The sequence below is a fragment of the Hyaena hyaena genome, unplaced genomic scaffold, assembly GCF_003009895.1.
Source record: "Hyaena hyaena isolate Hyena2069 unplaced genomic scaffold, ASM300989v1 scaffold_369, whole genome shotgun sequence".
Lineage (NCBI taxonomy): Eukaryota > Metazoa > Chordata > Mammalia > Carnivora > Hyaenidae > Hyaena > Hyaena hyaena.
In genome coordinates this window covers 279199-423377 of record NW_024081000.1, presented here as the reverse complement: position 1 = coordinate 423377, position 144179 = coordinate 279199, and the positions used below count along the sequence as shown (strand labels likewise).

Here is a 144179-nt window from a genome sequence, read left to right as displayed (position 1 = left end):
AGTCAGTACAGAGCCCAATGTGGGGCTCGTACCCATGAACTGTGAGATCATGACCTGAGCTAATGTCAACACTTAACCCACTGAGCCACCCAGCCACCCAAGTGAACTTCATTTAAATGAGATTATATAGCAGTGTGTATTTTTCGTGTGTGTGACTTCTTTCTCTAAACATAACATTTGCTTTTGAGGTTCACCTGTGTTTTTGAACACACACATTTTTAATATAGATCCTGGTTCTTTATATTTTTGTTACTGAAGACCCTAGTCGCTTAACTAGCAGGAATTTCCTGGTCCTTTTGGTGTTTATGGTGCTATACCAGGGGCCACAAAGAGATGCAGAGTTGCTGTCTTTACCCTCCCACCACTTGGGAGCTAAATCACAGATGCAGAAATTGCAATTCAGGAACTTTTAGTTACAAATAACATCAACAAATTGAAGCATGAACTGAGTACTTTTTCCTCATTGAAGAATTTAAAGGTTTAAATATATTCTAAAAACAAATTTTAATGTTTGTTTTTGAGACAGAGAGAGAGAAAGACAGAATGAGTAGGGGAGAAGCAGAGAGAGAGAGAGAGAGAGGGACACAGAATCCAAAGCAGGCAGCTCCAGGCTCTGAGCTGTCAGCACAGAACTTGACTGGGGGCTCGAACCCATGAACCATGAAATCATGACCTGAGCTGAAGTCAGATACTTAACAGACTAAGTCACCCAGGTGTCCCTAAGTGTATTCTTAACAAGCAAGGGCTCATGTTTAGATTATGTAGAAACCAAATTGGTGTCATACTACCATTGGCTCATAAAATTTCAAGGAAGTTTGTAATGTCTTCTGGTTCAGTGTTTCTCAGAGTTTTATGTGCATATGAATTACCTGGAAGTCTTGTTAAAATGCAGGTTGTAATGCAGGTGGTCAGAGGTGTGGCTTGGGAATCTGCTTATCTGGCAAGTTCCCGCATAGTGCTGATGCCGCCTGCATGAGAAACACGTTTGAGCAGCCGGGCTTGCCTCTAGTAATTATCGTTGGTGGGGTTTAGACCAGAGGCAACAGTATCCAAGGGCAGTGGCAGTGAAAACTCAGAGAGAAGTAGGATATTGATAAGTGAAAACAGAGAGAAGTTGCTGAGGAACTAGAATAGTACACGAGGAACAGAAGCTACCATGGGGGAGTCCCAGGGGTCTACTTTATGAAATTAGATAAACAGCGCTAGCTCTGGGTCACTCGCCAGATTGTAATCCATCTCTGGATGGCTTCCGGCCCGAGTCTTTTGCAGCCATAGGAACTCAGGGATTTGGGTTCCTGCTGGAGCAATAACTATTTTCCATTATTTCTATGTTTAAACTTTAAAGGTCTGAATGTGGCTTTGTCTTCTTCTATTGGTTTTTTTGTGGACTTTTTTATCAAGTCCTGCATTCTCCATATCATAGGATTTGCCTTTTTGTTCTCATGATGCTACCCAACCATCTCTGCTTTTATGTATTAAATATTGACACAACACATGCTTGTAGATTGTTAACACATGTAGGGTTTATAATCGTCAAATGGACTCATGTTTGTCACATCTTCCACTGCTGTCTTTGTTAAGTAAGTCTTTATTACAGGCACATTTTAATTTTTTAATGTTTATTTTATTTTTTATTTTTGAGAGAGAGAGAGAGAATCAGAGCACAAATGGGGGAGGGACAGAGAAAGAGGGAGACACAGAATCCGAAGCAGGCTCCAGGCCCTAAGCTGTCAGCACAGAGCCCAAGGTGGGGCTCGAACCCACGAACGGCAAGATCATAACCCGAGCCAAAATCAGATGCTCAACTGACTGACCCACCCAGGAGCCCCTACAGGCACATTTTTAGACCCTCCTACAACAGGCAGATATTTTCTGATTTTTTTTTTTTTTTTTTTTTTAGTCTCTTGCTTCAGCTGACTCATGATGATCTCCAGGAACTACTGTTCATATCAGCTCAGGTTTGTGCATATGTTACCTCTCCACTGAGCCCCCAAACGCATATTGTTCATTTGACGACTTCATTTACATAATGATTCTGATTGTTCCATATTTTATAACAGGCACAGCCTATATTAGAAGCAGCAAGTTGTACTGTGCATTTGCCGATGATACCCTTCCTACCATTCTCCATAATTCCAGAACTCTGTTCTTAGATGCTCACGTAAATAGCCTTTCCATTACAAAATCTTTCTTACTTTTATCTTTAATTTATTTATTTATTAAAATTTTTTTAAATATTTGTTTATTTTTGAGAGACAAAGAGCGACAGAAAATGAGTAGGGGAGGGGCAGAGAGAGAGGGAGACATAGAATCTGAAGCAGCCTCCAGGCTCTGTCAGCACAGAGTCTGACACGGGGCTAGAACTCACAAACCATCAGATCATGACCTGAGCCGAAGTCAGATGCTTAACTCACTGAGCCACTCAGCTGCCCCTACTTTTATCTTTTTTTTAAAAAAATGTGTGTGTTTGAAAAATCCCTTGCATCTAGACAGTTATTTGGAGGCCCTGATGAGGTGGAAGAATGACCATGGTAGCTTGAAGAGTAGTTGTTAGCTGGAAAGAAAAGAAGTCAAGATCTAAATAAGGGATGCCCTAACAGTAGTAATTAGTTAGTAATTTCACAGTATGATGAAGTCCAAGGCCATACTAACGGAATGGGTGACTGATGGGGTGCACAGGAGGAGACTGTAAGAGATCAGGAGGTCAAGAACCTAAGGTCAGTGTGTGAGATAGGTAATCCACTTGACTACTAAAGTTGCCCAGGATACTGGCAAGACTTGGATGGGAAGGAAGAGTGGTACCCATGTTAAGTCTTTCGTAAATGGTAGTGATTGAGGATTAGGGAAATTGATGTGTGAATGCAAATGTGGTAAATGACAGCTAAGAGGAAGAGGAGACGTGGTCAGTTGGTCACACATGATGTGAGAGGAGGTGATAATTGCTGGCAAGTGATGGTAGGGAACACAGAGGACAAAAACTCTCCATTCAGATTTTGAGCTACATAACAGTGAGAAAATGAACAGCACCCATTTGTGAGAGATGCGGGAAAGTAATTGCATGGAGGGGGAGGGGTCTCCCTTAAGAAAAGGTAGTGGGATTAAGCAAAGAGACTGGTAACTTCATATAATATTTTAGTGTATGGAACAGTAGTTCCACAGAGCTGAGCTCAACGGTTTAGATGGGGTAGTGGAGGGATGGGCTGGGTCAAGGGCCCAGAAGTATGACAGAGGGGATGAGGGTGGAGGAGAGAATGGATGGCCTCACACTTCTGGTATTCCTGGTAAAAATGCACAGTGGGTTATCAGTTAATCTTTTTTTTTTTAATTTTTTAAATGTTTTATTTATTTCTAGGAGAGAGAGAGAGAGAGACAGCGTGAGCAGGGGAGGGTCAGAGAGAGAGGGAGTGACAGACTCTGAAACAGGCTCCAGGCTCTGAGCTGGCAGTCAGCACAGAGCCGGATGCGGGGCTCGAACCCACAAACCGCAAGATCATGACCTAAGCGAAAGTCGGACACTTAACTGACTAAGCCACCCAGGCACCCCTCAGTTAATCTTTTTGAGGAGAGTGGGCAATGGGCCCATGTCCAGATGATTTCTCTTAGATTGTAATGGTCCCAGCAGCTGCAATTTCTGCAGTCACTTGACCTTGGGTGGTGATATTCTAGTCTGCAACCTCTCAGCTAAGGCATGAGATGATGTAAAACCTTTATTCAGCCTTATGATAAAAATTTCTGGCTATGATGAGGTTCAGATTTTACATCCTGGCATCACACCTGTTTGCCATAAATTGGCTGGGATCTACAATAATGCAATCATATACTTTCCTAGTGTTTCCAGGCTTTGGAACAGTTTTCAAGGTACTTTCAAGCACATGATCCCAAATAATGCCTTGCATTCGTTTTATAAACACAAAGCTTTTCTCTTACGGTTTATTCATAATTATGAGAAAACTCAGTCTGAGAAATGAGAACCTTATATTGTGTTAATAATTTCAGTTAAATGAATTGTTGTTTTATCAAGTGGAAATGAAAAAACACACTGGAGGGGATTAAGATTTGAAAAATAAGCTTGCGGTGTGAAAGACAAGGTGTATCGCTTGTCAGTTTTCAGAGATCCTGAATGGGTCAAGGTGAAGCTAGCGAGTCCCAGACTTGATGATGGCTTCTACTTTTTCACTTTTTAAGTAATGGTCCTTAGGGCAGGAGTCTATATTCTCTCATTTAGCTTTGTGACTCTTCACAACTTGGAGGGAAACGGCAGATACTGTGAATATTTGGCTGGTAATGTAAAGCTCAGTTTGGCCTCAGAAGTAGCAAAAAAAAAAAAAAATAGCATGAAGTGTAGAAACTTACCCTTTTACAGATGCTCAAGCGTGAGTAAGCTACATAATTCCTCCTGAAACCCATTTTCCTCCCTATTAACAATGAAAGTTATGATACTCATTTACCTGGAACAAGGTAGATTTTTCCCTAAATGTGAGGCTTTCATTTCTTTCTCTTAGCTGAACTAGTGTCTACGCTTGGTGTTAACATGAAGTTTGAAAGTTCTTGTCTTCTGTCTAAGGCAAGCCAGCCTTGGAAGTGAGCACGTGCTAAATAATGGCACCTGTTTTGTTTTATACTATCTGGGCATCCTGTTACTAATTTGAATAGCTAAATGTTTTTAGAGGGCAGATAACATTTTAATATCATTGTAGGCTATATTAAAGTACACACTGTTAAATGAAGGGTTTGAAAGCTGATGCCATCTACCAAGAATGGAATTGTTTCGGAAGCAGAATTGCCTGGTCAGATGAAGCAAAAAAAATTTTTCAGGATTTGTCACTGAGCTTTTCTTTTTATGGGAATAAAAGGAAGTAATCCCTTGTAGGTAGAATGGACTGATACCACCAAGTATATTTGTATAGATTCATCCTCTCCCCTTGTTTTCAGCTGACATTGATTACCAAGTACTTTATCAACGCATATAACGTTTTGTTAAAGGGTCTCTTATGTTATTCTTCTTTTATTGCACAGACTGACTCAGTGATTCTTGTAATCTCTTTCAGTGGCCTTATAGATATCATGAAAAGAAGACTCTGAGAATTGCCTCTTTTTTAATTTCCTCTGTTGATTGGGTTAGAGTTATTGTTTATGGTTTTCTGGCTTTGAGGGCTTGTTGTTATTTTAAAGATTTTTTTTTTAAAACAATAGTACATTTGGGGAAAGAGTTTTCTCAAGCCAAAAAGTTGGTCACTTTATGGAAAGTTTAAGGAAATGCTTATATAAATTCATTACCTAGAATGTGCTTAGAGAAAAGTCCACTGATACTATTAATATCAATATATTTTACGTTTTCTTCTCTTGGTAAGTCTTCTAGGAATTTTCGCATCAAGATTTCTGAGTGCTGTCTTTGGAGGATTCTTTCATCAACTTGGCACAGATAGAAATGTCATCCTGACCTTGTTTCTGAAGGATGTTTTAACCTTACTAATTAAGCAACCTCCACTGCTATTCAGTGAAGCTCTCTTGAGAGTGAAGAGCCTTTGATTAGGGAAATTTTCTAATTGGATAGGACCTCTCATCATAAACCAGTCATAACATGTTGATTATAGTTTTACCATTAGGAATTCCATTGCTTAACACAAATGGATTATAACAAGAATTTGATTAACCTCAGTCAATTTTAGCCTAGAGTTACTTGGAACCATTGATACGAGCCAGTTGCCTTAGCCATACAGAAGTCCAAGAAAAGATGACGGACCTCTGATTCATGCTGGCAAAAATAAATATTGTACATAGAGTTTGAGCTTTTATAGAATAGCAATCTTCCAGTGATTGCTAAAGTCTAATGCTTTTTTTCTCTATGTCTCTCAACTTGTATTTAAAACTTTTGTTATGAGGGGTGCCTGGGTGGCTTGGTTGGTTGGGCATCTGACTTTGGCTCAGGTCATGATCTCTCCTTACAGAGTTCGAGCCCCATGTGAGGCTCTGTGCTGACAGCTTGGAGCCTGGAGCCTGCTTTAGATTCTGTGTCTCCCCACCTCTCTTTGCCCCTCCCCCACTCATGTTCTGTCTCTCAAAAATAAACAAACATTAGAAGAAGGGCGGAAATGGTGGGGGAAAGGGAGAGAGGCAAACCATGAGAGGCTCTTGAATGCTGACAAAAACTGAGGACTGATGGATGTGGGGGGGAGGGGGGATGGGCATGGAGGAGGACACTTGTGGGGATGAGCACTGAGTGTTATGTGGAAACTAATTTGACAATAAACTATTTGTAAAAAAAATTAAAAAAATAAAAAAATAAACATTAAGAAAATTAAAAATCTTGGTTGTGAAAAGATTCAGAAATACACAAAATTGTATAAAGAATTCCCATGTACCCATCATTCAGGCTCAGTAAGTACCAATACTTTGTCAATCTTGTGCCATCAATCCCCTCCACTTTTTTGGTTTTTTTTGGGGGGGGGAGGAGGCATTTATTTATTTTTAATGTTTTTATTTATTTTTGAGGGAGAGAGAGACAGAGCATGAACTGAGGAGGTGCAGAAAGAGAGGGAGACACAGAATCCAAAGCAGGCTCCAGGCTCTGAGCTGTCAGCACAGAGCCCACGGGGCTTGAACCCACAAACCATGAGATCATGACCTGAGCCGAAGTCAGACACTCAACCGACTGAGCCACCCAGGCGCCCCCTTTTTTAATTTTAATTTAAAAAAATGTTTTATTATTATTATGTTTTTAATGTTTTTAATTAGGGAGGAGGTGTTTAAAGCAAATCCCAGATATATTATTTTACCCATAAACACTTAAGTGTTTGCCTCTGTCAATCTATTTTATGTTGTTAAAATAATTCTAAGTGCTAAAACTTACATAGTACTTTACAGTTTTAAGGTGCCTTATCTCATGAAGTTACCACAATCATTTGTTATATACTACTCTATTACTATTCAGCATGTTAAAAAAACAAACCCAGAGGTTTTGATTGTTAGTGACATTTTCAGCAGCTACTGAATAGTGACAATAGGTTTTGATCTTGGATCTTCTACAAATACTTAGCTCAGTTTTGCACTTGCCGTATATATGACCATATGAAATAAAAGGCTATTCTTTGAGTATCTGTCTTTACCTGTTTTGTGCAGAGGCTCCCTTTTGTTCTTCTGATACCTGAGAACGAACTAAAGGATGCTGAGGGTAGCCAGAGGAAAGTTGCCATTGGAGATGTGTAGTAAGCTTTTTTATTCTGATGTTTTGACATCTGGGGCCTTGCTGACTCTGGAGACACTACTGTTCCCAGGGCTCCAGTTCCTCGAGAGAGTAAAGGACACACTAGCAACTGTGGTTTTCATATGCAAGCCAACCAATCCAAAGCCCATATTCCCTAACTACCTTCTTTACCTAGCTCTTACACTCCAGGCCACTATCTGTCAGTCCTAATCACCATAGGGCCAGGTACCAGAGAGCCAGCGACAGCCTCTGTGCCTAAAGCCCACCAAAATTATTCAAATGAACTAATCCCAAACCTGCTTACCCTGCCTCACTTATTCCTTCCCATGGAAAGCACAATAAAGGCTCTCCTCCATATTTCCCCTTCCCTTCCTTCTGTTGCTTCCCCATGTGATATGCTGTCCTGTTGCATGCCCCTTCTCTTAGGAACTGTTGATCTGTTTGTTGGTCTCACTGTACTTGGATAATAATAAAACCTACATTTGATGGTGGGGTGCCTGGGTGGCTTGGTCGGTTGAGCGTCCGACTTCTGCTGGGTCATGATCTCACAGTTTGTGAGTTTGAGCCTTGCGTCAGGCTCTGTGCTGAGGGCTCAAAGCTTGGAGCCTGTTTCCGATTCTGTGTCTCCCTCTCTCTCTGACCCTCTCCCACCCTCATGCTCTGTCTCTCTCTCAAAAATGAATAAACATTAAAAACATTTAAAAAAATAAATAAAACAAGATGGTAAAAGCTGAGTAAAATCTGTTGAGACTAATATCAAGGCCTTTCGAAGGCCAGACACGCTTAGCTGGAAGCTGGTGAGGGTCCAAGATCAGCTAATCAGGTCGGAGATCAAACTCTATAAAAGAAGAGTGATAGGGACACAGCCAATGAGGTAAATAGCACAAGACCAACATCATAATTGAATGCCAACAGGCCATCATTACCTTGCTGGCTTCCTGAGGTGGGTTGAATTCCAGGGGCAATTATATTTTTTCTTAGGTATCAATGTCATCTCAGATACACTCTCTGAGGACTAGGAAGGCAGCATTCCCTTGCCCTCTGATGTTGATGCCTCCCCAGTGTTTCTTTTCTCAGGCTACCATTCCTGTTGGTGCTGCATATCCCATTCAATCTTAAAATAGTCGACAGAGAAGGGTTATATCTGAGGCTTTCAGTACCTGACTCTACCTCAAGCGTCTCCTCTTCTCTGAGACTCTAGTTCTCAAGCTAATGCTTGCATATCCAGCTCAGTGTCCACCTTAGGTAGAATTTCAGATCAGGCACCATAGACTTCTCTAAATCCAATATCCTCATTTTACAGAGGAAACCGAGCCTCAGAGAGGTAAAGAACTGGTCAGTCCTAGGAACACAGGCTGCAAAAAAGGCAGAGATCTTTGACACTAAAGTACATATTCCCTTACTACACTGATACTTTTCACTAAAATCTTTCTTTTATTCAGTATAGACCCTGTCTTACAATAACAAGTTCTAGTGGATTATTATAGTTGGCTGTAGCACAATCAGTATAATAAATATTTATTTAGATAACTGGGAAGTGACCTTCTTTTTTTTTTTTAAGTTTGTTATGGATAAAGTACACGAACGTGTGGGCATGCATGCACAATTGAGTGGGGGAAGGAGAGAGAGAGAGGGAGAGAGATAATCCCAAGCAGCCTCCTCCCTGTAAGTGGGGCTCGATCCCATAAACCGTGAGACCATGACCTGAGCTGAAACCAAGGGTTGGAAACCCAACTGACTGAGCCACCCAGGTGCCCCAGGAAATGACTGTCTTATGAAAAAACATTGTTTTTTCATTGTTATTTTTCTAATAACAATTTACGTATTTGGTTATAATTGTTACTGTAATATGCTAGATTTTTCTTTCTGACTTTTGCTTATCTATACACAAATACTCACAAACATCCACTACACACAATATAAACGCACCCCACACCTGAATACTCACTCTCCTTTTGCTCTTTTAAAGAAATTCCTTGATTCAAATTAACCTATCTAGATGGATAGGGCAATAAACGAATAGGCTATCTGTTAAAATATTTCACAATAGCTCATTAACTATCCTATGAATTTATTTTGAAAGCACGTCCTAAAAGCATGCTATCACTTAAGGTAGTTTACTATTTTGTACCCGTTCTGGGAAATAGATAATTAAAGCTTCATTATTCACTGATGAACTCACTTATTCGAGATGTAATCACAGATCCAGGACCTATGTGCCTGTGCTATGTACTAAAGTGACCTGGACAGTATGAGGAATATTCCTGAGGCCAGCTCAGCCACAGATTGCTGGGCTCCACCCCCAGACCTTCCAATACAATCGATCTGGGGAAACCCCAGCCATCTGCATTTCTAACAAGGTACTGATGGTTCAGGAAGTGCCTTTTGCTGCCTGGAGGAGCTGGTGGGAACTTTCTGATTCCTGAAGAGCTGACGCTCAGCTTGTAGCCTTTTTTTTTTTTTTTTAATTTTTTAATGTTTTATTTATTTCTAGGAGAGAGAGAGAAAGAGAGAGAGAGAGAGAGACAGCGTGAGCAGGGGAGGGTCAGAGAGAGAGGGAGTCACAGACTGAAACAGGCTCCAGGCTCTGAGCTGGCAGTCAGCACAGCCCGACGCGGGGCTTGAACCCACGAACCGCGAGATCATGACCTAAGCGAAAGTCGGACCCTTAACCGACTAAGCCACCCAGGCGCCCCTCAGCTTGTAGCCTTATACCACGTAGATAGCATTCAGATTGCTCTGAATGCAAATTCTCTACGAGGAGGCTCCTAAAACACAGCAAGAAGTAACCTGGATCAGGCAAATTGTGTGAAAAATACACCACAGCACCAGCTATGAGAATAGGTACTTTGGGGCACCTGGGTGGCTCAGTCGTTGAGCATCCATCTCTTGATTTCAGCTCAGGTCATGATCCCAGGGTTGTGGGACCAAGCCCGGTGTCTGGCTCCATGCTGAGAGTAGAGTCTGGTTGGGATTCTCTCTCTCTCTCTTCCTCTGCCCCTCCCCTGCTCTCTGTCTCTCAAAAGAAATAAAAATAGTTAAAAAAAAAAAAAAAGAGAATAGATTCTTCAGATTTGCAAGACTTACTGCTTAAAGGAGATAGGCTTTACAAGTCCTGTAAGTAGTTTGAGGGTGAGGGATGGTTTCATGTTCCTATGTAATATCAATTTGTGAGAAATGTGAAAATATTTTTGATAAACCTGCACCACTAGTGAGTACAACTACCTTGTAATTTAGGTGTCGCTAACATAAGCTAAGATCGTTCTTTCTCTCCCGGAAGCTGCCTTTAACCGTATATAATACTGCTGAATTTAGTGTATTGATATTGAAGATGCTCATTATTTTTAGATTCCATATTTGTGAATCTGCTACTTACTAAAATTTATTTGTAACCCCCAAATCAAGACTCGAGGCACTTTCCCGGTCATTTGCGGACACGCATGGAGTTGCAACAAAATTTGAGTTGCCCAAGGTGCGTGTTCTCAGCTGAGATCCAACAGGGCGAGGTGCTGTCTTCTTGTTTCAGTTCTCATAGTATAAAAGTGCTTCTTATGCAGTCTATTTCATGCTATGTTTTCACATTTTTGTGCTTTTTTGTTGGTGACTTTGCTGCTTAAAATGGCCCCCAAGCATTGTACTGAAGTGCTGTGTAGTATTCCTAAAGGCAGGAAGGCTGTAAAGTGTATACATGTGTCAGCTTAATTTATTTAGGCAGAAGTTACAGTGTTGGCCATGTTTAATGCTAATGAATCAATAATATATATTAAAATAAGTGTCTTTAAACAAGAACACACATAAAACAGGGTTATGTATCGATCAGTTGACAAAAACGTTAAGACCAGAGGCTTGTGGGAACTTAACCTTGTATTTCCCTTAGAAACAAAGATTAAGTATTCGCTCATCCAGGATTTGCAGCAGCTTTATAAAACATAGCCATCAGGAATAAGGAGAATCAATAGGACTTGCCTTTCCTGAGAATACTGCACTTGTGAATTTTATTCATCTGTTGATAAAATTTACTAACTCATTTCATGTTATCAGCAATATATATTTACCTCTCAAGTATGACATTAAAATGCAGGTTTTCCACCATGAAAAAGCAAATAAGTCATGCAGGGACCTTCTCATGTGCAGTGGATCAGGAAGCCCAGTATATTTTGCTAATTCTTTTTTTCCTTTCTTGGTCTCCACAAAATAGAAGTATTTGGCTGCCTTGCTCTCACTGCCAAGGGTGTAGGTGTCCACACCTGTGGACCCTGAACATCGGGAGAGTCCGCAAGTTTTCTGAGGCCTGCCTGGTCAGGAGCCTGTAGAACTTATGAGAAGTAACTGCACTTCTGTTGCTGGCCTCAAAATGGTGAGACTTCTGGGTCCCCAGGCTTTTAAGGAGGTCTCCACATTCCTACATTTCCAGAACATAAAACTAATAATGTTTCTGTGGCTTTCCAGCCTCATTATGAAGCAATGTGCATTTAAGAAAGGGAAAGAACCCCATAGTACCTGGATAGAAAGGGTTTGGACATTGGATTATTTTTTCTACTCAAAAGAAAATACCTTAAACTGGAGGGGCAAATATGATCTCCCTAAGGAGACAATGCTATGAGTTATGGATCAGGTGATAGATTAAAAGTCAACCCATTAACTGGATCTTTTACCACTTTTGCAACTGAACTAATATTTACCGTAATTCAATAAAACTATTGAACAAATAAGGGATAATGATAATAGCTATCATTTATTGAGCCCCTCCCATATTCCAGGAACTGTACAAGGCATTTGTTTCACACATTATTTCATTAGCTTCCCATCCTCTCTGTGGGAGAAGCAACATTATCCCCAGTTATCAGGTGGAGTCATTGAAGTTCTGAGGGTTGAAAGAGATATGGTACAGGTCACAAAGCTAGTAAGCCTGGACCCAGGTGTTCTGTTTGCCTCCCCTTCCCCTCCCGCACCCCATATCCCCCAGTTTCCACTGGTATGTGGAAGGGCAAGTCAGGCTGACTTTTCCCTCCGCATATGATGAGCCAAAAGGTGACATGACCGTGGGGCAGGCTGATCTTCACGAATTGAATATGAACTGCAATTCTGTGAACTTTGAGTGGACGGTACTTCTGGCTGAGAACATCATCATGTTTTTTGATACTGGTTGATTGGAAGCCAGTGAAAGGGTGATCTGCTGTAAGCAGCTGAATTAAAATTTTTTTGTGCTCAGTTTTTTCTTTTATAGTCTCATCTTGAGCTCTGAAGTGTTCTTGCCTTGAACACTACTCTGAATAAAGTAATGAGAGAAGAACAATACTGAATTTCTTTTTCTTTTAATCAAAATGTCATGCCCTTGAAAAGAATTCTCCACTGAAAGTTGACAGTCTGCTCTTAGCTTGCTTGATGATGTATTTAGAAATGTTTGGGGAAGTCTTTCACAAACTCAAGATTCTTCATTTCTTTTTACTCAAAACAGCAAACTCACACAGTAACAATAGCTTAATCTTAGTTCATGTCTAGACATTGACTTCTAATATATGAAGAGCTCCAAATCAGCAGTATGTATGCCATGTTGGATTACTTGATATCTTGAATGAGATAGGCAGAGCCCATTACTTAAATTGTGTGAGTCTAGTTTAAGAAATGCTGTATTACTATAGTATCTGAGGTTCCTTAGTTAATCTAAGTACAATATGGGACAAAGCACCTCCATGACATTCTGGTTTATATACCCAAATGGGAATTCTATAGATTCTGACACTAAAACAGCCATATAAGATCACAGAATTGGAGCCCAGCCCCAAAAGGTCTTGGGACTCTGAGTGTCGATCATGAACAAGGCAGAGTTGCTTTAATACAGTCAGTGCTACGTAAATTTGTGTTAACTTAATGACTGGGCTGAGACCAGACTGTGAAGGCTATATCACAGTAAATTGTGTGTTTACTGAAATTTTGTGAGTTAGGCCTCACTTTAAATGCATAGGGAAGGCTTATTATATTTAAGAAGTTTGTCTGGAATTATTGTAAAATGAATAGGTACTGCCTAATTTGCCTACTGTTTAAGTTTGACGTTCTCTTACCTAAGGTTTCCTTAAAGAGTGGGTCACCTGAGTGTATGAAAAAGTCATTTAGCATAACATGATATCCTGAATAGGATCTCTCTTGTGATTTTCTGTCTTCTTATGTCTCGGAAAGTCAAAGACCCTTTACTATCTCTAAGTGCCAAGGTTTTTAGTAAGTACTTGAGAGTCAGCATGGAAGAAGGGCAGGTCTCCTTGCTCTTGAAACTGTAGACTTTGTGATCCAGACAGAGCTCGAGGTTTGAAAAGCGGGCTTGGACTCACACATATAAGAGCATAAATGTAAATGCGCGCTTAAACCAGACTATATGGGGTAAAGGCAATAATTCTTACAGCATAATTATAAAACATCATAAATAAATGGATAGATGATACACATGGATAGATACAGATCTATATAAAAACATAGAGATGGATAGATATAGATGTAAGGGCGGATGAGGGTTTTAGGAGTTGATTTCCCCTTCTCTATGGGTGCCTACATCTATATGTATATAAAGGGACAGGGCTCTTAAGATCCTGTCCTATTATAAACTATGAGAAGGAAAATAAATCTGAGTCTGTATTCAGTCAGTGCTTAGTACCATCCTAGTTGCAATTAGGTGATTTTAGTTATGTTTTATGATAATAATTTTAGGTAGATGAATAAAATCTTCCTACTAAGATAGTGCTCAGTAGTTATTAACATGGTGAAAAAAACATAATGAACAGTGAGTGAAATAAGCAGAAAAATTAGAAAATAATGTGGTTAATCACAGCTAGACCTGATGTTCTTGTCTGGCTCCAGTTCGGTGCATTCTGATCCTTCATAACACCTCAATTTCTTAGTGTTTCATGACTCATTTTATTCTAATAACAACCTAAAAGTGAACCTACTAAGCCTAAATTTGACATCCATTTTAGAATCTTACAACTAATTCCATTTTATATCATTAATTTATCAAGGTCTTTCTTAGTTCCCAATGTTATTAACAAGGAGCCTCAGGGCTTGTATCAGATGACTGACTCTTACTAGTTTAGTTCTTCACCGAAAGTGCTTTGGAAAAAATACTGGCTTTGGGACCATCAGCTCTAGATTTGACGGTATGCTTTGCCATTTACTGAGTGGCAGCCTCAGCAATTTAACTCCCAGGCACACAATTTCCTTCTTGTAAAGTGGGGGTATTATGTCTATTTTGAAGGACCACTGCAAGGGTTACAGCTGGTGCATATGAAGTGACTAGCTTAGCATCCAACACACCTTGGGCACTGCTCAAATGAGAATTACTAATATGATGATGATGGTAATGCATCTGGAAAAAATTTGCACATTTTTACTGCTAACACACACGATTCATTGTCCTGTCTTTTCTTTTCTGAGAGCCCTGTGCTTGAGAATAATTCTGGTTTGTTTCCTCCTGTAGGTGAGGGATCAGATTGTCCATTGCATTGTGACACAGTGTCCTAAACTGGACGGTCTGATCCTCAGCCCTTACTCTCAGGTAATGTGAGCTTGGTGGAAATCAGCACCCATCTGCGAACCCTCAGAGGTAATCTCTCCTCTGTGAGCATCATAACCAGATGCCAGCAAAGTGGTCACATTGTTCTTTAGAAATCTGGCTTTGATCTGTGTATTTTTCTTTCTTTCTTTCTTTCTTTTTCTTTCTTTCTTTCTTTCTTTCTTTCTTTCCTTCTTTTTGGTTTTTAAATGTTTTATTTATTTCTAGGAGAGAGAGAGAGAGAGACAGTGTGAGCAGGGGAGGGTCAGAGAGAGAGGGAGTCACAGACTGAAACAGGCTCCAGGCTCTGAGCTGGCTGTCAGCACAGAGCCCGACGCGGGGCTCGAACACACGAACTGCGAGATCATGACCTAAGCAAAAGTCAGACTCTCAACTGACTAAGTCACCCAGGTGCCCCTCTTTCTTTCTTTTTTTTAAAAAATCAGTGAAATAACCACTACTCTCTTATGGAAGGATGGATGAATTAGAAGCCTGGGTTCTGCCTGATACATTTTTGTGTCTTGGTAGATGAGCCAACATCATTCTGTGAAGCGACTTGACCCATCAATGTTGACTGAAATAGGATGAAATAGAAAGAAACGGGTGCAAGGTTTGGAGATGTGTGAGATTTTGTCTGACCAAAGATTTTTTTGAAGGGCAAATTTAGGATATGATTTCAGCACAGCAACAATTCTATATTCCTAACGGGCCTGTCTTTACAATATCAGTAAATGGCTCTAATGTCTTCATCCTTCCCCATCAAATGTAAGCAAGAATGGGGGTGGTGAGAAGAGGTAAGGGGGAGGCAGAGCAGTCAGAGAGACAATGTCTTCCATGACAGAAGCCCACTTACCCACACGTATTCACCAGAGAAGGGCATGGCCTTAAGGGTGATATTCTAAAGGGTCTGAGCCACAGTACTATTTACTTAATTTGCTCCTATCATCTGACCATTTCCTCTACTTTCTTTGAACTCAAAATTTCAGAGCTGCAAAAGACATGGAGGGCAAGTTCCTATCTTTATATACTGTGGTATTATTAGGCTTTGTTCCAGTTACCATTACTGTATAACAAACCACCCTGGAATTGAGTCATGTAAAATGACCACATTCAGTGGTTTGTGAATTTGGACAGTGCACAGGAATGATAGCTCATCTCTGTTCTGCAGTGCCTCAGCTGGGAAGACTGAAAGGGTCTAGAATCATCTGGAGGCTCTCTTACTCACATGTTTGGCATCTGGGCAGGGATGACTTGAACTCTGGACTCAGCTGATAGTGTCACTGAAGAACTTATACATGGCCTTTCCCTATGGTTTGGGCTTCCCCACAGAATGGCAGCCACAGGACAGTGAAACTTCATCCACAGTAGCTCAGGGCTCTAGTGTGAGTATTCCAGGAAACAGGAGGAAGCTGCATCACTTTGTATGAACTGGCCTTGGAATTCATGTCATATCATGTCCTCTGTACTCCATTGACTGAAGCAGTTAACAAGTGTGCTCAGTTCTATAGGGGAGAGCACACAGATCTCACCTCTCAGTGGACAAATGTCAAAAAAACCTTTTATGGCCATTTAAAAAATGGCCACTGCCCATTCTATAGTTGAGGAGCCTAAAGAAATACCAATACCTTGTCATATAACTTCTAAATTAATTGTATGTAGACTCTGAATTTTTGAACTGAAGAAAACCTTAAAGATCCCCTAATCTGAACACCTGTTAATAGATTGAGGCTATTATCAAGGCCCAGAGAGCTGCTGTGACTTGCCCAAGCTTACACAGCTGGGCAATGGCAGGGCTGGGATCAGATCCCAAGTGATCTGCCCAATATGTGCTCTGTCCATCAGACTGAATGAGTATTAGCAGCTGAGCAACACTCACTACAAACAACTCTCTCTGATGGAAGAGAACTTTGGAATGGCAAATGACACCACTAGCAGCATCAAAGGTTCCACAAAGTAGTGACTGCCACCACTAGTGAAAACATGGGGGACAGAGTAACAGTTGGGAAGTTCATCAATATGCCACCTCTTTAATAATATTGCCTTCTAGGGGCGCCTGGGTGGCTCAGTTGGTTAAGCATCTGACTTTGGCTTCGGTCATGATCTGGCGGTTCATGAGTTTGAGCCCTGCACTGGGCTTTGTGCTGACAGCTCAGAGCCTGCTTCAAAACTTTTATCTCCCTCTCTCTGCCCCTCCTGGCTTACACACACTGCCTCTCTCAAAAATAAAAGAACATTAAAAAAAATAAGATTGCCTTCTATTTGATTAGCACTTTCATAGACACATATATTTAACCACCATAATAACCCTAAATGATAAAGTTATTTCCATTTTTTCCCCAAGGGAAACTGGGGCTCAAAGGAATTGAGTAACTTGTCTACATTTGCCTAATCAGTAAGCAGCAATGTCAGCCTCCACACCAAGTCATCTGGATGTACATCCTGTGCTATATTTTCCCCAGCAGAAGAACTGTTTTCATCTTTAACATGCAACATAAATAGAGAGGGGTACCCTAATTTGATGGAAGTTTGCATTGTAAGGACAAAGGAATGCATCAGAGGACAAGGGCATGAAACCAGCATTTTTTTACTCCAGCACCTTAATCTGTCTAGTGAGTTTTCTAGTGAGTGTCCACTTTCCTTTAGAAAAGGGAAAAGGGAATAAAAGGCAAGCAATGCCGTTTCTGCTGCCAGAAACACATCCCTTGTTATCGGCTCTTACTGACGGCTCCCAGGCAAGCCAAGCAGAGGCGTTCAGAAATGCGTATTTGCTACCCTGGAGAAGTAAGGCACGTAAGGTACGGTGGTTTCTAGAAATAAGACTCTAGAAAAGAAGACCCTGGGGGCGATTTTTGTCTCATAAGCTTGAGGTTATAAACTGACTCTCCAAGGTAACTTAGAGATTAAATTAAGAGATTGATAACATAGAATACGAGTAACATAAATAAGAAGTTAAAATATAGTTGTTATTATAATATCTGTGTAGCCGTTTCTATTACAAGCCCTTCTCTATTATGAAAGCTGTTTTTCCTCTTGCCAAAATGTGACAATGATTTCTCAAGTAGTTTTTCATTTAGAAAATTCTATTCTTTTTCTTGATTTTGATAGTTAAAAACACTTAAATGAAAATGGCAAAGACATCTGATCTTTATTTGAACTCTGGTTGTGGAAACTTCGTTTAGTTATCTTTAATACCTTTTAAAACGACTCTGATGATCAGAACAGTCTATGAAATTCTAGGTAAGACTTGTTTAGATACTTAGAGCTTATGGTACTTAACCAAGTAGATGTGGGGGGCATAGTAGACAGAGTTCCATCTCCAGGAAAGTAAGACTTGGGTAAAGCACAATGTGATTTGAGTTGCCTTGTTACGTGTTTTCTTTGCAAAACAATAATTTCCATTGAAGTGTCTTCTCCTCTTGGCTACATAACTATGAACCTAATGTTTCCCCATATAGAAACACCAATTCTTGACCTGCTACCTAGGCGAGGGGAAACTGAGTGTACAGATTTATGAAAAGCCCCTACTAAATCCTTTTTATTTAAACTTTTAAGGTGCCTTGATGTGAGTGGATGCCAGCAGGTAACCAATGCAGGAATCCATGCATTGGCCAGAAGCTGCCACCAGCTCAAATATTTAGACCTAAGCTCTACAGGAATAAACAAAAGAGGGTAGGGAATTTGCAGATTATTCTTTTTTTTTTCCAGTTGGTTTAAGAAAATGAATCATGAGTTAATTATCCATTTCAGTTCATCATTTTAAGGGTATTCGTGAGTCTATAATGTAGACTATGATATGCTAGGCCGAAAGGAATCTCTATAGATTCTTGTAAGAGAAAATCCATGATAAATGAAAATATAAATAGATTTATCCAATCAACTGACAGAAGAGTTGTTTCCCAAGACAGATACATACAAATAAGATGTATAGTCTGATATGAACTACTTCACAAACTGAATTAAAATATGGTCACAATTATTTACATTTTGTTTTTTTAAGTTTTTTTTTAAACGTTAATTTATTTTTGAGAGACAGAGCATGAGCAGGGGAGGGGCAGAGAGAGGAGACACAGAAACTAAAGCAGGCTCCAGGCTCTGAGCTGTCAGTGCAGAGCCAGATGCGGGGCTCCAACCCACAAACCGGGAGATCATGTCCTGAGCCAAAGTCAGACACTCAACCCACTGAGCTACCCAGGTGCCCCTATTTATGTTTCTTTAAACAATTTTTAAAGTGTATTTATTTCAAAAGAGAGACAGCGTGTGAGTAAGAGAGGGGCAGAGAGAGAATGCTAAGCAGACTCCACACTCAGCGCAGAGCCCCATGTGCGGCTCTATCTCACAACTGTGAGATCATGACCTAAGCCAAGATCAAGTGTAGGTCGCTTAACCAACTGAGCCACCCAGGTGCTCCCATAACTGTATTTCTCATTAATTTCTTGTTTAAGCAATCCCTGCCTCATTGATAAGGTATCTATTGGCTTCTTCTTTGGTTGGCCTCCTCACTAATTATCCTGGAACCCTGAAGGCTTATATAATCAAAAGAGGAGGGAGTCTATCCAGCTTCACGCAGGTGAAGAGACTGGAAGGTCATGAGTCCACTATGGCCATTGCTTCCTGCTGCTGCAAGGGATGATGCTGAAGATAGTTCAGTAGATTCCAGCGTCCCCTACTGCAGTGATGCTTTTGAATCCAGATTCCACTGCTGAAGCCCACTGAGCAATCTCTGAGGGAGAATAATCTCAATACACAACTCTAAGCAGTGTGTCCCGAGGCTGAGATCTCAAGATTTTCCTGTTGGTGTTTAGCTCCTTCAATTCTCTTGCACAGCTACCTCCCAGGGAATTATTTCACTGATTACAACTGGTCCTGACACCTGTCACCTCATGGTTCCTGAATTGCCACCTTTCTTTCTCCCCAGTCAGCATTTCCTCTTAAATTCTCAAATCATAATTGCCCTTCCCCAGAATATTGGAACTCATAGGCCAGTCCTCCAATGGAGGCTATATTCCAAGGGGACCAACATTTACCAACCTGAGGGACAGTCTCACTTATGCCATAGTGTGGGGCTACCTTCACTAATGTTGAATAAAGTCAAATGTACAATATATGTAACATATATGTATATATACATATATATACATACATACGTGTATATATACATACCTGTGTGTGTGTGTGTCTATAAATGGTATACTCAGAACCGCTGCTCCCTTATGACTCTCTGGCCTTATAGTATAGTTTAGCATAGGCTAACCTACTTCTAACTTAGGTTCTAACTTAGGGTGTGCATAGTTTGCTTGGGCTACCATATAGATTGGGTGGCTTGAACAACCTAATTTTATTTCTCACAGTCTTGGAGGCTGGAAAGTTTGAGATCAGCCCAACAGATAGGGTTCTGTTGAGAACTCTCTCTTCCTGGCATGCAGATGGCTGCCTTTGTGCTGTATTCTCATATGATGGGGGCAGTGGGAGAGCAAGCAAGCTCTCTGGTGTCTCTTCTTATAAGAACACTAATCCTATCATGAAGGTCTCATCCTCATGACCTAATCTGAACCTATTTACCTCCCAAAGGCCCCATCTCCAAATCACATCTTATTGGGAGTTAGTGATTCAATATATGAATTGGAGGCGAGGGGGTGGTTATGATTCAGTCCATAGCAGGGCGGCCTTTTAAAAATTTTTGTCTTCGATGTTCTTGCTGTTCCTCCCTGTAATTTTGCTTCTACTGCAATACCCACCCTTTACTGGTCAGATATATCTATTTTTTCTTATTGCATTCCTGGGCCCCAAGCAAGTCAAGGGGTATAACAAAATAGCTGCTTTAGTGACACTTACTAGTCAATCACAGTTAGCATTATTAAATCCTATTCTACCATTGTGGTAGCCAGCTCCCAAGAGAGCTCCCAACGATTCCCAGCTCCTGGAATTCATGCCCTAAATAGTCCCTTCCAACACTATATTAGCATTAGTCTGTGAGACCAGTAGAACATAGTAGAAGTAGAAGTGATACCATCTCACATGTGAGAGTAGGTGATAAAAGACTGAGACTTCCATCTAGGACAGCTTTCTCTCTGCCTCTCTCTCTCTCTCTCTCTCTCTCTCTCTCTCTCTCCCTATTATTTCTTGTGGGGAAAGCCAGCTGTCACATCATAAGGACACTCAGGCAATCTAGGGAGAAGTCCACATGGTGAAGAACTAAATTTTGTGGCCAACAGACAGTAAGGAAAAACAACAATGTGCCAACAACCAATGTGAATGAGCTTGGAAGCAAATGTTCCCTCAGCCAAGCCTTTAGATGAGACTATAGCCCTCTCAGCAGCTTGACTATAATCTCATGAGGCACCTTGAGCCAGAACCACTCAGCTAAGCTGTACTTGGATTCCTGACCCAGAGAAACAGAGATAATACATGGTTATTATTTTAAGCTGCTAAGTTTGAGGGTAATTTTTTACACATCGTGTAACTAACACACATGGAGAAGTGTTCAGGGCTGGTATTATTATTTCCACTTACTGAGTAGGACACTGATTACCTCTGGGCAGTTGCTGCCTAAGCCCTTTCATTACATCTGGTCAGTTTTATGGATGTATATTTTAACAAAGATGTTCTTGAGCTCTGAATGGCTGTCTTGTAAAAATATGATTTTAAGAGATTAATTCTATTTCTTTTCATTCCTCATAGCACCTAGCACATTTAGTATGCCACAAGGTCATTAGTCGGTAAGCTCTACCCACTTGGTTGCTTAAAGCATCTTCTTTGCCGGAAAATACCTGAAAGTATTTTAAAAAATAAAAATAATGAAATAAACATGGAGGGGATATTGGTTTGGAATGTATGCAGTGTGAAGGGTCACATGCATATAATTACTTACTGTTGGAAGTTTTGCAACATTTTAAACAATGCTGAAATTATTTCATCTCATGAAAACTGACATTTTGTTATCTATAAAATAATAACAGTTTACAATAAGGAAATTTACAGAGAATCTAACTTCCTAATAATTATAAGAAGTCAATGGATTCTCCAGCTTCTAGATACTACTACTATTACTATTTTTAGTTTGTAGTGAAGCAAGAGGGCCTGGTGATGGCCGTGCCTTTACTGAAAGCAGTTTTGCTTTCCTGGAAACATTAAATAATGTTCTTGTACCTATGTGCCATTATTGGTATATATCTTTAAATTTTTTCAAATAAAAGATTGCTTTGTGGTTAAGTCTTCATTCCCTAGAATCACAAAGCTGAATATTCCTGGAATAGATGCAACAATGCATGTTGTTGTCCTTTAGTTTAACTGGAACATTTTAAATATACAATAAATTCAAAATAATTAGGTGAGCTGTGAGGGATAATTATTGTTTGCAGTGAGGGATAGCAAACAATACCCAAGACAAGTATTTCCATCAAGGTACTTCTCACCTAATTTGAGAACAAATATCACACAAACGTGCAAAAGCTAAGTGGCATTGGGGCATCTGGGTGCCTCAGTTTGGCTCAGGTCATGACCTCGTGGTTTGCGAGTTCGAGCCCCACTTTGGGCTCTGTGTTGACAGCTCAGAGCCTTCAGCTTGCTTCGGATTCTGAGTCTCCCTCTCTTTCTGTCCCTCTTCCACTTGTGCTCTGTTTCTCTCTCAAAAATAAATAAACATTAAAAAATAAAAAAAAAGCTATATGGCATACACATCTTTTGAAGAAGATATAGCTTTAAGAGTGGGGTGGCTTTCTGGAAAATTTTTCAGATAATCCTTGAGGGACCCGGAGGATTTAGGTGGGCAGAAGGGAGGAAAAGGAAGTCCAGGAAAGGACAAATTCTTCCACATTGTGAATTTTAAAAAACAGACTACATTGCCAAAAGCTTCTTACAAGTCAGATGCCACAATGCAGCAATGTGCTTATGACAGGTGTTATTAGTTTCATGTGCTGAATAAGACACAGTAAACCAGAAAGCTACTTAAGAACTTTCCAAGTTTGTTAACGTATGAGGGGGCTTGAAAAATTGTATCCAGCTGCCTGTTTTTTTAATGTCCTGCAAGCTAAAAATGGTTTTTTCATAACTTTAAATAGTCATATTGTAAATGCTTATATAAAAAGCCTACATGATATCTTTGATTTTACTTGTTAGCCTGTGATTAAATACAAATTAAATCCTGCAGAGCCTCAAATATTTCCTATCTGGCCCTCTAAGAAAAAGTGTTCTAACCACTGCCTTAGGATCTTCAAAATAAACCATTTTTAGTTTATTATAATAAAATCAAGATGTGACACTATTACAATATACTTAAATATGAATCATCTTATAAATAGTTTCGTGTCTGTTGCTTTTCCATCTAAAGTTATGCCGTCTTCTCCTAATTAACGATCGCCTTTCTGAAAACATTATTCTGATGTTTGCTTGGTATCCTCTTACATAACTGTGATATCATTCATTTAAATATTATCTTATTGTTGGACATAGCAATTGCTTCTAATTTTACTTATGAAAAATAACACAGTAAAAAAAATCTTTGTACACAAATATTTGCATCTTTGATTATTTCATTGGTAGAAGCCCTAAACATAGAATTACTAGTTCAAAAAGTTGTGAAATTAACATTTTTAAGGCTTTCTAGGAAATACTGCTGAATTTCTCCTCAAAAGGCTATCCAGTGTATTCTTCAAATAGCAGCGTATGAAGTGCCTATTTTGAGGCACCTCTGGAAATGCAGTGCTCTCTTACACATACAGCCAAATTAGGGAGAGCATATCTTATTGTAATTTGTTTTACTGCTGATTCTTGAGATTAGCTTTTTAAAAAATATTCTTAATAGCATTTTGCATTTCTTGATTAATTTTTTTTGTGTGTCAGTGCATGTGTGGGGTTTCTTTTTGCCCCTCTTTACTATTGAAACATACATCTTGCTTCATAGATGTGTAACAATTCTTTATAGATATTATGGTATTAATGCTAGGTTTTTAAAAATTTTGGGGGTTATCTGTCCAAGTATACCATTTTACAAAGAGCTTTCCAGTTGATTCTCTTAGGTTCTCTTGATATATTGCATACGTTTTAAAGTAGACTATCTGAATATGTAGAAAATATGCATGCTTTACAATGTGTTATAATAATAAACATACACAGTTCCTTTTTTCTAGAGCAAACTGCTTGAGTTATTTATTATTAATTTTTTAAAAAATGGTTATTTATTTTTGAAGGAGAGAGAGAGACACACAGAGCATGAGCAGGAGAGGGGCAGAGAGAGGGGGAGAATCAGCATCCGAAGCAGGCTCCAGGCTCTGAGCTGTCAGTCCAGAGCCCAACATAGGGCTGGAACCTATGAACCATGAGATCATGACCTGAGCCGAAGTTGGATGCTCAACTGACTGAGCCACCCAGGCGCTCGTATTATTAATTTTTTAAAATTTAGATATCATTGATAAATAACAGTATATTAGTTTCAGGCATAAAGCATAATGATTCAATATTTGTATATATTGCAAAATTATCACCACAATACATCTGGTCAAAATCTGTTTTTCCAATTTAATTTTTATTTATTTTTACTTTTAATGTTTATTTATTTTTGAGAGGAGAGAGACAGGACGTGAGGGAGGGAGGAGCAGGGAGAGAGGGACACACAGAATCTGAAGCAGCTCCAGGCTCTGAGCTGTCAGTACAGAGCCAATGTGGGGCTTGAACTCACGAACTGCAAGATCATGACCTGAGCCGAAAGTCGGACACTTAAACCACTGAGCCACCCAGGTGCCCCCAACATCTGTTAAGCTTGAAAATCTCTGATTAATGGTAATAATATGAGACAATCATTTATCAATCTGGGAAAGTCACACACAAAGCCCTTTCTATAGAACTCACTTGTTCTAAGGTGGTGTTTTAGGGTGTGACCCATTGATGTTCTAGAAGAAATATAAAGATTATACTTGGTTTCCTCCCATGAAACTGTGTGTGTGTGTGTGTGTCTGTGTGTGTATTAGATACAGGGTCTGGAAATGGGTCTGAATGGAAAAAATAGGGCCATATGGAATAGACAGAATTCAAACTACCCAGTAATTTTTCATTCATTTACTACAGATGTACTATCTGTAGTATATACAGATATATGCCCGTTTACTTGCAGATCACTGGGCCCACGCACTTCTGTTAGATTTACAGAACTGCTAAGTGATCTAGTCAGGCAGAGAAAGACAAATTCCATATTATTTCACTCTTACGTGGAATTTAAGAAACAAAATAGATGAACATAGGGGAAAGAAAGAGAGAGGGAAGCAAACCATAAGAGACTCTTAATAATAGAGAACAAAGTGAGGGTTGATGGAGAGAAGTGGGTGGGGTATGGGCTAGATGGGTGATGGATACTAAGGAGGGCACTTGTGATAAGCACTGGGTGCTGTATGTAAGTGATAAATCACTAAATTCTACTCCTGAAAACAATTCCACTCCTGCACTGTAGGTTAACTAACTAAAATTTAAATAAACACTTAAAAAAAAAAAAGATTTACATCACTGACATGCTTCCTCTCCTCTTTGTAACTTCACAAATATTATCTCTCTTTCTAATTACACTCTATCCATGATCTCCTTCATATTTTATGCAGCAGTTGGTTGACAGAGGATACTTGTCAGAGCCTCAAGATTTTTCTATGATAAAAATTAGTCACGGCAACTAGAAAGGAAGACATCATAAATTTACTTCATTATAGCCCTGAAGCCTACTTTTCCTTTAGGCTCCATTTGTTATTTATGATTAAGTCATGTTACAGATGGAAACTGCCTCTCTCTCTGCCTTTCTTTCATTTTGTCTTTCATCTGGAAATACCTGGATAAAGATTAGGCTCACCATCCCATGAATCAGCTTACTATACTTGTTTGAATTTCACTTGTAAATGTCTGACTGAGACATAATGAAGAAAAAAGTGAGTATATGTTATGGTGGGACTAATAATAAGCCACTGTTAGACTTTACTGATTTTTGTCTATGAGACAAAAGTAGCTCCTTTGTGATGTAGAACTAACGAAAGTGTGATTCAGCTAGAACCATAGTCTCTCCAGTGTTACTGCGGGTGGCGGGCTTCCCGGAACAGGACAGCTCAGGTCAATTCCCTAATTAGGAGACTTTATTCATTTTAGAAGGATACTATGTCTCTAATCACACTGATATGCAACAGAGGCTTCAGAGAGAGTTTCATAAGGATGAAACTTACTAACAGGCAGAATTGAAGACATTTTTTTTCATTCTGGCATGTATTCTAAGGCCAAGATCGTACTAATTAAAGTACAGAGGAGAGAATGACCCCAGACCTAAGGGCTTATTTTCAATATCTTACTGACATGGAGATTGTAGGCTGTGTGTGTATATGTGTATTTGTGTGTTTCTTGGTAACTATGGCAACATCCCCATTTTTGTTGGCTCTCCTGGCAATCTTACAGGATTATCTGTTTCATGCCTCCTCAGTACCTTCCTTTAATATTTTACTTCCACATCTTAAATGAAATAGTCAATTAATTCAAATGTGAATTCAAAACCAGTTACACTGCATTGTTTACTGCACCCTAGCCAGTACTTCAGTAGCTTAATTTATTTTTTTAATATTTTTTATAATATTAAAAAAAATATTTCTGAGAGAGAGACAGAGCATGAGTGGGGAAGGACAGAGAGAGAGGGAGACACAGAGTCCAAAGCAGGCTCCAGGCTCTGAGCTGTCAGCACAGAGCCTGAGTGTGGGGCTTGAACTCACGAACCATGAGATCATGCCCTGAGCCGATGTTGGATGCTTAACTGACTGAGTCACCCAGGCGCCCCTCAGTAGCTTAAGTGATAGAGAAGTGATCAAGTAGGTAAATATATGACAGCCACCTGGGCACTCTGGTGCCTCATTGGTTTACTCCAACTCTTGGAGCAAGGTTACCTCTACAGTGGAGCCTATTTTAGCAGGATTTATTCAATTATAAGAGAAAAGAAGGCTTTATTCTAAAACTGATGGGTACTTCCGATGGTGGTTGAAGATTTTGAGAGAAACATTTCCAGCTACATGAAACCCGTCCATTCATTGCCTTCCTCATGTAAGTGAATTTGTTTTCTTAGAAGAAGATGGAACACCATTCTTGTGCTCATGAAAACACTCAACAGAAGCCTGTATCTGCATCCTGGGGTGCAATCATGGGGTTTTTATATTATCATCAAGGTTTGGGCCAGAAATGATCAGGAACAACTATCAAACAAAGTCTTGCCCACTCATTCACTAACAGACTATCAAGAATGAGAGGAAGATTACTTTTTTCCTGTGAAGCAATAAGATTTCTCACCAAAGTGTTCAGGAAGACACCCATTTAATTCTTGTGCAAGTAGTCTGAGTCTTTTCTTTTATTGAAGATGCAGGATTGATTTAGCATTGACTTTGGAGCTCAATTCCCTGGCCTAAACCCCAGCTCTTTTATTGGCAAGGTAAGACATTTAAACCTCTTTGTGCCTCAGTTTCCTCCTCAGTAACATGAAGATGAAAATAATGGTTCCTGCATCGGAAGCCTTGTGGGGATTAAGTGAGTGAACACAGGAAAAGATTTAGGGGCCTGGCACATGAGAAGCACTCTGTGTTAGGCATTATTTGCTTATAAATACTGTTAAAATTTTCTTTATTCAAATACTAAGTATTATTCACTGGACATAAACACGTGCTCCTTATTTAGGGTGCTTATTTTTTCTTTCAACAGTGTATTATTAAAAAGAAAGCAAAATTTATCATTACTCAATTTGAGTAAACCCACCGTGAAGAATTTTGAATTTTCATAATTATCATAGGGAAGACTTAGTTCTTAAATAGTACTGGCCTAATCATTCCGTGGAATCCAAAGAGATAGCAGACTTTCAGTATTGATGGATATTATCATGACATTTAAAGTCCTCCAATCTTTCTGTTATTAACTGGAAACTAGAGAAAATGTCTGTTTTAAGTGCAAGGACAGAAATTAGAGTTTTTTGTATATATATTGCTCTCACCAATATGAAACCTGGAGAAATATTTCAGGGACAGAATACAAAAGCTTTTCCTTGCCCTTGTTAACAGCAGGAGCACTGTCCACGGGATGCTATGTGAAACACTCAAAACCTCCAACCCATGTCATCTTTGCTAGTGAGAACAGGCCACACATACCATCCGGGTCTGTATCTGGAGAGCAAAGATGAGAATAGTTAGGATTTAAGTTCGAAATTTACTTTGCCTTTAATGTTGACATGGCCATATCTATATGGGACCATCTTATGTTTCTGACATCGATGACTGTCACATTTGTGCAACAGTTCTGGGTAAGTGGAAATATGTTTGCTACAAACCTCCTTGTCCTAACTTGCCTTCCTTGTTATTCTCCACTCTTACTTGCCTTCCCATAGCTGCCCACCCTTCCCCCGCCACAACCCAAGTTTTCTATGGAAACCTGATAACTGGCCTAACAGAAAAGGCTGAAATGGACAGAAGAATTAATGCTTTCGGAGGCTGTAAATACTGAACATGGATTCTGTTACATCAGAATTACTATTTTTAGGAAATCCGACTATAAGGTCAATTAAAAGTGCTGCTGACCAGAGATTTTTGACTTTACGGTCTATAGACTTATTTTCAATAACTTGTTTCTTAGACATATAATTTGTTTAGGTTGGTAGAATCATTGAGAATGATTCCCTGGCAATAGTATTTGCTAATCATGTCACTGACATCCATCACTGACAAATGATATGTGGCCAAGGCTGTGAACCGTTGTTCAAGGAAGGTCAGTGATTCTCAGTTTTTATGTGTATCAGGACCAGGAAGACTTGTTAAAACACAGACTGGGAGCCCCACCCCTGTAGTTTCTGATTCAGTGGGTCAGGAGTGAAGCCCTTGTGCAACTCCCCACCCCAATGTTTTTTTAATGTTTATTTATTTTTTGAGAGAGAGAAAGACAGAGTGCGAGCAGGGGAGGGGCAGAGAGGGAGGGAGACACAGAATCCAAAGCAGGCTCCAGGCTCTGAGCTGTCAGCACAGAGCCTGATGTAGGGTTCAATCTCACAAACTGTGAGATCATGACCTAGGTCGAAGTCAGACGCTCAACCGACTGAGCCACCCAGGCGCCCCTCCCAACCCGAATTTCTAACAATTTCCTTGGTGTTGCTGCTGCTGCTGGTGTAGGAGCCATCCTTTGAGAGCTAGTGATTTATGGTATACAGGGGTCCCTTGTCCTGGAAGAAGCCCTTTTACTCCCAAGATCTAGGTAAACATCTTGAGGTTGTCACAACTCTATGCCAAAGATTTTTACAAATTCTTGCCTTTTGGAGTCCTGCTCCCTTTCACACTGATAACGGTAACTCAGCCTCTTTCTTGAGCTCATCTATGAGCAAAATAAACGTCAGGAGAAATGTGTCAGGGAACCCGAAGAAGGGACCACATCACAGCAAAAAGAACACTCACTAATCCTCAAGGGCCTCTGCAATAGCCTTCACCTTGCTGGCTTCAGCCTCTCTCCATTTTTCTGCCTTCTGTCTCTCTCCCCTCCACAGTCTTCTTTACCCACATGTCAGGAGGAAGAAAAGCCCTTTCCTGTCCGTGAAAAGTGGCAGAACGATCACGTGTTGTCCTGCAGATTCTTTCCTCGTACAAGAGTCCAGCATTATCGCAAACAAAGATGGTTCCCTTCTGGGAGTAATCTGGTGTCAGATGTTAATATAATGATTACTTTTACTTTGTTATTATTAAATACGCATCAAAATGGTAACACTGGAATAACTCTCTGGATTTATCTAGTATTACCATTTCTCTAAGAATCTCAATATAGAATCTACATCTTTAGATCTTTGCCTCTGTCATCTTTACTTTTTTGGTTTATTTTTGGTCTGGAAGATTATTAGGTGTGTTCATTGCATGAATTTTTTTCAGGGAGCTCTATTTGGAGTCTCAGTCTGGTTGAGAGGCAGGACCAGGAGGTGAGGAGGGATAGGGCGCCAAGGTAAATTTGAGGGCTGAATTTTTGAAAACTCTGTAAAGAGTGCATTTCACTATCTATTCTAATAACTTTTTGTTCTCCTTCTCCTTTCCAGAGTTTCTTCATCGGCTAATTATTGTCACATTAGTTTGGAATGTGTGAAACTCAGTTCCTGCAAGAATGTCACCCTGGATGTGGTTAAAAAACTTTGCAAGGAGTGTAGATGGTAAGAGAATGTTGATTTTTGCCCACTGTGTCTCTTTCAGTCTTAAATGTCATCACAAAATAAAGACGAAACTTGATATGAGCTGTGTACTGGTTTATGGTTATTTATAAATCCTCAGAGCTGTTTACATTTTATGAACATAGAGTTCTTGCAATCATTAAATATCTCCCAGAAAATAAGCTTCCGGTAACTTCATTTAAGACAAAACCAAGTTTTCACGACCTCTCATATAGCAAAAATTATATTAGTTCGTTTGTACTTTAGAATTCATTAAAAAGCTCAGGAAAAAATACTTGGAAAAACTTAGATACCTTTCAGTTTCATTGGCCCCTGTCCTTGGAAGACCATTTACTGGGATGATGTACAAGTCAGGGAAAGAAAAATATTCAAGAAGTTATCAGAGTTGAACTTACCATTTCATATGCTCCACATTTCAAGAATTATTTGGTTAATCCTAGTCTACTCTGGGAAACCTGAGCTTTTTGAATGAAATCTAAGATTTTTTTGAAGGAATTAATCTTTCAGGAAATGGAGGAATCCATAGAACAAATGGGGGAATCCACAGAACAAATATTTCTGCACGGAGCTCTGGAACCTTTCAGGTTTTGAAACAAACAAAATAATGGAAGAGTCTGAGGAAATTTGGTTTGCTGATTGTAAATAACTTATAAAAAATTAACTGATTTATTACTAGAAAATGAGAGTTGAGACCTTAAAAGATATGGAATTTACATTATTTTAAAAAACTCATCTCTAAAGAAATGACATTCTCAACACATGTGTTGGTTGGCAAAAAAATTATGTTTTTTTCCACCATCTCATTGCAAATGTGACCTCTTACTTTATACTTTATTCACCCATCTTTTTAACATTAAAGATTTGCAAATTAAAGAATACATGTAACAACATTAGAAATCCTGATTCTGTATTTCCAATTACTACATTAGTAAAAAATTAGTGTCCTAGTTCAATGCTAAGCTGAGACTCTAGAGTATTGGTGAAAAGAGCCTTATTTGAATATCTCATCCTTTGAATACTGAACTACATAATCTTTCCAGAGGAATAGGAATGGTTTTAGAATTTTATAGATCTCTGTCTGACTGATCTAGTTTGTCTCACTTTGTAGTTCTGGGAACAAGAGCTTTAATCTTTCTTAGTCTAAAAAAAGATTAATATTTTAACATCTCATAGAATTGGGAACTACTTTCATGTCATGTAGAAATGTACATTTCTCCATTATTTTGGATGAATGTAAATGTATTTCTGATCTAACAATGTACACATTGCATTCCCTGGAGCTGAAAGTAATTTTTGAGCATTTAAGATCAAATTTATAGGCTTTCTTAGTAAGAAATCCATTGTGGTCTCAGAACATGATCTGTCTTTTGTTAGAATACAAGTTTGGGAAAAAGTTGAGCATGTTCCAAGCAGCTCTAAAACAAGTGGTAAATGAATACAGAAATATTGACATGATTATCATTCCGATTTGCCAACACTAAAATGCACACAACTGCCTAATAGGTGTTTATAATTATTCCTAATTTTACATCCTGCCTACTTTCCAAAAGACTTTGGGACTTTTTTAAAGCTAAGTGCACACACGCCCATGCGCACGCGTGCATATGCGCACACACACACACACACACACACCCCTCAACAATTCAAAATTTTATTTAAAAATGTTTGATCAGAAACCAGGTGGAGAAAAAGGAGGAATGGAACTGAGGTCAAGGTGAGTACCACAGTTTAACACTAAATGTTAAGTTGGAATTTCTGGCAGGGAAAGAAAAATGGAAAGAACCATAAAATCATGGCCCTTTCTGCCTTCTAAAACAATGCCTGGCAATTCTTCATTAAAGGGAAAATTAATACATTCTAAGAAGGATTTGTCATAGGATTCTTCTAAAATACTGAGAAACTGGGGTGCCTGGGTGGCTCAGTTGGTTAAGCGTCTGACTTCGGCTCAGGTCATGATCTCACGGCTCTTGAGTTCAAGCCCTACGTCAGGCTCTGTGCTGACAGCTCAGAGCCCAGAGCCTCCTTCCAATTCTGTGTCTCCCTCTCTCTCTGCTTGAGTCTGTCCCTCCCTGCTTGAGCTCTGTCTCTGTCTCTCAAAAATAAATATAAAAAAAAATTAAAAAAAATAAAATACGGAGAAACTGAAATCCTTAACACTTAGAAAAACCAGAAAATTGCACAAGATTCTGGTCAGTCAGTATTCCCTTATTTTTAAAAATGTGTGGCTCAGTCAATTGTGCTTCTGACTTGATTTTGGCTCAGGTCATGATTCTATGGTCATGGATTGAGCCCTGTGTTGGGCTCTGTGCTGAGCAGGAGCCTGCTTGGGATTCTCTGTCTCTCTCTCTCTCTCTCTCTCCTTTGCTCTTCTCTCTTGTTCATGTTCTCTCTCTCATTCTTTCTAATAAAAAGAAAATGTAGGGGCATCTGGGTGGCTCAGTCAGTTAAGCGTATGACTTCGCGTCAGGTCATGATTTCACGGTTCGTGAATTTGAGCCCTGCATCTGGCTCTGTGCTGACAGCTCAGAGCCTAGAGCCTGCTTTGGATTCTGTGTCTCCCTCTCTCTCTACCCCTCTCTGCTTGCACTCTATCTCTCTCTCTATCTCAAAAATTAACATTAAAAAGTTTAATAAAAAATGTTAAATAAGGCATCATTGATAGAATTTCTATTTTTCCTTCATGCTACCACTATTCCCTTGTGATGACTACACTTCTTTTCCTGTCTGTTGAAATACAATATTTTTATTGGATCTGATAAATTTTTAGAGGCATAAAGGAAGAGGACTAGTTTGATAAGAAGGAGGTTCTTTGCCAGTGCATTATGTTAACTTGTGCTATGAGAATAAATGAAATGTGTCCTTCTATCACTTCTTCATGTAGAGCAAAGTTGGAAAAATTTTTCTGCAAAGGGCCAGAGAATAAATATTTTAGGCTTTGCAGGTCACATGTGTTTGTTGTAATTCCTCAGCTGTGTCCTTGAAGCATGAAAGTGAATAAGCATGACTGCGTTCCAATAAAACTTTATTTATGGACATTAAGTGACACAGTAGAACTGAACACGCCCTTTCCTTCAGAATGCAGCTGGTCTTCAACTTCAGATATTCTTACTATTCCTCACTAATGTGACAGATTTTTAAAATGTACTTGTTATTCTCAAATTTCATGCTATGTTTCTTCTTGAGAAACATAAAGTACCAGTCAGGGTTATTTTAAAGACTTTTCACGTGCTTACCTTGTGTAGGGTCTAGGCTCCACTTATCCACTCCACATAATCTGGGGTCTTGTCTTTCCTTTTTTTTAGGTTGAAGATTCCCCATCTTTATGGCTGCACCATCACTTCTGACCTGTGTAAAATAAAAAAGCTTACAAAAGAGTCAAAGTATTTCATGACACTTCTGCCCTTACATGCTAATGTTTTCAGAAAATAGTGTGTCTAGTAATTGTCAATGAAAACATTCAAAGTGAAATATGCCCAGAAATTTTTCCCACTTTGAGTGAGATATAAATTATTTTTGAGTTAAGATGGAGATAGATAATCAAGGAAAAATTGCATGTGAAGTGCTGGTATCTCATACAAAAATAACACATTTTTGTATGCCACACACCTATACCCCCCTTAATAATAAAGTAAAAAAGTACAAATTTTTAAATATTGGTAGTTTTCTTGCTTGTTTGTATTATTCACTTATAATGTGTTTATAACATATAATTATAATTTATAATATATTGAATTAATTGAAATCCCAACCCTCTGGGAGGGCTGTTTCCTTTTTTACACCCCATATGTATTTAGGTGTATGCACCATGTTTTATATGTAATATGGCAATGCCAAATGTGTTGATTTCTTTAAAGACTTGTGTCAGGGCACTGTGGTGGCCTCTGGGGAGCCCATGTACCCCACAGGATCCTTTCACAAGGTCCAGACAGGCCATGCCCTTTGACTTGAGTCTATAGAGAGTATTTCACACTAGGGGAGTAGCTGTGTATGGGGTACCTGGACACTGGGATGAGGATTCACGTGGATGTGGAAGGTGAGGGAAGTGGGGTGGGTAAAACTGTGAAGGGAAGGAGGATGGGCAACGGGCAACGGTGCAACACCGACACCAAGCAGCGTCACCCAGTGGGTGACTTTGCCTCTGTCTCAATGCTAAAGGTTGTGCAGGTCAACTCAGAGCTGTTTTACATAGAGAGCGAGGGGGCTTGAACACCACTACTTTCAGAGGGGATACAAATTGCCTAGGCACCTACAGCTCTCAAGACACACAAGCCAAGCAAATTCTAGTATCCTGAGGGCAGTCCTCCAACATGTGACACAGGGACTGGCTGATGGGTGGACATGCCCAGGGGAATCTAAGGGGATGGGGCAGAGCAAGACAGCATTTGCTACTTGCACTGTGGGGGGAAACATGCAGCAAACTTGAATCAGATGATCTGGGTTTGAATGCTCGTTTTAGTAGTTGTGTGATTTTAGTCCTCTCACTCCGTCTGAGAGTTAGTTTTCTTGTCTCTAAAATTTGGAAGTCTAACTTCATGAAGGATATGTAAAGGATGAAATATGATTGCATGGTGGCAAGGTAGGGAAAGGATCCTGGGTGTAGGGAATATTGTAGTGGAAGTACAGAGTCTTAAAAGGAATGTTTAATGTTTGGGAAACAGTATGGCTGGAGGGCAGACTACATGTGCAGTAGGTATGGGGGTAAAAATGAGGTCCTATGGAGATACTGTAAGAGGGAAGCATAATCTCTTTTTGGAAGGTCAGGAAAATGATACCTAATTTGAGGTCTAAAGCAGGGGAGGAGGATATCTGGTCAATATGGTAGACTGAGCTGAAGTGAGAAATATCTCATTCCACTACAAACATAGAAATGTAGAAAACAATACAACAAAAAGGGTGTAATATAAAGCCACACTCAAAGAAAAAATGTGCGGTAGATTAAAAAAGGCCAAGATTTCTTTATTACTCCTCTCATTGTGAGATGGTGACTATTTACCCTTCCTTTGAGTATGGGTTGGCCTTAGTGATTAGCTTGACCAATAGAAGGTGGCTGAACTAAAATTCTAAGCCTTCTAAGGCTTAGACTACAAACATAGAAATGTAGAAAACAATACAACAAAAAGGGTTTACAATTACAATAAGTAAGAAGGCTTGCAGCTGGGGTCCAAGACTCTTTGAACACTCATTCTTAGAGTCCTGAGGTGCTGCGTAAGAAGTCCAACTATCTTGAGGGAGAGACCATGTGAAGAATCCCTGAGACCCTATGAAAGTAAGAGTTGGATTCGAATTGGAAAATTCATTAGTATAATATACCACAGTAACAAGATAAGGGAGGAAAAAAAAAACAACCTATGATCATCTAAACAGATGTTGGATGCATCTAACAAAATGTAAAATCCACCCATGCTAAATATTCTCAGCCATGTAGGAACAGAGGAGAAATTCCTAAACCCTGTAAAAAACATCTACAAAAAACTCCTACAGTTAACATTATAATTAATAGCAGAAGAATGATTCTCCCCCAGGATTAGGTACAAAGCAAATGAGATCTGTTTTTACTACTGTAATTCTACATTGTACTAGAAGTCCAAACCAGTGCAATAAAGTAAGGGAAAAAATAAACCAAATACAGATTGGAAATGAAGAAGTAAACCTATCCTCTTCTTCCCATAGAAGAAGCATAGCATATGGAGAAAATGCTAAGAACTCTACCAAACAGTGAGTAGAACTAATAAGTGAATTTAGCAAGGTCTCAGAATATGAGTTTGTCATAATTCCAAAATCAGTTGAATTTTATATGCTGTCAACAAATAAACAAGACATATATCATATTCGTTGATTGGCAATATTCAGATATCAGTTCTCCTAAAATTGACCTGCAAGTTTCAAACACAATCACAATGCCAGATACATATGTATAAATTGAAAAACTGATCTTAAAATTTATATAGAAATTCTTAACACCAGGAATATCCAAAACAATTTTGAAAAAGAATAACAAAGCCAGAGGACTTATACTACTTAATTTTGAGACTTATTATCAAGCAATGTGATCAAGACCATATGGCATTGGTGAAAGTGTAAATATACAAACCAATAGGAGAGGATAAAAAGTCCAGAAATAGACTAATACATGTAAGGTCATTTGATTTCTAACTAAGGTGATTCAATGGCGAGAGGATAATTTTTTGAAAAAGTAGTGCTGGAAGACCTGGATATCCAATAAAGAAAAAAATTAACTTCAACTTTAAACTCACCCAATACACAAAATTAACTCGAAATGGATCATAGATACAACAGTAAATGAGAAATCTATATTTCTAGAAGGAAACATAAGAAATGTCTTTGCAACTATAGATAGAGGTTTGTTGGATGAGTCACAAAAATATAAAAGCAAAATACAATACTGATACATTGGATTTTATCAAAACTAAAACCATCTGCTCTTCAAAAGATGGCATTAAGAAAATGAAAAGGCAAAGCACAGAATGGGAGACGATTTTCAAAGTATATTTAAATGACAGAAGACTTGTTACCAGAATAGAGAAAGAACATGTACAACGTATAAGATGGCAACCTAATAAAAAATGGGCACATGATCTGAATAGAAATTTCATTAAAGAAGAAACAAAAATGGGTGATAAGCATATGAAAAGTTATGTAATATCACAGTCATCAGAGAAATGCAAATTAAAAAAATTTTTTTCAACTTTTTTTGAGAGAGAGAGAGAGACAGAGCACAAGTCAGGGAGGGGTAGAGAGAGAGGGAGACACAGAATCTGAAGCAGGTTCCAGGCTCTCAGCTGTCAACACAGAGTCTGATGTGGGGCTCGGGAACCCACCAACCGTGAGATGGAGACCCTGACCTGAGCCAAAGTCAGACAACGAACTGAGCCCCCCAGATGCCCTGAGAAATGCAAATTAAAAGCACAAAGGGATACCAATACACATCCCATAGAACTGCTAAAATGAAAAAGACTGGTAGCACTAAGGGTTGGCAAGAATGTGGAGCAACTAGAACTCTCTTACACTGCTGGTGGGAATGTAAAATTCCAATCACTTTGGAAAACAGTTGCTTGTAAAGTTAAACAGAAACCTACCATCTGATTCAGAAATCTCACTCCTAGGAATTTACCCGAGAGAAATGGACACATCCTTCTCACCAAGTCTTGTACGGGAATAATTACAGCATCTTTATTCATAACAGTCAAAATCTTGAACTATCCCAAATGTCAATCAACAAAATAATGGATAAAACACAATGTGGTGTATATGTATAATTCAATCTTACATATTACCAGAAAGGAATGAATTATTGAAATATGAAACAATATGAATCAACCTAAAATAATTATGCTGAGCAAAAGAAGCCAGGCATATTAGAGTACATGCTGAATGATTCTATTTACATGAAACTCTAGAAGAGACTATTTGCATTAAATCTAACCTCTGAGGTCCTAGCCATGGAGTCCTCTCACAACATGGTGGCTACTTTTTCAAGACCAGCAGGAGAATCTCACTCCAGACCGCCCAGTCTGAAATAACATAATGTAATCACAAGAGTGATCATCCTATCATTCGTAAGATCTGCTCACTGTGAAAAAGAAGGGATTATACAGAGCATATATACCAGCGAATGGGGAATTTGGGGGCTTTTGGACAGTTCTGTTTATCACAGTTGGCCTTTTTTTTCCTAACTGTCCAAAAGTTGAACTGAGATGGTTGTATTTTCACTGCACTGAATTTCTTTTTATATTACCTGCATATATAATACGAAATGCAAACTTTTGTTTCGACTGAGTGAAACAAGATGTACGTAGGAGACTTTTTTTTAATATGGGAAAATGACATATGAGCTTTGCTTAGTCATCAAAAAATGGGATCAGAAGTTTGAAACTCAACTCTTCTCACCCAGTTCTAGTGCTGAATGGTCTATCTTGCTCTGGTTTGTGTTTCTACAGTTTAGAACATTATAGAGATATTTAATTTTTTATAATGAAAGATTTACCAAAGTCTGTTAACTGCCAACACATACACACACACACCAATGCTGTTTACTGATTACAGAAAGAATATATAATCAAAGAAGAAGTTCAACTGGATCTGTATGCTCTATTTCCAAAAAAAATATATCTGATAAAATGTTCACACTTGCAATTTCTGGGTATATGGGTGTTACATCATCCTTTTCTCTTTTTTCAAATTTACATAAAGAGTAAGTAAATCACTATGATGTAAATTCGCTGACACATTCTTTTTTGTAAAATCTTTAGAATTTTCCTGTAACTTCCTTTGGAACAGCCAGCCATGGCAGGTATTCATGAGAGAGTGAAGACTCAAGGTCTTGAAGGGCGCATAGGTTTGAACCTACTAATTGGTCCCTCAGTGGTATGCCATTACTTGGATATCTAGTTGCATCTTAACAGGCTTACTGGAGCTTTCTGAGAGTAACTGCAGTGTTAAGTGACTTTGAGGAAGGCTCTTGCACCTGAAGGAAATCCTACAGGATAGATTACAAAGGCTTCCATTAAAAGCCTCTCCCGTTTACTGGGTGAAGAAGAGGTTAAGTGGTGGGGCTTATTCCTCGCTCTAGGAAATTGGGCCAATTGTGGCAAGGGATAATTTCTCCTGACTTATCACCCTGGTCATTGTCTGTCAAGAGGTTTCCCAAAGTATGTTCTCAAGATCATTAACTTGATGGAAAGCCCTCAGAAATGGAAACAGCCAAAATGAAACCAAAACTCTTACTTCCATAGTTAATACATTTAGGGAATTTTAGATTTAACAAATATCAACAGCTTTCTTTATCTCATCCAAGAAGGGATACAGTAGAATTCTTTTCCAGTTTTTTTCGGTGTGTGTCTTAGAAATGTGCTTGTTCACAATAATATTTTTTCACTGTTTTGAGAAACACACTCTATCAAGATTTTCTCTGATTTTTAAAATCCTTGAGCAGACACAGAGCAAGCTGATCTATCTCAAAGTCATGCTGATAAATACAGGCAAGCTCTCTTTACCTACTGATTCACTGGCTCTCAAAGGTTGCTCTGTTATCTCCAATTTCTCGCTAGCTGTTTCTGGATGCTAAAATAGAAAAGAAATGCTTCCTATTTCTTTCTTCCCCCTCTTTCTTAAAAAAAATCAGAGACAGATTATATAACCCAGACCTTCCCCTGAGTATATTGCTGGTATATTCAAAAGCATTCCTCAGTAACTTGTGAGTGGCTTTGCAGAGGTACCTCACGTTTTAGATACACAGAAGGATCCTTACTCTTTCTGTAAATTAGCTGATTTACATGACAATTTCAGATGTATTATCAATTTGTGCTTGTGCCTCACAAATTAGTTCTAAGCTTCACTGCCTCCTCCGCTCTTCTCCCTGACCTTCTCTGACCCGTACTTACTGATGTCTAAGCAAACACTTAAAAATACAAAAGACGATTCCTAAAAGAACTTTAGGAATCTTTTTGTAAGTTGAAGCGCCCTTTCAGAATGTGAGTGATTCTTGACAGAACAGACTAGAAAGTCCAGAAAGAAACCCAAATACAGGGAGGAATTAAGTATATGCTAAAAGTGACATGCAAATCCATGGGGAAGAGACAGTTGAATAAACAGTTGAGACAACTAGGTAGAAATCCAGAAAAATAGTGACGTTAAATCTACAACTCACACCTGACCCAAACTGAATTCCAGATGGATTACCATTTTAACTTGAAAAACAAAACCATAAAAAAAAGCATTCCTGTGGCCTGTTTATTTGAGGTGACATAATACAAACCAAGCAATGCCCTTATAAGTGACAGGTCACAATGAAATTGTGGAAACTTTGGTAGGAAAAGCAGAATCCAACTCTTCCACTGAGGCTGGGAAATGGTTTGGTAGACCAAAGAGGGGAAAGTTAAAGGGTGTTTGATATTTACATTTTGTAATGACAATAAGACACTATTAACATTAATTATATAATCAAGGGTGGCTTCTTTGGGGATTGTAGGAGCCCTGATGGGAGATTAAAGGAAGATAGAAGACTATGAATGACCAGATGAAGAGTTCACCCTTGGTTCTCTTTTTACTGGGGAACCTCTGGGAGTTTATGAGCTAGGGTTTCTTTTTTTTGGGGGGGGGTTGTGTGTGCAGGCTTTCTTAATCTTTATTGATATTTTTGGCCAGATAATTCTTTATCATGCGAAGCTAGTGCTGTGGATCACAGGATGCTTAGCAGTATCTGTGGCCTCTACCTACGAGATGCTAGTATAATCTCCCCCTTTACAAATGGTGGCAACCAAAAATGTCTCCACACATTGCCCAGTGTCTCCTCGCCAACAAAATTACCCAGTTTAAGAACAACTGAGCTCTAGAAGGACAGAATAATTGGCATTTAAAAGAACTATCCAGTTGTGGTTATGTAGAATGGACAGAGGTCAGCAGGACAAGAACTTGAGGAAATGTATTAGTGCTGTCCCAGTCCCCTAGCTATGGTATGTTGTTACAGTAAAGGGTCTCTAATAAAGCACATCTCCCCATATCCGTGCCCTTGTATAGTCCCCTCCCACACTGATGTAAGGCTTCGCCATGTGACTTGCCTTGGATCAATGGAATATCAGCAACCACCACACAAACTGAGGCCGGAAAGGCCTCTGTGCATTGGGACTTCTCTTGGATCACCGCCACCATGCTAGCCTTCGGCAGACACACAATCCAACTCACAGCCCGCACCAACTTCCAGACAGGAGCGAGGCTTTCTAACACCATGCAGCCACAGTGAAGCCACCATGACTACATGATCCCAGGCAAGCCGGCAGAAAAAGGACTTGAGCTCTGACCAACCTGATGACAATGAAATTATGAACAAATGAAATTGGCAGCTGTCTTAAATCACTGTGTTGTGTTCTTAGGCAGTGACAGATAACTTGTAGTAGGTCTGGAGTGGATCACTATCACCAGAAATGAAAATATGTGTACACAAGACATTTGGAATAATCTGTATTTCTTGATGACCCTTCAGCAAAGGGACTCAGTGAAATGGCAGAGCAGGTCAAAAAATATAAGCATTTAGAAACCAAGTGCAAAGGTCAGAGTGAATTCAGGAATGAAGTTGCATGAGCAGTTTTCAAGAAGGCACTTCTATGTAAGCAGTTACAAATATTGTCAGCTATTTTGAAAACTGCAGATATTTAGTTGCTAACAGTATAATGATAATAATACTTCAAAGATTCAGTTTAACATGTTTATTTCTAAAGCTTTAAAGGCATTACCAAGCTAGCCACTTTTTACTTTATATGGAAAAATCAATCTTTAGAGTAAACAGGAAAGCACATAAACTCGAAATCAATAACAATTTATATTGCACGAATGATAAAATTCATTTCAATGTATTAGCTGTCCACTTGTATGGAACACTATTCACTTAGCAATTAGATTGCTAAGACCGGGGCCTCTAATAGAATGCCTCTCATAATTTACCAGTTAAATTTACAGATGGCGATTATCAGTGGTATTTACAGCTTGATAGATGCTGAGTGTTGACCCTGTTTATTGTACTATTCAAGAATTAACAGTTCCTCAGAGGGTTAGCGCTTAGCTTTATGTTTAAGAACACCAGCCTGGGAGAATGTCAGTCAAATCCCCTACTTTATTTTAATCATATAAAAAATCAAAGTAATAAGCAATAAAGAAAATCCAGAATGAGATAAAATGGAAATACAGACTCACAACTAAAAGAACTGGCAGTAAATAAAAAAAAAAAGTGAAAGGCATGGAGGGAACGGACAAAGTAAATAAAGTAGGAATAATCAAAATGCATTTTCACAGGCTAATAGAGTCACCAAAGGGGACATATGCATAAGTCATATGAGAGAGTAAGGGTCTCTTGGAAACCGGACAAGATTAAAAAAAAATCAAAATGATAGAATTTTAAAGATCTTGTACGCATTAAACAGTCAGTATTAAAGACAATAGCATCATTGAAATAAGTGTTTAAAATCAAAGGGTAACATGCTTTTGGATATATAATTTCCATAAGATTTGTTTAAAAAAAGAAGAAAGCAACCCCCATCTTGTTTAAATGTTGCTGTCTGTCAAAGGATTTTGGCTATTAACTCTTTTTTTTAAATTAAAAAAATTTTTTTGAGAGAAAAAGAGAGAGAGAGCGAGAGAGAGCAGGGGAAGGACAAAGAGAGAGGGAGGCACAGTATCAGAAGCAGGCTCTGGGCTTTGAGCTGTCAGCAGAGCCCCACACAGGGCTTGAACTCATCAAGGGCGAGATCATGACCTGAGCAGAAGTCAGATGCTTAACCGACAGGGCCACCCAGGTGCCCTGGTTATTAATTTTTTCTCGGATTGAGGAAACATAGAATGAGAAAAAAATATTTGGATGTGGGTATCTGGAAAATCTTTGTGATTTCTAAAATGTATTAACCAGTTGCACCTTAATGTTGGAAGGACCTGAGTTAGAGCAAAACCGGTAAAATCAGAGAATGGGGTCTTTTGTAAAACTTCTAGTTTACTTTGTAAAAAAACAAAAAACAAAAACCTAGTATATGCACAAGTTTACCAATTTCCCGGAATTTCAACACAATAAAATTCACATAACATTCACCAATTTGGAATCCTACGCCTATCTTTCTTTTCTCTTTCTGTCCGGTTAGCTTTGCACACTTGTGCCAGCTCTTGGCTTTACTGAGCAGTGTCTACGCGGAAGGGCCTGGCGACGCTAGCCCCGCGGTGGTTCGGAGAGGGGCCCCTAAACCCAGGAGCCCGTACCCCAGGCTCTGCGGGCCCGAGCTTGGCGCGGAGAGCGCGTTGGGATCCGGAGGCGTGGGAACCGGGGCCGGGCGTCCCTCCCACCTGGCTGGGCGGAGCCGGCCCGCCGGGGAAGCGCGGGCCGCCGCACCCGGGCGCTCAGTTGCGGGCGGGGCTGCGCGGTGCGCCGAGTCGGGGGCGCTCTCGCACGGCACCCGGGCCCGCTGGGGCAGCGCCTGGGACAGGCGTCGGAGCGCGCCGCCCCCGGCCTCCCAGGCGCCTCGCCCCGCCCGGACATTCCTGCAAGTGGCCGGACCTGCCGGACTCGCCGGACTCGCCGCGGCTCCCGGCGGCAGCAGGTGGCCCCGGAGTCCCTGCCGTCACCACAGCCCCGGCGGGCAGCGCGCCCCGTCGCGCCCGGGAGCTGTCTGCGCTGTCCCCACCCGGCGGGATGGAAGCGGACAGGGACCAGGAGGAGCTGGCCCGCTTGCGCTCCGTCTTCGCCGCCTGCGACGCGAACCGCTCGGGGCGCCTGGAGCGCGAGGAGTTCGGCGCGCTGTGCGCGGAGCTGCGCGTGCGGCCGGCAGACGCCGAGGCCGTGTTCCAGCGTCTGGACGCGGACCGCGACGGCGCCATCACCTTCCAGGAGTTCGCGCGCGGCTTCCGCGGGGCCCGCCGCGGAGGGCGGCGCCGGGGCTGGGGGCCTCGGGAGCCCGCGCCGGCCGCGGCCGAGGTGGGGCCCGAACCCGACGACGGAGTGGAGGACGAGGGCGATGAGGAAGCTGCGGAGGCGCTGGCATCCCCCTGGGGTCGGGCGAGCCCCGTCCAGGCTTGGCAGGACTTCCAGGAGCGACTCGGGGAAGAGGCCAAGTTCATCCCCAGGTGGGTGTGTGGGTTGGAGGGCGGGAGGCGAGGATGGGGTTTCCTGGATTCCCGGGTGCGCTGCCGTCTCCCTCTTAACTCACGAGTGGGTAGACCCACTGGGCCCTAACGTTTGTGAGTTTCTTTTCTGCATCCACGGACTCTAACTTTTTCAAGACGAGACCCTTTAGAGTTGAAGAACGGGATGCGTTCAGAGTCCGGGTTTTGGGGGGAAAGTTCTGCTTGCTCATTTCTGAGCCCTGCACAGGGCACTTTGTTAATTACCTGGGTCCCAGTGAAATCCGCAGGGTCCAGAGTTTCTTCCCAGGCAAGGGTTTGGGATCGCTCCCGAGATTTAATCGCACCTTTTACCAAGGCCCCCAGGCTGCAGGAGGGTCGCTTCGATCAGCATCCTCTATAAGTAGTTTTTGTATGTGTTGTTTTCCGACAACTACATAGAAGACCAAACATATCTGGCATTTATATGGCTGGACTTGCGTATTCATGGATGCGTACTGCGTGCTAGGCATTTTACAGAGTTCGTTCATTTAATTTTTGCAACAACCCTGGGGCGCCTGGGTGGCTTAGTCGGTTAAGCGTCCGACTTTCGCTTAGGTCATGATCTCGCGGTTCGTGGGTTCGGGCCCCGCGTCGGGCTCTGTGCTGACTGCCAGCTCAGAGCCTGGAGCCTGTTTCAGAGTNAAAGAGTAACAAGCCGATGTTAGGGGCACCCAGCTGGCTCAGTCAGCGGAGCGTGCGACTCTTGATCTTGGGGTGGTGAGTTCAAACCACACGTCGGACCTAGAGCTTACTTAAAAAATAATTATTAAAAAAAAATTTTTAAGGGGCACCTGGGTGGCTTAGTCGGTTAAGCGACCGACTTTCGCTCAGGTCATGATCTCGCGGTTCGTGGGTTCGATCCCCACGTCGGGCTCTGTGCTGACTACCAGCTCAGAGCCTGGAGCCTATTTCAGAGTCTGCATCTCCCTCTCTCTCTGACCCTCCCCTGCTCACGCTGTCTCTCTCTCTCTCTCTCTCTCTCCTAGAAATAAATAAAAATATAAAAAAAAAATTTTTTTTGCAACAACCCTGAGAGGTGGATCTTCTTATCTCTGAATGGTGGAGAAACTTAAAGACTCAGACATTTAGACTTGTAAAACATTAAAGGACTTGACTAGTTAATAAAAAGAGCAGGGATTTGATCCCAGATGTTGTTGCACTGAAAAACTGGTTTTATACAATGGAATCAAGTGATAAAACCATACAACCAGTTCTCTTCTCCTATGGCTCCGACAGAAATAATATCAAGTTAGTAACTTAATTCTCAGGGGTTCAGGGAATGCCTGCAGGAGCAGGGCAGGGAGAGAAAGATAGTCAGGTTTTATGCAAAAGTAATTTGCATCTGTCCCAGCTTTCTTGCCTTGGTATGTCTTGAACTGCTGTTTTCACTCCTTCCTCAGGCACTACAAACACGTGAATGCTGTAAAATGTATTTCTGCTCTCTGTTTGGAATTTTGGTTAAAAGTTTATGGGGCGCTGTCATTATTAAGAACTGAAAGGTGTCGTTTTGGCTGGCAGTTCACATATCTTAGACGTAAGATTCAGAAAAGCAAATAGCCCTGGGAGGGGACAGCGGTCTGCCTCACTCATTCACAGTGTGGACCTGCAGATCTGGGTCCCACTTCCTCCTCTGCCCAGCTCCTCCCTCCAGTTTGGAAAGGGAGGCATGGAGAGTGACTCAGTGCAGTATGAGACAGATTGTGTAGAGAAAGTGGGTGTGATACCCATTTTTCTATTATTTGCAAATGAATTAAAATGCAATGGCTCTACCAGGAAAGTAGAAAAATGTAAACATTGCTATAAACAGTACTGAGTTATCTCTTATCTGTAACTTGGTTTGGGTCTGACTAATGAAAAAAGGTAACAATTTTAGGAATAAAGAAAGGTGAACCCAGGCCATGCTTTATATCCACACGGGGATCTATTTTTCACAGTTGTCAACCCTCAGAAGCATATATATGACACTTAACCATTAAGTGATTTAGATTGATCTTCTTAGAATCAGTATACAAACCAGGATTTAACTGTATTGGTGATATTGTAATTATCATGGTACATTTCCAAACTCTTCAAATGTTTCTGAATTTAATGGGCACCAGCTTCACCAGTAGACTTGTTTTAAGCCCCACCCCCTTCTGATTGGAGATTAACAAGTACAATATTTGCCTTCCTGTACTTGTTCAAGTGGAAAAGAACTAAACTGAACTGCTGCATCTGATTGTTACCATGGCAGCCATTAACTGTTTTTGGTAAATTCAGTTGCTTCCATTCTACTTTCCTCATCCAGCTGTTCACCTTCTGTTCCTCTCCTCCAAATGTGACAGAACTCCTTTGTTGCTGATAATGCCGTTGGCATTATTTCAGCCAAATTAATTCTGCAAACATTATTGAGTGCTTATTTTGTGTCCGACACTGTCTTAGGTACTGTCCTAGGTCCCTGGGGACAAAAAGGATGAAATGTAGTTCATGCCTTCAGAAAATGTATAGTGCTGGTGAAACATTTCTCAAAAAATTCATGAAAGAACATTTAAAGGAGAGAGGGTTATTTGCAAGAAATTCCATACATACAGGACATAACCCAAGGGGCTACTGCAACCAGGAGCTTTCTTTGAAGTCTTGGGTTTTTATTTTTTTAGTTTTAAAAAATTTTTAATGTTTTTTATTTCTGAGAGAGAGCAAGAGAGAGACAGAGCGAATAAGGGAGGATCAGAGAGAGGGAGACACAGAATTGGAAACAGGCTCCAGGCTCTGAGCTGGCTGTCCGCACAGAGCCCGACGCGGGGCTCGAACCCATGAACTGTGAGATAGATCATGACCTGAGCCGAAGTTGGACACTTAACTGACTGAGCCACCCAGGCGCCCCTTGGGTTTTTATTTTAAAAAGGTCATGGGGGCACCTCGGTGGCTCGGAGTATCTGACTCTTGATTTTGGCTCAGGTCATCATCATCCCAGGGTCATGGGATCAAGCCCGGCATCAGGCTCTGCGCTGAGCATGGAGCTTGCTTAAGATTCTCTCTCTTTCCCCCACTCTCTGTCCTGGTCCTGGGCGAGTGCATGCACATGCTTTCTCTTTCTCAAAAATAAAGATACAGTAAAAAAGGTCATGCACTTGTTCATTTTTCTCCATAATACATTGGAGCTTATTTTAATGTAAAATATTATATTTTCCTCCAGTGGGAAAATTATTTCTCTAGGAGGATGTGCCATTTGTTCTGGTGGCTTTATCCCATGCTTATCCAAGGGGTTTTCATGCCTAGTGTGAGAAGAACAGGTATAGATAAAAGAGTTGGGCTCCTTTAAGGGCAAAATATGGTAGTGTTGACAGAATTTCTCTCTGTAAGACCATCCAAGCTTCTGGTGTAAAATACTAAGCAAGTTTGGGTTAAACTCCCCAGTCATCAGTAATTGTGATCTCAGAGAAGAAATAACGTTGCACTGTGTGAAAGGATCAGAATGGTCTCTGGGCTGTGGGACAGCACACTCACAAGTTGGTTTTTACTTAGCAGATAAAAGAGAAAATGTCCCGAGTAGTCAAGTGACCTGTTAAGCTGAGAGCTGGGCAGGTGTAAGTGGTCTTCAGGATCAGGATGGTCATCACCACTTCCTAGAGAACTGGAATTAGGTCAGCCGGCTGGTGAACCCAGACTGGGCCTGGCGATGTGGTTATATAAGAGAATTCAGGAAGGAAGATCATACAGGGCCAAGAAAACTCCACGAAGCAGGAAGAGAATGTTGGGCGAGAGACAGAGAACAGACTCGTAATAACCTAGCCTGCCCAATATCTTGTGCCAGGGGCGTTATGAAAGAAAGTTTTGTACCTAGTAGATAATAAATATGCCTGGTAAATGTTTGCAAAAACGAATGGAATAAACCTGTGTTCTTTGATTCCTTGGTTCGTATACTGAGAATGCAGTTCGATCATGTTATGTGCATTTTCTTCATTGGTTTTGTTGATTCCTTCCTTCTTCTTTTTTAATATTCAGGTGTGAGCTGGTTGTGGTGTTCCAAGGTCAGCAAGGAGGGAGGGACATAAGGTGCGTGTGTGTGTGTCCGTGTGCCTGTGCGCTGTGGGTACATTGAGCATTTGACCAGGAGTCGGGGGGATGGCAGAACTCTTTCCTCTAGTTGGAGCTGAAGCTTTTCAGAGCTTCCTCAACTCCATTTGCTGCAATTATGTTGTTTGTGACTTGATTTCACTTTGAAAGATCAGCTTAGAACCCCATGTTTTCACAAACAGAACTGTGAGGATCCAGCTACCACCAGATGCACAGTGGATTTGTGTGTGGGCACAGGTAAATGATGGCCAGATCAGGGACAGACCCAAGGTGGTGCTGGTAAGGTGACAGGTGCTAGTGTGATTGGGCACCCGCCAGGCACCATTTGTTCAGGCACCCAGATGGGTCTATTTCTCATGATTTGTGACCTTTCTGCACACAGTGCTGAAGGGGAGGCTTTTATATTGACAATTTAGAAGCAATAAATTTAATTGAGAAGAACTAAAACTACCGACCTGTGAGTTGTGTATGCAGTGTCAAAAACAGTGTACTTCAGCATCTCCATATAGCTATAGGGATGATTATGGAAACTGAGAAAAAGATCCATGGCTGAACACCAATCCTACTTAAGCAGGACATGATTAAAACATGTAGCTATGAAGTATAGCTTCCCTGCTGCTCAGGGTTTCTTTTACGTTTCCCCTTCTTGGGTTCCATGTTAGCCCTTTCCAGTCTGGTTGCCTTCATTTATGTATGTATGTATGTATGTATGTATGTACGTTGATTTGTTTTTGAGAGAGAGAAAGAGACAACACACAAGCCAGGGAAGGGCAGAGAGAGAGTGAGAGAGAGAGAGAGAGAGAGGGAGATACAGAACCCGAAGCAGGCTCCAGGCTCCGAGCTGTCAGCACAGAGCCCGACGTGGGGCTCAAACTCATGAACCATGAGATCTTGACCTGAGCTGAAGCCAGATGCCTAATGGACTGAGCCACCCAGGTGCTCTGTGGTTGTCTTCTTTTATAATAGCATGGTTGTTTCACGAAGGCTCTTCCTTTCTGTGATCTGATACAAGATCACAAGATGGGGAGGCAGAAGAGAGATGAAGGCAGAGAAAGATAAACTCAGAAAGAGGACTGGAGACTTGGAGCGAGAGGGGGTACAGGTGAAGGGAGGGGAAAGACAGAGATGAACAGATAGATGGACAGATGGGATAGTGTCTCAGTTTCCCCTCTCTTTCCACTGAATGAGTTAATGGCCGTGAGCCACCTAGAGACGGGAAAGGCAAAAAATCAGCTTTGTTCTATCTGATTTTAGCTCTTGAGTATCTCCAAAATGTGGGCATCTTGTGTGTTTGTAGATAAATATATATTTTCTCCTCATGTGGCCAGGAATGTATCTGGTGCTTATCCGAGGAGGTAAAGATTTGTTCCAGCCTTGAGACACTACAGTGGGTTGGATCCCAGTCCTGGAAGAGGATTAAGGGTGTTTTTGCCTGGGTATGACATTTGCCTCTGGTGCTGGCTTTGGGATCTGTCAGTGTACTAGCCACAGGCTTCCAGAATTCTCTGCCTTTTCTGGGCTCAGAAGTGGGGTGTTTATATGGATATTTATATTTCAACTGTTGCTGGTCTTTTGCTTTTTTTGTTTTCTCCTCTTTAGTATGTCTTTTGTAATTCGGTGTGTCATTCAGTACCCTGCTGCTGAGCAGGAGAAACTTATTTGTTAAGAAAACCACAGCTCTGGGGCGCCTGGGTGGCTCAGTTGATTAGGCATCCAACTTCAGCTCAGGTCATGATCTCACGGTTGTGGGTTTGAGCCCCATGTCAGGCTCTGTGCTGACAGCTAGCTCAGAGCCTGGAGCCTGCTTCGGATTCTGTGTCTCCCTCTCTCTCTGACCCTCCCCTGCTTATGCCATCTCTCTCTCTCTTTCTCTCAGAAATAAATGAAACATTAAAAAATAAAAAAAAAAAAAAACAAAAAACACAGCTCTGCCTCGAACCTACCAAGACTTGCTCCTGGGCTTTGTAGGAGTCTGTCCGCAGCTTGGCTTTTATGGGCTCCACTTGCTGGTTTTGATATTTGAATTTCATCTCCAGATAATAATTTCATCAAGGCCCCCTGGCCCCAGCAATGTGTTCTGGCCTTCCTGTCCTTAGAAGACCATTGATTCTGGCCATGTGGTTGGTAGCCTGCTCAGACTGTGAGATCTCACTGATTGTTCAGGTCTTTGTTCTCAGGTTTTGATAAGAGAATTTTTATCCCGCCCTTATGGTGTGGACATAAAGAAAAAGGCTTAAAATGGGGTGTCCTTCAGAAGACTGCTTTCCAAGAACCATAGACTGCTCTCTTAGCTTGTCTTTTTTTTTTTTTTTTTGATGCTTATTTATTTTTGAGAGAGAGAGACAAGGGAGGAGAGGCAGAGAGAGAGAGAGGGAGGCATAGAATCCGAAGCAGCCTCTGAGCTGTCAGCACAGAGCCCAATGCGAGGCTTGAACCCATGAGCTGTTACATCATGACCTGAGCTGAAGTCGGATGCTTAACTGACTGAGCCACCCAGGCGCCCCTCTTAGCTTGTCTTTTAACCTGAAGTTTTGACTTACTTCTCCCCTGAATCACTGTTCAGATTCATGGTGATACTACTCCTGTCACTGTGCATATAGAAATCTTTACCTGTTTCTAGGGTTGCCTGGGTGGCTTAGTTAAACGTCCGACTTTGGCTCAGGTCATGATCTCACATTTTGTGAGTTTGAGCCCTGCATCGGGCTCTCTGCTGTTAGTGTGAAGTCGGCTTCAGATCATCTGTCATCACCTCCCCCACTCTGTCCCTCCACTGCTTGCACTTTCTGTCTCTCTCTCAAAAATAAAGAAAAAAGAAGAAATCTTTGCCTGTTTCTTCATTTCTGCCTGGGTTACACAATTATTTCATTTGAAAAATGGAAGTAGCCCTGTCGCACTGATCTGCCTCAAACAGAGGTGTGGAGGCTGGGAGAGGTTAGGGCACCATGGTCATTCAGACGCCTGGGTTTTTACCTCCTAGGATGGTGTATGCAGTGTACATTCTTGCTTCATGTGTAACTTGTTGAGGCAGCTTCTGACTGCAGCATGTAGTTGGGAGGAAGAAATGGGAAGCGGTTCTTTATCATGGGTGTTCAGCCTGCTTCTGTTTGATGATATTAGTCTTCTATCAGGTTGTAAAATGGAAAGTAAACACTGTTTTCTACAGGGAAGTTGTAATGGGGGAATATATGTATGTCACATGATTTTCCTGGAGTTAGTTCCTCAAAAAAAATTCCATTGCTTCAACTTGTAAATATTCAGGATTTTCCAAATTATAATTGCTTTTATCAGAGTAGTTATAAAAGGAGAATAGTGAACTGTAACCCTCAAGGACTTAGTCTGTATGTCTTATAAAAAGATACACAGATGCTGTAGCTCAAACATGTTTCTGTAATCCTTCCTCTCGTTCACTTGATGTGCCTGCTAGTGTCCTAGGCACTAGAGACATTGCAGACTTGACCCTGACCTTCAAAGAGCTTATTGTCTCACCTTCTGAGATATGTAGGAGTTTCTGATACATAGGACCTGAAGGAACTGGCATGTGGTATAATCAATGAAAAAATGCCTCCTGGCACATTCTCCAGGCTGTGGACATTTCATGTCAAGAGTGTTTCTGAAATCAGGGGCCACAGAGCCTTTGAGGTCTTTGCATGTGTACCTGGGAGTCTTAGAATCCTGAATGTTCTTGTTTTCATTTCGGTGAAATATAACACAAACAGATTTGCCCACATTTGGAATCGCCTGGATGACTCCTACCTTTCAGATTTGGCTGCACTGTTTCAGAGCCTGCCTTTGTGGTTAAGATTGTGTGGCACCCCACAGCGCTGCATTCGTGGGCTGACAAGGAAGGCAGAACAGTGGATGGATGACATGTTCATGTCAAGTGGCTGACAGCACAGACCGCTGGATTGTCTGTGGTCTCAGTGGAAAGTGATAGGAGAGCAGGGTTTTGGTCATGTTGGTGTGCTCCAAAGAGCCACATGCAAGCCTACTACTATATTGATGTTGGCTACGGTAATTTAGTTTCAGATGGAAGTGCATCCCCTCTCTGATTAGATGAAGGTTGCTAATTCTAATTTCATTGATTTTGTAAATGCATGTTGATCTTCTAAATGTTTTGGAGCTGTAAGTATAAGAAGTTTATATGTGGTTTATGTTTGTTCTTGATTAAGCAGCATGGTATAGACAATATTTATGTCAACTCTGGAACTCATAGGAGACATTTTTAAGTAAGGTCTGCACGTTAATCAAGTGTGAGATATATTGTTATTAAAGGACTTGAAATTCTCAAGAACAATATAGGATTGGAAATGTTCATTTCTTTATTTTTCATTGCCTATCAATCTTGTCTGTCATTTAAAATTTTTTTTAATGTTTATTTATTTTTGAGAGAGACAGAGTCCAAGTGGGGGAGGGGCAGAGAGCGAGAGGGAAACACAAAATCTGAAACAGGCTCCAGGCTCTGAGCTGTCAGCACAGAGCCTGACGTGGGGCTCACCCACAAACCATGAGATCATGACCTGAGCCAAAGTTGGATGCTTAACCGACTGAGCCACCCAGGGGCTCTAATCTTGTCTGTCTTCTAACTTGAGGGCATAATACTGTTGAAGAAGTTCATCTGGAATTGCTTCTAATCTTGTCATTTATCCAACAGAAAAAAACCTCTTTTTGCCTTTTTCTATGTCTGTCCATCCTTCCTCCCCCTCTTCCTCCCTCCTTTCCTTTCCTTTCCTTTCCTTTCCTTTCCTTTCCTTTCCTTTCCTTTCCTTTCCCTCCCTCCCTTCCTTCCTTCCCCTTTCCTTTCTCCTTCTTCCTTCCTTCTCTCCTTCTTTCCTTCATACCCACATGTATCTGGGACTGGGCTAGACACTGAGTGTTTTAAAATAGTACCCTGCCAGATATCAGAGTTTCTTGGCCAGCTTGTCTTTACTCAGAGGTGACAGCATCAGTAAGGTTATAGAATGGGAAGAATCATGAGTGGATGGTCTGGGTTCGGCTCTTCCTGGTGGTCAGAAATCAAACAGGTGAACTAAAATTCAGAGTTTCTTCCTGTCTTCGATACAGAAGTCATGTCCTTTTAGCTCCTGTGGTGGTGTTAGGTGTTACAGTTCCGGTGAGAGACTGTAGGCACCTGTCACATGACCTCCACGTTCCCTTCTCTTACCATCCTGTGGGTTGTGTGTGACGTCATGGAAGGGGGCTCACAAACTCAGAGGCTTTCGGGCCAGGTGGGTAACACTGAACCCAGAACCAGCCTCTGCTTTACCTGGAGGACAGAGTGAACTGTCATGCTGGATGCAGGCTCAGTGCTGTCAATGATGCCAGCTTATAAAAGATGGTGACAAATTCAGATTTTAAGAGGAAATTCTAATTTTGCAGACTCTTTGAAGGTCAAGGCATAGCGTTGGGAAAGCTACCATTTCTAGTTTGTATTTTTTGTTTCCTACCTTCGAAGACACCCTGGTAAATTCAAGTGTCAGGTATAGTTTTACCCCGATGTTGATGTGCGCATGTGATTGCGTGGTCCCCTAAATAAGGAGTTGTGCTATTGCTTCCATTTCCCAAGTTTGTGAGTAGTATTTTTTGACCCAAAGACAGTTTCTCTCTATTACTTTTTTCCCCTCTTGGATATCATTGTACTTTTGGGAGTTACGTTGTTCAGGCTCAACAGATGTTGCTGTGCAGTATTTTCTGCCTCCAGGTTTTGGTGCCTTGATAGTTGTGTCCTGGGCGGGGGGCGGAGGGCTGAGTCCTGAATGCATTGGGATGTCCAGAACCTCTTATACCCTGATGTCTTTCTCTTCATTTGAACCTAGAACATTTAATGTATGTCACAGTTTTTAAGCATGTCGTAATTTTTGAGACTTGGACCAAAGTCAATCAGAATGGAATGACTTTCTGCTTACAATTAAAAGGATTTAGGTATAATACACTGCAGTGGTATTATCTTTTACTGTTGAAATACTTTGTCCTTCAGGCAAAAAAATTTTTCACAGAGATGGAAAGATGCTCAACATCACTAATTGTCAGGGATATGCAAATCAAAACCACAGTGAGTCACCATCTCACACCTGTTAGGATGGCTATTATCAAAAAACCAGGAAGTAAGGACTCCTAGTGAGGATGTGGAGAAATGGAATCCTGGCTCACTGCTGGTGGGAATATAAAATGGTGCAGCCACGATGGAAAATAATGTGGAGGTTTCTTACAAAATTAAAAATAGAACTACCATATGGGGTGCCTGGGTGGCCCAGTCAGTTAAATGTCCAACTCTTGATTTCTGGCTCAGGTCACGATCTCATGGTTATGAGATCGAGCCCCATCTGCACTGACAGACTGAGCCTGCTTGGGATTCTCTCTCTCTCTCTGCTCCTCCACAACACACCTGTGCATTCATTCTCTCTCTCAAAATAAATAAATAAACATAAAAAACCTCCAAAACTACTATATGATCCAGCAGTCCCACTTCTGGGTATGTATACAAGAGAATTGATTAAAATCAGGATCTCAAAAGAGATATCTGCACTCGTGATCATTGTAGCATTATTCACAATAGCCAAGAGGTGGGAACAATCTAAGATGAATGGATGAAGAAAGTGTATATACATACAATGGAATGTCATTTAGCTTTAAAAAATAAGGAATTCCCACAATGTGGGACACCGTAGATGAACCTTGAGGAATTACACTAAGTGAAATAAGCTGGTCACAGAAGGACAAAAACTGCATGATTCCCCTTCTATGAAGTATCCTAAGTAGTCAGACTCTTGGAAGGAGAAAGTAGAATGGTGGCTGTAGGGGCCGGGGCAGGAGATGGTGGGGGTTGTTTGATGGGTGTCACATCTCGGTCATCCAAGATGAAATAATTCTGGAGATTTGCTTTACAATAATGTTCAATACAGGACTGTACACTGAAAATTTTGTTAAAAAGATAGATTTCATGTATGTTTCTTACCATGAAAAAAAGTTAAAGAAATATGATTTTTTTTCAGAGAGATGAGAAATTTGAAGAGTTATCACAGTTCTGTGCCTTGTTTTTTGTTTCTGTCTTTGGTTTCTGAGCAGTTCCAAATACAGGGTCTGTCAAGCTTTGCCCCTTTAATGTGCTCATACCTGCTGCTTTTAGGTGAGCAGGGAGAAACGCTGGAGATCAGGACACATTCTGAGGATACCCTCTAGCCACATACACATACCAGGGGCAGCCACTCTGTTCAATTTCAGTTCTTTAAAAATTTAGTTTTGGGACATTTTATGAACCTGTTCAGCGACAATACCCCATTGTGATTATTTACAATTATAAAATTATGGAGCGTGAGGGGTGCCTGGGTGGCTCAGTCGGTTAAGCGTCCGACTTCAGCTCGGGTCATGATCTCACAGTTCGTGGGTTCGAGCCCCGCATCGAGCTCTGTGCTGACAGCTCAGGGCCTGGAGCCTGTTTCAGATTCTGTGTCTCCCTCTCTCTCTGCCCCTCCTCCACTAATGCTCTCTCTCTCTCTCAAAAATAAATAAACATAAAAAAATAAAATAAAATTATGGAGCATGTTCAGGCGGCCGTTTGGTTGTAATATCTTTGACCAGGAATATTTTTTAAATGTTCTGGATATAAAGGAAACGCATGCAAATGAGTTATTCGTTCTGAAATCCAAAAGCAGTGGTGAGAGCATCACCTGCAGGCAGAGGTGGAAGGGCTCCCGGGAGCTAGTGGCACAGTTGCTGACTTGTGACCCATCTATAGGGCATGGCGGCTGCACCATATCATCCCTTGTCGTGACACGGTCACTTTGTAATTCTTGCTTTCATAGAACAGAGTTATAGTCTGCTCTGGGCTGGGGTGGAAGAATTCTGGGAGAGTCCACCGACATTTGCTTAGAAAATCCATGTTTTAGGACATTCATATGTCATGTTTTCTGACGGAAATGCTATAAACCAGCATTGGTGTTTGTGATGCAAAATATTTTTTCTTTGCCTCCTTGGGGACCCACAGTGCAGCAAGTACTTCACAGTCTGGCAGAAATGGTCAGCTTGGGGATGTTAATGAATTACAGTATAGGCATTTCTGCTCTACCAGGGTGCATGCATTCTGGAAAGACATAGTACTCTGCAAACACGTAGGACGTATGAAGAAAAATAGCATGGGGCAGATCACTCAATATTGTATACCTTTGTAACCAGAACACTGAAAAAAAAACCCAGTAATAATCCTAATGAGATACTAACACAATAAAAAAAGAAAGCCATATTAGAGTTTTTAAAAAATGTTTAATGTTTATTTATTTTTGAGAGAGAGAGACACAAAGTGTGAGCAGGGAAGAGGCAGAGAGAGAGGGAGACGAGAATCTGAAGCTGGCTCCAGGTTCCGAGCTGTCGGCACAAAGCCTGATGTGGGACTCGAACTTATGAACCATGAGAGCATAACCTGAGCTGAAGTCGGATGTTTAACTGACTGAGCCACCCAGGCGCCCCAGTCATGTTAGAGACGTAGACATAGAAATGCAGTCCAGGAATACCTGCACATGTTTTAAAAAACAAAAATATAGGATATTACATTTAATTTTTTTGAAGATGAAGGTGGCTTGATGGAGGAGGTATATAGGTTGTGGCTGCTGACTTACAGAGACAAGGACAAAACGCACAAAGCTCTGAGAGAACCAAGACAAAGCACGTGGACCATCTGTGCCCAGAGGAAGACCCCCGGCTGAGTGGGCATTGTGTCAGCCCTGAATTTACCTCAGCCCGCTGCTGCAGCTTTTGGAATGGATTTACATTTGGTGGCTGATACATGGGGACGCAGAGCCTTAATATGCTGGGAAACACAGCTTCCATTTTAGGGTCACTTGCCTGTTGACCTAGGGAACGAGCTGATTGAAGCTGTAGGAACACACATTGTGGCGGAGCAGTCCAGGTCTTCAGTACAAATTCATGAGGGGGAAGGGCCAGGTACAAAGTCAGGGCCAAGTGTGAGGTTCGTTCTGTGTCTACAGATTTGGAGGCTTTATACTGGTCTAAGGGGATAATGCATCACCTTGCTGCTAAAAGATTACAGTGAATAAGCTGTCTTCAGGCCAGTGAAAATCCATCAGTCCACAAAACTGCAGATTCTTCAGACAGGTTGTTACAGTCCTAATGAGCCCTGTGACAATTAAAATGTTATGATATAGCTGAGAATTTGGAGCCCTTAAAAAGTGGCCTACTCCAGTGAATGACACTTAAAGTTCGTATTCGCCAAGTGAAAAATAATTCAGTTCTCACTGAATTCAATTTATTTAACTGAATAAGTTGAGTAGTCTTATTCATCTCTTTTAGGCAGTGCTAGCTTGTATATGCTGTGAAGCTGGTATATGTTTGTTTATGTGAGATTGGCCCCAAAATAATGCATTGATTTAAACTACCATATTGTTTAGGGTTCCCTAGAGAAACAGAAACTATAAAATGTGTGTGTGTGTGTGTGTGTGTGTGTGTGTGTGTGTGTGTATAAGAGAGAGAAAACAATTTATTTTAAGGACTTGCTTCTTTGGTTGCATATGCTGGCAAGTTCAAAGTCTACAGAGGTAGATCAGGAGGCTGGATACCTAGGGAAGAGTCACTGTAGGCAGAGGGATGGGCAGAATGCCTTCTTCCTCCAGGGTGGTCAGTCTTTTATCTTAAGGTCTTCAGCTCATCAGATGATGCTTGCCCGCATCATGGAGGGGAATGTGCTTAACTCAAAGCCTACTGATTTAAATGTTAGTGTCATTTAAAAAATGCCTTCACAGCAATAGCCAGACGTGTATGACCAAGTATTTGAGTATAGTAGCCTCGCCAAGTTGACACATAAAATTAACCACAGCTGCTAAGAAAGTTTTTCAGGTGTTCCCAGTTTCTGAGATTCCTGAAAAGATCAGAGACCATTTTAGGGGCACCTGGGTGGCTTAGTCGGTTAAGCATCCGGCTTCAGCTCAGGTCATGATCTCATGGTTTGTGGGTTTGAGCCCCAGGTCGGGCTCTGTGCTGACAGCTCAGAGCCTGGAACCTGTCTTAGAATTCTGTGTCTCCCTCTCTCTCTGACCCTCCCCTACTCACGCTGTCTCTCTCTCTCTCTCTCTCTCTCTCAAAAATAAATAAAACATTAAAAAAAAAAAGAGAAAAGATCAGAGACCATTTTAAAAATGCTCTAGGCTATAAAATGTATATACTTGAATCTGGAAAAACCCCATACATATGTTATATTCCTCCTGCACCCCTTCCAAATGCCTAAACACTCCAAAAGAGCATACCACATTTCTGTGCAACTTTCTGTGGTTCCTATTATTTTTCTGTCTGCCAAGAAAAGGCTTGCCCTGCATGTGTTTATGGCTCTGAGATGCCCCCTGGGGGGAAATGGACTTCGTCCCTACCCCTCCGTCCTTACCCTGTAGTCCCATTCTTCATCACAGTAGCTGTGAGTCCGAACTGAGCACCTGACCTGGATTGATGTGGCCTTGGCCCACGGCAAGCCACGCCAGCATTCCACACTACTGCCCTTTCCTGGGCAAACTGTCCGCTTGCTTGCTTCTGTCTTCCTTCTCCTCCTTCTCCTTCTTTCCCTCCTTCCCTCTTTTTTTTTTTTTTTTAATTTTTTTAAGTTTTTTATTTATTTCTAGGAGAGAGAGAGACAGCGTGAGCAGGGGAGGGTCAGAGAGAGAGGGAGACACAGAATCTGAAACAGGCTCCAGGCTCTGAGCTGGCAGTCAGCACAGAGCCCAATGAGGGGCTCGAACCCACGGACCACGAGATCATGACCTAAGCGAAAGTCGGACGCTTAACTGACTAAGCCACCCAGGCGTCCCTCCCTCCTTCCCTCTTGCAGATGCTGTGGGAAAGGGATTGTGCCAAGAAGTCCAAAGGCTGAAATATTAATGAGAAACAGATGAAATTCATTAGAGTAGGAAAGGTTCTTCCTCTAAGGTCCCCAGCTACTAGTTTTGGTCCCTGAATTGGGCGCTGCTAACAAGGATACAATGTGAGAGGTACAGGGAATCCCAGGAGTGTTCCACCAGATAGAAGTCCCAAAATTCAGCCATAAGAAAGTCGCTAGTTGCACGCTTATGTTTCTCGGATGAGGCATTTTTCAGTTCCCAGGAGCTCAACAGACACTGCTTTATTATTTTTTTTTTATTTTATTTTTTTAATGTTTTATTTATTTCTAGGACAGAGAGAGAGAGACAGCATGAGCAGGGGAGGGTCAGAGAGAGAGGGAGTGACAGACTCTGAAACAGGCTCCAGGCTCCGAGCTGGCAGTCAGCACAGAGCCCAACGCGGGGCTCGAACCCACGAACCGCGAGATCATGACCTAAGTGAAAGTCGGACGCTTAACCGACTAAGCCACCCAGGCGCCCCAATTTTTTTTTACTTTTTTAAACTTTTTTTAAAGTTTCCTTATTTTGAGAGAGTGTGTGTGGGAGGAGCAGAGAGAGAGAGAGAGAGGAGAGAGAATCCCAAGCAGGCTGCTAGCTAGCATGGAGCCTGCTGTGAAGCTCGAACCCATAAATTGTGAGATTATGCCCTGAGGTGAAAATCAAGAGTTGGTTGCTTAAACACATGAGCCACCCAGGTGCCCCGATGCTGCTTTTAAATCACATCTTTTCTCAGGCACCGCTACTCAAGGGGCTCAGATGGGCACCACCTGGTAGTGGTTCTAGATCTGCACACTCTGAAGCCCCACCATGAACCTGCTGAAGCTCTTGGATTTTAAGAGGGTCCCTGGGTGATTTGTGCACATATTAAACTCTGTCAGGGAGGGGAGCCTGGGTGGCTCAGTCAGTTGAGTGTCTGACTTTGGCTCAGGTCATGATCTCACGGTTTGTGAGTTTGAGCCCCGTGCTGGGCTCTGTGCTAACAGCTTGGAGCCTGGAACCTGCTTTGGATTCTGTATCTCCTTCTCTGCCCCTCTCCTCTCCTCTCTCTCTAAAAAATAAACATTAAAAAAAATTTTTTTTAACTCTGCCAGCAAAATGAGAAATGAAAGCATGGGATGTAGCCGCTTTTGCTTGGGAGTTGCTTATAAAAAGATAGAAAAGACCCAGAAAGAGAATGTTGAACTTAGGTAAAAAATACGAACGTGACATACACCAGAATTATGCCTTGGGTTGCACCTGGTTGTCTGAAATTTTAATTGTGAAGTGATCATGACAGAATTTACCATGAAGATAAGTAATCAATACTTCTTCGAATATATTGTGTATTTTGTGAATATATTCTTCCAAGACATATGCATAAAGAACGGTTCACAGAGCTTAATCTTGCTCTGTTGTCCCAGATGGAATGCTCACGTCATCGGCATCCAGATCAAGAAACAGAACATTTTACCAAATTTGCAGAAGCCCCCAATGCTCCCTTCCAATCCCTGTTGTCCTCCGCCCCAAAGCAGTCATTTTCCTTTGCGGGTTTTTTAATTTACAAACGCGCTCAAACAGTGTTATCTACCTTCCTGTGCTCCACATTGCATCCATGAGCTCGGAGTTGTACTTCTGTCATTTCCATTGCTGTAGAGTATCCCTGTGTGTGAAGGTACCACAATTTATTTATCCATTTGGGAAATTTCTACTTTGTGGCTCTCACTGCTACAGTGAGCAGTCGGTTGCACGTCTTTGATGAGCCCATGGACACATACAGTGCATTGCTGTTAATAACTGCAAAATGATTTAAGATTTCCTTGCTGACTCAGGGTCATCATCATGAAGTCTGGTGCATCCTGGGCTGTAGTATCCCCAGGATTTGTGGAGATGGTAGTTCAGCTCGGCTTTTTGAGTTCCTGTATACATTTTCTGTTCTTGCGGTCAGGCTGCCAGGTGACACTTCACGATGGTCTATTCTTCCTTCCTTCCTGGGTACCTTCATCTGTGGAAGATTCACAAAGCAAATGATAAAATCTATTAGAATTGTGTTTTCAAACCCCAGTTTGAATGTGGGTTATTCCTGTACTGAGCAGGGGTGCCTCAGAGGCTGTTTTTCATTCTTTCTTGGCTTTCAACCTTCTTTTGGATTCTTCTTGGTGCCAGATCCCTGAATTTTAGGTAGCTAGAGTGCTGTTGTCATTTTGAAATTATTATTATTATTTTTTGCAGTCTTAATTCTAATTCCTATGGTAGCTCCTTTCCCCCATGTTCATTTTGAAAGTTCTGCAAAGTAGACCTGATAGTTCTAAATTATCTTTGTAGAAATTATGACACTTGGATAAGCACAAACATTCAATTTTATTATTATGAATACATGTGAGACACAGGTGTCTAGCCAAGAATGGGCATGGGTATATGCTTGGATGAACCCGTGGGAGTCTGGCCAGGTGTGGGACCTTGCTCCAATGGCCCAGTCCAATAGATGGTCATTGAAATTATTTTTCATGCTTATTTTTTTTAAGTTTATTTATTTATTTGAGAAAGAGAGGCTGAGAGAAAGGGAGAGAGAATCCCCAGCAGGCTCTGTGCTGAGAGCCAGATGTGAGGCTTGATCTCAAGAACTGTGAAATCGTGACCTGACCCAAAATCAAGAGTCAGACGCTCAACTTACTGAGCCACCCAGGTGTCCCTCTAATGCTCTTTTTTGTGCGTCTTGGGGAAATGTTACAAAAACTATCCATGGAGGTAAACACATACTACAGTTTTGTGCATTCTCCTTAACCACTCTTAAGGGATTTTTATAATAACTTTATTACTTATGTAATTTTATTACGCTCCTTCTTTAGTACTTGAATTGAAAGCAACCATTCAACATTTGTTTCCATTTTATTTAGTAGCGTTAGGGCCAATTGTACTGCCCAGAGGGGATGTTTTCCATGCACATGAGTGCAGAAGGCACTCCACAGGGAACCAGAACTACCAACCAGGGGAGAGTGAAGGTTTGGGACAAATATAAACTGAGATAAATATAAATACACAGCTTACTGAAATTGCCTTTTTTTTTTTCAATCTGATGAACCAGTGAGTTAAGATGATACCTCAATGAAGAGACCAGTTTTTCTTTTCTTGGCTCTCCTGAGGGGTTGAGGTCAGATTCCTTCAGTAGATAGTATTTGCAAATCTGAAGGATGTTTGCTAGTGTGCTGCGGCTGTGGAAACTCATAAGTGGATTTGTTTTCAGGACAATTGATCCTTGTATAATGTGAAAAAGTCAGGTTTTGATAGGGTTTTTGGCAACCCCTTTCTTTAAATCACATTCCAGAAAATCACCCTTCAGTTGCTCAGAAAATCACATGAAAAAGTAATTAAACTTTGCTGCAGGATGCTGGGAAAGCATTGAAATGGACAGTTGACAAGCAGTGGAGTGTATCTCCGGAAACTTCTTCCTTGTGGAAAAGACATCCCAGGCACCGCTGAATTAGACTAGCGGTCTCTCAAAAGATCTTAGCTGTTGAAATGCCAGATGAATGATATCGGCAACATTTTACTTTAAAAGGGAAATGTGTTCAAAAACATTTATAAGGAAATCTCTACAGGTAATTCAGCTTTAATATTTTTGATCCATCTCTTTGCATGAAACAGGGAGACTGGAAAGCTATTATTGATTTATCTTTATGTTTGATGGTAGGTAAGAAGATAGGTAGGTAAAAATTAAAGATTGTTTAAAAAAGTAGATTAAAAATTCTTTGCTGTGTTTTCCGTACACTAACTAAACAAACACTGCTGTGTATACAAATAGTTTTAATTTGAGGTAGTTCAAGGATGCCATTGAAAAAACTTTCTTATTTAATTACATGATCTTTCAGAGAAAACTCTAGTGACCCTCAGGAGAAGTTTTTAAGATATGTTACGACGTGTATGATGTACAACAAAATTTTTGCTCATATCATCCATACTCTGGCATCAGGTCAAGATTTAACTGTTGAAGAAAATGTGACTATAGCTTTGGCACCAGACAGTTCTCTTTCCGTGACGTCAATAAGAATTTAGCATTATATGAATAATTAGTAGTAGGTTTTCAATATATACTAAATACAAATTCAAGAAATATGTTTGCCGCTGAGGGAACAGGTAGAATGCCCTTAGAGCCCAGAATATGCTCATTTTAGGAGAGACAAAATGTGCTCTTTAGTGGTACTCATGATTCTGAAGCTTCAACATACATATTCTTTTGTTACTGATGCATCCTTATTTATTACTGAGACAGTGTAGTCAGGACTCACAACACTAGTTTAGCCATGCCGCTGGAGTTGCGATTTCAGCAACCTCAACCCACAAAAAGGAGATCTGAGGTGGAGGAGAGCGAAGGCACCTGCGCCTATCAGAGATACTAGTGACAAACTTCCGCAGGACAGACAGTTTCTGAAGTGGACAGTTTTGGACTCTTATCATTATGTGGTAAATATTGGGCACATCCCCTGTTAGAAACAACGTGAAATGAGAAAAGGGAAAAGTAAATGAAGGGCAGCAGTGGGTTTCGAGTAACAGTGTACGCTCTTGCCTGTAGGGTTGAGATGTGCTTTCTGGAAAGCCCTGCTTTCTCACAGCGTTCGGAGGGGATTGGCCCTTCTTCCTTGGCAGTCAGATTTCCCTCAGTGAGTCTCATCCCTGACCCTGTGACCAGCAGGCTTCATCTGCTCCCTCTTCACTATAGCCTTCTTCAGCCAGCCTCAGACCCAGCACAGAAGGCCACCCTCTCTTCTCCTCTTTAGCTCCCACTGAGTCCTCCTTCTCCAGGCTCTGGCCTCCTTCCTTCATTAATGCAAGATCTGTGTCAGGTCATCTTTCTGATGCTACAGGGTTATGGAGGCTATAGGGTAACTGGGAAGGTAAACGTTCACAGAAAAATGTTCACTCCACAGAGCTGCAGATGAAGTGTGGCAGGGGGTCTGAAGGGAAGGTATCTTGTGGTTGAAACAGTCAGGGCAGGCTTCATGGAGGAGGCTACTTTTGGGAGTGCCTTGACTGACATGCAGGGTTCACTTTCTAAAAGAGCTTTTTATTTATTTATTTATTTATTTATTTTGAAATTTATTATTTTGAGAGAGAAAGCAAGCGGAGGAGGGGCAGAGAGAGAGAGAGGGAGAATGGATCCCAGGCAGGCTCCCTGCCATCAGACAAGAACCCAATGTGGGGCTTGAGCCCATGAACTGTGAGATCATGACCTGAGCCGAAACCAAGAGTTGGATGTTCAACTGACTGAGCTACCCAGGTACCCCAGGGATTACTTTCTAGATAGGAGATACAATGGGTTTTGATTTGATCAGAGACCAATATCAAAGTACACTTCAACCAGGAAGGGACGCAGGTGTTTCCCAACCCTTTTTAAGTCTTAAAATTTGAAAAAAAAGAGTTAAGGAATGGGATGATGTGAAATGAACCAACGTGACATACTCGATCTGGCATTGTCTCCTTGGTTGAAAGTTTATGTACTATGTGTTGGGCACAGTCAAAAATATTTGAGGACTGTAAGCACCTAAGAGAGCTTAGAATATGAGCGGGTTGAGGGGAATGAGGTAGGAAGTAGAGAGATCATAGAATTGACCCTCCAACCCAGAATTTTCCTATGAATAAAATGAGAGAAACTAATATACTTGAGATTATCTAACTTTCTTGGAATCTTATTTATGTTGTCTGACAAATTGCTTTGATTATATTTGTGGTCCTATGAAATTGTTCTATTCAAAAAGTTTTAAAAATAAAGTTATTTCGGAAATATAAACACATTTTTATATACATTAAGGCAAAGAAACTCTTTTTATCAATCCTGCGAATATGTAAAAATTGTATAAGTGGAATAGTTAGTTTTGGAAAATATTTCAGTAGTTTAATCAGTTACTTATTCATCTCCACTTCTAGTACTTCCCTGAAGACTGTCTTTTCTCATTGTGGTCTTTTATGGGTTTTTCCCCCACGTAAAATTGCTTGTGATCTTTAGAGTTACATTTTATGATTATTAAAGTTGAAGTTATTGACATCAGCAGTTGACTCTTCTTAGAAGGTCATCACGTTTTTCACTGAGAAAACATTCTCTGTCCAAGCACTGAGGTACAGTTATGGAGAAAATTCTGGCATAAACTTAGAGCAGATTCTGATAAATGGCAGATATTCTCAATTCTATTTAGTGTTAGTATGGAGAAGTGTAAATATTGACATGTGTAAATATTGACATATGTAAATATTTCCGCCCTCGATGGTCACAAGGCCTATGTTTTCTGTCTCCCTTCAAAGTACTTTCTTTCACAAATACTTTGTCAGATTTCTTAACGTTTTACAAGACAGGACTTGTCACCTCCTATTATGATTCTTATGAATGTTTTTCAGTACTGAGATGCTTCAAAATTATAGACCTTTTCAATTTCATTTTATTTTGGTACAGAGCATAAATTTAATCAAGTAAAAATAGGAGGTTGAGATATTCCAAATTGCAATTACGGAATTTTGGAATTTAATTTGTGTAACATTTGGGCTCTTACTTAATCTGTTTAGTTCATCAGTGCCTTCCTGTTTTCAGGCTTATTTTTCAATGAATTCCAGCCTGCTAACAGCTACAGAAGCTGAAGGTAGTTTTTATAGCTCCCATTGTTGACTAACTTGATAAAAGTTTTCCAACAGATCTTGAACAAAATGTAATGCCAACTTAGGGGACAGGTTTACAAAAAAACATAGGATGATTTGTTAAGTAGTTTTCGAAAGGTTCACATGTTTCCAAAACCTGAATGATGACAAGCCACAGAGGAAAAAAAAAGTAACCACCACAAAAATGTTTAGATGACACACTGATATGTGTGAATATATTTGAAATTCTGATAGCTACAGCTTCTCTTTCAGTTGGTAAGAATATCAAAGCCTGTTCAGATGCAGTCACATGCACCACTGCCAGCTCCACATGTATTTGTACTCCATAGTTTTTTAATTTAGTAAAAATTTAATTTTTAACCACAGTGCTTTTGTTTTAGATTTTACTAAATTTATAGTAACATGTATAATGAGTTTGGATGTTTTACCTTCAAGAGAATGAACTTCCAAAAGCTTTACTCTGATTCTGTGAAATGGATTGAAAAAAACAAAACCAAGCCATTATTGGAACTAACTCTACTGATTTTTTTTTTTAGAAGCACTGATCACACTGATATAAAGCTGGCCTCGTTTATCTCTGCAGAGTTCTTTTTCCGCTAACCAGGATACATAAACACTTGCTGCTTTACCATGTGCACATTTGTACAAGAAAACTTGGATGTGAAAATACACAGAATCAGTTTAGAGGAACAGTCTTTTGATCTAAGGGAAGGGTCATGCTTTACATGTTTTCATTCTGCAGCTGCGTGAATGAATGGTAGACCCTGAACAGCTTTCTTAAAAGACATAGATGCGTTTAGGAGATCCGTTAACTTCTGGATTTCATGAGGTTAGTGCTATCATTCTGGTCCACCATGGTGGAGGCTAAATGTTGACAAACTATTTTTTTTTTAAATAAACTTCTTTTGTTTAGAGTGTTTTTAGATTTACAGAAAAATTGTGAAGCTAGTACAAAGTGTCCCTATAGCCTGCACCCACTTTCCCCCATGATTAATGTCTTGTATTGGTTTAGTACACTTGCAAACAATTAGTGAACTGATACTAGTATGTCTTTTATTAACTTAAGTCCATAGTTTATTAATATTTCCTCAGTTTCCCCCCAGTGTCCTCTCTGTGTTCCAGCATTCCGTCCAGGACACCACATTCCATCTAGTTGTTATGTCTCCTTTGGCTCCTCTGGGTTGTGACCATTGACAAACATGTTGAGCAAGTTACACGTTTATCACCATCATTCTTGTAGAAAGGAGGTTTGGTACTTACCTTTTTAAAGCATGAACTTTTGTTTGTTTGTTCTTTGAGGTCATTGTTGCTAGAGGTTCATTGCAAAATGTAAAAGCGTTCCCATTCAATAAAATAAGTAGTTATACATATGACTTGTACTAAAATGGTTCAATTACAATAGCAAGCGCATTCCAGTTGTTTTCTGTTGCTATGGGACAGGGTGGTCCGACTTCTGTTTTCTGTACCCATTTCATGTACACTGTGCCTTTAATTTCCTAATTTCCCGTTGATTCGGCCAAGCGGCCTCCTGGCTGCCCTGTGCATCTTGGAGGTAGCGGCACAACGGACTGGCTGTCCCCAGCCTTTCTGCAGCAGCATCTGAGATCCGCAAGAGTTACCTGTCTGCAGCTGCTCTTGTCCGAGCCTAATGTGTCTTATCAGTGAGTATTCTGTTCCTTGGAACTGAAAGGGAAGGCTTAGTTAATGCTGTGTCTGAAAAGGGTCAGGAGAGGAGAGATGGGCTTATCACTGATTGTCTTCTGACTTAGCCACCTGTTGGTGAGAAGTCTCTCCACTGCATGGGTGGGGTGTGTCACAGCACTAGGTGACAGCAAGAGGTAAAAGGGTGCAGCTCCACCAGCTCACCGTGGCTTAGTGTCATGCAGCTGTTAATAACTTCAGCGCGTAGTTAGTATGAAGTTTAGTAACAGTTAGCTACGGTTAATGTAGCTTTTTGATAAGCATTTATGCAGAATTTTCCTTTTTTTTTAAGTCAAGGTAGATGGAATATGGGACCACAGTGTAAACTGAAACTGAGATTGTCCCAGGGAAACCTGGGAAGGTGACAGATGTCATCTAAAGGAAGGTTTTGCATAGGAACTGATGTGGCACTCTTTTATTTTCTCCCCAACTCCTGTCTTTCTTACCAAAACAAAGAGATTTTCGGTGAAAATACACCACCTTGCACTAACATTACTGGATTGTGCCTACATTTAACGTGACTCCGGGTAAGTTGATAGAAGAGAAATACTGGTGGTGTGAACGTACGTGGTCATTACTCTTAAGTAAAGAGGTATGTCATTTCACATATACGTGCACACATATGGAGCACGCTGACAATGTGATATCCATATACATTAAAAAAATTGCTCCTTGGGGCAGGATGCGAACAAAGGCCCGCCTGTTCCCTTGTGTATAGAAAGCTAGGCCTGCATTACCCCATCCTCATTACTGTCCTCAGGGCCTTCTGTCAATAGACTATAAGAGGGATCAAAGGAAGGCCCATTGGCCCTTGGCCTATTTGATTGGAGCATAGCCAAGCTCACTCATTTATGTGTTGTCTGTGTCTGTTTTCACGCTACAATGGCAAAGTTGAGTATTTGCAACAGAAATCATAAATATTTTCTGACTGGTGCTTTACAGGAGACTTTTACTGACCCTTTCTTTTGGAGCACTTGGACCCAATTCCAGCATGGGTGGGGGCTGACCTCTGCACCCTCCCCACCCCCCACCCCCCCATCAAAACCAAGCAATCCTTAGACACCAGCAGGGTGTTCAAGAATTCAACTCAATTCTGACACTTAGAGGTAACATCAGATGCCGCAGATTAAGGGTTCATTCCTCATCGCCCACTTCAGATGCCAGTCCCAGTCCTCAGGCTGTTACCTGTGCTTCTGGCTGATTAGGGCTCAATTAATTCCTAGAGAGGCTCACAGAACTCAGGGAGACAACTACTTAACATTTACCAGTTTATTAAAGGGTAGGACACAGTATGAAGAGAGATGTATATATTTCTTATGAATCATTATATCACACCCCTGGGCCATAAGCTTTGCAAACTGACCTTGGCACGACCCAATATTCATTTTTCACTTTCCTCTGCACTGGCACCCATAAGGCAGCAGTTCTGTGTGTGAGGTTTCCATGTCACACCGCCTCTTCCCTTTTGGTGCCTTCCTAAAACACAACCCAGAAGCGCACAGGAGGTAATCCCTAATTCTTTCTAATGCATTGGGGTAGATGAGTCAAGAGCAATAACAAACCATAATAATGGCCAGTGTTTATGGATTGCCTACAGTGTGCCTGGTATAGTTGTGTGTGTTTCAGGAGGGATTCGTGCTCAGATTATCTGGGAGCTTCCGTTGCTATCCTCACTTTATATCTGAGGAAATGGAAGCTCAGGAGGTTAAGCGTTTTGCCCTGGGTCTCGAAGCCAAGGATGTGGTGAGGAAGCAGTTGATTTAGCCAGGCCATTACACTTACCCCACGCACCATTCATTCATGACTGAGACAGGCCTTAGCTGTTGGGAGGGTGCCCTCCCTAAGCCTTTAGCACATGCCTCTTGCTGTGTCTGCCTTCCTCCCTCCATTGGTAAACTCCCAGTAACTAAATGTCAGCAATTTCAAATAGGAAGCAATTTACAATTTGAAATGTTTCTAGACTTTGAATCATTCCCCAGGGAGTTTCCATTTTAAAATCTTTACCGGAATAGTATCCATATAAGTGCTTAGGGAAGTAAAATACTTGTCAAGGGGATGGTCCTGAAGGAACTTTACCTGTGGGAGGTGTGTTTGGGCAGGGGTCCTGGATGAGACACTGGTGGGTGAACACCTGAACTGAGGCCATCTTCTGCGAGAGCGGCCGCAGAGCAAAGCCAAGGAAAGGCCCGGCCAGTGGACTGGCTTGTCTCTTTGTCTGTCAGATGGTGGGACCAAGTTGAAGAGACCATTATTTTTTTTCCCTCTGGAAGGGAGAGCCGGAAATAATTTTATAACTGAGTTAATGTTCTCACTTTTTGTGAGAACACCAGCCCAAATCCCTTCCAGTCAGAAGCGGCCGGCTTCAGGCGGTTAGTTGGCACAGAGCCACGCCCTGTCTGAAGAGAAAGGCACGAACTTTACAAAGAAAGTGAATGCTGCCCTGTTCTAGGGCCGGAGCTGGTTTTGGCTGTTGGAATTTGTTTTTTAGTCATTTGGGGTTTGTTCTGAAAGTAGATGTCCTATGTAATCAGAGTACGTTTTGAAGCCAGTAACTTTTACCTAACTTGTGTGGGGGTAAAAGGATAAGCCTTTCCACTTACTGACCAAATGATACTATGGGTGGTTCAGGGCATCCAGAGAGGTCATTTTTCTTACCCCGGAGAGAAATAAACTATCAGATTTTTAATTAATTAATTTATTTATTTATTATTTTAGAGAGGAAAAAAGAGAGAGCAAGCTGGGTAGGGGGGCAGAGGGAGAGAATCTCAAGCAGGCAACCATGCCCAGTACAGAGTCTGACACGGGGCCCAATCCCACAACCCTGGGATCATGACCTGAGCTGAAATCAAGAGTCAGACGCCCAACTGACTGAGCCACCTAAGCGTCCTGAAACTCTCAGATATTTTTTAAAAAAGACTTATTTTTTAGAGCAATTTTAGGGCCACAGAAAAATTAAGAGGAAGGTGCCAAGATTTCCCATATACTCCCTGCCCCCTCACTTGCCAGCTTCCTCCATTTTCAACAACTCCCATCAGAATGATATATTAGTTACAGTTGATGAACCTACAGTTACATACCATAGCCACCCAAATTCCTTATTTTATATTAGGGTTCTCTTGTGTATCTTATATGGGTTTGGGCAAAGGTGCAGTGACACATACCCATTATGTACAGAGTATTTTCATTGCCTTAAAAATCCTCTTTGCTCCCACCTTTTCATCCTTCCTCCTCCCTTCCAATCCTCGGCAACCACTGATCTTTCTACTGTCTCCGGGTTTTGCCTTTTCCAGAATGTCAGAGTTGGAATTAATATGTAATCTCTTCAGATTGGTTTCTTTCGTGTAGTTATATGCATCTAAAGTCCTTCAGTATCTTACCATGGCCTCATGGGTCATTTTTTTTTAAATTGTTGGACACTGTTTTGTTGTCTGGATGCACTGTAGTTTATCCACCCACCCACCAAAGAACAGGTTGCTTTTCAGTTTTGGCAGTTATGATGGAAGTGATTCTACGGATTCATATGCAGGTTTTTGTGTGGACATAAGTTTTCAACTCCTTTAGATAAATTGCTGTATTGTATGGTTAAGAGTCTTCTAGGAAACTGTCAAACTGTCGTCCCAAGTGACTACCATTTTGCATTCCCGCCAGCAATGAGTGAGGCTTCCTGTTGCTCCACATCCTCACCAGCATTTGATGTTGTCAGTGTTCTGAATTTTGGCTATTCTAACAGGTGTTGTAGTGGAATCTTTTGTTTTCATTTGCTCGGATGCCATATGATGTGGAACATTTTTTCATATGCTTATTTGTCATCTGTGTATCTTCTTTGGTAAGGTGTCTGTTAAGGTCTTTGACCCACTTTTTAATCAGGTTGTTTTCTTATGAGTTTTAAGGGTTTTTGAGGAGTATATTTTTGATGACAGTACATTATCAGATGTACTTTTTGCAGATATTTTCTCCCGTCTGTGGCTTATCTTCTCATTTTCTTGGCACTTTCACACAGCAGCTTTTAATTTTAGTGAAGTCCAGCTTATCAGTTTTTCTCTCATGGATTATGCCTTTGGTGTTGTATCTAAAAATTTGTCGCCATACCACATGGTCATCTAGGTTTTCTCCTTTCTTATCTTCTAGAAGTTTTATAGTTGCAAAGACTGTCTTTGCTCCATTGTGTTACCCTTGCTCTTTTGCTAAATATCCATTGACTATATTCACCTGGGTCTCTATGGGCTCTCTGTTCTGTTTTCATGATTTATTGGTCTATATGATCAGATTTTACATGTCTATAATTTTACACATTCTATAGCAAAGGAAGGTAGAAGTTCACGAAAGCTTCTGAAGTGGTACACTTCTGGATTAAATGACAGCGGACTTAGATTTACCTTTATCTCTATGAACTTGTTTCAGAGTCCTTTGATTAATTTTCTGCTTTAGCCAAAACTTTGTGAAGATGGGAAGAGTAAAGATGCAAGCTTGATTAAGTTATCACTTCCTTTTAACACTTCTGGTGGCTTCCTACCTCTCAATAACTGTCCTGCACCCCCATCGTGTCTCTGCTGTGCTTTCAGGCCCTGTGAGGTCCTCTGCTCTGGCTCCTGCTGCCTTCTTCTGCCACATCCACGTCCAGTGCTGCTGCCGCCCCTCCCCCACTCTGAGCTCTCCAGTCCCACTGGCTTCTTCCAGTTACCTGCCCCCCATCCCTACCTGTGGTTATAGGCGCCTCAGACAGGCCACCACTCCCTCGCTTCTTTCCTGCTGTCTGCCTGATTGACATCTACTCATCCCCGAGTTTATCCCTGAAAGGCTGGTCACAGTCACCTGTCTATGCTGCCAGAGCATCTTGTACTTAACCTTCAAATGAGGGAAAGAACTCAGTCTGTTTTTTAGCATTTTACTTTTAGGATCTAGCGTGGGGCCCCTTGGATGGCATGGATGTTTTAATTTCCCATGCTCAGATATTAGTGTCATAATGTCAGTTTTCTTACGGCAGTCCCTAGTGTACAGTGATGCAGACATTGGTACTTAATGCTGTTAGCTTTTGCTCATAGAAAATGGATTGGGTTTTAGATCTCATAGTTTGAATGAATAGGTTGGCTCCCTATTTTAATGCTTAAGGGAGCAAGACTTAGAAGCTAATGGACTCTTTTCCTAACAACCTTACTGGGTCACTGTGTTCCTTAGTGTGGAGTGGTATTGTCTGTGCTTGGCTGTTCCCAGAGGTACCCTTACTTTTTTTAATGTTTATTTATTTTTGAGAGAGAGAGAGAGTGAACACACAAGCAAGGGAGGGGTAGAGAGAGAGAGGGGGAGAGGGAAACAGAAACTGAAGCAGGCTCCAGGCTCCAAGCTGTTAGCACAGAGCCCCATGAGTGGCTTGAAGTCACAAACTGTGAGATCATGACCTGAGCCAAAGTCAGAAGCTCAACCAGCTGAACCCCCCAGGTGCCTCCTAGAGGTGTCCTTAGACCAGAGGGGTGCAGGCATTCTAAATACTGGCCCTACTACATTACATACACATAAAGGTAGATATCGATGTGCTCTTCTAAGTATAGTATTAATCCTGTAAAAATATGTGACCCTTTTAAAATTTTTGCACATCTTAAGTGTACATGTTTTTCTTCTAAGTTCATATAATAAATAGCCCTTTCAATTTCAGTGGGAATATTTGTGATTTAAAATGCATATTTCCCAGGATAATTTTATTTTGGTTTTTATTTTTTATTTTCCCAGGGACAATTTTAAAATTCTAAGGTGTGACTTTTTCATCAGTAATTAGCCACCACCGTCTTTTTTTTTTTCTTTTTACAAATGATCTTGTCATTTATCAGCAAGAAGATGAGTAGGCTCAAGTTTTAAACATCTAAAGGTGGTTGATAATTCAGGGTGTGTTTTTCTCTGATCTCCGTTTCTCTGATCTAATGTCTTTCTGAGCCTTTCATTGGATCTCCTTCCTTCAGACATAAATTAGATTATTTTAGCATTAGGGGCTCTCAGCACCGAAGTGCAGACACCGTGTTTTGCCTTGGCTAACTAAAGCCCATGACTCGACCCTCCATTTTTACCGAGTATTTGTCAGGCACACGTCTGTAGACACGTCTACATGGTACCTGTGAGTCCCAGCGTAATCGCCTGAGACGGTCCCTGGACTTAATGAATTAAAAGTGCTTCAGGTCTTATCACTGCTGGGCACCACTCTCAGCACCCACATGTGCCACCCTGGGTTGGGCCAGAAAACAACAGAGCTGTGTGTGTGGCATTGTGCATTGTCTGTTTGTTTAACCTCTGACGGCAGGAGCAAGGACACCCAGGCAGGGCGGTGACTGCGGCACTCTTAGGAGCAGAATAAAGATCGTCTTGGCACCAAGTAGAGGCACCAAGTCGGCTGAGCTGAAGAACCCATATGTGTTTGCTGTCTGTGCGGGTGGCTGGCATTTAAAGCCTGCGTTGAGTGACCCAATACCATCTCGTGTTACAGTAAGGCAGTTTGTGTCTTTGTTTTTTTGCGTGAGGTGTCTTGTTGCCAAGTGTGTTCTGGTGGCTGTCCCGGCACGATCCAGGTGGTCCTCTGGTTTCACAGATAGAGACCGAACGAGGTGCACAGGATAATGGGGAGCAGGGGAAGGTGGGAGTGTGCCTTATTGTCTACCATTGTGCTTTCCCCAGATAGCTGTAGGCAAACCAAATTTTATGAGATTATCTCATTTTAATCTTAGTCATGCCTGCCTACCTGCTTGCTTGCTTCCTTTCTTTCTTTCTTTCTTTCTTTCTTTCTTTCTTTCTTTCTTTCTTTCTTAATGTTTTTATTTCTGAGAGAGAGAGAGACAGCGTGAGCAGAGGAGGGTCAGAGAGAGAGGTACAGAATCTGGAACAGGCTCCAGGCTCTGAGCTGGCTGTCAGCACAGAGCCCGACGCGAGGCTTGAACCCAGAACCGTGAGATCATGACCTGTACTGAAGTCAGATACTTAACCGACTGAGCCACCCAAGCGCCCCTATGCCTTCCTTCTTTAAAGGAGTCCCTTTGCGGGGTGCCTGGGTGACTCAGTCAGTTAAGCGTCCAACTTCAGCTCAGGCCATGATCTTGCAGTTTGTGAGTTTGAGCCCTGCATTGGGCTCTGTGCTGACAGCTTGGAGCCTGGAGCCTGCTTTGGATTCTGTGTCTTGCTCTCTTTCTGTTCCTCCCCCTCTCACACTCTGTCTCTCTCTCTATTTCTGTCCCAAAAATAAATAAACACTAAAAAAAAAAAAAGTAAAGGAGTCCCTTTGCAACGTGGACAATCCCTGCAGCGATAATGCACATCCTTCTCCAAAGTGAGTTTTTAAAAATCTTGGTATGTTAAATTTTCATACACGGAGACATGCCCTTGGGACCCCTGAAGACCAGTCAACATCTACTCTTGGCATGAAGAGCGAGTTTCTCCATGGGCAGCTGGACTCCAGCCCGATGGGCTGCGTTGAAATACTGGCTCTGCCACCAGGACAATGCTTACCTGTGTCTGCCTCAGTTTCCTCTTTGGTAAACAGGATACTAGTGATAACTTCTTTAGAGGGTTGTCAGGAGGGTTAAGTGACTTGTACATATGAATGCTGAGTCACTGCCTGGACTGCAAATGGAAGGTGCAGTATATGAGTGCTTCAGAGGAGTCTTTTGTTCCCTTGAAAGAGAGTGGGTGGTAGTGGTAATGAGAAGCTTTTACGTAGTTAATACGAAGCTATCAAGGAAAAAGATGAGGAAGTAATTTAATCTGGAAGAGGATGATTAAAAAAACAAAATAGGAAACTGTAATGCCAACTTTTTAAGTTCAAACTGACTATAACAAGTTCCAAGTCCTGGTGGCTTGAAACAAACTTACAAAACACAAACAAAACACAAACTTGTTTCTTTCTCCTGTGTCATTCAGATTAAAGTGGTCAGGCAGCCCTGCGGAGCAGGTGACCTCCGCGTGGGGACTCCGGAATCCGAGCACACTCTGTCCTGGGACTTTGCCATATTGGAGTTCTTCACTTAAGCTGTGAGGATGAGGAAGAGAGATGGAAAGAGGTAGAGGAATGAGAAGAGAGAGAGAGGGAAAGGAGGTGGAAGGAGAGATGCAGAGAGACAGAATAAGAACGAGTATGAACTGAGGATTTTATGAAGCATTAGGGGACAAGCCGTGAAGTGGCAAACACACCATTTCTGTTCCTGCTCCATTGATGGGGACCAGTGACGTGGCCCCAGTGTGCACGCCTGTGGTTCTGGGAAGTGGTTTCTCCCTGTATGCCCAGTAAGCAGCAGGACGGATGAGCATTGCTCTGGAACATATCTCCTGTGATGGCAGATATTTTCTAGAATTGATCTGTTTGTATACTTCACTGTAAACCATCCCTGAAATTCTTTATAATGGCAAGACCAGCAAAGGACTTGAGAAGATGTAGAAATTATAATGTTTCTTTCTTATTTTTGAAACGTGCAGAAAGTCAGGGAATCTGCTGATCTCCGCTTCTGAACATTTTATTGTGCTGTTTGCCACTAAACAAGGACTCTAGGTGACAGTATCTTAATGGCCATCTCTGACAGGCAGGTCCCTATTAAGGAGAAAGTCTTTATGTTTTGTGTCCTGCTGGTGATCCGTAAATGACAAAAGGCAAAGAAGTTAATGATCCAGTTATGCACTGAAATCGCATGGGACAATCTACTCTTAGATTGTGTTCTGTGTTTTGTTTTGTTTACTGCACTAGTAAATAGGGCTCACTATTGCAACAAGGATTTGTACTCCACTCTGATGGGAAGGGTGTTGACTGCTTTCTGTGTCTTATAGAAAATAAAGCGACTTAATCCTTCAGGTTTATTAATAATATTTCACTTGAGCAGTTCTTTCAAATCATAATTGGCATCTGTTCAGATTGAGCAGTTAGTTTATTTATAAGTGCAAACCTAGGAGTTTTTTTATAACTACATGGACACACCTTGAGGCCATGCTTCACTAAGCTTCTAGGTTAATATATACCTCACATTTGGCACTGTTTCATAGTTCTGTGGATTAATTTTGAATCCCATTTCTTCTGCCAAGGTTCAGGTGTCTAACACAATTGGGAAGCAAAATAATGTTATGGTGGATCATGTGGTTTCCAGCCCCAGACTGGAGTGGAATCCCAGCTCTGCTGCTCAGCCATTCGGGGACCTTTTATTGTCTGCTCTGGTCGCCTAGGTATCTCTAGTAACAAATACCAGACTGGGTGGCTTCAATAACTGAAATTTATTTTCTTACAGTTCTGGAGGCTAGAAGTCTCAGATCGAGGTGTTAGCGGGGTTAGTTCTTTGCGAGGCTGGTCTCCTTGGCTTTTAGATGGCCACCTTTCTGTGTCTTCACAGGGTCTTCCTTCCTTCCTTAGCGCATCAGGTCCTGAACTTGGGTCAGGGGCACCGCGAGCCCCACCGACTCACTCCTTTATCCTCCGGCAGGCGAGCTGCCAAGGCTCATCAGTTTTTCTTTTGAAATGACTCTGCAGTATTTGTCTTTTAATAAAAGTTAATGACAAATAGGATTGTCACATATATATATATGAATTTATATGAAGTGATTTTTAATGGGCTATAAATAATAGATACATTCAATCTTCTGATCATCAGTGCTGAAATATGTCTTATTAGGGATTGACAGAACATGTTATAAATAGGTTTAATGGTTACCTCACTTTTTTTCTGTACATCTGTTTGCCTTTCTGTTAAAGGAAAAAAAAAATAGCAGTAACAAAAAAATACCCCTCCCTGTCAGTCCCTCCCTATGCACTGGTCTATATCTTCTAACACTAAGTCATGACCTTATAAACCTACTGTATACAATTTTTATGTATCCATTCAGACCTCAATAAATCCAGGAAGAAGATAAACTTGCCGTTGCATTTAAAAAATATTATACAGAATAAGCAACAGCATCTCTGACTGCTATCTCTTCCCTCCTTTCCACTCCTTCTGTTATTGTTCCTTTTTTCTTCCTTGGTTCTTACGTGTTCTCATTCCTCAAATGATGAATTCTGAAAATTCTGCACATTTGCTTGTTTACTTTTTACTTGGTTTGATTTCATTTTTAATTTTAACTAAAAGCATTTTTTTTTGGCAGAAAAGAGCAAGTTAGTACCTTGTATCTAAACATCAACCTTGTGGAGCCAAGACTAATTCAGCCGTATGAACATGTCATAAGAAACTTCATCCGCGAGATCAAACTGCAGAGCACAGAAATGGAAAGCCTGGCCATTGCGGTGAAGAGGTACTGGGGCCTTTCCTTTCTACGTGGCACGTGGGGGTCCTTTAACTGGCTGTCTGACCAGGTGGCACATGGATGGAACTGCACAATCACGTTTTGATGTGGGTGGACTTCCTGGGCCTCAGGAATCTGGAGCTGCCTGAACTCAGCCAGCCTGAGGGAAGCTGAGTCGACGAGGCAGTACTTTGTAGGGGCAGCCGCAGTCCATAAGTAGGTCGCTGTGACCCTGTCAAATAAACTTTTCAAGGCCAGTGATTCCATACAGACCAGAGAGATTCGTTTTCTTCTATCCAGCCACTTGAAACATACAGGAAACCCATCCAGAGAGGCAGACAGGACTCCATTTGAAGCCTGGCCTCGTTACTGACAGGTGTGTGACTTTGGGCCAGTTTCTGCATCTGTAGAATGAAGCTATAAATAGTCACATTCTCAGGATGTTGAGATACAATGGGTGATATCATGGGTGGAGCCCCTCACACGTGCTCAGTGGGGAGACTCTTCCTCTCTCCAGCCCTCCTCACCCAGCCTGAACGGAAAGCCAAAAAGCTTTAAACCCGTGCTGTCGTGCAGACAGATTGTGTAAGCCCTACCTGGCTCACATAGGGGATCTTCCTGGTTTTACCAGCAGCCCAGTGCAGAGGAAGACCTTAGATGTGTTACAGTCCCAACAGCAGGCTTTTTGCTCCCCAGAGGGACCACAGCCCTCTGGCATTCATGGGAAAGAGGGCATGTTGTTTGCCCTAATTCCTGGTGTTCTGCCCCACAGATGCTCGTCGCGTTCAGTGGCATCTCCGAGTGTGTGGCAGGTCCTGCTGGTCTCTGCCCAGAACTTGTAACGGCCTCTTTGATAGGAGATCCCCCGTGTGCATGGGGGCAGGAGAGGGCTACTCTTCCGTCTCTTCATTCTTTCTTTCAAATGATGATCGAACTATCTAGTTGACTCTCTGGAGTAAGTGAAGGCACCTAACATATAGACGAGGTGTGTTTTAAAACATGGATGCTAAGTAGGACTTTGTATAACGCTGGGGTCATGTGAGAGTGATACCAGTCATGGGGTTTCTTGTGAACATGTTCCGTTCCTGACTCTGCACTTATCCCTCAAGTTTGCCTGCCAGGGGCTTTCAGTAGGATAGGAGGGTGGTCCCCTGCACTCCAAATTCTGTAGAGCATTATGGAGCTGAGGGGGATTCACAGACACACGTGTTGAGATTTCAGAGTGTCTGGTGAATGCCTATTAAAAAAGACTGACTTCCACGTACACATACATGTACACAGACCCACACAAAGACATGTGGGACCCACACACACACATTTACAGTGACCATTAAGGATAGTGCCATGTAAACCCATAAGGGAAAAAAGAATAGGATTCTCAGTGTTCTCATCACCAGCCAGGCTGTTCTGCCCCTGCGGAGTGAGTGTGGCACATGTGTTGGGCTTTGTTATTGCTTCTCTCCTCCCTGCTTCTGTGCTGTCTGGGTGGAATCCAAAGTCAGGCTCTGTCCTCGGTATCTAGGACCTTGCTGAAGTGCTTACGTGACACCTACCAAGAACCAAGGTATGTTCTTACCTGAGGGCCATCCATCCTCACCTGGGTTTTTTGGTTGGGAGAGGGTCTCTTTTCGCCCTGTACTCGCACCAGTCCGGATGGGAGCCCTGGGCTATAGGTTAGAGTGGACAGTCTTCATCACATTAGACATTTCACTAGGAGTTAGGGACTGCTGGGGGCAAACACTGTATCATTATAGAGTACCTCAATTTACCAAAAAAAAAAAAAAAAAAGTTGCCCAGAAATGAGGAAGGCAGAAAGAACACATCAGGAGCAATCTCAGATGCCCAGATGTTTAGGACTGGATATCTAGAAGGAGCGGTTGGAAAAATGATCGTAGAGAGAGAAGGGATATGTGGCTTGGCTTTTCACACTCCCAGAGTTGATCAAACCAAACCGGAGTTGCTATGGAGATATGTAATTCCTAGATTTCAGATATTAAGTATTTTTTTTAAGTAATTTTTTTAATGTTTTATTTATTTCTAGGAGAGAGAGAGAGAGAGACAGCGTGAGCAGGGGAGGGTCAAAGAGAGAGGGAGTCACAGACTGAAACAGGCTCCAGGCTCTGAGCTGGCAGTCAGCACAGAGCCCAACGTGGGGCTCGAACCCACGAACCGCGAGATCACGACCTAAGCGAAAGTCGGATGCTTTACCGACTAAGCCACCCAGGCGCCCCCAGATATTAAGTATTTTTAAACGAATGAGAAATAGCTGACTTTCTAAACCAAGTTAACATACCTTTGGGCAAGCTATAAGGTAAAGATGAAGAAAACACAAGCAGAAAATAGTAGTTAAGTCATTCAAAATTTTTTTCTGGGCCCTTCCCCCAAGCCCTCTATATTCATTTGGAACTTGATATGGAAATTAAACTAATGTACGAACAGACTGTTAACAAGGAGTAAATATGTGGAAAGCAGGTAGGATGATGTCATGGAAGCCATCACACTAGAAGATGGGATGTCTTACATTTAGGTCTTTTTATTAACAGCATGTCATTGATCCTCTAAGTTTCATGTGGCTGCTTTCAAGTCTCTTGTAATCTAGTTGAGTAGGCAAGGCCCATGCATGAGAAAATGTAAATAATCAGACCTAGAGCAGAGAGAGAACAAAAATACTTTTTTAAGGGTTCAATCTGAAGTCTCAGCCATTGTAAAGGGGCAGTTGTCTCCATGCTAAACAGCTGCTCAAGAAAACTATCCCAGAACTCTTCTCAAGGAAATGTTCCCATTTCTGACTTTTTGGCAAATCCGTGTGTTCTGCCTCTAGAGAGAGAGCTGATTTAGTGATGACATTAATAAAAGAATTTTTCTATCATGTAGAGACCATATATCTGTATTCTAGAACTTTGGGAACTGATTAGAAATAGTCATTGAGATTCTTTTCTTCCCCCTTTTAGCTGTAGTACTATGTGTTTCATAGAATAACATTTCAGAATTATATCTAATCATCTGTTTGCCACAGGGTTCTTTTTTTGTCCAGAGTTGTCACTCAGTCATGGCAATAGAAAGGATTTTCAGAATTTATTGAGAGCTTCTCAGTGATTTGGTATCTTTATCTATTCTTTCCCACAATCTAGTTTAATGCTATTCTATCTAATTTATACCATTTGTTTAATGTCTAGCTTTAATGTCATTTTACACCCAAATGGACAAATTGCCAATCTCGTTTTATTATGTGGAAGGAACAGGGTGTGTTATTTTATTTTATTTATTTTTTATTGTTTTTAATATTTTATTTATTTCTAGGAGAGAGAGAGAGAGACAGTGTGAGCAGGGGAGGGTCAGAGAGAGAGGGAGTCACAGACTGAAACAGGCTCCACGCTCTGAGCTGGCAGTCAGCACAGAGCCCGACGCGGGGCTCGAACCCACGAACCGCGAGATCATGACCTAAGCGAAAGTTGGACGCTTAACCGACTAAGCCACCCAGGCACCCCGGGAATGTTATTTTAAATGGTGTGTTTCTCCTCATGAGTAAGACAGGAGTTGAAATAGCAGAGGTTGAAGTTTTCTCTGCATGTCACACCGACGAGGCGTGCATCTCTTGAATTTCAGAGCCCAGGACAAGGCAGCCATGCAGTTGAGTGAGCTGGAGGAGGAAATGGACCAGAGGATTCAGGCTGCAGAACACAAGACGCGGAAGGACGTGAGTGTGTGGGATGGCCCATTCATTTCACGAATCTTGAGCGTGCACCTCTTGTAGACTGGGCACCAGACCCTGTGGGTGCAGCAAGCCCAGGCTCCGCGGGGCTCTCAGTGAGGGCAGGTTTTGGTGGCGGTGGTTTTGTGGGGAGAGTAAGGAGACAGTGAGATCCAATAGAGCAGGTAAGTTCAATCACAGCAACGGGGAGAGGAGGCGGGGAGGTCAGCACGTCTTTGTAGAGGTGACGTGAGAGCTGAGGCCTGAGGAAGAAGGCAGAGCGCCCTTTGGTAGAGGAGTCTGGCTCAGCTTTTATACCATTGCCTCACTGCCCATGTCCACTGCCAACTTTAAATCTAGGTTGCGGGGAAATTAAAATTCTTTATGCCAACTTCAGTGTTTTATAATGGAATATACTTTTTTAAAAATATTATTTATTTATTTATTTATTTATTTATTTTATTTATTTATTTATGTATCTATTGATTTATTTAGAGAGTGCGAGTAGGGGAAGGGCAGAGGGAAAGAGAGAGAATCTTAAGCAGACTCCATGCTCAACGTGGAGCCCAACATGGGGCTTGATCCCACGATCCTGGGATCATAACCTGAGCCAAAATCAGGAGTTGGGTATTCAACTGACTAGGCCACCCAGGCACCCCTAATGGGATGTACTTTTTATTCATTGTAGGAAATCTTGTGGTTGAAAGTTGCTACACCTTCAGTGATTTCCCCTAGAATCAAGTCAGGTCTTCTGTACAGAGAGGGCCCTACCTTACCCCCTTCTAACTCACTTCCTGTCACATCTCACCATTAGATTCTCCTTAGTACCTGCGCAGGTCATCTTTGTTTCCTGGCTTCCCCTCCTCCCCCAGGATGCATGTTGGTCTGCACTGCTCCTGCTCTGTTCCCCCGTGCCCTGACTGTTGGTGCATAGTAGGCTATCAGTGGGTGTGTGTACACTCAGTTTCACTGGTTATTAACATAAGACTTGATTTGAATACTAAACATAGGACATAAGGTTACATACTTTTTTAAGAGAAAAAAGGAAATTTGAAGCTGTCTGGGCTCTTGGGAGGAGCTGACCTCCTGGGGTGCCCCCTGGCCACTCTCTGATCCAGACAGGACACATTTGAGAAGTACGAGCTCATTTGGAAGCACGTAGCGTAGAAATTTGCAGGCGATGGGATTTGAATTCAGGTAATGTGTAAGCTCTTGGAAAGAGGACAAACCCACCAAACCTTCCTAGGCCCTGATGACATGATACGGTTCAGGCAAGCACTTGGGCCCTTGGCCGTTGCCATATCTTTTAATTAGTAACAGCAACAATGAACTAAACTGGTTAACTGATGTGCTATGGCCTTCCATCACAATGTCATAGTCTAGAGGTGTCTCTCCAGCTGGTGCGTGCATGTAGGCTCCAGGGTCCCACTCTCCTCCCACTCCGGCAGGTCCTAGTTCCAGAAGGGCTGCGCCTCCAGAGTCATTTGGCTTATTTCTCCCATCCCTTCTCGCACTCCCTGTGTGGAAGACTTGGGGTCAGCCTTAGTTTGACACAGAACATTTCTCACTTTATGGGGTTTTGAAGAACCTATTTAAATCAATAATTTGGGGGCACCTGGGTGGTTCAGTCGGTTAAGCATCTGACTTTGGCTCAGGCCGTGATCTCGCCCTTTGTGAGTTCAAGCCCTGCGTTGGGCTCTGCGCTGACAGCTCGGAGCCTGGAGCCTGCTTCGGATTCAGTGTCTCCCTCTCTCTCTGCCCCTCCCCTGCTCATGCTTTGTTTGTCTCTCACAAATGAATAAATGTTAAAAAATCTTTTTAATCAATATGTATTTTTTTTTTTTTTAGGAAAAACGTAAAGCTGAGGAAGCCCTCAGTGACCTCAGACGTCAGTATGAAACAGAAGTAGGGGATCTACAGGTGACAATAAAGAAACTCAGAAAGGTTTGTGGCAGTAAGGCTTCTAGGAATAGTCTCACGGTATTGGGGTGTTTAATTATTAGCACTAAATTAAAATCCAACTAAAAGCATTTGGAATCCTATTAAAGCACTAGTTGGAGTCAGATTTCAGAGTCAAACTGGGCTCCCTGGAAAGATTGTTTTTAAAGATCCTTGATTTCCTCTTCTGTTTCCAAGGGCAACCTATCTTCCACACACAGATCTAATAAATATTTCTGATCCCTTGAACGGTTGCCCATCAAACCTCAGTTTTCCTTCCTCAGGTGCCCTGAATTCCCACACATTCAGTGGACTCAGCTCATGACAGAAGGGGTACTGTCTTTACTGGTCATGTATTCCTGCATCCCCACCCCTAGCTCACTGCAAGGTATATGGCCAGTATTCAGTGAATATTTATTAAACGAAGTAAATATTTTTCTTCTATATAGAAAGTTCCAGATCTAGGGGACCCCAGAGCAGTAGGAGGTAGGAGAGAACTTGTTGAACTATGAGCAAAGGTGTGATTGGTTTTGGCTGTTGCTGTGTTTGGTTTCTAATGAGTAGGATACGTGTCACCAAGTGGTGTGCTGGTATATCCTTAACAACTGGTTCCAGGGGTGGAAGGGGAAAGGGAGAAGTCTGTAATATTTGCTGATTTCTATGTTGTGAATACTCCCACCACTAACGATTTCAAGTCACTGAGTGCAGAGTTTGGGAGAGATGCTCAAAGCAGGCTCTCATCTGCCGGTGCAGGCTGTCTGCAGCATGGTACGGGGCCCGCCTCTTGCATGTGGATTGTCTCCATGACTAGAGGAAATATCTTGGCTAAAAGGCAAACGGATACTTAAAAAATAATCATCCCTGAAAGTGGCATCGTGGATTCTGCCACATCACTTTGCTTCTCTGGTTGTTCATACGATGACCTTTAATGCTCTTTGCAATGCTTATATTCAGTGAGGTTAAGTGACAATTAACTGTATTGTGTAGGCTATTGCAGTTCAAACTCTGGAATTATTAAAAGACTTCTCCCCAGTAGCCTTCTTGGGAAATTATTATTGATGTCAGCCTTTTCCCCTGATTTCCAAAGGCCACTAGACCATACCTAATGCTTGTTTTACAGAATTTGAATGGACCAATCCTTTGTTTATGCCAGAGTCACAGATTCTTCTAACCCCTGTCCTCAGTCATTCTCATGCCTTCCCAAATCTTCAGGCTAGGAGAAAGTTACACAAGAAAGACACAAAATTTCCTGCCATGATAAGGCATATGATAGGGACTAAATAGGCAGTGAACAGCAAGAGTCAGAAGGGCTGGGACCTGAGTCCTTATCGAGGCTATACCACTTTCTGCCTGTAACACCTGGGACAATCAGCTTCTTTATCTTATCTTTAGTTTCTCGTCCATAAAATGGAGTTAATAATTGGCTGTCCTGCCTAACTGTAATAACTGATACTTTTTTGACTTCATAATTTACTAAACTCCTTTTCATAATTTTTAAATAGAATTTTCCAACTTTCTCTGAGAATGGGTAAATATCCCACTTTCACAGATGAGGACACGGAGTTCCAGAGACGTGAAGTAACTTGCTCAGAGTCACAGAGCCAATAAGCAAGGGAGTGCTCTCGCTACACAGTTTGTGCTTTCTCACTGACACCAGACTTCTTGCCTGCTCTAGGGTTGTTCTGCAAGAGAGCAAGCAATCATTTACGTAATGGAGCATTAAAGGATTTACTTTTATTTTTTATTTTTAGATTTACATTCAAGTTAGTTAGCATGTAGTGCTCTAATGATTTCAGGAGTAGGTTCCAGTGATTCATCCCCTATGTATAACCCAGTGCTCATCCCAACAAATGTCTTCCTTAATGGTCCTTACCCTTCTAGCCCATCCCCCCACCCACAACCCCTCCAGCAACCCTCAGTTTGTTCTCTGTATTTAAGAGTCTCTTATGTTTTGTCCCCCTCCTTATTTATATTATTTTTGCTTCTCTTCCCTTATGTTCATCTGTTTTGTATCTTAAGTTCCTCTTATGAGTGAAGTCATATGATATTTGTCTTTCTCTGATTGGCTAATTTCACGTAGCATAATACTCTCTAGTTCCATCCACATAGTTGCAAATGGGAAGATTTCATTCTTTTTGATTGCTGAATAATACTCCACACACACACACACACACACACACACACACACACACATAAATATACATACCACATCTTCTTTATCCATTCATCTGTTGATGGACATTTGGGCTCTTTCCATACTTTGTCTGTATAGTGCTACTATAAACATTGGGGTGCATGTGCCCCTCTGAAACAGCACACCTATATTCCCTGGATAAATACCTAGTACAATTGCTGGGTCGTAGGGTAAGAATATTAAAGGACTTAAAGAACTATGGAAAAGTTTGCAAATTGGTTACAATTGCCAAAACCTGATTTCATTGGTTCTGAGGAACTAGTTACCCTCCCCCCAGTTTTTTGTCTCTGAAGTTGACATGCCTCTTATAATACCAAGCGCTCTTCTTAGTTACAGTCTTACAGTCAGCCATGTGACAGTCATGGCATATTTGTCTGAAAATCTTTAGTTGATGCCGTCTGGCAAGATGATGAAAGTCCAGCATCAGATTACTTAGCCTTTGACTTAGACTTGATGAAATACAGCATTCATTTTGATCAGTACCTAACTACTCAATTATTGGATACCCACAAATCCCCATGCTTCCCAGGGAAAAGTAAGCTATTTGTAGGGAAGATATTTTTGTTGTCTATGTTAAAGATGCTTCTGAGCCAACTTAGTCTCGTAATACTAACGAGTCAACCAGAACGCAAAGTTCATGTATGTGTTCCTATAGTTTGTGTATATATTCATATACTAGTAAGTCAGCCAGAGAGCAAACCTTAAGTATGTATTCATTAGCTTCATATCATACTTAAGTTTTATTGATTTAATTATTTTAGTAAGCTAAAATAAGTAAAGATTTAGTAAGATTTTAGTAAGATTTAGCAAAAATTTAGATTTAGTAACACTTACTGAAATCGCTGTGAAGAAAACAGTTGAATCTGACACCCTTTTTTAAAAATCTTAGACTCTGGTAGAAGTAAGGCCTTCTCAAATGATTATAATACAGGATAGAAAGTGTTGAGGGCAGATAAAAGTTCTAGGGGAATATAAAGGTCCAGACTCCTATGTAACATAACTGAAAAAGCGAAGGTAGATTGCTTAATATTTGAATGGTTTCCCAAAAGGACTTTTCAGTTGTTCCAAAGAAGTTCATTAAATGATAAAACCCCTTTTTCAAATGTGTAAATTATTTAAAGCAAATTTTCAGATCCTCATGGATTATATGTAGTTTAATGACTGATAAAGTTGCATAATGTTGAAAATTGAAGACTTCTGGAATTCCCATATCTACATTTAAGGATGTTCAGAAACTTAACTGAAGCAATCCAAAGTGAGTTTGAAAAATGCACAACTTTTATTTGCTCTTTCAGCTAGAAGAACAGTCAAAACACATAAGTCAAAAAGAAGATGTGGCTGCATTAAAAAGGCAAATTTATGATTTATCAATGGTAAGAATCCCCTTTCACTTACAGAAATATATTTTCTTTTAGATGACTGTTTCATAGACATAACCATGCTGTTGTTTCAGTGTTCCAGGGATGGAAGCATAGGGAGAAATTAGTACTACAGTTAGAGAAAGTCTTTGACATACCTTTGATCAAAGGTGTTATTCAAGCTTTTACCCTCAATCATACCCCAACTATTGTGAATGCTTTTTTTTTTTTGGGGTAGGACATTGCCCTGGATTTTAAAAAAACATTTTTTTTTAATGTTTACTTAAAATTTTTGAGAGAAAGAGAATGAGCAGGGGAGGGGCAGAGAGAGGAAGACACAGAATCTGAAGCAGGGTCCAGGCTTTGAGCTGTCAGCAGAGAGCCCGATGTGGGGCTCATCCCATGAACCATGAGATCATGACCTGAGCCAAAGTCAGATCCTTAACTGACTGAGCCACCCAGGGGCCCCCATTGCCCTGGATTTTTAAAAAATGTTTTTTATTTATTTTTGAGAGAGAAAGAGAATATGTGCACAAGTGCACACCAGAGCGGGGGAGGGGCAGCAGGCTCTGCCTTGTCACTGCAGAGCCCCACATGGCCCCAGGCTTGAACTGGAAATCGCAAATTGAACCTGTGAGGTCAAGACCTGAGTGGAAGTCAGCCGCTTAACTGACTGAGCTACCCAGGCGCCCCCTGTTGTGAATGCTTTTACTTATTTTTTATTCAAAGCAGCCAGTGGCCTGGCCCTTGAACTTGAAATTGTTGACCCTGCATTCTTACAACTTCAGCTCTATGTCCCTGGCTTTGAAGGATGAGACTATTATTGCCCTTCTCTTCCTCCAGCATTCCTCTTTTTGTCCCTTTCCCATCTTTTGCTGACCATACTTTTGCTCTTTCTACATTTGCATCTGTTTTGTTATCATCTTTAAATTGTCTTTATTTTGTCTTTAGGTGGACTCTGAAACTGAAAGCCAATAGTGAGCATTTCCTTTATTATGAGTCTAAATATTCTCATTGCAGAGCCAGAAGTGAGCTGGCTGTACTAGAAGTGCCCTTCTTTCTCCGTAATTCCCTTCTTTACCCCGTACGGTTCAGAAGAGAAGGCTCCCGACTTTATGGTCAAATTGGAATGCACTGTCAGTTCCAAGTTTTGCCACGTCTTAGTTGGCTTTGTATGTGGATTATGACTTTCTTGTGGAATTGCTTGTTTTTCTTGGGTTTTCTCGTTGAGGTTTTGGCTTCTTGTAAAAAAAAAAAAAAACAACAACACAATTCTGACATCTTGATGGTATCATCATTCACTGATGCCTTACAACTTATTTATTCTTCCCACTGCATGAAGTTTGTTTTTTCTTCTTGAAAGTATTAGTTTTGGAGTCCACAAAGTTTTCTTTTTAAAATTTTTTTTAATGTTTATTTTTGAAAGAGAGAGACAGAGTATGAGCAAGGAGGGGCAGAGAGAGAGGGAGACACAGAATCTGAAGCAGGCTCCAGGCTCTGAGCTGTCAGCACAGAGCCCGATGTAGGGCTCAAACTCATGGACCACGAGATCATGACCTGAGCCAAAGTTGGACATTTAACTGACTGAGCCACCCAGGCGCCCCAGAAGTTTTAATTCTTTTTTTTTTTTTAATATTTTTATTTATTTCTAGGAGAGAGAGAGAGAGAGAGAGACAGCGTGAGCAGGGGAGGGTCAGAGAGAGAGGGAGTCACAGACTGAAACAGGCTCCAAGCTCTGAGCTGGCAGTCAGCACAGAGCCCAACGCGGGGCTCGAACCCACGAACCGCGAGATCATGACCTAAGCAAAAGTCGGACGCTTAACCGACTAAGCCACCCAGGCGCCCCAGAAGTTTTAATTCTTATTGTGCTGATTATTTTTCACACTTGTTCCATGCCATCCTGTGATTTCTGAGCACTTTAAAGGTAGCTAGTGTAGGATTCCTGTGCAGCTAGGTAAATAGATCTGTTTTCCTCAAGGCCTTTTCCCTAAGAGAGTGTCTTCCTAGGAGCTCTGTGTGTGAAGCTGGCTGTCAGACTGTGGGACCCCCAATTACTAGAATGAGTGGGGTATGGATATTCAAGAAGCTGTAGCTCCACCGTATCAGGGTCTTTCAGTGATTTAAAAAAAGACATGCCCTATATTACTGCCTTGGTAATCAACTTTGACTATCTGCTATTATTTGCTAGTATAAAGGGGATGGCCTTGGGGGGGGGCATGCATTAATATACAAATTTAATCTCTGTTTTTGCCCCATTTCCATCTGCCTTCTCCTTTCTCCTCCTTTTTTCTATAGCAGAACCTTCAACCTGGCCTTTTCTGGACCTCCTTTGCTCCTGTTCTCTTCCCTTTAGCATATTTCCATCCAGTTTCCATTTTCCAAAAATGTATTTAATTCACTTAACGGTAGAGGGGTCTCTCCTCCATTCTTTTAACTTGTATTGGGTTTATTTCATGTTATTTGGTATTTCATGTTAATGGGGTCTCAAAAGGGAAGGAAGAGTGCTCAGTCCATCATTTTGAACCAGAAGGTCCCAATGTTTGATTGTTTTTTTTAATCAGTCCATCATTTTGACCCAGAAGGCTCCAATGGTTGTTGTTGTTGTTGTTTTAAACATGGACATTTTTTAAACCACACTAGTGTATTTTTAAGTGCAAAACTTATAAACATTAAGTGATAGGATTTATTGTAAAAACTAAGCGGCCTACCTGCTAACAGATACTGTTAATTCCACAGAATATTTATCAGCATTTTCGTAGCTCTCATTGACTAAAATAGATGCTTATGTGTTTGGTTAATTTGCCAATTACATGCTAAAAGACATTATGATCAGGTCTTGACTAATGGTTGGCACCAAATGTCAAACATAAAAAAAAAAACTTCAAGGATTTGGCTTTTGGAAGATTGGAAGAATAAGGTACCAGCCTGCACTTTGACTCTCTGAGGTGAAGACACTCCTGAATCTAACTGCCCACGCTGTTCGTCTTCTCCAGGAAAATCAGAAAGTTAAGAAAGATCTTTTAGAAGCCCAGACAAACATAGCCTTTCTTCAGAGTGAATTAGATACGTTGAAAAGTGATTATGCCGATCAGAGTCTGAATTCAGAAAGGTATGAAACTCTCCGTTTTATTCTTTAGTTTGAGTGGAATGTTTGTTTTGATGACCATTGACGTGAGTGGAGCTTACCTGTGTAATAACTGAAACAGAGTTATTTATTAACTTTTGCTGATATGTTTTTTCTAAAGATTTCACTTTCAGTGTCATGTTTCCTGGTGATTTTTCTGTTTTAATTTTTTTTTTAACAAACAGATTAGTTTAATTACTGACTGCTTAGGACAGTGCAGGGCTCAATAAATGTTTGAGTTATTGGGAACAGAAGAGTATATCTAAAGTGTCAGGAGTCAGTGGTATTTAAAGTGCTTTGAAGGTGGGAAGCCTGGCCCTTCAACATATGAAAAGGGAAAAGTAGGCATCTTATAGAACGTATTTCCTTTTGATATGCTTTAGTTTTATAGTGTGGTGTTAATAACATAAGACCTAACTCACACACACACACACACACACACACACATGCACAGGCATGCATATATAGATATTTGGATATTTATATAGGTAAAGGTATGTAAATGTAAAATGTACATATTTTCATACACATACTTGCATGTGAATGCATATATGGATACATATGCACCCAGAATACATACATGTATGTATGTGTACACACATATACATACATTCATATGCACACTCGTATATATAAAACACGTACACTTGGAAAACTATCTTGCTTCTTGTTTTACTTGGAAAACTATCTTGCTTCTTGTTTTGTTTGCTTGCAAACTTTAATCAGAATTAAGGTCTTATAATGGAAAGTAGTGAACATTTAAGTTCTCTCTGTATACAGGTTCCTGAGCTAAATAAGGAATTATGAGTGTGCAATTCATGAAAAAGCAAAGATGAGGTCTCTGCTTTGTGAGAACATCAAATGTTATTGAGAAAGATTCAAAGCCAAAAGATTACAGAGTTAACATGAGAGCTAAGCAATGTCAGAAACGGTACCAGCTACAGTGTTACAGGTGGGGTTCATTGCCATGTGGTGGTGGATGAAATGTACTTTTTATTAGGAAGAGGTGAAAACTTTATTAAAGAGGAGACATTGAGGTGAGCTTGGGAGGAATTGGTTGTGTTGGTCGAAGGGACAACATTGGCAATAACACACATTGCGCTACTGGCTGCCAGGTACTGTGCTTAGTACTTTCTTAGTATTAACTCTTTCAACCCATAGAATATCCTATGAAATAGGGGCTTTTAGTATTCCCATTTAACAGATGGGAAAAGAGAGTCTCAGAGATGTTCTAAGAGAGGCAGTAACCAAGGCAGAGGCAAGAACATAGGGACAGGTAAGACTGGTTTGGGAACAATGCTCAGACCTTTGTACAGAAAAAGATATTTTGAATGGAAAGATAAAAGGTAAACAAAATTAAAAATTGTAGAAGCTAAATTAAGGCTATAATGTAAGGGCCCAGAATTGTTGCCTGAGGAACTTAAATTCCTATAATCCATTGGGAAATGTGTAGCTTTATCATCAGGAGAGTGAGTGGATGGGTTATAGTGAACAAAAGTTGAGAGCCTGAGAGTCTTTGGAAACTTAGGCATAGGGTCTGTCCATTTAGAAATGGGGCTGAGGTAGAATAGGGGATTGTGGTGAGTGGCTGCTTTCGGTGGACATTACGGGGAGGTGGCCAGGGCTTTGTGATAAAGCAACAGGAATCGCCAAGTGTGGGTTTATAGCAGACAGAGAAAGCCTGGTCCTGTGGACTCCTCTGTGGTCCAGTGTGAAGAGGGGAGGGCCAGGCGGGGAGAGGAGAAGGAATCACAAGGCAGGAGAAGGTAGCTGGGTTGGGATTGTGTAAGGTGGGGAATAGGCAGGGAAGGGTCAGAGGTGAGAGAGCAGGCGGGATTGAAAGGACTGGTTATGAGTTCCTGGGGAGAGCGGACTTAGCAGAAGTGAGGGGTCATGACTTCCTGTGAGGAACACAGCCAGCTTTGGCGGGGAGAACAGAACCTTGCACAGGAAGCAGAGGGAGTGTGCTGATGACACAGAGGGACCGCAGGGAGTGCAAGGAGCTAGAAAACCAGGGCCAAGGACACGTCTCTGAGAAAGGAAGTCTGAGAAGGTAGGTGCAGGTGAGGCAGTACTCAATACCTAATTCTTGTTCAAACATAAAATATGATTTTACAGGGATCTGCAAATAATCCAAGAGTACACAGAAGATCGAAATAGTCTTGAGAGGCAAATTGAAATACTCCAGTAAGTTCTCCTATAAAACGCTCGTTAGTTACATCTACATTTTCCTACTGTTCTGTTAATGAGAGCCGCGCCACATCTCACATGACTTGCCGTATATGGGTTTGCGGGTACATACTCGTCTCTTCTCGCCATGTTGCCTCCAGCACATCCACTTGGTTTTCTCATGATTTTAATCCTAAATAAGTGATTCAAATCCAGGGGCAAGGGTATAATTCTCTATAAGTCAGGTGGTACGTAATGATGCCTCTGTGAAGACCAGGGCGGCGACCTCAGAGGCTTCCCCCGCAGCCCAGCTCGTCGAGGCTGGCGGGTGGCCTCTTAGCTCACGCCACAGCACCAGGGACACACGGTCATTCCTGCCCAGTATGTTATTCTCAGTGACATGGCTAGTTTTCTTAGTTTTTTTTTTTTTCCTAAACCCTACTGGAAATATTATACCCGCCCTGTCAGCTTAGCTAATTCTAGCCTCTGTGGGCCTTCTCCACAAAACTTGCCCCTCCTCCACTCTGCTCTCTTTTCTGCCCAGGTATTTTCTTCTGGCTGTCTCCCCAAAGGAAGTAAGGTCAGGCTTGGCAAGTTTTGTTGTTTTTTGTTTGTTTTTACTTATTTTTTAAAATGTTTTTATTTATTTTTGAGAGAGAGAGAGACAGAGCATGAGTGGGAAGGGGCAGAGAGAGAGGGAGACACAGAATCCGAAGCAGGCTCCAGCTCAGAGCCCGTTGCTAGGCTCGAACGCGTGAGTGGCGAGATCATGACCTAGGCTGAAGTCCGATGCTGAGTGGCTGAGCCACCCAGATGCCCCTTAATTCTTTTTTTTAAATGTTCATTTATTTTTGAGAGAGACAGAGACAGAGTGCAAGCAGGGGAGAGGCAGAGAGAGGGGGAGACACAGAATCTGAAGGAGGCTCCAGGCTCTGAGCTGTCAGCACAGAGCCCGATGCGGGGCTTGAACTCATGAACATTGAGATGGTGACCTGAGCCGATATAGGATGCCTAAGTGATTCAGCCCCCCAGGGACCCCTGTGGTTTTTGTTTTTGTTTTTACCATTTTGAATGCTGACTAATTCTTCCCTGTGGCACTTACAGAGTTGACATATTATAATAACTCTGTTCATTCACTTAGCAGGTTTTCATTCAGCACCTTTTATGGGTCAGGGGTGCCAGGAGCTGAGGGTGGAGTAGCAAGTGAAAACAAAAGAAAAAAAGTCTCTTGTTACGGGCTCATCTAGGGAAAGAGGATGGAAACTGATCGATACTTATAGAAACAAACATAAAATCCTGCAGGGGAGGTGGGACAGAGGGAGGGGATGTGTCCCTAGGGACATGCAGGACAGAACTTCCTTGTAAACCAGGAAGGGTCAGGAAGTGACGTGTCTCCTAGCAGCATATAGGACAGAACTTCCTGCTAACCAGGAAGGTCCAGGAAGTGCTCTGGCGGGTGCAGCAGCTGAGCTGAGATCTGAAGGATAGATAAGCCTTCAGTAGGGAAAGATGGGCTGCTCTCAAGCGAGGGCTGTGTTGCTGTCCTCATTTGTTAGAGGAGGCTGCCAAGGCTCTGACAGTTTAAATGACTCCCATAAATTATATGGAAAGTACACACCTGTGTTGGGATTTGAATCCAGAGTCAACATTGGAGCCTTTAACGGGCACCCAGGCAGCACCAGGCCATGAGTAGAATGCAGGATTAGTCAGGAGGCGAAGTGGGATAAGACACATCGCATCCATGCCTGGCTGGGACACGCGCAGAGGGTAGGTGAGCAGCACGTGGGGCCAGCTGGGTCCTGGCACTTAGAGAACAGAGAGCAGCAGGAAACCGCTTCACGGCATGAACCTACCTGAGGGAAAGGGAGGGGGGTGGTTCCACAGCATAGCTCATTCCTTCCTGAAATGCCCCGAGACCTTTAAAAGAGAGGTGATCCACCAAATTGTAGTTCTAGTAATGAATTATGATCTAGGTTGATGAGGTTTGAAGGGGAGTGGTAGAGAGTTGCAAGAGGTGGTAAGTAATTCCACAGTCTGAACATGAGAGCCTGCAAAGGCAATGATGTTCACCCTCTCTTCCCTTATTTGTGTATCTGTTTAATTTCTCTGCTCTGTAGAACAGCTAACCGGAAGCTGCATGACAGTAACGATGGCCTGAGGAGTGCCCTTGAAAACAGTTACAGCAAGTTCAACAGATCTTTGGTATGCACGTAGACTTTATTATTTTAAAAAATTTTTTAATGTTTATTTATCTTTGAGAGACAAAGACAGAAAATGAGCAGGGGAGGAGCAGAGAGAGAGGGAGACACAGAATCTGAAGCAGGCTTCAGACTCTGAGCTGTCAGCACAGAGCCTGATGCAGGGCTCAAACTCACAAACCCTAAGATCATGGCCTGAGCTGAAGTCAGACGCTTAACCCACTGAGCCACCCAGGTGTCCTGCAAGTAGAATTTTAGAATACATTTTGTTCCTTCTAATAGTAGGATATTTTTATGAAAATCATGTATTTTTTTAAAAGCTTTTTGTTTGCTCATTTTGAGACAGAGAGCATGAGCAGGGGAGGGGTAGAGACAGAGGGAGAGAGAGAATCCTAATCAGGCCTGCCACCGCAGCACAGAGCCCGATGTGGGGCTTGAACTCATGAATCATGAGATCTTGACCTGAGCCAAGACCAAGAGTCAGACTTGCTTAACTGACTGAGCTGCCCAGGTGCCCTGCAAGTCATGTATTTTCTTAAAGGGGAATTTATAGTAATGAGAAAGTATTCCATTTAGTAAGGAGAAGCAGCATTTTCCAAAATTAAAAAATACTCCACCCCTTCTGCAGGCATAAATACTTAGATGTTAACTGACTCTCTGTTAGCTGCTCGGGGAAGCCAGAGAAAGATGTGTAAGGTGTGACCTGGGTCCTGGAAGAGTTTATCATGTAGTGGGGAGTTAAGATGTACATGGACAGCAATAATACAAGAAAAAGTGGGAAATCTTACGGAAGTACAAAGAAAATACTGCCCACTTCAGAGGAGGGAGAACATGCTTCTGACTGAGGCATGGATTTAGGCACACTGAGTATTTTCACATGGTGCTGAGGTTATCAGAGTGGAGGCCTGAGATTTAAAACCCTACTGTGGAAACAAGCTAAGCCCCTCTTGGAAATTGGAGGAACTTCCCCAGAGGACACATGCCAGAAATCCTCTTCTCCCACTTTGGGAGATCAGCTTCAGTTTTGGGTTTCCTTTGTTGTAGCTTTAAATATGGACGGGTCAGTCAGTCAGCCAGATTACGATCTGAGAAGAGAGAAATCCAAAGAAGTTAGTATTACAGGGTCCTGGCATGTGTGGGGAACTGGGATGCCCCTTTATCACTTATACAATAAGGTTTGGACTAAAGACGCAGTGAGGAGAGGGTACTATGTGCAGGTGCCTTGCTGAAGTTTTTACCTCAGCATCTGTCCTCAGCACTTGCTCACGTAGGATACTGAGCTTTGAATTACAGTGGAAGTTAACTCGTGTGCTCTATAAATGTGTATATGTGTATGTACTGTATGTACCTAGCATAACAAAATATTGCTTATATATTTTATGAATTGCAGCGCATAAATAATATATCACCAGGGAATACAATTTCTAGAAGCAGTCCCAAATTCAATGGTCATTCCCCTCAACCTCTGGGCTATGACAGGTATGTTAACACCTACTTACTTTTTGTTTGAATTCTGGATCAAAATTAAAAGGAAAGCAAATTTCCTTAAAAGTGAATTAGTAAAATAGTAGAATCTACTTTGGCCACGAATTTCTGTTTTCTGCTATGTTATTTTAAATTTCTGAAACCTGTAAAAATGTCCCAGAGAGGGCAAAGTGATTTCCTTTAGATGTTATCATGACTTGATTTTACATGTGCTCCCCATTACCTCATCTCATCATGCCGTGTTCCTTAGAAGTGGACTCAGCGAGAACATCAGGGAAACAACTGGAACTAGAGTGTAGGATGTTGATGTACTTGTGGTATATGAGGGTGAGACTCTTGGTGTGATCTGTAAGTGTTTCATATTTGATAGCTCAGCATAATATGTGAGCTGTGTTCAAGGGCAGGGAAACTTTCAAAACAAATAGAAATATGACTAGTAGGTGTTGATGAGCTAATCGTATTGAAGGAGTCAGAGAGACTTGCCGAAGTGAGAAGTTAGATCTAGTGATAAGGACTGAAAGGTTATATGTGTGTATACATGTATGTACAAACACATTTGTCCATTGTTCTACTTAAAAAGTTAACTTTGGAGTGTATCAAAGTTTGTAAATAGAAGTGAGCACATAAACTATAGGTGTCCAGCTCTCCATTTGCAGTGCAGCTTTCCAATTCATGTTCATTCCCTTTGCATTTTGTGAACTTTTGTTCTCAAGAATAATGTACTTACTGTATTGGAGATAGCAAGATGGTCAGGTCCCCTTTCAGAAAGGTCTCTTACCAAGGCTTATCGGTGGTCACTTTTAGGAAAATTCTATCAGAAATTTTTATTGCTCACTGATTTGTGAAATATTAAATGTTGATGGTTTATAGACTTGTGAGCACCTTGGTTGCTCTGTTACTAAGAAGTAGACATTACTTTTTTATTTTTATTTTTTAAACTTTACTAAATGTTTTTTCATTTTTTGAGAGAGAGAGAGAGAATGAGCAAGGGAGGGCCAGAGAGAGGGAGAATCTGAAGCAGGTTCCAGGCTCTGAGCTGTCAGCACAGCTTAACTGACAGAGCCCCAGGCTCATACTTTAAAAGTATGTGGGTACGATGTGCTTTTTCTGGACTGATATTTAAGATTAATTCTAAGCACATCGGGGAAAAGATACATAACTGAAAATTGTTTCAGAAATTTTGCCATGGTTCATTTTGGGAAAGATCACACACCATGGGTAAGGCTCATCAGTACTGGGCTAAAAATTCCTCAAAAGTAGCTTCTAAGGGACAGAGTCCTCACACCCCTGTGGCTCAGAGAGACAAGAGCATAGCGCTCGGGTGCTCATCAGCCTGAATAGAAACCAGTGGACCAGCGGGGTCTGGACTCATGTCCCCTCTGGAGGGTCATTAGTTTGATGTAAGAAGTTAACATTTTAATTTTCTTTCCGATGTGAAGATAAAAACTTAAAAGCACATTGTGAATTTAATTTTATTGCTTTTGTGGCCTTACTGGATTTTAACTTGTCTGTTTTAGTTTTGTGTTTTCTCTAAGATCTGTAACAAAAATATAACTTGTTCTATATTTGTATGTACTTAATTATGGTGAAAATATTCTTTGGCTAGGTAGGAAGAGTTTAAAAAGAGTATGTATAGAACTTGACCTTGAGAAAGTCTGATCTGTACCTATATTTTGGTTTGGAGTCTAGATATTCATGGAAGTGATTTCTTGATTCAGGATTTCACTTCTTTATTCCTTATCAAAAATCTGAAAAAGTTAAAAGAAAAGTTCTGATCTATAATGACATGGAGCTGAAGTAGTTTGTACTATATTATGAGAATGGTTTTCTTAGATTCCTTATAGTGTGACCTAAATCAGTTTTAGAAGGAGAGTTTCATAAATTATAAAACAACAAGAAAATCTCACACACACACACACACACACACACACACACACACACACACACACACTCATTCACTCACACACACTGAGCTAGTTAGTTAGCTACAGATATGGTGTGAATCTTTGTCCTAAGATATGAGCAACATATTTAGGGAGAGTTTGGTGGTTTAAGTTATTACCTATTAAATTAATTTTACACATTTGCTAGCGGCACCAAAATATATTTGAAGTCTCAGATTTATATGCCTTATACTTGCTTATATTTGAGATCACCTTCTGTTTTCTAAGCAAATTCATCTCTTACTGTTTTTATCTCCATACATCTATATACCCTGCCCATTTCTCCATTCTGATGAGGTGGTGTGTGCCATGTGGCTAGGATGGTGCCCAGAGGGTAGTGGCGACTAAATACATTGTAGCCCTTGCTTTTATTCCAACATAAACTTAGATTTTTGTGAAAATCAAATGGAAAAGCAAAAGTAATAGGGAAATAATGTGGTTTCCTTTGATTCTCCTGTTTGATGTTAATTTCTGCCTCACTTATAAGATGTTGAGAATTTCATGAATGGAAACATCCATAGAAGTCAGGGGTTCTAGCCTTTATCCGAAGCACCTCTTCTATAGAAATCTTTCTAGACTATGCATCAACACCTACTGGCAGAAACTGCTAAGTCGTATTCCAGTACCATACCTTTCTAACTGCCTGTCATTTTTCACCATGTTGATTAGAAGTATGACCCCTGGAAAACTTTATCAGTTGGCCCTTATTTTGTCTTGTGCCACCTGAGAGAATGTATTCTTCTTTATCATGGGTCAGCTCTTTGAGTATTTGAGGAGACAAACCATTAAGACTTAAGCTGAGTTTACGGAACCATTTCTTGTATCTGAGTCTCACATCACCATAGATTCCTTCCCCATCCAGGTACTCAGCATCCCTTTTAAGTAGAGATGTTATTCAGAAATGGACAAGCTGTTTGGAATATTTTCTGAACACAGCAGAGTAAAAAGGTTCACATATTCTACATACATTTTTCTTAACTTGAGATTGAATTTATGCCCTGGACACTGTACTTCCTTTTGTATCAGGAAATAAAGTGATTTTATATTAAATGTTTGATTTGAGTATCTTTATCTTAATTGATTGTTGCATGGAATGAACTGATACTACTTTGATGCATCATCATGGGGATGTGTTGTGGTTCTTGGCCAAAGTGAGAGTGTTGGTCTTCTGGAGTCCACTGCTGTGTGGTCCTGAGCTCTCTGGTAAAGCCCTCCTCTCCTGTATCACCAGGTCATCCCGCTCTTCCTATGTGGATGAGGACTGTGACTCATTGGCCCTCTGTGATCCAATGCAGAGAATTAATTGTGAGGTTGACAGCCTGCCTGAGAGCTGCTTCGACAGCGGCCTGTCTACCCTGAGAGACTCCAACGAGTATGACTCGGAGATAGAATACAAGCACCAGAGGGGCCTTCAGAGGTCACACGGCACACAGGAGAGCTTTGCGGGTGATGCTTCAGACACAGACGTAAGCCTCCAAAATCACGGTCTCCTGGGCCTTACCTTCGATAGAAATCTGTCACCTCATTTGACTTAATCTGTCCTGGGAATACAACTTAATGGTTATAAATATGAAACATAGTCAGTAGAGTAGTTTTTCCCTCCACCAAATTGGGGAGAGATTCTCACAGATTGCCATTTGGGGCTACTCTGGTCCCTAAAGCACTGACTGTAGATTCAGTTGCTGATTTTTCTTGTCTCTAATCCATGATGTATATGTGTAATGAGAGACTTTGTTTTTTTAATGGCCGCCTAAAACCAGGTTCCTGATATAAGGGATGAAGAGACATTTGGTGCAGAAGGCGTGGCTTCCATCTTGGACTGGAAGCCCCAGGGACCCCCTAGCGAAAGCAGCGTCGTCAGTTCTTCAAGAAAGCCCATCTCAGCCCTGTCTCCACCGGTAGGTAGTTGCCAAGGTATTTTATTCATGGACACTGTGAATTTTCAGTGCCACATAACTTATGAAGAAGAAAACTGGCACAACCTTTGTCACCCACTGTGGCTTTTGTCCCCTAGACAGACATGGCGGATGGTAACCATAAATCTTCCAGCTCACAGAAGGCTTACAAGATTGTGCTGGCTGGGGATGCTGCAGTGGGGAAGTCTAGTTTCCTCATGAGACTTTGCAAGAATGAATTTCGAGGAAATACAAGTGCCACCCTGGGTATGGTTCCTTCTTCAGTTGATCATGGGGAGATGACCTTGTTCAGCTTGAGTTATATTTTCTTTAGAGATTATATACACAGTTACACAGGTCTTTCTCTGTATACGTGTGTGTGTGTGTGTGTGTGTGTGTGTGCGTGCGTGCGTGCGTGTCCTTGACTGTAGAATGGTCCTCTTCTGTTTTGGTGAAGGCCCAACTTTAGGAAAAAAAGACTGACAAAGGACAAAGAGATCTATTTAGCCAGTTGAACCAAGTTTAGAGCCAGAGATTCATTTGTTCAGCAGACATTTCTTGAGTCCTGCTGTGAGCCAGGTACTGTTGTAGGTGCTGAGGGCACACAGTGAACAGTCAACTAAAACCCAGCCTCTAAGGAAGCTACATCCCAAAGGAGGGGAGTGGGTGGAAAACAAAGAAAAGAATATGGGGTTTGGAGAGAGGCGAAGTCTCACACAGGGTGGCCAGGGAAAGCTTTCCTGGTAAGATGTTACTTGTTGATAAAGTGACATTATTAATAACCATTTTGTCATGGCCAAAAGCATAGGCAGGTGTGTGATCCCTCCCCTCCTTTACAGTGGAATAAGTGAGTAAATACTTCTGAGAACAAGAAAAGAAGTGTCCTAATTTCCCGGATTTGCATAATAATCAGTAAATAGGGTTGAAGATATGCAAATTATCATTCACTTTTGTTCTTCATCTAAGACTTCTTATTTTGATAACTAGAAATGTTAGAACGGATTGATTACCCTCTTCACAATGGGCGTCTTTGTAAATTTATGGTTCTTTGTTATACCCTTCAAGATAACAAAGCTGAAAGTTCACTGTAATTTGATTCATAAAAAGACTGCAGTGTTTTGTTCAGTTGCTAAAGAGCATCGCGTATATGCATGTCTTACCTGTATACACACACATACATCCATACACACGTGCACGTGTATGTGCACGCAAGCACACAAACACACACATGGAGACATAACTGAGTTCATCTAATTACCTGAGCAGATAGAACATAGACTTGCCTTTTGTCCATAGATTAAATCCTTCCCCAAGTCAGCCAACCTGCAGATGGTACATCTGTGCACACACATGTGTTCTGACTTGTAATTAGTATCTGAAGGTCACTCTCCTTGAAGGCCGCATTCATTCCTGTCTACCTCACTGAGCTTGGGCTTATTGGCCTTTGTCTTACCCAAAGAGGGCTTGAGAGTAAAAAAAACAGTGGAATTATTTACATCATGTTCCCCCATGTTCTCTTATAATTCTTTCTCAGGAGTTGATTTTCAAATGAAAACTCTCATTGTGGATGGAGAGCGAACAGTTCTGCAGCTCTGGGATACAGCTGGTCAGGAGAGGCAAGTGCTTTGCACGGTGCTTCGGGCTCTGCTTAGATTTGCCTAGACAAGGCGCTTGGTGTTTTTTCTGCTTGTAATCATATAATTATATTAGAATTGCAGGAATGCTCACTTTTTCCCACATTCTTTCCTTCTTCACCTACCTGTCAGTCGTCCATGGAGATCTTTAGGCTTCCTCTGAGCTGGTGTTCACTTGGGAAAAAGAGAGTGCCCTTTCCGAACAAGAGAATTTAGGTGAGCCAGCGTTCCCTAATGCAGTGTCAGTGGGGGGAGGTACTTAGTTGGCACAGTAAACAATGGACAAGACAATCTGTCAGGTTCCTTGAGTTCAAGGGCAGAGGCACAAACTAAATGGAAGACTCATGTCAGGTGATATTGCCTTATCTTGCATTCATTGCCGATGACCAGAAGTATTAAGCATAGGTTTTAGTCTTGTCTAACTCTTTGGAATTAGAATCTCTCCAGCTCAGCGGAGTAAGTATGGGGTGCTTCCTGCCTGTGCACCAGGCCCCACTCAGGCTGCTAAGATTCAGCAGTGAACACAGATACGCAAAAGCTGTTCACATGGAGCTCATATTCTGGCGCAGACTGTTTCAACATTTAAAAAACATTCGTGGGGCGCCTGGGTGGCTCAATCAGTTTAATGTTGGACTTCGGGTCAGGTCATAATCTCACAGTTCATGAGTTTGAGCCCCATGTTGTGCTCTGTGCTGACAGCTCAGGGCCTGGAGCCTGCCTCGGTTTCTGCTAGTCTTTCTCTATCCCTTCCCGCTCACACACATATTCTACCCCCCCAAACCTCTCTCTCAAATATAAATAAACATTTAGAAATTAATATAAAAAAACAAAAAAACATTTGTGGATAGGGTGCCTGGGTTAAGCTTCTGACTTTGACTCATGTCATAATCTCACAGTCCTACATTGGGCTCTTTGCTGTCAGCGCGGAGCCTACTTTGGATCCTCTGTCCCCCACCTCTCTCTTTGCCCCTGCTCTCTACAATAAAATAACATTTAAAAAATATTAAAAAAAAATAAAAAACATTCATGGTTGACATGGCCTTGCTGAAGATAATATGAAATATTGCAGTTGGTTTAGACCTGGGACACACACGTTGAGGTATATGCTCTTCGCCTTGCAACCTGCCCCTCACCCTGTGTATATGGTTTCTGGCCTGTTGTGGCACTCCACGTCGTTACTTCCCACGCCACCCCCCACAGTACTCCTTCCCACCCTGGCCCCCAAACAATGCTTTTCTCTCTTCTGCATCTCCCTACCTCCTCTGTGTCCCATCTGTTTGGGAGCTTGTTGCCAAGGCTAAACTTTTTAAGAAATTATGTTCTCAACCTTGTGCTGGTTATGCTTTGGGGTTTGCAGACATCCTTGGGGTTGTTTGATGGAGGGATTGACTGGCTCTTATAGATCAGACCCCCACATTGTCATCCAGTTACCTTCTGCTGAGTCATCCCTGTCCTCCGAGGTGGCTGTTTCATAGTGACGGGTTGCCGTTAGATTCTTCTCAGTGGGGGCTTATTTTAGAAGATGAGAATAAAAGCATAAAACAGATGAAGAAGGGGCAGCACCTGCCCAGCGGACTGATCAGCACCGTTACTTACCGTGCTTCTCTCTTCGCTAGATTCAGAAGCATTGCCAAGTCTTACTTCAGAAGAGCAGACGGCGTCCTGCTGCTCTATGATGTTACCTGTGAGAAATCCTTTCTCAACGTACGAGAGTGGGTAGATATGATTGAGGTAAGATCTCAAAACAGAGAATCAAACCAAAAATTACTCAAGAGGGTCATAGGCCGTCTTGGAACATGCGATTTCTTTCCTCTGTTGAAGTCCACACCATGAGAGACCATTGGTCCAGGCTGTCACAAGAAGGACTGGGTGTTCGAGGGAGTTTCCGGTGGCACGTGGTAGTACTGGTCTCTTCCTCCGTGGCTGGGCAGGTTTCCACAGAGCCACAGATGCCACTGAAGGGAGTTTCTGGGAATGAAACTTGGGGGTGTTCTTACAGATGAAATCAGAGCCCCTTTGGTTGTAACTGCACATGTAGGCAGCCTGAGAAGAAGCAGCTCTTACACATGGGTGGTGTGTGGCATGACTAAGTGTGCACAGGGCCTTCCACGTGTGCTGGATGTGTGGGCGCAGCACCATGGATGTGAGCGTGTGCACGGCCCAGTTCTGTGGCACCTGCATTCTCAGCCTTGTGGTAGCAGTAATTTGGGTATCACTGAAATACCAGTTGATATTTTATTTATTTATTTAAAAAATTTTTTTTAACGTTTATTCATTTTTGGGAGAGAATGGCAGAGCGTGAGCAGGGTAGGGGCAAAGAGAGAGAGACACTGCATCTGAAGCAGACTCTAGGCTCCAAGCTGTCAGCACAGACCCCGATATGGGGCTCAAACCCACAAATCGTGAGATCATGACCTGAGCTGAAGTCGGGCACTTAACTGAGCCACCCAGGTGCCCTCTAGTTGGTATTTTAAACATCTGTGGTAACATCTGTGGTTTTTTGTTTTTTTTTTTTTCATCTGAGGAGCTTTCTTATCCTTTGGTTTCATGGTAAATTATTTCTGAAAGTAGGAAATGACTTTGACCATAGTTAGTATGCTGCCAGAGCTTTTTCTTTTTTAAGTTTTAGTTATTTTTTTAAATGTTCATTTATTTTGAGAGAGAGAGAGAGAATCCCAAGCACACTCCATGCTGTCAGCAGAGAGCCTGACGTGAGGCTCAGTTCCAGAACCACAGTGAGATCATAACATGAACCAAAATCAAGAGTCAAAAAACGCTTAACAGACTGAACCACCCAGGTGCCCTGCTGCTAGTGGGCAACATAAAACTGCAGTGTAAGCTATAGTTTAATATAGTCTTTTAGAAAAAAAAAACCTGGTGGCTAATATAATTTTTCAATTAAGTCCATTATCTATAATTTTTAACATGAAACAGTACAGTGGTGGCTAAACACAGAACAAATTGCTGTGTGATACAAGGTTAGCCTCTAGATTCTTCAGTTGGGACTGTTTCATACCCTATAAAAAATAGAATTAATGTTCTCTTTCTAACTAACGAAGTGATGTGAGAAATGACAATGAAATATGCATTTTGTTCTACTGAATATCATGACTTAAAAATTGTTATAAATAACGATGAAATGTGTTGACATTTATGTAAGATTTTTATTTCACAGAACTTTCCACATGTTATATTCATCTCTGTAATGTATCTGAGAAAAGAACTAAGAAGTGTAATGATTTTCTCACTTTTTATGAGAGAAAGTATATGACACTGGCTTGTGGTTATTTAGAGGTTAGGAGTTGAATGGGAAATTGGATCTCCTGATTCAGCCCTGGTTGCTGCTGGGTTAAAGCGCCAGAGTAAGCAGCATGTTGAGAAAAGAAGCTTTTGATGTCCAGAAAGGGATTCCAAGGTACCATCAAGTGCACAGAGGAAATGCACCTGCTCAGGGGATCAAACAGACCAGACCTCCCTGGGAAAGAGCGATGAGTCCAGAATGACAGAATCCTAACAAACTCATATCCCACAGAGATTTAAAATCTATAGCAAACTTTTTATTGTTGAAACTATCAGACTTAGTCTTTGCTTTTTGGTTTTTTGTTTTTGTTGTCTAGTTTAGGGTTTTTTTTTTTTTTTTTTTTTTTTTGGACTTAGTCTTCGTTTTAAGTTTTTGGATTATGCTCAAGGCAAGGAAACCAAGAGCAAGGTCAGTCAGTGTTAAAACAGCTCTTAGTGACCAGCCACAGCATGTGCCAGGATCCTGTAATTTGCCATAATTTGCTAAGCACCAACACATGATAAGTGACCTTTTTAGCTCTTTGGATCACTTTTCACAGGGTCTGAAAAGGATGAAAACTGTATTCAAGATGAATTCTTGAATTTGTAGTGGGGAAAAATTGGATACCACTTGGCATTAGACTTTCACCTTCAGAAAAAAAAAAACAAATCATGATAAACTTTTGCCATAGCTCACCCTTTCTAATTTGAGGAAATTCTATAGGGCAGTTTGTTTGTTTGTTTGTTTGTTTGTTTTAGAGAGCGAGAACAGGGGAGGGGCAGAGAGAGACAGAGGATCCAAAGTGGATATGAGGCAGGCTCTTTGATGACAGCAGAGCATCTGATGTGGGGCTGGAACTCAGGACCCTGAGATGGTGACCTGAGCTAAAGTTGGCCACTTAACTGACTGAGCCACCCGGGCGCCCCCTATAGGGACAGTTTATATGACCACTATAAATATGTGTAGAAACTGAGACTGTTAATTGTTGGGGTAAGGCAAAGGATTGTAGTAGAACTTCAGTGGTGAACAGACCCTCTGAGTTAATAATGAATACACTTCTATAAAAACCACTGGGTTACAAAATCATGCAATAAAATTAGGGATAAAATAAAAATTCTGGCCATTTACTTACCTATCATGAATAATGTATTGATTGAATAACTGGGTGAAGGGTGAATGGAGGAGACACTTGAGACGTGAGATCTCTTCTTGACTTTTGCACATTCAAGAGCATTTTGGGGGTGCCTCCTTTGTGCACTTTGTGCACTTTTTACTGTGCACTGTGTACTATGAACTTTGTGCATTTTGCACTGTTCTAGAGCCTGCAGTGTATCCATTAGTAAACAAAGAGCCCTGTCCATATGGAGCTTGCACTCTACTAGGGGAAACATAACAAGCAATAAATACAGAAAATAAATAGAATGATAGAAAATGACAAATCTTATAGAAACAAGAAGAGGTCAGGGGAAAGGGCATACTGGTGAGGCACGGGACTGCAGGTGGTGGGGTCAGTGTGGTCTCACTGGAAGGTGATGTTGGAGTCAAGAGTTGAAGGAGCTGCCAGTCTTTACAGGAATGACTTTGGGAAGTCATGTGGATGCTTGGGTTCCTGGCTTACTGAAGTAAATATTTGTTTAATGGCTCCTAAATGGTGCCCCCTGGGAACCTGAGCAGTTTGCCCAAGAAACACAATTAATTAACCCATTAGCGGATGGGGCACCTAGTTTCTGGGAGGGCCTTTCATTTCCTTTCCCTCTTTGCTTACTGTGCTCTGGTGCCCTCGGCTGGAGGAAAATGGTCTGAAGAGAAAGGAAGTCAGGTATAACGTCATCATTTTTAATGCTCATTTCTCGATCCCATGACAGGCACGGCTACCAACCTGGAAGAACACCTGGTGTCTTAGGCACCGCCAAGGGCACCTTCCCCGTGCCTCAGTCAGGGCTCCTGTTTCTTGTGCTTAGGAACCAAAATCCTGTGTTTCTGAGCCAGTCAGGTCATCTTCCTCTGTTTGCCATCAGCACCTGCTGAGGTGGGGTGTGCCCTTACTAACTCCTTCATTTTATAAGTGGGGAAACTGAGGTAGAAACATGTAGAGATTTACCTGATTTCACTCATCCAGCAGGCAGTCTGGTGGTGGAAGGGGGGGTGCTCAAACTCAGCTCTGCTTCTCAAATGTCCCACTCCGCCAGCTCCTGCGTGGTCCTGGTCAGCAGTACGGTTTGCGTAAGTTGATTCGGGAGCATTCTCCTTCCAGTCAATTCCTTTGAATGATTGGTAATTGACTCCTTGTAAGAGAAATGTTGACCTTTTAGAGCCTTCATATTTTACTTTTGTTGTAAACCAGACAGCAGTGGGTTTGGAACTCTCAGGCTTTGTTTTTATTCCTTTATGGCTGAGAGATTTCCTGTGTCTTTCGAGATAACGAAGTTGGTCATCACTACTCTTTGGCGTGAAAGTTGCAGAGAATGGTGTCGGTGCCACAGCCAAATGTAATTTTGTGGTCATGCCTCTTGAGTTTATATTGGTTTGTACAGCGGCAGGGGTGGTGGGGTGCCTTTGGACGGTGTCCCGGGCCTTTGCAAGTTCTTATTTAGCCTCTCTGAATTTCAGAGTTCTCACTTGGCAATGGGAAGAAGTTTGGCTCTTTTTAGAGATACTTTGAAGCTTAAAGATGGTCCCTCTGTCATGCAGCCCCTGAGGGACACCTGGAGAGTGGAAGCTGCTGCTGCCTTCGCTGCTCTTGTCAGTGGGACTCGTTCAGTGTCTGACGAGCACACAATTTCTTTCTTTATGGCAGGATGCATCCCAGGAGAGCATTCCTATCATGTTGGTAGGAAACAAGGCTGATCTTCGTGATGCTGCTGCTGCAGAGGGACAAACGTGCGTCCCAGGATACTTTGGAGAAAAGCTGGCCATGGTAAGGGTAAAAGTAGGTCTCTTAGGAAAGACCTCAGCAGTTCATGAGCTCTGCGTCGATGGCCCTTCACTTTTGCCTACGTTTGCTTTAACTGGTTCTTGGGTAGACCTCCATCCTTTTTTAAAAATAAAAATTAAATGTTTGTTTATTTGCAGAGTGTAAGTGCGGGGGGGGGCAGAGAGAGGGAGACACAGAATCGGAAGCGGGATCCAGACTCTGTGCTGACAGCACAGATCCCAACGCAGGGCTCGAAATCACAAACCATGAGATCATGACCTGAGCCGAAGTTGGACCCTTAACTGACAGAGACACCCAGGTGCCCCAAACCCCCGTCCATTTTGATGGGGCTCCTGTCCTTCTTACTCAGGCAGAACTCCACCCATCTCCCTGTAAGGGATGTAGTTGTAGCAAGGATTAAACCTCTCAAAGAGGTAAAATGCTCACTTGGCCATTTTCCCCCAGTGGAAAACATTGACAAATAGGCATTGGAATTACCCTGCCTTCCTCCTCACTGTCCGCCAGTTCCCAGACTCCTCTAGGTCTGGATTCCACGTCAAGGAAAAAGAATGGTGTCCTGTTTAGAAAACATGGTTGAGTTCCAAAGGTTTACTGTGCCAAAGGGCAGTGTGTCACTTGGGTGGAAGAGAATTGGGAAACTTGATTTTTTTTCCCTCTAAGATTTGTGCTTCGTTGAATAGTCTAAAATTATTTTTGGTTATGCACTCGTATAGAGGATGAAGCTCATCTCTATCCAGCCTGTTTACCTTGGGCAGTGTTTATTCTCCATTGTTACCAGTGTGTGAGAATGCTCCAGGGCCCACTCATGACCTGTCTTTCCCCAACAAGGAATCAGAGATGCCTTGGGTCGGATAAAGTTCATGCCCTAACAGTCTGATACTGCGATCATTGTTGTCTGTCATCCCCACCAGGGAAGGGCCACTCTCCAGCAGGGACACGTGGACTTGAACAATGAGTTTCAGTGCCACTATTTTCTGTTGGAAAGTCTTTTTTGATTTAAATCTTGGAACTGTGAACCAAACATGTTAAACATCAGAACTAGGCAGTGAAATACCCAGGGGATTCATCCAATACACGCTTAATTGTATCCACTTCATTGTGTGCTGAGCAGAGACTAGACCACAAAGCGGACAGTCCTTGTGTTCGTGTCGTTAATTTCTGGGAGAAATCTATGTAAAACTTACATAATCTGCATGCCACATTGTCCCCCACACCCCCTTAAGAGCGCATCGTCCCCCCCGATTTCTGAGTTCCCAAGGTTTGCTTACCTGTGTATCTTGTGACTCCTACCCTTGTGCACCCTCAGAGATAGTCTCTATTTCACCCCCTTACATCCTAGCTCTGGAACTAGGCAGCAGCACTACCCATTTCCACTAGAAATTCGGTCACATTCATTTCATGGTTTGTATGGATTTTCCGTGGATTTGGGGGCTCACGGGTGCAGGTTCCACTGTGGAGTGGAGTCTTTCCCCATCGTGTCATTCTCTCTCTGTGCTCCAGAGTAGCCATTATGTCCTCCCCTGTCCCACACAGGACAGTGTTACCCACACCGAGGTCTTTCCTAAGGGAAGTTGTCTCCAGGCAAAGACACAAAAATAACTTCATCCACTACACTTGTGGCAAGTGCAATGCAGGAAAACCACAGAGGGCTGTGAGGATTTGTAATAGCAGGACCTAACCGCAATTTGTCAGGGTGAGAGAACACTGAATCGTAACTTCAAGGGAGGATTACCTGAAAACCCAAAAGGTAGGAGTCATCCAGGAGAAGGGGTTTGATGGGGGAAGGGCACAACACAGGGAAGGGAAAAAGCAGGTGCAAAGGTCCTGAGGTAGAAAGGAATTTAGAACATTGGAGAAACAGAGGAAAGGTAAGTGGAGCATTATGAGTGAGGGAAGATGGTGGCAGGTAAAGCCAGGAGGTGGGGTGGGACCGCATTGTCGTGGTGAAGCATTTGAGCATTACGTGAAGAGGAACGGGAGGCATAGAAAGGTTTGAAGCGGGAGAGTGATACGCTCAGTGAGCGTATACATAACTGCTGTGAGGTTGAATAATAGAGGCCTAGTAGATGTCCATTGGTTTTAGCAACATGTTGCTGAATCTTGATAGGAAAAGATGATAGTGGGAAGGAATGAGTGTTAGCTGGTGGCCCAGAGGACACATGCTTTTGATGGACGTTTAATTCGTGAGTAGTTACCTTCAGCTGTCATTTTTACCTCTCAGATGATCTGATGGAGAACATTTGTAGCAACCGTGATAGGACCTTAAAACGCGAAACTGAGAACTGTTCTTGCTTTTAAGGCAAAATAAAAATCCTCTGACTAGAAGCTGTTTTGAGCATAACTAGCCTCAAATTCACTATTTTTTAAGGCATTGAAACTCTGAATCCAGTTTCTTAGCTATTAGCATCCTCAACAGGAGAGTATTTTTATTTTATCTGTTGGTTTTAAAAGCTAAAATTCCAGGAGACCCAAGTAAAGGCTTCATTTAACTGTATTTCTTTTCTACAGACCTACGGGGCGTTATTCTGTGAAACCAGCGCCAAAGACGGCTCGAATGTCGTGGAAGCCGTTCTCCATCTCGCTCGGTAAAGTGCTGCCTTATACCTGGAAGCCTGGAAGTAGGACTGAATTTTCCTGTAGTTGATGCACATGTCAGATCTCTTGGCCATAACATGGATATGCATCGGAAAACACTGTCTTGTGTTTAGTAGTGGTTAGCGAGCCAGTTGAACATAGATCTTATGAGAGCTGGTATGCTGCCCGTGCACTGTGAACGTTGGCAAAGTACCTTCACTGCCAGACAAAGCAGGTGCTTCTGAGGTGTCGTTGACATTTCTGCAAAATGTCACTGCAAAGCTAATAGTTGACATGTATGAATCATTTCCAGGAACCAGATTTTAAACACAAGAGACTATTCTGAAATTAACTATCTATTATGACATTTTCCTGGGTAAAGGGGAAAAAAACCCCACCTGAACAAAGCAAATTATCTATCATGCCAATTGGAAGCACTTTGTAAAAAATATTACTCAGATAATTACTAGGCTAAGGCAATGGTGTTAATAATAAATAACATTTTGGGATGTAGATTAGAATGAAAATTACATCATTGAGGAACTTGGATATAAATGTGAGTGTTTTAATCCTTGGAGTAAATTTAATTTTTAGGAAATAACAACATTATCTGTTAGAGCTATCTTTTCTGCCTAGTTTTCTGCCACAAATGAAAAAGATGATTCTTTACTGGCCTAAAGGAATTAAATATCCAAAAGAAAATACAAAGGAAAGGAAAGGAAAAGAAAAAAAGGTGCACATTAACAAAATCCAGACCAGTGATTTTAATCACTGACAAAACAAAGCCATAATTTTAGTGTAATTTGTGTGGATTTTTTTCCTGATCGTTTGTGAGGTTTTATGAGAATCTTTTCTTTTAATTTTTTAAATGTCTTAATTTATTATTTTTGAGAGACAGAGAGCATGAGCTAGGGAGGGGCAGAGAGAGAGAGAGAAACAGAATCTGAAGCAGGCTCCAGGCTCTGAGCTGTCAGCATAGAGCCTGATGTAGGGCTCGAACCTACCAACCGTGAGATAATAACCTGAGCCAAAGTCAGATGCCCAACCGATTGAGCCACCTGGGCGCCCCTACAAGAATCTTAATTTTGGAAGGATGGTTGGCTTGCTAGTATACATTGATGAGTAAAATACTTTGCAGTATTTTAAGTGCAGCTTTTATATTGGTGACTTGGTGTTTATAGTGCTTACTAGATGCTTAGACTGGAGCCTTGGGCAAGATCCTTGCCCTCACTTGAAAGAATCAGGAAATGAGCCCCAGAATCTTTTTTTTTAAAAGAGTGTTTATTTATTTATTTTGAAAGAGTCTGCACAGGCACTCCTGTGGTGGTGGGGATGGGGAGAGGCAGAGAGAGGAGACAGGGAAAGAGAGAGAGGGAGAGTTAGAAAGAGGGAGAGAGAGAGAAAGAGAATCCCAAGCAGGCTTCATACTGTCAGCATGGAGCCTGATACGGGGCTCGATCTCATGAATGGTGAGATCATGACCTGAGCCAAAAATCAAGAGTCAGATGCTTAACTGACCAAACCACCCAGGTGCCCCAGGGAATGAGCCCCAGGACTTTAAATGGCCTGTCTTTGAAAATTTCCCCTTTGCTATCAGTGCAAGAGAGAGCACTGCCTGGCCCACCACACTGGAAATCATCATCGTTTAAAGCAAAAACAGTGCAAACTTTGAGTGTGACCTAGAACAGGTAGAAAACAGGTAAACATTTAAACATGTGTAGAGTCACAGGAATTACTTGGTTTTCTGCCTGTGATTAGAAGGGAGAATCACGGGCTAGTATTATATTTGTCAAACAAGAGCCCCAATAAAACCTTCATAAGTCAGGTGAAGTAAGGGACTCCGTGCACCTGTTTGTGCATAGGAGCCACCAGCTGTTTTGACCAAAGAAGGCTCACTTAGTAGAGGTGGTGAGAGATTCAGTGAATGCACTAATCGGAGTCCTTGCTGAATTGGGAGGTGCTTACACTTTTCCACTGGTGCTGGTGTTTAACTGCAATATGCCTGGGGCTTCCAGGGTGGAGGTGACAGCTTGCTGGGCTCAGTTGGTATGGGGGGAGGGCACCTTGGCTTCAGTAGTGGGGAGAAAAGGAGGCTGGATGTCAGGCCCCATGAGAGGCTATGGTTTCCTGCCCAGCTTATCTGGTGACTGTAGAGTCAGGAGGCTCAAAGTCCAATCTTAAATCCTTCCCCAAACAGCCATGGAGTCGGAATCGAACAAGTCCCTCTCTCCCTCTCGGCCTCTCTAATCTGTGAAATGAGGGAGGGGCCTGGAAGAAATGGCCTCCAAGGTCCTTCCAGTTCTGACAGTCTGTGGTTCTACATACAATAGCCAGTACTCCCCTGCATCCCATAATCACTGTTTAATGCTGAATTGTCTTACGGGGCCATATTAAAGTTAAATGACTCCAAATTGCCACAGTCACACCCAGAGTGCAGAATCGATTCCCTTTACTATATGGTAAAGATGGGAGGGGCTGCGAGCTGCCTGTGCCTTCTTCCCGCTCAGCTCCCGCCCGGCGCCCTGTTTGCCATGTAGCTTCCACGCAGCCGTGTGCTTCTTCACTTTGAACACCTGTCCGCAGAGGCATTTTGATAACGAGGTCACTTTTCATGAATCACTTATCAAGGAGTTCATTTATTGTTGTTATTGCATTATGGCCTGGTGTGAGGCCTCTGGTTTAGCTACGTTAGCGCTGTGTTAAATGTGAAAATTTAAGTAGAGCAGACAGGTAAAGACTTTAATTTGCTTTATATCCTGCCTTCAGATTTGCTTGTCAAAGTGCCTATGTCTTGAAATGGCAGAGTTGCCACAGGTGAAATTATCATATTTTAAAGTTTTTCATCCTTCAGAAAGCTACGTATCCTCCAAAACATGTCACATTCTCAATTTGGATCTCATAAGTTAATTCCCGTCGTGGCCCCTTTCACACTATGCCACCTCTTAAACGTGTACTAAAAGAGTTTATGGATTTGTACTGTCCAAAACAGAATTCTGTTTTGAAAGGAGGCCATAAATGCCTGGTTAACACCTGAAACTACTGGTACTGCTTTTTCTGGAAACCTCTCAATCCCAGGAAAAGTTTCTCCTAGAAATGCAGTTTCCCTGTACTGCTTGCTTAGGGACATCTGTCACAATCATCACCCCTTGGAAGGTGAATTTGCCATTACCAGGACCACAAGTTTTAAACATTTTGCACTAGATTCAAGTTCCAGGGGCATTTAATTGATCAATGGCCTGAAATTTGAAAACACACACACACACACACACACACACACACACAGCTTAAGCTGATATTATCAGTTCAACCCAGGAGCTGAGCCTGTGGGTGTAAGTCTGTCCAGGAGACGGAGTCACCTCTAATGCAGTTGTTAAGCATGTGGTGGGTTTTGGTGACATAGTCTAGTTTTCCCAGCCTCATCCCTGTTGTAGGTGTTTGGAGTATCTTTCTGATTTCCTTAAAGTGAGACATGCCTATATTTATGGTAGATTTAAGAAACCCAAAGGCCAGATGAACGATATGGGTACATGTTTTCCCTCCTTAACATTTGCTTTCAGGTTCCATAATGTCTGCATTATGTGAGCACTCAGCCCGTGGACACCCCATACATGGTTCAATAGAGATATCGAGGAAATAAATATAAGACAGGCCATGCAATTTAACGTGACGAAAAGAGGGGCGCCTGGGTGGCTCAGTTGATTTGGCGTCCTACTTCAGCTCAGGTCATGATCTCACAGTTCTGTGTCTCCCTCTCTCTGCCCCTGCCCCCCTGCTCGCACTATTTGTCTGTTTCCCTCTCTCTCTCTTTCTCAAGAAAAAAAAATGACACGAGAGGAAGAGAAAAGGAAGCATATGACCAGGCAGCTAGATGACTGTAGCTGATAGAGGCCATTGGAAGGCCCAGAAGGGAGAGATGGGAGTTGTCTTGTGAAGATGTTGTGATTATTATACTCATTGTCCAGAACAGAAAGTGGAGAATTAGAATACTTGATCAACTTGCTCAAAGTGACACAGGTACCAAGTGGCATCACAGGGACTTGTCACCATGAATCTGACGCACTTCAGTGTTGGCAATCTCAGCATTGCATTCCACATTCTCTTCTTTTTTCTCTCCCCGCCTAATGTCTTCTATCCTCAGGGTTTCTAGAACCGTCTTTAGCTAGTGACTTCCACTTACTGTATTTTTAACCTCCACCTCTTTTTAAAATTCCTTAACCGCATCCCCAACCCATCAACAAGTAGAAATTCCGAAGGCATGACTGTATCCACCATGTCCAAACCCTCCCAGCCTGGCCTCACCTACCCTTCTGGTGGCATCTCTTATCTTGCTTCCCAAAGGAGTGGATAATCTGTAGACACAGTCACACTTTATTTCTGGTTGTGGCCAAGCTCTTGTTCTTCCCAAAGGAGTGGATAATCTGTAGACACAGTCACACTTTATTTCTGGTTGTGGCCAAGCTCTTGTATGTCTCCTTGCCTTTATGCGTGCTGCTCCTTGCACCTGGAATTTCCTTTCCTTATTAACTGAAGGTCAACCCCTGTCCTTTCGAGAGATCCCTCCAGTGTCAAAGTGTCCATGAAGCTCTATCTCCATGAAGCCTTCCTTCACTGAAGACCAGCACGACTGTGGTAGACCCTTTCCTGCATCACACTGTATATGGGCGTTAGTAGCTCTCTCGGGGGCCTCATTTTGATTGTTTAGATGGTCTACCCCTCAAAGTTCACAAAAGGGGTCCAAGAGTTTGTTGAATGACCAGATGTCTGAGATGATGCAGTTGGAAGTTGTATTAGTTTTCTGTTGTTGCTGTAACGAACTCCCACAAATGTAGTCCCTTAAGCAGTGCAAATTGATCATGTTCCGGTTCTGGAGGTCAGAAGTCTGAAATGAGTCTTGTGGGTTCTAGGTTGACTGGTGTTTCTTTCTTCTTTTTCTGAGTCTCTGTTTCCTCACCTGGGGAGAGAGGATAATAGTGATCACCTGTCAACCTGTCGGGGTTGCGAGTGTGTTTGTGTTGCTTGCATGTGAATGTGTATGAAATGAGAAAAATGTGAAAACATAAAGCATAGCATTTACTAGCTGGCCTTCAGCAAGAATTAATTTCTCTCTTCTTTTCTTCTGCTGAGATATCATCTTCCCACTTCACAGTATAGTGGTTTTCGAAAGTTAGCACATCTGAGCACCTTCTGGAACTATGCTTACCAAATCGGACCTTCTGGAAGTATGGGTAACCTAAATTAAGATGTGCTGGCGGTATTAAGTATTCATTGGATTTTGAAGGCAGTATAAAAATTGTAAAATACTTCATTACTATTTTTTATTGATAATAAATGCTGCAATAATAATATATTTGCTATACTCATTTAAATAAAATATATTAATAAAATTAAATTTACATGTTTCATTTTATATCTTTTAATGTGGTCACTACTACATTTAAAAATCACATGTGTGGATTATATTCTCTTTCTATTGAAATATGTTGTTGTACTAGGAGTACACCAGTCCTTAGTAGTTTCAGTTATTTGCCGCTCCGTAATAAACCAAGATGTAGCTGCCTACAACAACTACCACTTTTTAATTTCTTGAAATTACCATAAGTGACTGGATTTCAGCTGGAAGGTTCCCCACCTGCTCTCACTTGGCGTGTCTTGTGGATTTGCAGTCGAATGGCCGCGGGGCTTTGGCTCAGGCTGGACATCTACCACCAGGATGCACATCCTTGTAGCCACGCATCCCCAGGGCCACTCTGCTGGCCCTTTCCATGGCGGGACCCTGGACTTACTAAATGGCAGCTCAGAGTCACCTTCTGAATGCCTGGCTTGGAGTGCCAGCCCACATTTCCTCTGCTTTCTGTTGATGTGAGCAGTCACAGAGCCAGTCACAATGGGGAGCCCCGAGCACTGATGAGGAAGGTGGAATTGTTTGGGGCCTCTTGGGGATGAGCTGTCACAATCAAGATTGCCATTCGGGGTCTTGTCTCAGGTGGGACATGGGTCCCTGCATATTTCACAAGCGTCCCTGGGAATACACATGGAAGGATACTTCCCTAGGAGGCTTTCACAAGATCTTACGGATCTTTGGTCACTGTTGCTTCTAAGCTGTTAATTCTAAGAGAAATTTAGGAAGAGGCAAAAAGGAAGATTTATTTTTTCTGGATTTTTAACTTTAAACATTCATCACTACCTCCATGGTCGTGTATAATTAAAGAATGGTGATAAAGTCATTGTTGTTTTTGTGAAGGTCAGTGAGCATGAGTCGGGGATGGAAACCAGGTTCCAGAGTATCAGGGAGTGAGCTGTGCATGCAGGAGACCGTAAGGCATGTGACACCACACAAGAGAGCAAGAGTAGGTGGTGTGTGTGTGTGTGTGCGCCTGACTTGTGCACATGTGAGTGTGGCCTGGTGCTCCGAGCACCGCTCTGTGTCTCCTCCAGCTGCCTGACCGAAAGGAAATTTTTTAACCTTTTTGATTTTGCCTGTGTTTCCTCATATATAACATGGGGCACAACAAATTCATATTGTCCTTGGGAGGATTGAGAACACGCGGTCTGGATGGCACATGGCAAGCACTCCACAGTGTTGTTTTTATTTCCACAGAGCCATTTGTGGTTTGGTTTTGTGCCTCGATAATTCATTCTCTCCCTCTTTCTCTCTGTCTCCCTCCTTTCCTTGCCCCTCTCCCCAGGGAAGTGAAAAAAAGAACCGATGATGATGACAGCAAATCCATTACCAATCTGACCGGGACCAGTTCCAGAAAGTCGACCCAGATGAAAAACTGCTGCAGTAGTTAAATCCCAAACACCCTCGGCCTCCAAAGCCCCTGAAGCCCCCGAGTGCTGACTTTCTGTGAACACTGCCGCGTGGAAAGTTCCAGTGTGGGAATCTGAACTGTGCCCTTTGAGCCCTCTGGAACCCTGGCTCTTTGCTGTGTTTCCGTGAAGGATCTGGGCCCTTGGTTAAATATACTTGTCCTTGCAGGGTCTCAAAAGATAATGTGTAAAAAGCTTTAAAAAAAAAATCGCGTGCTCAGATCAAAGCTGTGGAAGAAGCTGACGTAATTCGAGTCACGTGGGAGCTGACTATGTAGATAATCCATGACATGTATTTAAAATATTCGATACTAGAGTACTAGTAAAAGGGGGTTATCATCCTATCTCTACTGCTAACTAGCCTGTGGCCTGAGACCTGCCAGTGACCCACATTAGATCTGTTTCCTCATCTGTAAAACAAGGAGCTTAGCCTTCCGGGCCTTGAGCTCTTGGATTCTGTGCACTGGAAGGAACAGGAAGGAGCCCCCGCTGGCCCACCGTTAACAAGGACTCTGGTTGGTTGTACTCTAAATATTGGGGATGTTGATTTTTCTCATTTCTGAAACAAGAGAACTTAAATGAGGGAAAGAAATGGTAATGTGTTAGGCTCCAGTGGAGACAGAAAAATCTATTTTTTTATATATAAAGAAAAAAAACATTTTTGTGACAAAAAGTTGGAAAAAACCAAGGTACTGTAGTCTCAGAATACTTAAAAAGTCCATGGTGTAGATTCAATGTTAAAAATTCTAATGAAAACTTAGGAGGCCACTCCTACTAAAAGCGCAATGCCTAGGAAAGTTGTCATTCTTCACTTAAAAATATGTACCAGCAAGTCATGGCCATGGACTGAGGATAGGCAGGAGCTGGGAGTGACTGCTAATGGGTATGTGGTTTCCTTGGGGGATGGAGAATGTTCTGGAATTACATTGTGATAACGGTTGTACAACTCTGTGAATATACAAAATAACACTGAATTATTTACTTTAAAAATGGCTGAAGTGTATGTTATGTGAATTATGTCTCATTAAAAAAAACCCCACTACCGCTTGAAGCAGTTTAACATTTTGCCAAATGAAAATGTGCCTGCTTGATTTACACCTTCCCCTGGCTCACAAGCATAATCTCCAATACAGTGCAAAGCCCTAAACCCCCCAGTTGCCAGCATTTGCTTCCTGAAATAATGAACAGTGAAAGAAATGTATGTATGGTTTTGGAGACTCAGCTCTTTAAAAGAGAAATGGGGAGTCCGAGTCCTTTGTTGAATGTGACTGGTGACTCCTTACCAGCAGCTTGATGGGCCTCGCTCTCCTTCTAGAACCTGCAGTGCTTCCCAGATTTCCCCACCGGAATGTCTCTAACAGCTAAGGGAATCGACACCTGACCCCAGCGAAGCATGGTGTTTGGTGTTTGGTTTTCAGTGGTATTGAACTTTAAGTTATTCCCAACCAGACCTTTGAGCTTGCCTTGGTTCATATAGGTCCAGGCTCCAAGTAGGCTGCTGAGGAAAACTTAATGAATAGCAGTTATTTATTGTATTATATGAGCTAATAACATTCCTTTTTGTTGAATTTAAAACACTTCCATGTAGCAGTTTTTCTCCTGTTTATGATTTTTATGATCAAACCTTACATTTGCTAGCTTCATTTTTCTTAATGAAAACTGACCAGATATGTTACACAGACAGATTATGAATAGCCACAGCATCCTTTAGCTTTGAAAAGCATGCCTTCTCTCAATTGATATCTAGGTTGTTTTTTTTTCCCTCAGTGGAAAGTTTGATCTATCTCCAGCAACTCTATCATGCATTTCTGTTTTGTGGTTTTTGTTGCAGAAAAAGAAAGTTTATATTTTTGACCAAGAACAATGCCTTGCTTATAGAGTATTGTCCAATGGAACGGGTTGGGGAGTGGGGGAAGGTGGTTATTTTGGGACTATGGTGAGATGCAAATTTGGCCACTGCTGTTTGTCTCTGTGGCATCTTTTGAAGCCCAGGTTAGAAAGGATGTTCTGTGTTGACATAGGGGACACATGTTCAGGTGTTTGGTGCAGTTGCACAAAACTGTGTTAATATACGTGTTATTATGTTGCCTTTATTTATTTTCCCCCAAAGTGTCTCTATGTGTTTGTCTGAAGGTCTGTACATAGAATATACCTTTGATGCAGAAGTATTATCTTGCCTCTGGATTGTATGGCTAGTACACCCATTGATTTGGGGATCATATAGCACCTTTGATAGACAAAGCAATCATTTTTATTTGAACCTAGATAAATATTGTGGCAACAAAATCCAAATTAGAGACTTAAAGCTCTGGTGAGCAATCTTGTTTAAAGAAAAGCTACTTGAAAGCTCTTTCAGCTGCATTGGTAGGAAATCATAATTATTACCGACATTTGATTTCATGAAGGTATTCTCAAAGTTACAGTGTATTTTTGATAAGAAAAAAATATTTAATGTTTTTAACCTAGACTTACTGTGACACATTTGCATAGTCCTGTGCAACTAACTCATCTTGACTCAATTTTTTCTTTGAGAGCTTTTAAAATCACAATTATATTATGCTCCTTTTTTTTTTATGCATCCTGACACATTGGGTAATATTTTAATCTCATCATGGAAAAGAATGTTGGATAAAGAGACATTTTTCACTGTTAACTTTTAGCCTCATGCATTTTCATAATTTATTTTTTCCACTTGCTGCTTTATATGACATATGTGACATTTGATTATTTAATACCAAATGTGATTTGCATAAACCCAAGTCACACAACCCTCTTGCTGAAGATAAAATTGAGGTTAAAAGATAAAGATTTATTTTCATATTTGTACAGTGATCAGCTTCAGAGTGAAGGCTTTTGTGGGCTTTTATTGTATATGTGTGTAAGAAATTTCCTATGTATATATTAAGTAGGCCTCTGGGTATTGAATAATTGTTTCATGATTTTGATTTATATGGTTTACATTTTCATAGTATCGGCCATATTTCGTTTATACTGTTTATTTCTCGTCAAACCATTAATAATTATACCATAAAGTGTAATCTTTATAGCAATGCAAGTGTCTAAGGAACTACAAATATTTTCTGCCTTGTAAATTCAATAAAGCACGCTTCTGTCGGCCTTTGGGGTGTTTCCCTCAGCTTGACTGCAGGCATCCCTAAGTAACTTTAATTCTAGGATGTGCCTCCATGAAATCCTGCCTCTAAAACACTTGCTTCTGGCTTGGGCAGCTGGCTGGTTAGAGAAAAAAATGAAGACATGTTTCCTTGGCCACTGGGGCAAGCATGTCGACCAGCTAGGGTGTGACGGCCAGGAATTGGGAGATTTGCAGGACAATTTGAGGGTGTGTTTCTGGCCCTCCTCATGACCTCTGACACCCATTCTTCTTACTTTCCCCACACTGCCTCGCCAACTCCTGCTTCTTGGGTTTTAGTGGAAACGTCACTTCCTTCAGGAAGCCTTCCCTCTCAACCCCTAAAATAGGATGAGGCTGCCTGCCCTCACTTGTGTAGCATCCTTGGAAGTGATCGGCATCCTTATTGCCCTTATACTTGTCTAAATAGACATGCCCGGAGCCCTGAGCCCTTTGCTGCTGCCTCCTATCTGCTGTATGCAGTGCTTAAATAGGGGAGCAAATAATTAAATAAGGCAGACTTTGCAAAGTTTCTGCAGACACACACAGATGCACATACAGAGTAGTCATGGACAGTGTAATAAAGAGGTAGTGTATTTTATTTTTTAAGTATTTATTTTGAGATGGAGTGCGAGCTGCTAGAGGGGCAGAGGGAGAGAGGGAGAATCTTAAACAGGCTCCACATTCAGCATGGAGCTGGATACAGGGCTTGATCCTACAACCCTGGGATCATGACCTGAGCTGAAATCGAGTCATATGCTCATGCTACCGAGCCCCACTACGAGCCCCAAGGCAGCATATTATAATGGCTGTAGGTCTGAGCCCTGCAGCCAGCCTCATATACCTACTACCTGGCACTTTGATTACCCTCAATTTAAAAAGCCTAGATGGCTTAGTCGGTTAAGTGTCTGACTCTTGGTTTCAGCTTAGGTCATGATCTCACGGGTTCATGAGTTGGAGCCCCACGTCAGGCTCTGCACTGCTTGAGATTTTCTGTCTTCTCTCTCTGCCCCTCTCCTGCTAGTGTTCTCTCTCCTCTCTCTCTCTCTCTCTCTCTCTTCGTCTCTCTCTCTCTCTCTGTCTCTCAAAATTAAACATTAAAAACATTTACCAGATTTCTTGCGGGATAGGGCATTGCAGAGGACTCACTTTGGCATAAGTTTATTGATTACTTCCCATATATATTCTTGGTATTCCGATGGACCTGAAGTTGGGTATCATAGGGGATAGGCTATTGTGTAGACGGATTAAAAGAGGAGGAAATAATTGAGGGAAAAACGAAGGTCTGAAAATTAGAATGGAAAATTGTGAATGGAGGCCTTATAGGTATGGAACCTCCATTTATTAAAGTCTAATTGGATCAAATAGTTAAAGGGCTGGAGAAAACACCAGAACTGTGGTTGAGAGTGTGAATCTAAATGACAGTAGACATGGTGGTGGGTAATGGGGTTCTCGAACTAATTAGAAAGCACACTTTATGTTTATACCATGAGAGGTAGCCTGTTGAGAAGGATCTCTGATGAATATATGCAAATGTCCTCAAGATGGGAATTAACCCCCAGGAAAGCATATTATTTTGCTAGCTTTAAAGTAAAAAATAACATCTTTTCTTTCCAGATCTCAATGTTAAGCTATGTTTTCATAGCTGAAAATGGAAAACAGGCAAAAATGCTTCAACTTAAAATTGCAGGGTAAGGCAAATTTTCAAATGCAAAATTCTAGAAACAGTTACCTAGTTTCCATCATTTTTTTCCCTGCATCTGTGTATCAGGTTTATTTATGAATTTATATTTCTTAAATTTGTGTAGAATGGGGATTTCTTTGCAAGGTCCTTTAACTTGTGGCCTCTCAGGCCAGCAGTTCCCAAGCCACATTTCATAGCATTTGACACACACTTTTGTAGAGTTTCTCACTGTCCTTGGGATATTGGCTTTCTGGAAATTTTTCCATGCAAGATTTGTGGCCCATCTTCCCATTGCTGTGCAGGAAGGCAGAACTCAAGAGCTGGATAAAGATAGATACCTTCAGGGGATATCTTGAATAATTGCAGTGTGGGTTTAGGAGTTCATTTTTTAATTTAATTTAGTTTTTTTATTTTGACAGAAAGAGCCTTTGGGAGAGGGGCAGAGAGAGAGATGGAGAGTGAGAATCTGAAGCAGGCTCATGCTCAGCATGGAGCCTGATGTGAGGCTCAATCTTATGACTGCGAGATCATGACCTGAGCGTGTATCAAGAATTGGACGCTTAACCAACTGAGCCACCCAGGTGCCTCAGGAGTTTTTTTTAACTCACCACAACTATCTTCTTTTCTTGATCAGTCATTCCAGAAGCATGTTTTTACTTCTTAGATAAAATCTAAAAACTTTACATGATCTCTACGGCTCTCTGTGCTCTGGCTTCTACCAATTCACTCACAATGATTCTAGACACTGGAGATACAGAGTGTATAAGACAGACTCTCAAGCAGATTACATTCTGGTGGGGCTTGATGAAAAATTTGTAATCAAATAAAGAAGATCCACATTTTGCTTCCTCCTCACCTTTCTCTACTCCAGAGTCTACCTTTGGGCACAGAAATGTCTGTTTTCAGAAATGCCATGCCCTCTCACCCCCACTCTTTACTCAGGCTCTGCTTTCTGCCTGGAGAACCATCTGCTCGTGTCCATTTGCCTACCCATTTCCTGTTCACACTGCTCATCTCCATTCCTCCTGGCAGCTATGCCTGATCCTCAAGTCTGAGCCCAAGCCTGTCCTTTATGATGTCTCCCTGCAGCATCCATCATGGCCCTTCATCAGTGGTTGCAATGATCAGCTGACCTGTGCACCTGGCACACTGGATGATTTCTGCCTCCGGCAGCCGTTTAAACTTAATGGCATGGAATTAACCTTTCTCTACCCTGGATGTACACTTCATCAGGTTCATGGCTCTTCTGGATCAGGGTCTCAATTTTTTTATGCCACGGATCCCTTGGAAGCTCAGGAACCCCTCAGAATAATGTTTTTAAATGAATAAAATAAAATACAGAGGATTGTAAGGGAAACTAATGCTATTGAAAGACTATTCCCAAGATACTTAAAAAAAATTTTGTGATAATATGGTATTTACGCTGCTCTATTGGCACAAGATCTGGTGGTAGATCCAGTAGTCACCATACTTGTGGTGTAGTCATGAAAGCAAACTGTTTTGAGACATCTACACTACTCTAGAGTAAATTATGAATATCTGCGATTTTGTGGACAGTGCGGTCACAGGTACCAACAAAACTACTGCATTTCATTGCCAGCATTTATATGAAATGAAATACTAAATTTCAGTTAGAATTTAGTGAAAATAAATGTGTGATTTTTGTCCCATTCAAGTTAAAAGTACAGATTTCTACCCGTAGAGGCAACAGAACCATTGCTCCAAGTAGGAAACTCAGGCCCTGGATGAGAAGGTATATTCCGATGAGAATTTCCATAATGTAATCAAAACTCCAAGTTCACCTCAATGGCATTAGTTTTCTCTCTGCTCCATTCAGCTTTCAGGACACTCACACCTTTTCTTCCTGAGACTGAAAGACTTTCCCCTGGAGTATGACCAGCCAAGAGGGAAAATACTGACATCGGACATCTTTCCAACAAATAAAACCCTCCGACCATCTCCCTACAGTAAAGTTCAAAGTTGGCAAGTCACTCCCCACACTTTCTGTCAGGATTTTACTCCCCTGAATAATCCAAGGATCACTGGATGTTTGTGGAAAGTCTCCAGCAGTGAAGATGGAGACCAACTAAAACAGAAAAATCAAGTTGGGGGAGATAGAGAAAAGGAAAAAAAACCTATCATGAATATATTTAGAAGAGATAAAACTATTGCAGCCCCCATGAAACAAGAACAAGTTACCATCATTAAGGAATACTTAAAAAGGACAAATAAGGTCTTAGAAATTAAAAACATGGGAGCAGATGTACATGAAAGTAAACAATATGGGGTTTGGAAGACAAATTCGAGGAGTCTTTCAAAAACATAAAGAAAGAGAAACCAGGAGAAGAAGGAAGTCCAACATCCAAAAATAGCTGTTCCACAAGGAGACACCAGAGAAAACAGAATTACATGGTCAAAGAATTCAAGACATAGTTCTAGAACTGAAAGGCATGAGTTGCTAGATTGAAAAAGCTTATCTAAAACCCAGAGGAATGGAGTGCTTTAGTGACTCAGTCTGTTAAGGACCCAACTTTGACTCAGATCATGATCTCCCAGTTAGTGGGTTTGGATCCCACATCAGACTCTCTGCTGTTAGCATGGAGTCAGCTTCTGATCTTCTGTCTCCCTCTCTCTTTGCCCCTCCCCTGCTCATGCTCTTTCTCTCAAAAATAAGTAAACATTAAAAAATAAATAAACCCCAGAAGAATGGATGGAAATAAAGCATATTGTCATTTGGGCCCATTGCCCAGTGAAAAAAATTCTCCAAGCTTGCAGAGAGGAAAAAAGATATTAAGAAACAGGAATTAGAATGGCTATGTGTATTTCAACAGAAATACCAGAAGCAAAATGACAAGGAAACAATGCCCTTAAATTTCCAAAGGAAAATGATTTCCAACCTGTAATTCATACCTAGCTAAACCATTAATAACATGTCAATGATAATGGCATTTCAAGATATTCAAGGTCTCAGAACCTTCTCTCTCATACACTAGATACCCTTTTTAACGAAGCTTGAGGAAGACTTGCTCCAACAAAGGAAGAGTAAGTGACACAGAAAACAGAAAATAAGACAGTCAGCACAGGAATATCCAATCCCCAGGGAGACAGACAGTGAAGGAAGATCCCAGGCTGAGAGACTCTACTAGTTGCAGAGGATACTGGTCCAGATTAGAACAGTGTGACTTTAAGAGAGATGTCACCACCAAGTGCCATTACATCATCTTTTTATCTGAGGACAGAGTGGCCAGGTAAGCCTTGCCCTGATCCTCATCTCTGCTCTCCTGTCTTTGCCTTGTGCTGGTGAAGTTTCTGCTTGTCCCTTCATGCCCTGCTGCTTGGATTAGCTGCTCATTCTACCCCACAGGAGTATTCTGTTTTTACCTTTCCTAGGAGATGGTGGGAGGCCATAGGGAGCTAGAAAATAAAAGAGAGGGAGGGAGAAGCAGGGAGAGAAAGAAAGGGAGAGAGACAGAAAGCTGCACACTCTCCCTACTGATATTGCTGCAGATATCCAGTACCCAGACATCCAAACCTGCCGGATTGCCAATTTTTGGTAAATCCTGTCTCCAGAAACTGACTCACCAGATTTTCAAATGAAATACCCAGAAGCAGGGAAGAGGAGGTAAGAAGGAAGGAAAGAGGGACAAAAGGAGGAAAGTGGAACACTTTATATGGAACACAATTTGAAAACATTCTCTAATTTAAATATTTTAATTTCATTCAAAAAATTTAAATTATCTGTTTATGTTTTTCGTAACTTCAGATGAAAGGGTCTTCACAACAGTGTCTTAAATGTCTTGATTAAACGCAGTGCTGGGCAATCAGATGATCAGAACCAGTGGTAGACTTTTGTCACTTTCTTTCCTACCAGCCATCTGAACACCCTTCTTTCCCAGGAATCCTACACCATGTGAATGTTAGTGGGAAGCAAAACTCCATGGATCCTGAGAGAAGCTGAAAGGAACAAATATTCCCTCTCCCCCTTCCCCTAAATCCTAGGGTGTAGGTTTATAAGATAGACTTAGCTTATCCCTGCCTTCCCACCCAGCATGGTGCTCTAAAGGAGTGACATAGACCTAAAGGCATTAAGACACCACAGTGATGGACCCCAGACCCTCTGGGGCGTGGCTGTACTAGCCAGGGCCTAGCTTCCCTTGGTTGCTACATGTCATCTATAATCCACACGGGGTTCTTGTGCGTTCTTATTAATTCTGTGTTTCTTATAGCCTTTGGATAAGATCATTTTGTGCTAAGATTCAAAAATAAAAAAGAATGTAAAATGCAACTAATCCATCGATCTTTCTAATTTGTTTACATATGACATCTCTTAATTTTGATCTCAAACTCCAAAATAATTTGTTATATGTATTATGTCTGGTTTTTCTACTTGATCTGACAAATTACCACTACCTTTATGACTTAAAAGAACACTAACTTATTATTTTATAGTTCTGGAGGCCAGAAGTACAAAAATGGGTTTTATGGACAAAAATTAAGGTGTGCACAGGATGTCATTCCTTCTAGAGGCTGTAGGAGAGGACCCATACCTTGTCTTTTCCAGGTCCTGCTTGCATTCCTTGGCTAATGGAATGATGTCATTCTCCCACCCTCTCCAGCAATGACATCATTTTAGCTTTTTCCTTCCTCTGGTTCTGACTGTTCTTCCCTGTTCTTTCCCTTGTAAGAACCCTGTGATTACACTGAGATGACCTGTATAATCCAGGACACTCTCTCCATCTCAAGATCACTAATCACATCTACAAAGACCCTTTTGCCAATAAAGTGACATATTTGCAGATTCTGTGAATTAGTGCTTTGGTGGGCCATTATTCTGTCTATTGCAACATCCACAATAATTTTGTACTATTATCTTTTTCTTTTCACACTCTGCAAGTTATTAGATGATGTAAATTTTAAAAAAGAATGCTTTACTCTTGAATAGTTTGCCCTTTAATCTCTTAACTCTGAAAACCTAAATAAGTAAACAACCCCAAATTTTCACTTTTTAAAAAACATGATGTATGTTGGCAATTTAAAAAAAGATGTCTAACTGCTCTTTGAAAACAGGAAAACAGCATTTATCACTTCAAGCATTAAGTTTATCTAAATGGCCACAACTTGACATAGAGTTGACCAATTAAACATTTATACAGCACTTATTAGGGGGAGTACTCTCTGAAAGGCGTGGCAGAAGAAAAGCAAAACAAAACAAAGGTATGTCCCCTCTTCCTGAAGAACATATCATTTAGTTGACAAGATCACAAAAGAGGCTATTTCATCAGCAACTGGAGAAAAGGGAGCCATTGAGAAATCCCGGCTGTGTAGCAAGGCAGAAAGTGCATTCCTATGGGTTTCTCTATCAGTCACTGAGTTGATATATACTGTGTCCCTGTTACCATTTTAAAGACTGTTCTAATGGGTGTAAACAGATAGGGCCCTATGAAGAGTTCATAACTCCTGAGATTGTAGACTTGATGGACTTTCATTGGGAACAGTGAACAAGTACACAGATGAATTACTAAAAACATACATCATAGCATGTCTAACTGACCTTGTACAGATGGTCTATCCTAAAGAGTGCTAGTATCTACCCAAGGGCACCAATGGACCATCAACCAGACCTGTGGTATGCTCAGAGTTGGGCAAGTCACAGAGAATGTATATTTCTTATTGTCAGTAGGAAATCTCATGTTTCCTAAGTGTTTACTGTATCCTACAATCTTTCTCATGTTTTCTCATGTTATCCTTGCAGTAACTCCTATTTTAACAGATGAGAAAACAGGTTCAGGGCCTATGTGGCACAGCTGGGATTCTAACCCATGTCTGTTTGAGTCCAGAATGGCTCCCTAGCTCAGACAGTATTAAGTCTTAAAGGTCACCCAAATTTATTGAGTCTAAAAAATTTTGGAGAAAAAAAAAATCTCACAAGAAAGAAAGGAAGGAAGAAAGTGAGAGAGAGAAAGAGAAGAAAGAAAGAATGGAAGGAAGGAAGGAGAGAAGGAAGGAAGGAAGGAATGAACGAACGAACGACCAAACGAACTAACGAACGAAAGGGCACAGGAAGAGGAAACATTTTTTCTTTCCATTGTCTTGACTCCCTGAGTTGAAGTGCCCAGAAGGACTAGATAACATTGTACTATAGCTAGTGCTCTCATTCAAATTCAAGAAGCCAATTGAATGGCTCTTTCCCTGTGGCAGGCCAGGGGGATGGTTTATATTGGGGTTTTTCTCCCTCAATCTTGAGTATTGGAAGCTTTCAAGTTCTAAGAACTGGTTCTTGATTTCCCAACTGGATGCTGAGCAAAATAAACATTAACGTCTCTGTGGACCTAATCCAGTGAGTGGACATCCAGGATAGAATTAATGCCAGTGCTGAGCAGAAGTTTAGAGAATATCCATTCTAAGCACTTTTGTAACTGAACCAACGTGAGTTGGTTGACTTCTTGGTGAGTCAGAAACTGCACCAAGTTGAGCTGTCGCACAAAGGAAACTTTATTTGCAGCAAATAAGTTCACGGAGGATGGAGAATGACTTCCAAAGCCATGATTCCCCAAACAAGGATGGATGGTTTCCTTTTATTTAGAGTTATGATGAATATTTAGATAGAGAAGCCTCTTCTTCACATGTGCCTTAGGGAAACCAAACCTATAGGCACATTGTACGTTATGTAAATGAGGCTTGTGCTCCTCTTTGGGTGGAGATTTCAGTATTATAATGAGGTATAGGTAGTTGTAGGGGCCTTGGTCACTCCATGGTCCACTTGCCCAGGTCTGGGCCAGCTGAGGTCTTGACAGGGCAGTTGCTATGGCGAGCAGTGGTTTCATTTTCCATCGGCCTCAGTTAAGAGATAAGCTGGAGGGCACCTGGAATGGCTCAGTTGGTTAAGCATTTGGCTTGGGCTCAGATCATGATCTCACAGTCTGAGTTCAGGCCCCACGTCAGGCTCTGTGCTGACAGCTCGGAGCCTAGAACCTGCTTTGAATTTTGCATTTCCCTCTCTGCCCCTCTTCCACTCTCACTATGTCTCTTTCTCTCTCAAAAATAAATAAATGTTAAAAATTTATAAAAGAGAGATAAACTGGAAAGAAGAGCTTAAGCAAAAACGTGGGACGAAGGTCAGTGAGTACAAGCAGGTGAGCAATAAAGGTTGGGTCTTGGGGTCTAGCTGGTGGCACTTTGTTTTTAATTGGTGAGGTAACTGGTATTCAGGGATCGCCTGTGGTTTTCTGTGTGGTTTCAGAGCTGGACCCTGAGCCTAGGTCTCCCCTCTTCAGGCCAACAGTTCAAGATACCACACTTCTTCCTGCTTTTTAGGAATGGGATTTAAGAATTCCTTCCTTCCTTCCTCTTATTCTTTTCTTTTCTTTTTTCTTTTTTTTTTTTTGTCTTCTCTTCTTTTCCTCTTCCTTTCTTTTCTCTTTCCTCTCCTCTCCCTCCCTTTCCCTTCCTCTCCCCCTCCCCCTTCCTCTCTTCCCTTCCCTTCCTCTTCTCTCCCTTCTTTCTTTCTTTCTTTCTTTCTTTCTTTCTTTCTTTCTTTCTTTCTTTCTTTCTTTCTTTCTTTCTTTCCTTCCTTCCTTCCTTCCTTCCTTCCTTCCTTCCTTCCTTCCTTCCTTCCTTTGGATACAGAGGTGAGGGCACGAGGGGTGGGAGAGAACAACTAAAGGCACATCGTCTGGTCACTGGTGACTCCCCTGTTAGGCATAGAAGTAAAATTCTTTTCCTCAAGAGCAAACAAGTAAACAGGACCCTAACCTACTAATCTCTTGGTATTTAATGCAAAGTACTCACCATCAGATAATTAAAGAAAAAAAAGCCTTGAATACGTAAAGGTTTCAGAAAGAACTTCATGTGAGCCAGTTATATGAAGGAATACAAATCACAGAGTGACTCAACAGAACATAAATTCAGAAAACCTACTTGACATGGCTTTTTTCTCCTGATAGGATACTTCAAGTCTTAAGAAAAATAGTTTTTTCCTTCCCTCCTTCCTTCCTTTTTTATTCCTTCTTTTCTTCTTCCTGTGAAGTATGCACTTAGTTACTTGGTTATTTTTTTCCCATTAAGTCACCATTGTAGATTGAGTGTATGTTGTAATGTATATGTTGAAGTTGTATAAACATTGGTATCAGTGAATGTGACCTTACTTGGAAATAGGGCCTTTGCAGATGTACTCAGATTAAGATGAGGTCCTACTTGGCTAGGATGGTCCTTAATCCATTGTGACCGGTGTCCTTATAAGAAGAGAAGACAGACACACAGGAAGAACTTCATGTAATGATGGAGTCTGAGATTAGAGAGAGATGTCTACAAGCTAAGGAACTCTAAGGATTGCCAGGAGCATCTGAAGCTAAGAGGAAGGTACAGGACAAATTCTCCTCTTAAGCCTTTAGAGGGCCCCCAAAATACCTTGATTTGAGATTTCTGGACTCCAGAACTGTGGGAGAATAAATTTATGTTGTTATAAGTCACCTACTTTATGGTAATTTGTTACATTTGCCCTAGGAAAATAATATAGTCACCAAACATTTCCATAATTCCTGCTATAGCTGGGAGCATTGAGTAGGGTATGTGGTGGGGAGAAGGAAAGAACTGAACAGGTGAATATGATACAATTTTTTTACACTCTAGAAACTCACAGTCTAGCAGTTATGTTAGGAACCGTAGTAATTTTCCCATCCCATCCACAGGTATATCCACTTTTCATGGCAGCCAAGGACAGGCGAAATCTATGGTGACATCTCTGTGTTATACATTCAATGCAGGAGATTCATCATAGGTAAAACTGTGAGGAGAGGAAATGTGAATAAGTCTTCAGAGCCAGGCAATAATTTAGATTGGCTTCAGAGAACTGAAAGCCAATATTTTTAAATTAATAAAAGAACAATGGTAATATTGAGGGTTCTGTTTTGGGTTATTTAGGGTCCTTAGTGAAGATGAATAGAACTGAATAAATAAAACAGAAGAAGACAGGAAAGTTCTGTCTGAAATGCTTCTAGTCAGGATTCAAGGGGAAAACATGGTACAGAGACCATTAGCTCCCAAGGACCTACATACACATATCCTTTCACCCAGAAGTTTCCCTTTTACAGATATATTCACACACATCCAAAATGCATACCATCACAACATTATCAAAGTTTGGAGTGGGAACTAAATAACCATTTAAAAATGAGTTAAATAAATTGTGGTGTGCCTATACAATGGAATATTATGTAGCCATCAAGAAGCATGACCCAGCTGCGTATATACTGATATGGAACAACTTCTAAGGCATATTGTTAAGTGAAAAAGAAAGCTATAGACTGACACATATAATATGACCTAGTTTGTAATATTAAGGTTGTAAAGGTTGTTTATCGATATATGCTTAGGTATCTCTCAGGTCCAGGCTACCTGTGAAAGGATCCAGAAGATAATCAGGGGAAGAAAACTGGGGAACTAGGAGACAAGGGTGAGAAAATGAGGTCACCACTCAGTATACCCTTTGGAATATTTTGAGCTTTGCTTCATGTACATGTATTACCCATTATAAAAATAATAATCACAAAGCAAAAGAAAACCCAGCCAAGCAAAATGCTTGTGGTCTCATTGCTGGCAAAAACGGCCCTTCTGCCCATCTAGTCCCATCTGCTTGGCTCACCTCCTCTGGCTTGCTGGCCTTTTGGATCCTCACCTTGGCTGTCTCCTGACTCCCAATAGTCCCCACCAGCCTCCTCAGTTCTGACAACCCACTTTAGACAGGCTCCTCTGGCTCCCATCTCTGGCTCTTCTCTCGGGCACGAGGCCATGGATGCTCTCTGGCTCTCTGGAGCTCAGCGGGCCAGAGCCTGGCAACTCCCGGCCAGGCCAGCCGGGTCACTAGACAGCACGCACCTGGCTGCAGACACTGCCTAGGTACAAAAAGAGAATGGCCTACATGGGTGTGCATTGTATAGATGTAGTAGTGGGGCTGCCTCTGATGACATCTTACCTTTGGTTGACTCAGACTATTTTGGTTCCTTCATTCACTTGTTTCTCCATGGGCTGATCTGTGGGTTCTTTTGTCCATTCTTTTGTTTATTCAGTACTTCTGAACCAGGTAGATAATACAAGGGACGGTGCCAGGGGATTTCATAGCCCTCTACTTCCCTTTTCCCCAACCCTGTGGATAATTTAGATTTTATTATGTCCTGATAGTATGAGATTTAATAATTAAACCAACTGAACATGTTGTATGCAGAGTGGCAGCTTCTGGGAATTACAATGAAATGACCTCCCTTTCACCCTCACCAGAAAGGATCTAAAAGGTACAACAAAGAGGCATTTAGTTTAATGACATTTGCAGATGAGCCTTATTTCCCTTGGCTGAATTTTTTTAATTTCTTTTTTTTAACCAGTAAAATTCTTATTGTTGAGGCTTTTTAGTGTTCCAGTTCTCCCAGAGGGCATCTTAGGGAGAACAATGAATGCCTGTCGGCAAGTGACCACTTTCCATCTTCAGTCACCAGGGATCTTGGGTGAGGTTAGAAGTGCTGCCAGGAACTCCATCAATATTGAAAATGCCTCTGGCTTGATTAAGCTTCGGAAATACCTCCATTGATCCTATTCAAATATTTATTGAACATCTACCTCAGACACGGTATACTAATTGACCTCAGAAAAGTCACCTTCGCCCAAGGCCTGGGAGGGAAAGTCTCATGTGAACACTGGGCAGGAAAGGGAAATTCCTTGTGGGGTGACTAAAGAATGGACTGGTTCAGCTCCAACCAGTGAAGGATCCAGGAGAGAAAGTCGTTACGTGCTAGAATACTGATAGGGCTTATAGTTCCTTTGATCAGCGAGGTGTTCTGACCTGAATGGTCATCCAAGCTATAAAAGACATCTTCCAAGTGGCAGTAGGAATGGTCCTCAAGAGACACCATCTTGAACAAACCCACAGCAAAAAAGCAGTAGGTTCTTGGGTTGCCTGTCCAATAGAAAGTGTTTTTTGATGAAATAATTTAATAGCGTGGTATTCGGTACAGAATCTGAAGACTGTCTAATTACCTGGGTTTGGATTCAGACTCTCCCTGAAAGTTTGCTCAACCTCTCTAGACCTCACTGTCTTCATCTGTTAAATGGAGATATGACAGCACCCACCACAGTAGGGCTGTTTGAAGACTGAGTATATTATTAAGATAGTAAAGGAATCATAGCAAGTATTCAAAAATGGAAAGAGTTATTTTACTTGCAGCCTTCTGAAAGCGACCATGTCTTCCAATGAGCTGAATTACTAATTTGCCTAGTTTCAAATTTTGTTCTTGTCTGGATAATAAGATGTTTGTGCTGCAAAATACCTTTTCCCCTTTTTGTCACTTTTCTCTGTTGTGCTTTCCACATGGCTGTTTTTTTTTTTTTTTATCTCAAATGATGCAAATGAAGGTAGCATATGGTCTGTAGCCAGAGTGTGTTACTGAATGTACATATGCTCCTTAAATTCTAAGAGGAGTCCATCGTTATTGGCTTAAAATGTCCCAAAGAGGTTGCAGCTGAAAATCCCTGAGCTCTTGAATGATGGGTCTCAGACTTCTGCTCCTCTCCTACCAAAAGTATCATTAATAATGTTGACTAAATCATTATCTTTCCCAAAGCCTGCCTAAATTATCTTTTCCTTGACCCTATGTGTTCATTGTATTCACCATTTGAAAATAGCTTCCTGGTGAAATAAGGGTCCTTCGTGTTTATTCAGAATGGTTTGCATTGTATACAAGTTGGCATTGCCTGAGGAGAAATTCCAACACCTTGCCATCCACAACAAAAGAATTTTGAATCTGCCCTCAAAATAGTGACCATTAAGAATTTGCCAGTCAAACTCTCTCATTTGCGGAACTTGAACTCTCACCAAATCATCATTGGACTTGTCCTTCCTTCTCTCCCCATAATAAGTATACTTCCTGGTTTCTGAGTCAAGCCTAAATAGCTTTTTTTTTTTTTAAATTTTTTTAATGTTTTATTTATTTCCAGGAGAGAGAGAGAGAGACAGCGTGAGCAGGGGAGGGTCAGAGAGAGAGGGTGTCACAGACTGAAACAGGCTCCAAGCTCTGAGCTGGCAGTCAGCACAGAGCCCAACGCAGGGCTCGAACCCACAAACCGCTAGATCATGACCTAAGCGAAAGTCGGACGCTTAACCGACTAAGCCACCTAAATAGCTTTTGAATACATTTCATTTTTGCGACTGGATTGTAGTTCTGACCATATGGACCTACTCCGACTTTTGTAACAATCGACTGCCAAATGATTTTCTGTCAATTCAGTTCAAGTTACAGGTCCAATCTAACCGTCGTGATGAAAAGAACCTCAGAGAAAAGCATTTTCCAAGTGCCGGTTGCAACTATAACTTAAAGGGCCTCCCTCTTTAAGGCCAATAAATTTTCACCGAAAACACCCATGGTCATGCTTTTTTTCATATTATATATTTTTTTCATAATATATTTTGTTTCAGTGAGTTGAGGGAATCCTTTCAGTTCTTTGAGCCAGCCCGGTGCTGTGTTGAAAGGTCCCCCTTTGAAAGCAATGCGTCAGTTCTTGAGCAGTACCTCTAGGTGGCACTGCAGCCCAAGACAAGGGGCCGGTCGTCCGCTTTCTCCCCTCCCCCTCATTCTGGGCTGACAGCACAGGTTGGATTGGCATGCAGGGAAAATAATCATTAAAAATAAATGCAATCAAAAGAAGTAGGTTATTATAGTGGCACATTGGAACTGCTTTAGTTAGAGGTCTGTCGGCCTCCTGCTAGAAATGTCGTTTGGGAGGAGTTTGCCACTTGGCTGTGAAAATTGGCTAGAGGTGCAAAGTGACATTCTCTAGGTCTCAACCTGGTAGCCTATTTAATCCTAAGAAGTTTGATTTCAGATGGTCGAGTGGCTTTGAAGTAGTACACAAAGCCACACAGATGGATTTGTTTTCCTTGAGGCAATTCATAACTGTTTTTGTAACCTTGAAATGCACTATGACCCAATGACATATTGCAGCTTTGTTGGCCAGCATGAGGGTGTATGTCCTTAGTAGGATCTCAAGACTAAATTCTGATGTATGAGCAGAGAAAATATTAGAAAGTGCAGCTTAGTAAAACATTTGAGTAGGTTTGGCCATAGCCCCACCCCCCACTTTGTCTGAGGCCCATCCCTTCTCCCACTCCTTCTGACACCATGATTTCTTCCACGTTAAAATGAGGAGTCACTCTTGATGAACATTATCATCAGAATGTGTGCATCAGGATGTTTGGGGTTATGGTGTGGTAACAAGCAACCCCCAAGTCTGAGTGATTTACTATCACCCAAATGTATTCCCCATTCATATGACATGTCTAACTTGGTTGGCAGGGACCTTACTCCACACTCTCATGGAAGTTCTACCATCTTGTAACTAACCAGTGGGATATATGCTCTTGGGCTTTCTCTTCTCTACTCTGTTCTGGAATGGATACACATCACGTCTGCCCCGGTTCATTGTTTATAACTACTTATATGGCTGTGCTCAACAGCAAGGGAGTGGGGGAAATACTGGGTAAGCATCATAGCCTCCAGCCTATTCCATCATTGTGTATTTTCTGGTTCCATACTTCTGTTGGGGTCTATCTTATTTATATTTTAATGCCCTAAACCATCAATACCAAGTGCATGTTAATTCCTCAAAACCTAAATTTAATTGAATACCTTGAACTCCCAGGCCCCCACTGAGGTAAAGCCTATGTAATTTTTGCTGAGGACCCTTTTTCTTCTTTTCTAGGCAAAATTAATTGCTTCTACTCTGTGCCTTGGTGGCACTTTGTTCATGCTGATGGTTTTGCATTTGTCACAGTCCAATTTGTTGCTATTCTGTCTCCTCTGATAGAATATAGTCTCTCTGATGACAGGCACTCATTTCTATCCATCCTTGTATTGCTGATGTCTGAAAATATATAGATGAAAAGAATAAATGTATAAAAAACATTAATTACATGAAAAATAATGATAAAAATAATATTTTTGAGCTCTCTGTCCTCAAAATATTAAGTTTTAAGCATATATGATATGCATAGGTGCCTCATCTCTTTCAATTCCTATAACAATTCTATAAGGTAGGTAGATGAAGAAACTGCATTTTATAGCAGTCAAATAACCTTCCTCAATTTACGAGAGAGAAAATGCTAGAGCTGAGATTCAAATCAAGGCCTCTTTGACTGCAGAGTTGTACTTCCAGAACATCATGCTATAGTGACTTAAATCCTTTTTGTATGTTTTAATAACAAAAACATAATTAAAAACATAATTATGATTGATTTAAAAGTTTACAAAGTGCAAAGTGGTGTGAGCTTGGAGTAAATCTTCCCACACATGACAAGAGACCTGGATTTCACTTCCCACACCTGTTCTACACTCATTGTTTGTATGACTTTGGTTTAGGCTCTTCATTTGCCTTGTCCCAGTTTTGAAGTCTGTCAATTGAGAGTCAAGTGTGGACCATTAATTTTTAACTTTACTCTGCATACCGGAGATCTTGTTAAAAAGCAGATCCCGATGCAATAGGTCCAGGGGGCCTGAAATTCTGCAATTCTAATAAGCTTCCCGGTGATGCTGTTGTTGCTGGTCTGTGAAGCACATTTTGAATAGCCAGGAGCTAGATGATTGGTAAGTGCTAAGGCTTCGTACTACATGATTCTGCAAGTTGTTAGAAGGTCTTGATAGAACTTCTTCATTTATAGAATTGGCACCAAAATATGAAATAATTGATCTGGTTATCTTCATGTACAGGTACTTGATCATTCACCCCAATATTCATTCTCTTCCAGCAATAAGTCTAGAGTTTCCCTGGAGATTTTCTCTAGTCCTCAATCTCTGTGCTCCAATTTCTGTGAATTTGGGAGGCATCAGTGTTTAAAATTATCTGGCCACAACAGTTGGTTCAGGGAATGTCTTGAGACAGATTTAAAGTCAGTAACGTATAACCAAATGTGTTCCTGAGAATTCAGGGACAGAGTCAGAGACATTTTCCTCCTGGCCTTGAACTTGAAGGACTAGAGCTGTCGTGGCCATCTTAAGTTATCGCTATGAGCATAGTAAGGTACCCATAGAGAGAAAATAGATCGAAGACAGAGGGAGAGGAGCCTAAGTCTTCTGACCTTACTTATGAAAGTAATGCGGCAGGCTCATCCATACACGGTTCGGTATGTTTATTACCTGTGTGTGTGTATCTGCCCTTACACTCTATGTGCCATGTGTGATTGACCAATTGAAGACTTAACAATTGTTTAGCCCCAGGATCTGGGCTCAGCTTTGGAGAATGAGCCTGAGGGATTAATTCACGAGAATTCAAGGCAGAAGCCACCACTAAAAACCAAGCATAAAGTACAACAGAGGCACGGATGAAGCAGAGAGGTAGGAAATGGAACAGACGGGACCACACTAGAAATTCAGTCCTACAAGTCAAGGGACAGGAATAGAGCAGGCTGAAGTCTGGCTGCAGTCTCTTCTATGGGCAGACTCTGGCCTCTGCACAGGGTGAGGAAGGAATCCTGAGATATGCCAAGCCAGGGGGACCTAGAAGAGGGGGTGTGTTGCTCTTTCAGGCCTTAATAAGGCAAAGGCACAGACTACAGACTGAAATTTGTTTGGTTAGGAAGCTGCTGCTTGCAATGCTTCTCTCTCTCTCTCTCTCTCTCTCTCTCTCTCTGTCTCTGTTTGTGTGTGTGTGTGTGTGTGTGTGTGTGTGTGTGTGTGTGTGTGATTATTTATTTATTTTCTGACAGGAGCAGTAATCTCAAATAGTCTCTTGAGACTGGGCAGCTATTATGGATGTCACAGATGAACTCCTCATAGGATGGCCGACTTCACTTTGACCTGAGGCAAAGCTATTTAAATTTTATTAGGGAAGCAGGCCAACCACCCTATTAGACCTTTGGGTGATTAAAAGAAAATCATCCTATAAAACGTTCCATTATATACATCTGTTAACTGACCATGGCTTCTTGATGAATTTAAAATATCTGAGAGGCAGATAGCATAACAGTAACAATTTATCTGAATCAGACTAAATACACTCAGCTTTACGAAATATCATGGGATCTGTGTTTTTCTTATTTCTGAGCAATCCCCATCCTTTCCCCCAGCCCCCCAAACATGGTTGCTTCAGCATATTCTGAAATCCATGTTCCCGTGATTGTTTTTGTCTTGCTTCAGTAACTCTGGAGCATTTATCCATGTAATAGCATGGTCTTCTGCTCCACTGCTTATATACCCTCACGCCTCAATGAATTTGCTTGATGGGATGCAGACAAAATGCTGCTGAGTATATTTTATGTATCTAAATGAATATTTATGGCAAACAAAGGAAGTAGACATTTTTAAAAATACATAATCATTTTGAGGCAAATGGCTAATTAAGTTTTATCATATATAATAATGTACATTCTGCATAGCCTTCATTTACCTTATAGAATGGTATGTTGTGCCATATTTGATTAAAGGGTGGATATTGACATATTGGTTTATTAGTAAACCAAACACATTCTGAAATACGATTGCAAGCTCCCATTGTGGGTTAATTATTCTGCAATAGTCATTTACTTATACAAAGATATAATATGTAGAGGGGTATGCTGAACAAAAGATTTCTGATTAGGGAAAATTAGACCAAAAAATTTATGAAAACGATGTCCAGACTCACATCTAATACAGTAACTGTCTAATACAGTTACTAAGGAAGAATGAAATAGATCCATACCTGCTGACCAGGAAAGGTTTCTAAAAGCAAAGATAATTTTATAATGAATCTAGAGCATAAGCCCATTCTTATAAAAATATTAATAATAAAAATGATACATAAAACTGTAGAGGAAACTGCACCAAATTATTTTCACAAGAGAAGTAAGAAAATATGGTACTATCTCTTTAAATTGATTTTCATATAATTGTATAGTGGAATTATAATTAAAAACCCCAAAGTACATGGATTCTTCAAAAAGGATCCCAACTTGTGTATGTAGAAATAATTCTGGTGTACTGTTGGAATCTGAGCATCAAAAAGAGAGCTCTAAGGTAAAATGAAGAAATTTCTATGGATGTGTATAGGAGGAAGGACCAGATAGATGCTTCACAATGATAGAAATCCTTGAACTTCCAGCATGGCAGGAAACATAGCAACCGCAAATCCAAAACATCATTTTGAAGATGGGGAAAATGAAAGACTGGCAGGGTTAGTGTCTTTTCTGCGCTCAGGCAGTCAGTGCCTGATGAGATGGTCATACATGTGAGGTCCCAATGAGAATTTTCTTTCCACTTTAAGAGTTGATAATTCCCAAGTTTTGAAATATGTCTGCCATTGCATTTGAAAGCTAAGTAATACTTTAGCTCATTAACTCAAGAATCCTAAAACACCTGTGTCTTCATTGCTTATATTTTATTGTGCTGTACAATTCTGGTGTTGAGTGTGGGAAATGAATTAATCATGACTTTTACCTCACAGCCCTGTGAAGCAGCGAGCCCTTATTATGGTACCTTCATTTTCCAGATGAAGAAACACAGCACCGGAAGGGTAAGTGATGTGCCCTGGGTCACATGCTGGGTCAGTGGCAAAGTTGTTAACAGTAAAGCCTGGGTTGGAGGGTTTTATCTCTGATTCATTCTATCCTTTTGCATTAAAAATGGCTTCTGAAAATCCAGGACACTTATTGTTGACTTACAGATTTTTGGCATTTTGGAATGCCAAAGATTCACTTTTTGGAGTAGGGGAAAAGAGACAAAAGTTAGAAAAATAGATATATAACAGAGATATTAAGAGGATAAATCAACCCCTCACCATTGAACCTAAATTTGCACATCTGTGAAGAATGTAGTACTTATAAAACGCCTGTGTATAAACCATCTGTTTCCATTCTATGAGAAAGATACAGAAATATTCTTTTTGTCTGCTTTGTTTCTATATGAACGCGCATGAGAGACTCTTAAATGCTGAGAACAAACTGAGGACTGATGGGGGTCGGGGGGAGGGGAAGGGGGTGATGGGCATGGAGGAGGGCACTTGTGGGGATGAGCACTGGGTGTTATATGGAAACCAACTTGACAATAAACTATTTAAAAAAAGAGAATGTGCACAGGGCCCATAGAAATGTTTTAGATTTGCCTATCTAGACCTGTGTGATGTAGCAAGGAATTTGTTTTTATTGGATCATTCTGTGCATACGAATATTTCAATTATGTTTTTCAAAATCTAAATTAAATCCTCCATTAATTCAATGGGAAAGAGTCAGATAAGGTGAATCACATTAGCCAGACTCTCTTGAGACACTCACACCTTCGCTGAACCTATTGGGACTCTCAATTCATCAAGTAAGTGTGCCCTTGTGAAAAGTCACAGTTTTGTTTTTTTTTTTTTCACTTTAAGTCTTTGGGGAGATTTTGTTTATAAGTGCAAGTGATTTTAGTCATGTGATTTCCTATGAAACACACACACTCACTTACAATTATTTTTCACTGGAATGAACTGAAGTTCCCATCCCCTCTACCAGGACAGAAACTTGGTGATCAGAGAGACAGCATGAACTTTGCACCAATCAGCATCTTATATTGTCTCCAGGAGTTAACATGAATTTTTGTCATCTAAAAACTGACCCATGATGGCAGCAAGTGTGCTTTCAGAGTAATGGCCAGGGGGAGTTATCTGGGTGTTGGATTAGGTTGGGCTCCCAAGCAACTCCTTTGAGTTGCTTTCTGGGTTGAGTGTGGGTGGAGAACAGGGTCTTCAGAGTCACCAGGCCCGGTGACTTCCAGAAGGTGATGACTCATGTTAGAGACCAGCTGTGTTTGCCTCTGGATTCCTCAGGAGGACAGCCCCCAGTCATAATGCTGGTAGAAAGAGGTGAATGGATTAATCACACCCTTTTTTTCAAGGAGAACCTCTTGTTCCAGATTGACTTTTGAGGAGCCTCCATTGGTACCAGCTGAAGCCAAAGGCAGTCAGGTATAGAAATCTTGGATTAGGCTGGTCTTAATTTAATGGCAAGGTGGGGGCCAGTTCGGTGTGTCTAGAGGGAGGGCAGTTGACACTGTGAGGAAGGCTGAAATAGCATACTGTTGGAAATGCTAGGAAAGATTTGGGGAAGTGGGTGGAATTTAGACACAGGAAGCATATTTAGGGAGCATGTTGTATGCCAGGGTTATGGGGAAGATACCCACCAAAGACCTGTTGTCTGGGCCTGTAATAGAGAAGGGTTCTAGGTAGAGGGACAAACATGAACCAAAATGGAAAGTGTATAGCTATGGTATGAAGGGCTTGTGACTAGAAAGATGATGGACCTTTCTCTACTCCAGAAAGGTAAACTCAGACAGATTGTAAAACTCATTTGATGTCTGTTTCTGAAAAAGCAATTCTGATAAAAGTTACCCAGAACCACTTAGAGTAGTCATTTTCCTTATGGCCAGAATTGCCTGCCACCTTATTAATAATATTATGTAATTAATTAACAAATACAAATAGGGAGGAGGACATATTTTTCTTTTGATGAGCATCACTTAGCTAGTATGATATTACTTGCATAGCATTGTCTATACATCTTTTTATGTTAGTCATCTACACACATTGGAGGGAGGTAGTATAGGGGTTATCCATTTTACAGGTGACAGTGGCTCTGGCATTTCCAAAGTTACAGGGAAAATTAGTCGTGAAGCAAGGACAGGAAGCAAGATTCCTCAGCCCTAGGCTGACTTCTTCTCCACTGAGCTATACTGTCTAACATTATTTTACACAAAATGCTTTCTTTGGAAAATATATCTCTCCTTCCCAAATATGGAAAGAAAATAAGGTCAGTTGAGTGATGGGGTCATCTGGTAATGACAAGAAAAAACTTTGGATAATTTCTTGGTCCCCCTCATTCTCAGCATAATGTATTTCCTCTCCTTTCACTCCTATCCTCTCCCCACCTCCTAGCCCCACAGGCCAACCCTCTCCAGCTTATAGAGCAGTATTGAGCCAAGCTTAATAGTCTATCTTGTAAAACGTATTGATTAGATTTATTTATCCTTCAGGAGGGAAATAATCACAGGAAACCACAGTATTTCTTTAATTTAGGTCATAGCCTGTCACATCTAGCCCAAAAAACATTAGCTGAAATTATTTTTTATATGTTATCTGGGCCCTGCAAAAAATTAGACATTGTATTGAAACATCATTGAACATGATCTTTTCTCAATAGAGAATTATCATTAACTTATGCGTTTGTCAGGACTAGCAATCAAGCTGTTTCATGTTTGAGTGTACACTCTCTAGAGTGAATTCTTTTCGGATATCATAAGAGTGCAGAATTTAGAAATATGTAATGACAGAGATGATTTGCTCTTCTATTTATTTTCTCTCTTTTGGGAGAATTTATTTTTTTAAAAAAGAAGATTGTAGTACATCTATTTCATTCCCTTTTGACAGTAACCTTCCCTTGTAGGGCAGATCAATTTTGAATGATACATGTTCCCTTCCCCCATCAATGCATAAACCTCTCAAGCTCAGAGATTCTAGCAGACGGCTGACAAAGCTTTAACTTTACTGAACGCGATGCTATAATTAAGAAAATGTGGACTTTGGAGGTAATCATTAGTTCTTCTGTATGAACATCTAGCCTGGGATTTTGCCGCCTACTATGCTTCCTTCTTAATGACAATGTTAGGAGGCTTCCATGTAATTGAAATTGCTCCTTTTGAAGAATTGATGTGTTAAGTGATCATGTAATCTCATGATGAGCTAGTAATGGAGAGTTGAATAGAATTTATATACTGGCACGAAGTGGAAATTATAAATAGACAATCATACAGTAAATTTCTGTACCATTCTGCAAGTTTGTGCTGTAGAATTAAAGTAGTTAGGTACTTCCCACTACTGCATAAATTTAAAAAGATGCTTCTAGATTCTTTTAGGTAGATCATGAATTAATTCCAATCACATTCCATTGATTCAGCCTCTGAGGATAAAGGACTTTGTATGTCTTAAGTGGGGATGGAGGTGTGAAGTGTATTGCTTAGTTATTTCTGCAACAGTGTTGCATTTTGAGCACCCCCAAAATGCTCACAGGTCTATGGGTTTGGTGTACTTTGACTAGGGGGAAGTTAGACTTTGGGTTCCAGCCTACAGGCTATGGTTCAGGTTGGGGTTGGGTCTGCTCCATGAGTTTCTCACCTCCTTGGACCTCCTTGGACCAGCAGATATCAAGTCCGTTCTTCAAAAGTCAAATGGCAGGAATGCAGGACAACAAGTGGAAACAAATGACACCATTGGAGATCTTAATCCTGAACTCTCACAATTCATTTGCAAGTTGCAGGGCAAATCTCTGCTGAATTCAGCAGAACAGGAATTCTATAGCATGGCAAAAGTCATGGATGCACAGCATGATACTATGTGTAATAATTGCAAATATCAAGACCAATAATCTCTATTCCTATGTAAGAGCCTCAGGTGGCTCTTAGGACCCCCATCCTTGAGAAGTATGGATGTATTGTTAATTTTTGTAGTCTCCTTACCCACGGGTTCTCAAGTCAGCAATGAACGTCAAACTATTAATAATGAATTCACTTCAAATGAAAATTACAAAATGTACTATGAGGTGGGTATCTGCTCTCTGGAGAGTCTTGTTTGTTTCTTGGGGATCTATTTATGGATACATATAATTAGGGGACAAGAAATGTATAGATTTTGACTTATTTAGTCACTAAATACCTTTCAGAAAATGTGTAGGCTTCTGTTGTAGAAGAGTCTGTATTATCAGTAAGCCCTCTCTTGGGTAGGAGGGAGATTTGTCACCCCGTACCCTCTCCACTCCCTTCTCCTCTTGGATGTCTGGCCAGTTAGTAGTTGGGGAAATAAGGCTACAACTGGCTAACCCAAAATTAACCCATAATTTTGTATGGGTATGGAGTTGTGTTCAATTCTCTAGGAAGGAATTTAAGTATGGGATATGCTTAATATCAAATCCAAATATGAGCATGTACAGTACTTTTTCCTGAAGGAGCACTTAGAAGTTCATATTCCTTAGGAAGTTTTTCCATAAAGGAAAGGAAAAGAAAAAAGGTTAAAAAAAATCTGTATGTCCTTTCTGCCTTGTTATGCTTGTGACCCTGCTGAACCTTCCTGTACTCTTTGCTTCACAGTATCCATTCATTGTATTTTCACATTTTCTGAAGAAGAGTGTGTTTATGAGACAGACTACTTGAAATAGGAACTGCACCCTAAGCCCTGAAAACATAGCCATTGAGTCTAGATCTAAGTTACCGTTCTGGTGCTCTCTTTCAAAATGTAAGATATGAGAATGAGATTTTTAATTTATTTATTTGTACCATGCCCAAAATGACATATAATAATTTCACAAACGTTTTTGGATTTTGCAGTGATTTTGATTCAAACACCTGGATTGCAGAGAGAGAAATGAAGGAAGCAAGAGGGTTAGAGCCCTCAGTTCAGCCTGTTGCACTAGGTTTGTGTCCTAAGGAAAAAGCATCTCTGTGTTTCTGCCTGGAACATGGTTCAAAGGAGAGCAAAGGGCACACGAGGCTGTCATGCCATCTTCAAGATATGAACCACTCTTTTAGGTTTCCTGGAGGACTGAGCACGAGAAAAGGTGGCTCTCTAATGGGGCACTCAGCAGTGTTAGTGTTGCAGAGCCATCCTCAGATATTTTAGCTGACACCTGACCTTCTAGTGGCTACTGAAGTGGAAGAACAAAAGGAACATGTTTTTGGAACCCATGCAAGACATCTCTGAGGATGCCCAGAAAGTACTGGGAAGACTCAGTCTGTGTGTATGCAGGGAGACGAGAGTGTTGTGAGAGCTATAAATCAGCAAAGTTTTGTTTCCTTACCTATTTCGAACTTTATTTATGTCCATGAATAGGTGTGACCCAAGGCAATTCAGGTCACTCGTAAATCAACAGATGCATTTGGCCAAGTGTATATGTTGAATACCACCTGCTGGTTTTGGCCTCATCCAAATAGTTCCCTGATGAGTGCATGCTCAAAGGAAGGTCGTTGGTCCCTTGGAAGCAGCTCCGCTGTCTAAAAATTGTGTGTCAAACCTGAAGCCTGCCCTTCAGGCTGAAGTTCCAAGACAAACC

At 41.4% G+C, this 144179-nt stretch overlaps 1 protein-coding gene across 1 annotated transcript; it reads left to right on the top strand.

Moving 5' to 3' along the window:
* The first annotated feature begins 43111 nt into the window (after positions 1 to 43111).
* Positions 43112 to 117186, top strand: RASEF (RAS and EF-hand domain containing). Its single transcript, XM_039250399.1, has 17 exons — positions 43112 to 43542; positions 76920 to 77066; positions 80664 to 80754; positions 82597 to 82692; positions 86176 to 86253; positions 89232 to 89347; positions 91481 to 91549; positions 93649 to 93733; positions 95120 to 95208; positions 98389 to 98623; positions 98918 to 99055; positions 99172 to 99319; positions 100587 to 100668; positions 102303 to 102417; positions 106764 to 106883; positions 109410 to 109486; positions 116162 to 117186. The coding sequence occupies exons 1-17, from the start codon at positions 43112 to 43114 to the stop codon at positions 116265 to 116267; spliced, it is 2223 nt and encodes a 740-aa protein (XP_039106330.1). The 3' UTR covers positions 116268 to 117186.
* Positions 117187 to 144179: the final 26993 nt, after the last annotated feature.

Bases quoted from the DNA above. Each gene is read 5' to 3' on its own strand.
- RASEF (XM_039250399.1), top strand. From the start codon at position 43,112: ATGGAAGCGGACAGGGACCAGGAGGAGCTGGCCCGCTTGCGCTCCGTC. The intron at 98,624-98,917 runs GTAAGCCTCCAA...GCCTAAAACCAG, and splicing joins GTGATGCTTCAGACACAGAC to GTTCCTGATATAAGGGATGA. The intron at 109,487-116,161 runs GTAAAGTGCTGC...CCCTCTCCCCAG, and splicing joins GCCGTTCTCCATCTCGCTCG to GGAAGTGAAAAAAAGAACCG.